This window comes from Podarcis muralis, chromosome 14 (assembly GCF_964188315.1).
Source record: "Podarcis muralis chromosome 14, rPodMur119.hap1.1, whole genome shotgun sequence".
Lineage (NCBI taxonomy): Eukaryota > Metazoa > Chordata > Lepidosauria > Squamata > Lacertidae > Podarcis > Podarcis muralis.
The window spans coordinates 37,213,831-37,338,179 of record NC_135668.1 but is presented as its reverse complement, the minus strand read 5'-3'; the positions used below and the strand labels follow the sequence as shown (position 1 = coordinate 37,338,179).

The 124,349-nt window shown below is 47.6% G+C and overlaps 2 protein-coding genes across 5 annotated transcripts in view; one reads left to right on the top strand and one right to left on the bottom strand.

Moving 5' to 3' along the window:
• Nucleotides 1–13,576: 13,576 nt before the first annotated feature.
• SBK1 (SH3 domain binding kinase 1) lies at nucleotides 13,577–90,981 on the bottom strand. 2 transcript variants are annotated; one of them, XM_028705495.2, is made up of 4 exons: nucleotides 89,776–90,981; nucleotides 21,869–22,071; nucleotides 20,915–21,117; nucleotides 13,577–20,518 (listed from the first exon to the last, which is right to left on the bottom strand). In XM_028705495.2, exons 1-4 carry the CDS (start codon nucleotides 89,835–89,837, stop codon nucleotides 19,730–19,732), a joined length of 1,257 nt encoding a protein of 418 aa, XP_028561328.2. In that variant the 5' UTR covers nucleotides 89,838–90,981; the 3' UTR covers nucleotides 13,577–19,729. The 2 variants fall into 2 exon arrangements, with proteins under 2 accessions (XP_028561328.2, XP_028561329.2); XM_028705496.2 differs by lacking the exon at nucleotides 89,776–90,981 and adding an exon at nucleotides 55,660–55,919.
• Nucleotides 90,982–107,023: 16,042 nt separating this feature from the next.
• The window catches only part of XPO6 (exportin 6), a 50,307-nt gene continuing 32,981 nt past the window's right edge, over nucleotides 107,024–124,349 (top strand). The window contains exons 1-2 of one of the 3 annotated variants that reach the window (XM_077918407.1): nucleotides 107,024–107,766; nucleotides 123,919–124,009. In XM_077918407.1, the coding sequence (XP_077774533.1) occupies nucleotides 107,764–107,766; nucleotides 123,919–124,009 (94 nt within the window). In that variant the 5' untranslated portion in view covers nucleotides 107,024–107,763. The remainder of the gene's footprint in view (nucleotides 107,767–123,918; nucleotides 124,010–124,349) is intronic. The other 2 variants (XM_028705690.2, XM_077918408.1) reach the window with 2 other exon arrangements.

The window sequence follows — 124,349 nt, the reverse complement described above, 5'->3', positions numbered from 1 at the left end:
GTCCATCATCTTCGCCTGCCACTCCTCCAACGTCGATAATACCTGTGATTTCCAATTTTGGGCTAATAAAGTTCTCGCCGCGGTTGTTGCATACATAAACAGTCTTTGGTCCATCTTTGCAATTTCCTCTCCCATCAAGCCTAGCAAAAAGGCTTCCAGCTTTTTGGGAAAGGTACATTTAAACATCTTTTTCAATTCGTTATAAATCAACTCCCAAAATGATTTTATTTTCTCGCATGTCCACCACATGTGATAAAACATTTTCAAATATCTAAAGGGCTGTCAAGAGGGAACAGGCTTGTTTTCTACTGCTCCGGAGGGTAGGTCCCAAATCAATGGATTCAAGCTACAAGAAAGGAGATTCTGACTAGACATCAATAAGAACTCTTTGGCAGTAAGAGCTGCTCAACAGTGGAATGGACTTCACTGGAAGGTGGTGGACTCTCCTTCCTGGGAGATTTATAAGCAGAAGTTGGATGGCCATCAGTCATGGATGATCCAGCTGAGGTTCCTGCATTTCAGGCGGTTGGGCTAGATGGCCCTTGGGGTCCCTTCCAGCTCTGTCACTCTATGATTCTTGCCTTCCTCTCCTTGCATGCCAAGCATGAGGGATTAGCCAGCCTGAGCTGATTAAAATTAATAAATTTTGAGAGAAAGAGCACAAAGAGGGAAGTCGCATTGATGGGGAGGAATTCTCAGCTTTCCGCAGCTGGCCTTTACTTGCAAACAATTCATTTAGATTATGAAAGCAAAAAAATTGAGGACAAAACAAGCGAGATTGTTTGCTTCTCAAAGAAAGAAAAGAAAAGAAATGGCATTTAGAAGGGAAATTATGTAGGATATCGTCTGCTCCCCTCCCTTCTTCGCCCAGAGTCCTTGGGAGGGGATTCCTGGGACTCAGCAGAAGGAAACATAATTGGATATTAAAATTAGACCAACTGACCAGGGGGGGGCGGGGGGGAGGGAATCTGCAAGGAATTTTGCTTTCTGAGTCCGCTATCAGGAACACAAGGGCAAACTCAAGCATTTCCCCACTCTGTCTTAGGTTAAGCGACCATTTATGACCTGGGTTCTGCTTCTGAACCTGCCCCAAAGTGCTGGTCTCTGCCAGTGCTGTTGCGCCTGCCCCCAAATCAATGGGATCCATGCTGTGTGGGAAGCATTTTTATATAGCATGGTCACTAGTGTGGGATGTGAAACACAAGAGCAGTCAAGTACAACATTCCTAGAGTGAACATGTTTACACATGTGGAAGAATGTTTGTCCAGCCAGCAGGTAAACTTCCTGTTTCCTTCTGGGCTGGGACAGACTTCCTCTGCATGTGGCTAGAGGTGGACATGGCCTCACCTGTGCAGGTAACAACAAAAGCACAGGGCAGGACAGCCGTCTCTCTCCTTTTTTGACTACATGTGTCGAAGAAGCAATATCTGCTTAGCCAAAGATGCTCTCTTGGCTTCCAGTCAAGAGAGGACAAAGGGATTGTCTCCTTATGAGATAGTTTCAGGTGTATGTTACTTTTCTAAGCTAAGTCTGCCTTCTGGGATCCGACTGTGAACAGAATGTGAGTGAGTAAACTCTTTTTATACTTTTATAGAAGTTTCTGCTAAATTGTGAACTTGTTAACACAAGTTGGAAAGGCTATAATCAAACAATATATCCCCTCCTGCATCCCTGAACATTCCCACAATTAGGTGACACTGGCTGCTTCTGGGTGGAGCTAAGAGTTTCCTGTTGCCATTTTGTTCTTTTTTAAAGAAGTTACACATGTTGCAAAAGTTATGTAATTTCACCACAGAGAACAGCAAGACAAATAACGTCATTTATGGCAGAAGATTAACTGCAGAGGAATGGAAACAGTGCTGCCTGTGAGGAATACAAAGTGGAACATTAAGCAATGCCTTCTTACAACCCCAGGGCTAATTCCTGTCTCCTTCTGTAAAACGTGATGGTGATGGGGTTATGGCCATCTCTGTAAAGTTGGATCCTTGCTTCATGATGTAATTGCTCTCAGAATGGCTCCCCATGTGGCCAGTCCCATCCCCTGGGCTGTATTATCTATGTGCATGCCCCCTGCAGTGCAGACACCCATGTGTATGACAGGAGCTGAAGCCAATAATTGATTATGGCAATTGAAAGTGACTAAGGGAACGTGAGTGGCGCTGTGGGTCACAGAACCTAGGACTTGCCGATCAGAAGGTCGGCGGTTCGAATCCCCGCGACGGGGTGAGCTCCCATTGCTCAGTCCCTGCTCCTGCCAACCTAGCAGTTCGAAAGCACATCAAAGTGCAAGTAGATAAATTGGTACCGCTCTGGCAGGGAGGTAAACGGCGTTTCCGTTCGCTGCTCTGCTTCGCCAGAAGCGGCTTAGTCATGCTGGCCACATGACCCAGAAGCTGTACGCCGGCTCTCTCGGCCACTAAAGCGAGATGAGTGCCGCAACCCCAGAGTCGGCCACGACTAGACCTAATGGTCAGGGGTCCCTTTACCTTTACCTTAAGGGAAGGTATGGGGAGGGCAGGAGGTTGCTATGCTGCCACCGTTAAGGCCACGGCACTTTGCTTCCACCAGACATCCTCAGTCACCTTGAACTCCCAGATGCTCTGGGCTTGAGTTCTGTGAATAGAGTCTGTTAAGGTTTCTTGTTATGGTAGTTCCCACCCTCAATTTGGGTCTGAGTGCTCTGTGTGCCCGTTCAAAGATTATGATGTCTGCAAGCATTGATTTAAGCCACGAGGCAACAAATTGTGCAGGATCACTCTCTTTCACTCCATCTTCAAAAGAACGCAAATGTCCTATTTTGATTTTCTGCATCTATATTTTCTTTTTCTAATCTCTGATCTTTTTGTCATGGATTGGGCTTATTTCTTTTGTTACTGTAGTTGTTTCTGTTGAAGAGTCAAGCCTCGTGTTACGTCCTGTCAGTTTCGTTTCCATTGGAAGCATTAGTTATTTCCAAGTGTCTGTTTTTTCACTAAATTCCTTTATTCTTACACTGCAAATTCTTCTTTTAAGATGTTGTTACCATTTTCTTGCTCCAGCGAGGAAGAGGCCTCTTCTGAGGCCGGCGCCATCTTGGCTGCAGCCTGCATTAGTGACCTTGTGGAAGTGAGCCTTCTCTCTTTTATGTTCAGCTGTTCTGAATCCCTTTCCATTCCCCTTTCCTTTCTTCGAGGTTTTGGGTTTTTTGAGACAGCAGGGATTTTTCCCTCCAAGCTGTTTTCCTAGGCCTTGGAGCAGAGCTTAGAGTTTAACTTTTGGCGTGAGTTGATGGTTCTGCGACAATCTGAATTGACAGCAGCGAGCAGAGAATGACAAATGTGTCAGTCTTCTTCCTCTGGGCTCCTTTTGGAAACCAGCTGGGTCAAGGCACAAATAGCTGCAGCAGAAGCGGGGAGCGGCAGGGCAGAGTTTTGACACCTTCTGGAGCTCCTCGCATTGCAGAATGCCAGGCTTAGCATGCCAGGCCAGCAGAGCAAGCCAAATCTGTGATTGGTGCTGACACCTGAATTTGAACGGTGAGGTGAGGCAAGGCTGGACACCAAAAATCATAATTATCATCTGTGAAAGGATCAGATATTTCAATAGATGAAGCTTTGATGACCCTGAAGAACGAATCCCTCAGCCTGACCTGAAGGAGCTGAAGTGAATATTTGCCATCCTTTGAAAATTGACTGGACTGTTTAGTTTTGTTGAATGTGACATTTCAAACTCAGCTTCCCATTTTGAATGTGAAACGTGTATCTCAAAATTTGAAAACCGAGTGTTTGGGACTCGTTGGCATCTTTGGCTTTCCTTGATTTTTGCAATTGACACAATATAATATCACCAAGGCAACTATCTGTAAACAACAATAAACGTCCATAAAAACGGCAAAAGTAGTTTCTTTCCCAAATAGGTTTTATCTTAAACAATTGCAAACGCAGTAAATAAAGAGTTCCATTGTAATATATCAGTGGTTCAGTGCTCAATTCTTCTCTTTCCAAAATAGATTTTATCTTGAACAATTGAAAACACAGTAATAAAGAGTCCATTTGTGATATACCAGTGGTTCAGTGCTCAGACGTCATTCCGGTAATCAGAGGTTTCGTTGCTAAAGAGCTTAGACATCGAGCTGTCAAAATCAATTGTAACAGAATTGCACTGAATTAACAATTAGAATAAGGAAAATTAAAATTAAAAATACGTTGAGAATGCATAATTAAGACATACCTTTGTAGTGAATAATATGCGAGAGAAGACAGCATGTAAATGACTTAAAGCAGGGGTATATCGACTGTACAAGAATAAAGGTGAGACAATAACTAGTCTACTAGAACATACATAGTTAATACCCCCAGTCCCACTAATACAAAAAAATCTGTATAGAAACTTACCTGTCCCCATCTGCATGTTTCCATAGAAAGAGGACGATGTCCTTCAGTTTGTTAACCCTCCTTAGGAAACATGTAGTGATGTATGGAAGTGAGAGCTGGACCATAAAGAAGGCTGATTGCTAAAGAATTGATGCTTTTGAATTATGGTGCTGGAGGAGACTCTTGAGAGTCCCATGGACTGCAAGAAGATAAAACGTATCCATTCTTAAGGAAATCAGCCCTGAGTGCTCACTGGAAGGACAGATCGTGAAGCTGATGCTCCAGTACTTTGGCCACCTCATGAGAAGAGAAGACTCCCTGGAGAAGACACTGATGTTGGGAAAGATGAAGGGCACAAGGAGAAGGGGACGACAGAGGATGAGATGGTTGGATGGTGTTCTTGAAGCTTCCAGCATGAGTTTGATCAAACTGCGGGAGGCAGTGGAAGACAGGAGTGCCTGGCGTGCTCTGGTCCATGGGGTCACGAAGAGTCGGACACGACTAAACGACTAAACAACAACAACAACAGGAAACATGGGTAGGGCTCACAAATTTAAAAACATAGTGGTGAAGAGTCCACAAATACAGCTGCATGTAATTGCATGAATCCTGCGAACTCTAATGTTGAATTTAATCCATATGGAACTACTGGATTGAGTTTATAAATATACTTGGGTTCCATCTGGGAAAGTAATCTGGACACATTAACACCAGTTAATGAGTAAGGTGAAGATATGTGCTTTACAACAAAGAAGTGAAAGTCATCAGAAGTGTGGTTTTGTTCAGTGAAGTGTTCAACCAGCGGAGCCTCTCTGATTTTGCTTCTAATGCGGGATCAGTGTTCTAAAATAAGAGTCTTAAGAGGGCAGGTGGTGGCACCAATGTATATCAACTGGCAAGTGCATTCGATTGAATAAATCACATTTCTGGTGCCACAGTAAGTGGACCCATTCGATTTCAGAATCGTGGAGCTGTTAGGGACACGATAAGAGGCAGTTTCAATAACTTGGTTGCAGGCTAAACAGCCTCCGCACTTTGTCCCAGTGGCAGATGAGAAATTTTCTGTGGTCTTTTAAAATCACTGTGAACCAGAAAATATTTTAAATTGTGGGGTCTGCAGAACCCTATCAAAGGAGAGAGATCACAACCCGCAATGTGAGATACAATGCCCCAGTATCTGTTTATGATTTGTCTTACCTCCATCATCCTAAAAAAGAACTATATGTTCCCACTGGTTTGGAAAGGAGAGATTGAAACAGGCTTGGCGCTGCTTTTAAAAGCAATGGGGCAAGACTGTGGCAGGATTCTCCCCATTGTGTTCTTGGTGGAATGAAAGCAGCTCCCACAATTCCGACTGTAAGGGCTGCCGGACAGTGGAACGGATTCCCTCGGAAAGTGACAGACTCTCCTTCATTGGAGACTTTTAAAAATAGGTTGGGTGGCCATCTGCCAGAGATTCTTTAGCTGCAACTCCTGCATTATATTCCAGCGTTGGACTGTGTGACCCTTGGAGTCCCTTGCAACTCTGCAATTCTGTGATTCTAAGACACAGCAAAGGGTGTTGAGCTAGCAGGCAGGCAAGTGTTAATAATAATGCGCACCCAAGGAATAAAATGCAAAAGTTGCAGAACAGCGCAATCCATTGCGCAGCAATGCTACCAGCAACCAACTTGTGTATTCTTTTGCGCAACAGCACCCCACTGTCACAAAATATTTCCTCAGCACAATAAGTAGACTGCTAAGTGACTTTAACTATCTGGGATACAACTCAAGATGCGCAGGAAGGATGGTGAGGGAAAGGTCCTCTGGCCATGGCATTGTTTTCTTGACTGACCTAAGCCGCGTCCCCGAGTCAGGTCATAGCAAAGCAAAGCAAAATCCTTGCTATTTCACCCTGCCACAAATTACGGGCTGCAGGTGATCTCAGCCTCCCTCCCCTTTCTGTTAGGAAAAAGGCTCTTCAGTGGTGAATCTTTCATAGCCTTAGCAAGCCCCAGCAGCTGCGGTTGCCATGGCAACTGGCAGAGGCCTGCAGGGTGCCAGCGAGCCTTGTTGCACAGAATCAGTGGCAGACAGCTTCAACTCTGGATATGGGAGGGGGGATGAGACGGGGAGGCAAGGAAGTACAGGAACTCCACTACTACGGCAAGATAATACATCTCAGTTCTCCTCTCACCTTGCGAGGCTGAAATGTGCCAGCCTCAGAACCCTTCTTTGACTCAAATGCTCCCAAACTTTTCATGTCCCAACCACAGACTGGTTTGTAAGGGCAAATGGGGCAATACCCCACCCGTCTCAGTTTGCCCTCAGCCAGCCAACACCTGCCTGCCTTCTGGCAGTACAACCAGCCCAGGGTGTAGCTATGGCTGTCATTTCCCACTGGCCACATGCACACCATAGTACAGTGGTACCTCGGGTTAAGAACTTAATTCGTTCTGGAGGCCCGTTCTTAACCTGAAACTGTTCTTAACCTGAGGTACCACTTTAGCTAATGGGTCCTCCCGCTGCCGCCACGCGATTTCTGTTCTCATCCTGAAGCAAAGTTCTTAACCTGAGGTACTATTTCTGGGTTAGCGGAGTCTGTAACCTGAAGCATCTGTAACCCGAAGCACCACTGTACCTTTCTTCCTACGGAGGCTCTGCCATAGGCGCCAGCTCTCAGAGGCCCAGCTCTTTCCTCCCCCCCAATATTTTTTTGGGGTGGGACCCCCCATGCTCAAAAGAATCAAGGGGCAGAGCACGCCAAGTGCACAGCCAAGCATGGCTTGGCTTCAGTGGCCGGCTCCTTCTCCTCCTCCTCCTCCTCCTGCCACGTAAAGGAAAGACGGAGAAGCAGGCCCAGCCAGTGGCAGAAGGAGGAGGCTGAGGAGATGGCTTAGTATCAGAAAGAAGCTGCCAACCATTGAAGGAGCTCTGTTGCCACATCTGACTCCTGATGTTCTGGTGTCGCCTGCATGATATTGCCCCTCCCCAATCTCTCTCGCAGGTTGGTGCCTTTGCTTTTTGCCCATCTAAACAAGGGATGAGGAACCAGTGACTCCAGCTTCCATCAGCCTCAGCCAACATAGCCAAAGGTCAGGGATGATGGGAGTTGTGGTCCCAGCCCTGATCTAAACCCAGACCCTCCAACATTTCTCCAGTGAAATAGGACAACCTATTCCATAGTAGTGTTGGTGTTGTTGTTGCTGCTGCTGCTGCCCCACCCATCTGACTGGGTTGCCCCAGCCACTTTGGGTGGCTTCCACCATATATAAAACCATAATAAAACATTAAACATTAGGAAAAACCTTTCCTATACAGGACTGCCTTCAGATGTCTTATCATTTCTTATCTCCTTGACTCGGGGGGGGGGGGCACATACCGGTAACTCCATACCCTCCAACATTTCTCTGATGAAAATAGGGACATCCTAAGGAAAAGTGAGCGGGGACGTGGGTGGCGCTGTGGGTAAAAGCCTCAGTGCCTAGGGCTTGCCGATCGAAAGGTCGGCGGTTCGAATCCCCGCAGCGGGGTGTGCTCCCGTCGTTCGGTCCCAGCGCCTGCCAACCTAGCAGTTCGAAAGCACCCCCGGGTGCAAGTAGATAAATAGGGACCGCTTACAAGCGGGAAGGTAAACGGCGTTTCCGTGTGCGGCTCTGGCTTGCCAGAGCAGCGATGTCACACTGGCCACGTGACCCGGAAGTGTCTCGGGACAGCGCTGGCCCCCGGCCTCTTGAGTGAGATGGGCGCACAACCCTAGAGTCTGGCAGGACTGACCCGTACGGGCAGGGGTACCTTTACCTTTTTAAGGAAAAGTGAAACATTCTGGAATCAAATCAGAAACTCGGACAGCTTCTGTTAATCAGGGACTGTTCTTGGAAAACAGGGACACAGAGGGTCTGTAAACCCAGTAATGTCTATGCTATCTGGCTGTGGCTTCCCAGGGTCTTTTATTCCGCTTGCTACCATTTAACTAGAGATGCCAATGGTTTGACTCCATATAAGACAGGTCCTTATATTCTCATGTTCCCATCCCATTGGTCTACTTCCGGAAATCTACTCCCAACAGCTGTTCTCAATCTGGATAGAATCTTTCTTCTGCCTTTCTTCCTCTTGGTGCTTGAAGCAGAATATCAAAACGCTTCCTTTGCTCTCCCCACCCACCCACTGCCCCACAGCCTAATTAACTTTCTCCATCTGTCTCCAGAGGGGCTGCCTCTTTGGTCAGGCTTCTAAATAATTGACTGTTCATCGGTCAGGCAAGGACGCAGTCAAGATCAGCAGCTGGCTTCATGTTAGCTGCCTCAGCCAAAAGTCACCATAAAGTCATTTTCGACATTTGTGCTCCAGACTACAGGTCAGGTGTGCGTTCATTTTCCGCTGCCATTGTATTAATGACTGTGCATTTATTTGGGCATTGCTCCTGCTGTTGTGTGTGTGTGTGTGTGTGTGTTATAATATATAACTTATATATTCTGCACACAGTTGTATTTTATAGCTCAGTTGGTTAGAGCACGGTGATGACAATGCCAAGGTTGCAGGTTCGATCCCCTGTAAGGGACAGTTGCATATTCCTGCATTGCAGGGGGTTGGACTAGATGATCCTCAATGTCCCTTCCAACGCTATGATTGTCATAGAATGGTTGGGAGTGTCCCAAAGGGCCATTTAATCTAAGCCCCTGCAATGCAGGAATCACAGCTAAAGAACCTCTGACCAAATGGGCTACATGACCATTAGGGTCCTTTCCAGCTGTACAACTCTATGATTCTGTGATCCAGTGAAATATGTTACACATAGAATTCTTACTAACTGTACAGCTTTAAGTGAGGTTATCATAAGACCTCGAAGACAATATCTTGATATTTTTAACTAAAACAAATATTTTTAGAAATGTTAAAAAGGTAAAGGTGCCCCTGCCCGTACGGGCCAGTCTTGCCAGACTCTAGGGTTGTGCGCCCATCTCCCTTAAGAGGCCGGGGGCCAGCGCTGTCCGGAGACACTTCCGGGTCACGTGGCCAGCGTGACGAAGCTGCTCTGGCGAGCCGGCACCAGCGCAGCACACGGAAACCGTGCTTTCGAACTGCTAGGTGGGCAGGAGCTGGGACCGAAAGACGGGAGCTCACCCCGCCGCGGGGATTCGAACCACCGACCATGCGATCAGCAAGCCCTAGGCGCTGAGGTTTTACCCACAGCGCCACCCGCGTCCCTAGAAATGTTACTACCCTCCAAAATGAAAACAACAATTTTTCTCCCAGGGAATCTGAATGAAACAACCCAAATTTGTACTTGTCTAATTTTAGTTGACATTTAGTTCCGTTGCTTTTCTTAGGTTGCTGTTCCTATGTGTTATCGAAGTGTATGTTCTTGCTTTCATAAATACTTTTTAATTTAAAAAATCAGGTGTGTGACGGGTGGGCAGCGCCAGCCTCAAGTAACAGGGGAGATAAGGATCCGTCCTGGACAGATTAGGTGCTCCCCCCGCCCCGCCCCCCGCCCCCCGCTGTTGTATATAGAAATCCAAAGCTGAGTTTCTGATTCCAACAAAAGTTGTCTCCCTTTGAGCCGAGCAAATCCCCGCAGTGGCTCCTGCAGGGTTTGGAGAAGCTGATGGATGTCGGAGATGATGAAATGACCAGCAGGCCGTGGCCAAAGGTTGCCTCTCTGCAGATGCGACCGTGACCGGAAGACAGAGGCCCATTGATTCTGCCGCATGAAAGCGGTGCTGTTATCGCTCCCAGCCAGAGCTGCGCAGGGCGAGAGGAAGGCAAGAGCAGCGAGATGGGATCAGAGACTCGGAGCCCCGAAATAGATGAGGTCAGAGGAATAAATGAAGAGCAGCGGGTGTGTGGCGGGCGGGCGAGAGAGAACAAAGGCCACCTGAAAGGGGCGAGAGGCGAAAGAGGCGCATCTAAGGCTTTCCTCGGAAGCCAGCCTCGCGCCTTGCCTGCTGCCTTGGCGAGGCTTCGGAAGAGATTTCCTCTACCTCTGCGGATTTTAAAGTGGAGCTCTAATTGGGCTCTGTGCACCTGCTGCCAGTCCTCCTCCCTGGGCTGAGCAGCGTCCCTCGCTCTTTCTTGCCTTCTCCTTTAGCTCTTCCAGCCTCCCAATAAGGCTTTAATGAAATCTGCCCTTAATTAAATCCATGCTCATTTGCATAATTACTAGGAAATTGAAATTAGCCTGGCGACGTGGCTGGAATGCATTCTGTGTCCATCTCTTGACCCTGGTGTGGGTGTGGGTGTGTGTGTGTGTGTGTGTGTGTGTGTGTGGGTGGGTGAGAGAGAGAGAGAGAGAGAGAGAGAGAGAGAGAGAGAGACTGTCAGATTCAGCCATATAAAAGGATGACACTGGGAAGAGATTTTCCCACAACACACCTAGGAATTCCTGCTCTTATGAGAGAAACCTTGGAGGGGAACTAATGTGGCATAGTGGCTAAAAGGCTGAATTGTGATCAAGGGATATCCTGGTAAGGGTTGGTCCCAGGGTTGGGAAATCCTTCTGCCAAGTTCTTAGTGAGCTGTCCACCTGGTGCCATCCTACTTGGATGGGCATATCCAGATGATGATGCTTGGGGAGTGCTCTTCAGACCCATGGCGCCTTCGGTGTGGGCTCCTCAGGCTCTGATTTTATCCCCTATGCTGCTTAACATGAAAACACTGAGTGAGGTTATGTAGAGTTTTGGAGTCCATTGTCAGCAATATGCTGATGACACACAGCTCTACTTCTCCATTACATCTGCAGGTGAGGCAGTGGAAGTGCTGGACCAGTGTCTTGCCTCGGTAACAGACTGGATGGAAGCCAGTAAACTGAAGCTCAATCAGATAAGACTGAGGCACCTTTAGTGGGTGGTTCCCTAGATCAGGTGGATGGGAGGTTGCCTGCTCTTGAGGGGGTTGCCCTCCCTCTGAAGGAGTGGGTACGCAGCTTGGGGGGACTTCGGCATCCTTTGTTGTCAATTGAGGCTCAGGTGGCCTCAGTGGCATAGAGTGCCTTCCATCAGGTTTGGCTGGTGACCCAGCTGCACCCTATTATGACAAGGATGACTTAACTTCTGTCATCTATGCTCTGGTAACCTCTAGGTCAGATTACTGCAACGCGTTATTTGTAGCGTTGAAGAGGTCCAGAAACGTCAGCTGGTGTAGAATTTGGTGGCTAGGTTGCTCACTGAGGCAAGACGATTTAAGCATATTACACTGATCCAAAGCTGCCAATCAGTTTCTGGGCCCAATTCAAAGTGCTGGTCTTGACCTGTAAGGATCCAATTTGCTCCCTAAATGGAGGGGAGCTGAGCTGCCCCTTCCACAGCTCTTTTCCAATTCAGATTGATCCTAAGCTGTTTCCTTCCTTCCTTCCTTCCTTCCTTCCTTCCTTCCTTCCTTCCTTCCTTCCTTCCTCTCTCTCTCTCTCTCGCCTCCAGCATAATTACCTGCCATTCATTAAGATCCTTTTGGCCTAATCCCTGAATCAAATGGGGATCACGGAGAGCTTGCTTCTTCCTTGCCCTTTTTGCAGGGCTTGCGTAACATTCAAACCAGGATGAGATCGCGTGTATGGAACGAGATTTGGAAATGTGAGAGGAGGCCAATGTTGCAAGTTTGTACTGCCCCTCCCATCATAGCTGTCAACTTTTCCCTTTTCTTGCAAGGAATCCTATTCGGAATAAGGGAATTTCCCTTTAAAAAAGGGAAACGTTGACAGCTATGCCTCCCATCATGCTTGGGCCCTGAATTCATGCAGTCTCTCCCCTTAACACTGATCCACAATTGCTCCAGTGAGCCCATCTCCCGGTCTCCCGTGTTGGTTCAGGCTGGCGGTCTTGCTGTGTCTCCGCTCTGTGTTCGCCTGCAGTGTCGCCTGAGGCCTCTGGCAGCTCCCGGAGCTCCCGGCAGAATTGGCTCAGCTGTCGCAGGGCCAGGCATGGATCAAGGAAAACGCGGCATGCATATTCATGAGGAGCCGTGTCGGAAGCCTGGCACACACCCTCCCCTGCTGGGTCTGTGTTGCTGAGTCTCCCGGGATCCAGCCTTTACAGAGTGCACATCAAAGCCCTCTCTCACTTCATGCTGGAATGAAGTCCCCCATCACCACACCCCCAGGCACGCTCAAAGCTCTTTGGAAGCCAACATCCTTTGACCTGGAAAACAGCCTTCTCCTTCCAGCTGTGTAAACGGTCAGGCTGAAACCGGTAGACAGGGAATTTGCTTCAGACCTGGGCCATATTCACACCATACATACCTGTGATGCCACTTTTACCAGTCACAGTATGTGTCCCCCAAAGGATTCTGGGAGCTGTAGTTTGTGAAGGTTGCTGAGAGTTTATAGGAGACCCTTATTCCCCTCCCAGAATCCCCTAGGAAGAGGGATTGATTGCTAAACCAGAGGCGGATTTAGGGCAGCGCAACTGGTTCTGCCGCACTGGGCGCCTAGGGGACACCGCAGGGAGTCACAACTACGACCTAGTGAATTGAGCAGAATGTGTCAAAAAGTGAAAATCCGGACACTTATGCCCAAAGTTGTTGAGCTTTCTTTGCAAAATCTCAAAAAATATTTGCTGCCTTTGAGAAAATTTGGCAAAATCTAGACTTCCAGTATGGCTGGACATATGGCAACCCCATTTAAAGTGCAGTCAAACCAACAATTCATGTTTTGCTAGATAGGCGCATGATAGGAGCTGAAGCTCACAGTGTTTTCCTGTAAAGTTGCTAAATATGTGAGAGACACTCCCACTGTGCCCTGACAGGCGGAGGGCATAGCTATGTATTCTCCTACCTGCCTGGGCACACCCTCTTCCTCTTTCCACTCTGCCAGCAATGTGAGAACATCTGGATATCCGAGCTCCAAGCTCAGACTACCTTTGAAGCTAGACCTAAGTATGTGTTTGCAACTGAATTACCGTGTTAAGCCTGCCTGAACAAAGCTGTTGCATCTGTTACTCTTCAACAGGTGTTCTGGGTGAGTAAAGAGGACATTCCCAGCATAGGGAGCCAGAACATAGATCCATCTAACTCAGTATTGTCTACACTGACTGGCAGCAGCAACCCTGGGTTTCAGAGGAGGCTCTTTCCCAGCCCTACCTGGAGATGCCTAGGATTGAATTTGGGACCCTGCATGCAGGGCAGATGCCCTGTCACTGAACTACGGCAATTCACATTGGCATTAGTGCTGGGGAACAGAAGAGCCCAATTCTTCTCCCCCATGCCACCGTATTTCCCCACTCTTGCATGCATGAAGATAGACAGGTCAATGTTTTTACCCCCTTTTTATTTTATAGCAATTGTCCGCAATATAGAATTAATTAAATAACATTTAAAAACCTCCTTTTCACAAGTCAAGAGAATTCCAGAATATTTACAAACGTTTGTTCTGCGCTGTTGCGTGTGTGTGTGATGGTGAATGTTTCTTTGCTCCATTTTTAAAATCTTTTCTCTTTCTCCTCTGGGAAGGAGTGGAAGAAGTTGCCTATCTGGGGTTTGTGTGTGTGTGAGAGAGAGAGAGAAAGAATATGTACGCCCCACATTGGCACATAACCTTGATGGTGGCTTGGCAACACCCCTTCCCTCTCCTTTGCAGGAGTACACTATAAGAACGGCGCTTACACATCCGACCAGTTCACAATGCTAAGTCACAAACACAACCACGTAAGGCAGTGAAGCTTCCCCAAAGGTGTGGTTTTTCCAAACAACAGAATAGTCCTTGAAAAGGGCTACCATCACCCCATCCCAGCGGAGGGCTGGCCATGAGGCAAGGTGAAGGGGTGGAGTCTAGACATGGTTTAGGGAAGCTTTTAATGTTTAATAGGTTATTGTATTTTAGTGTTTTGTTAGAAGCCGCCCAGAGTAGCTGGGGGGACCCACCCAGATGGGCGGGGTATAAATAATAAATTATTATTATTAAGAGTGGCATTGTGGGAAGCAGATGGGACACATTAAAGAGGCTGGGCCGGCCCTACCATTAGCTCCTGCCACCTCAGCTGGACCTAAGTCATGGTTTTTGCTTAGCGTTATGTCTGAACCTTGGTCTTTGTCCAAAAAAGCCATGAACTATAACCAAAGTTTGCTCTTGGCTTACCCCTCGTGGTCTGACTGAGCAAAACAAACAGTGATCCTGGGTTCGGATGTACGGTTAAGCCAAACCATGGCTTAGCTCTGTGTAGGGTGGCAGCAGATCGGGATGGGGAAATCAGTCAGTTTTGGTTTCTCTTTTGCTATCTCCTTTTCCCAGTCTTAAGTTCAGTTTTCTACATCCGTTTGTAATTTATTAATTTATTTTTCAAGCCTTCGTGAAAATTCATTGGCACATTAGTGTGGATTTCTTCTCACATACGTTTTGTGTGTGCTATTCTGCCTATATTTTATTTTATTGCAAATCAATTTTGCTTACTACGCAGTACAATCCCATCTTACCAGCATCTAACTCATGTGCAATTTCAACCCTATGTGGTCGATTCCTACATTACAGGAGGTTGGACTAAATGACCCTCGGGGTCTCTTCCAACTCTACAGTTCTATGAAGGCAGGCTGGTTGAAATTGCACGAGTTAAATCCAAGCAATGGGGATAACTGAAAAGCTCTTTTTGCATGGAGTCCGTTTGGGGTTGCTATGCATGGGAAGAGCTTTAAAGCTCTCCTCCTTGCTTGGGGGGCAGCTCAGTACATCAACTCTGGGATGCTCTCGTGAGGCCATCCCAGCTCCTGCGAGATCTCACACAAGTACACCTGTAGCCAATGTGCTGAGCGTCTCTTGCCTCTCTAACAAGAGAGAGAGCTTAAAACCTTTTTGGGAGGCCAGGTCTGCTTGGGGTTTCTTGGCACAAAAAGAGCTGCTAGACTCTCTGCCTCATACTTGGTTATCTCTCTCTCTCCCTCCAGCTATGGGTTGGTTGTACCCTTGGAACTGAACCCTGGCATAAATCGCCATCGTACCGTAATGCATTCTTGCATGTTCTGTACACTAGTGCATGCATTTATATGCACACATTGGTCTGCTATATGCATTTCCCACACACATTACTTGGCTGGAGAACAACAGTGCACAATTGGGAGAGGTGTGAATTTTGAAGAACGGCTATGTTTCAGTTTACATATTATTTCAGAAACCGAATTAAGCAAGTTTCACGTCTAAATGCAAACCGATCAAATTTCTTCCCTTCCCCAGCAGCAGCAAGAAGTGGCCTTTCAAGCATAGCAAAGCTTGACTATAGCTTAAAGCAGTGTAGGAACCAATCCAACAGCTCTCTGGAATATGGTCCCTTTTCTTATGAAGAGCAACAACCAAATGCTAAATGCCACTCCCCCATATGATTTTGGTATCTTCCTTTTTGGGGAAAAGCCTTTTCTGCAGAACTGAAGGAGCCTCATCAGAACCACACATTTGGGGAAGTTTCACTGCCTCAATGCTACAACAGGAAATCACCATTATCTTAAATGTGTTTTCTTCTTTTAAAAAATAAAAAACATAGTATTTTCCATAACACACCCATCTTCTACATGAGGTTTTTTTTTGTTTGCTTTCCAAAAAATTATTACCATTGTAATGTTTTTGTTTTAAATTAAAAGAAAGAAAGCTTTCCTTCTCAATTGTGACAGAAACTGAGGTAATGCATGTTTGATATGGGGAGGGGGAAACCTCTTATATGGTGAGGGGAGCAAGTCCAAAAGTGGACGGGCAACAGAAGGGAAAACAAAGACCAAGAACAAGGATAATGGAAAACATGTCACACTCGCGCGCGCCCAACGGACCCCATTCCCAACACCCCCAACCTTCCCCCTCAATTCCCCCCCCTCAAAACAATTCGAAAAATAAAAATAAACCAAAACAAGGTCTATATGGTGTTCTTAATCCTTATCTACATTATTGCACAAAAGATCAAGGACAATTGGAACCTAAGGCAAAAAGGAGACGTTGCGGCTAATATCTAAAAATTCTGTGCAATGCCTATTTCTAAAAAAAGTCTAGCCTCGGCTGCCACCCCACACAGAGACAAGATGGCGGCAGTGACGCCAAGGAGAAAGGGAGGGGAAACAGCTGCGCCCACTCGGGAAGTCAAGACATACGGATTAACAAGCGGGGACTACGAATTGGCGAAGAGAGGAGTGGCGGGGTGTGCCAGGTCATACCAAAGGAGGTCAGGAATCGCCTGGTGCACCCCCAACACGCAGAGCTTGCCTGAAAGGAGGCAGCGGTAAAGGCAGTTAAAGTGGTGTCTCTCACATACACTCTCTTCCACCCTCCCACAACCCTGGTCAGGGTCTGGGCTAAGAGGATGGAGCCACGGTAAGGTTGCGCTTGGTCACCTCAGGCTGCTGTGTTATCCGGAGCTTACAGACAACTGGGGTTGTGGGACGAACGGGAGTCGCCAGCTGGCACTGATGACACAGAAAGTGCACCCTTGCCTTTTTTCACACACAAATGCACGCACACGCACACTCACACACAATCTGGTTAAATACCAGCTGCTGGGCAGTGCCCCCTCGAGTTGGGAAGGGGTGGGGAAGTGGTGGCGGGCAGCCACTTTTGAGATTTTGTAAACTGCTTGTTGCTTCGGAAATAGCGTTTTAGCCCTTTGTGTGGAAAGGATGGAACCCTGGGGAGGTTGAGACACACACAAGACACACCCGGCAGGCCCGCAATCTGGCTCGGAGGAGAGATGAGTGTGTACGACCCCACAGGAAGCGAAGGGCTGAGCTGAGCCGCTCTGCCCAGGGCCATTCTCACCTAGGTTGGGAAATGGGAGGCGAGGCAAGCGAAGGGGGACGAAGGAAGGAGACGCAACAACAGACTTGGCTTTATCAGAGAGACACTGCAAAAGGCCTGCCTTCCTCTACAGAGTTGACCCTCCCCAAAGGAACAGCACCAAGGGGTGACTACCATGACTCCCGGGAGCAAGGCCTCCCCACACCTCAAGGGGTTCAAGTCGACAGCAAAGGGAGGTCAGTGTTGGTCTAAGCCCTTGGTGAAAGGAGGGCGTCTCGTCGCTAGGAGCCCCGTTGTGGAAAGGTCAAAAATCCTCGCCGTTTGCCTCCTAAGCCCTAGTTGAATTGAAAGCAGATCCATTCCCCTGTGGCTTGCCACAACGCACAGGTACGGCCTTTTGTCTTCATTCTCAACTGATTTCCCCATCCAACTGCGGCCAGTAGGTTATGGGGACATTTTGCCATGGGCAAGGTTGTTTTAGCAAAGTCTACACTTCGGTCATACTGTGATGACCCTCCCTACCTTTCTTCCCCACACCCTACCCTGTCCCAAAGAATATATCTGTACCAGAATCCTGATTATAAAGTCAGCCCAGAGAGATGGGCAATATGAACTGGCAGCCCTTAGTGTCATCTGAGGGTCTCCATTAGGCACAGGGCATTGCTCCCTCTCAGATGGGCTCTAGTCCTGGCTCCTGTGATGTTTAGATGTCCATGTTTTCCAGCATACTAGAACCCTAAGCCGTTGCTCCAACTCAGGTTTTATATAGGATTCTTCTCTTTATATAAAAGCTAGGCCAGTTAGAAAACCATAAAAGAGTTTAGCAGGCCTCGGTTCAAGAGCTTCTCTGATGCTCAATACATTCTTATGAAGCCACCCAGTCTTACCCAAGGGGTAAGTCATACCCTAGGTGTATGCCATACATACCCTGAAACTTTCTGCCCAATTGCTCCTTATTGGACTGGTGTTCAACAAGACCAGGGGTGGGCAAGTTGTGGCCCTAGGGCCACATGGGAATCTTGGCCTAATTTCACATGGGTGAAGGGTGGAGGTGTAAGGTGATGACGGAAAGAGAGAGGAAATGAGAGAGCAAAGGGGGAAGAAGAAAGAGAGGAAGAGGGTGGTAAAAAGAGAGAAAAGAGGGCAGCAGAAAGAAAGGGTGGCAGAGAGAGAGAGAAAAAAGGGGGTGACTGAAAAAAGAAAGATAGGGAGCAACAGAAAGAGAGAGAAAAGGGGGTGGTAGAAAGAGAGAAAGATGGGGTATCCATATTCACCTTTGGCCCTGGCCCTGCCTGATTTTGACTCCTGTTCCACCCACTTTCAAGGTGTGTGTGTCCCCCACCTCAATAGAAGGAATGCAGTTCTTGAGAAGGAAAAAGATTGCCCACCCCTGAACTAGAGAGCCCTGTCTGAGCTGTGAACTCCCAGTGCGCTGCAGGAAGAAGCTTGTGCTCCCACACAGAATGCCCTTCCCCCCACACGCGCACCTCTTGCAGTGCGCATGCCTGGTTGTGATCACAGGCGGGCGGTGGCCTCACACAAAATGGCTTCCCCTTTGTCCTCCCCATCATTCGGCCCAAGCACCCAAGCCTTTTCCTCAGGGGCGATGGCCACGTGGCCAACAGTGAACGACTGACCCAAACATCCAGACTGTAGAGACACATTTACATACAGCCACACGCACACGTTGACACAGGAAACACTTGCTACATCAGTGGCACCAATGGCATCACTGTGATATCTCTGTGGTCCCCGGATTGCCCTGACGCTGCACTTTGCTCACACCTGGGGGGGGTTAGCGCCAGTCAGAAATAAAAACGACTCTCCCCGCCACTTCCTCAGGAAGTGATATATTAGCTGTGCTACGTGTCGGTTTCAGCTGGGATCCCTGTTCCCCCCTTGCTATTGGAATTGGAAGCTGGATCCAGTACAAGTGCCAATTCAACAGACAGGCCTCCCCCAGCACACGGAGCTCCCCAGCCTCTTTTTCTGGGAATCTGTTCTGACTTCACCCCCTGGCAACCAGGCGTAGGGGCGCTGTAAGCCAGTTGATGCCCAGCAAAGAGGCTCCGGATGACTTAAATAACCAGCCCCAGCCTCTTTGCTTACCACCAACTCTATCCCAGCAGGCCCAGAAAGAAACTGCTTGCCAGATCAATGGGGCTCTTCTGGCCCTCCACCCCAACCCCCAACCCAATCCATTATTATTATTGTTTTCATCGCAAGGACCCCCGCTCGGAAACCATCTCAAAGCTACTCCTGATGGGCAAAAAGAGAAAGCCACCGGCCAACTGGGTTTCCCTCCCCTCCCTTCAGAGACAAAGTCCCGATTCCCTCAGATGTTCATCCTTGAGGCGCTATGGGCTCCGTCTTCTCCTGCCACCGACTCAGCAGTCCCTTAATCCAGGCCTCAGCTCCCAGTCTTCAAGTGAATGAGGAGAGAAGGCCTTTCTTCTCCTGTGGCCTCAGACAACCATGGACATCCTTAGGATTACTGAGGAAAACAGAAAGCCACATTTTCTATCCTCTTCCCCCACCACCCCTGTTTTTCGTTGTTGTTTTTTTTTTGCTTCGAAAGACATGGATCCTGGTCCCCAAAATGGATTCCGTTCGCACGCAGCCTGTCCCAGAGCAGGAGAGGGCATTGCAGTGCTGACATCTTAACTGCAGGCCGTGAGGCACCGAGGGGCCTGCCACGCCCTCGTCAGACGCAGATCTCGATGGCTGTGGCCAGGACCATCTGGCCTTTGCCTTTGTCCTGCCGCCCATCAGTCCTGCTTCCCGCCCCGGGGGAAGGGAGGCCAGACTCTGAGGCAGACAGCCGGGAGACGCTGCCTTCTGTCAGGATGGTCCTCTTGAGGGGGGTCGGGGTGCAAGTGCTGGGCGTCTCGTGGCGGTGAGGGCCGGCGGAGAGCTTGTCTCCGGTGTGCTTGCGGGAGCGGTAGGAGGGCCGGCGCCGCACCTCCGACATCAGGTCGTACTTGATGAAGAAGAAGACCTCCTTCACAGGGCAGCGCTTCTCCGGGTCCAGGGCCAGCAAGCGCTGGAACATCCGCAGCGCGTTGTCCGTGAAGCGGCGCCACTGGGAGGGCAGCCCCGCCAGGCGCCCCTTTTGCCACCTCACAAACTCCTCAAAGAAGGTGTCCGAGGCCGAGGCTGCCTCCCAGGGGAAGTTGCCCGTCAGCACGCAGAAGATGAGCACCCCGAAAGCCCACACGTCAATGCTGGTGTCCACGGTGAAGCCCTCGGCCCGGCCGGCCTGGCACACCTCGGGCGCCGTGTAGGGGATGGTCCCGCTGATGCGCTTCACCCGGCACCCCACTTTGCGCGTCATGCCGAAGTCGGCCAGCTTGACACGCCGGCAGTCGCGGTCGAAGAGGAGGACGTTTTCCGGCTTGATGTCCCGGTGGACTAAGTTTTTGCTGTGCATGTAATCTAAGGCCAGGCCAAGCTGCTGCACACAGCGCTTCACCATGTCCTCAGGAAGCCCCACCTGCAGGTAAGAGAGAGAGATACCATCAGCTAGGAAAGGGCAGCGGGAAACGCCAGGAATAAACATGGCCTCCCAAGAACACTCAACGACTCTAAAGGCTCCATTTCCTGTTGTTATCAAAGTGAGCCTTGTCAACTCGGGGAATGAGCAACGATTCTCCTGAAGCTGATCTCAGTGCTCAAGTCAGGATATAAGGGTTCAGGCAATTCCTGGGATCGAATGTGAAACCGCTCTGAGAATTGCAGCTCAACTCCTTTAACAAACTATAGCTCCCAGAATTCTTAGAGGGAAGTCAGGCCTGTTTAACAAGGTATCATAGCGCTTTAGATGTGTGGGTTGAATGTAGCCTGAGGGACTCAAACAGCCAAAAAGCCAGTGGAACTGAGGCCTAGTTACCTGTGGCGGAATGATGTCAAAGAGGTCTCCGCCAGGTGCATATTCCTGGGCGAACACGTAACAGTCCTCCGTCTCGAAGACTACATCAAAGACCTTGATGATAAAGGGGCTCGAGGAGAGTGTATTGGTAATGCTGAACTCCCTCAGGAAGTTCTTCAGCTTCGTCTTGTTCTTGTTGACAAACTTCAGCGCCATCTTGGTGCCTATAAATGGGGAGGGAGAAGTGGGAGGAAGGACGGAGAATGCTCAGAATGTCACTCACTTTGACTTACAAAAGCAGAACAAAATGATTTCAGAGTTTACCGCCTTGATGGAGCAATCGTGATAACTAGAAAGGAACTTTTGATGGGGCTGAAGGTTCCCCACAGGTTGTGGGATGTGTTATGGTCAATCCCTGAGAGAGGACAGGGTGAATTGGATTGAGGGTGCATAGAATCTAGACCAGGATTCCTCAAACTCGGCCCTCCAGATGTTTTTTGGCCTACAACTCCCATGATCCCTAGCTAGTAGGATCAGTGGTCAGGGATGATGGGAATTGTAGTCTCAAAACATCTGGAGGGCCGAATTTGAGGAAGTCTGATCTAGACAGCTGTACAAAGGTAATGTTTAGATTCACTGCTCTGCTCACATTTGACTATGGCCCCACCACTGGAATGTGGCCCCTGGAATATTGCCCAGAAGGAAATGTGGCCCTCAGGCTGCTTTAAATGAAACATACAGGTGGAAGAGGTAATTGCTTCAGGAGCCAGGTATCTCAGTAGTACATAAGGTAGGTATGGGGAATGTGTGGTCCTGCAGATGTTGCTACAAACCCCATCATCCCTGGTCAATGACCAACCTGATGGGAGCTGCAGATCAGCAACACCTGGAGGGACAATGGTCCCTCACACCTGACCTAATGCATGGGTGTTCTCTTGCTTGGACTCTAACAGCAGAGGGCACTGCTGAGCTCACCTGTGCTCTTGTGGGAAACAAGGTCCACCTTGCCGTAGGTCCCTTTTCCCAGCTCGCGGATGAGGTCATAGTGTTTGTTGATGTCCGTGCCGGACAGCGTGCGGATGGCCAGTGACTGCATGTCCTCCGTGATGAGGGGGACCCCACAGCAAGCCAGCTTGCGTGTCGGTTCCTGCTCAATAGAGCCCGCACTCATGGTCACGCTGGAAGACAGAAAAGGAAAGGCATTGGTCAACCATCACGCCTTCCTAATAGCCCAAGCCTTCTGGGATGCAGGAGTCGAGTCTGTTGCATCCATCCAAAACCCAGGCTGCTATTCTCCCCCCCCCCCTCCAACTTTCACTCAGAAACCATGAACTCTGAAATATCACAATTCTGCAAATGCCAATGTTAACATGCAAGTTAATGAAATAACATTTGGGAAAGCGGAGTTCAGAACCACGGCAGTTCAGATGCTCATGTAGGTTTTGTACATCCGCGCCTGGTTCAAGCTGAAAGGTGAGTGAGGACACAGAAAACTGATCCCAGTTGTTATAGAAACTACTGAATGGGGTTTTAGATATGTATACCAAAGGCACAGCTACTTAAATATACAAGTGTGGGTGTCAGGCTAGCATTGCTGTAATTATTATGAAGTACAAATACAGAATATTCACAGCAAATACTCTTAAAATAGTATATCACCTTCTCTCCCTCCTGATTTTTTTTTTTAATCTGCTGCACATATATCAGATGTGGTGGATTTTTGACCCTCCAGATGCTGCTGAAATCCAAATTGTGGCCATCGGTACATATTGCGGGAGCGAGTGTCATAGTTTTTAACTATGCGCTGCATGCAGAAGTACTTTCTTTTCTTTCAACATACAGATGCATTAGATGTCTCTGAGTTCTAGAATTATTAGAGAAGGAGGGAAACTTTTCTCTATCATTCCACCCCCCCAGTCTTGCATAACTGCATGCATTTTGTGTTGGATCCATGCACAAACGCTGCTTCAGAGCAGCATAAGGGGAGGGGATATGGATAGTCTGGAAGTAGCAGGGCACAATTTGCACTTTTCTGAGCGGAACTCCCCTCCCCCTCCCAAAAGGCATCACTAGCCATTCCCCTTTCAGGGTACAGTGCAGAAGTGCCATACATCTCCCTGCTCTAGATACATCAGCCCTCATGATGTCACCCGCTGCAAAGAGCACTGCCTCCTCCCCCTGCAGATTTTGCCTTGGCGGCTCCCCGCCCCCCAACCTGCAAGGCTCACCACCTAAAAATTCAAGAGGAACTAGCCTGATATGAGTGAAGGCGGGATCTGAGGTTAGTCCCATGGTGCCTCCCTCTGTGGAAGCATAGCTGCATTAGTCAGTGCAAGCAGGAGCCCTGCAACAAAATGTTGTAGTGTGGAGTCCACCCAGTCATGGTTCCACCAGCTCCATTCCATTCTCTACTCCCCATTTCTCCTTTTCCTTCCCTCCAACAGCTTCTCCATGCCCACAGAGCACACTCACTTCCCAATGGGCTGTTTGCAGCCCCTCCATATTGGTTCTCCTCCCCCCCCTTTCACAATTTGGGTTATGTTTTCTTTTGGGGTCAGCAAACAGATGCGCCGATGCTCAACCCCAGCCACATTCAATTCATTGGTTCCTCCCAGTCATATGAATGGGGAGCTCTTCTGTCCCAGGGACATTTAGAAAGATGCCTGCTTCTTGGGAGAAAAGCAATGACAAACCTAGACAGTATCCTAAAAAGCAGTGAGACATCACCTTGCCAACAAAGGTCCGTATAGTTAAAGCCATGGTTTTCCCAGTAGTGATGTATGGAAGTGAGAGCTGGACCATAAAGAAGGCTGGTCGCTAAAGAATTGATGCTTTTGAATTCTGGTGCTGGAGGAGACTCTTGAGAGTCCCATGGACTGCAAGAAGATCAAACCTATCCATTCTTAAGGAAATCAGCCCTGAGTGCTCACTGGAAGGACAGATCGTGAAGCTGAGGCTCCAATACTTTGGCAACCTCACGAGAAGAGAAGACTCCCTGGAGAAGACCCTGATGTTGGTAAAGATTGAGGGACCAAGGAGAAGGGGACGACAGGGGATGAGATGGTTGGACAGTGTTCTCGAAGCTACCAGCATGAGTTTGACCAAACTGAGGGAGGCAGTGGAAGACAGGAGGGCCTGACATGCTCTGGTCCAGGGGGTCACGAAGAGTCAGACACGACTAAACAACAACAACAACAACAAATGAGCAAGGAAACGGTCCATTCAGACATGGAGTTGGGTCTCTCTGGTCACTTTATATCTACGCCTCCCGTTGCCCACCAGCCCTTTCTGGCCATTGAGCTTTCACTGAGCTATTCTGGGAAGACTTGCTAATTAAGCAGATATAGATTTATATAGGCACTAGGCCTTTGTTGTACTGCTTTCAATGCCTATTTAAAAACTTGGGCAAGCCTACCCAGACGCATAATTTTATCATGTACATTTATTTTTAAAATCTGGCCTTGCTTGACGAGGATCCTTATCTGAGATGCAGCAACCAGGACTATACATTGCATTCCCAAGTCAGCTGCACCTAGATGTTTGGATCGGGACACAATGACAATCACATTCCGGCGTCCTCCCCAAGCCCACTTCATCCCATACCATGAATTGGGATAAATAGGGTGGCGAGACCAGGACTCTGCTGCATAATTCATTCCGTTGATTCATTATTATTACTTTCTTCCTCCAGCTCAGACTAAAATTGCTGTGTTTAACTGCTTCTCATTGACTAAACGATCATCCCCCCCCCCCGCCCCCCGCTTCCTCGCTCTGTTGTCTGTGGCAGGTATTTATAGGCAGTCGCTATGTCTCCCTCTGGTAACAGCCACTTCTCGCCTCAAAAGACCGCATACTTCTCAAACCTTGCATCCCTCTTAGGGGATGGGGCGGTGACCCAAGGCTAGAGAATGCGTGCTCTGCATGCCCAAAGTCCTGGGTTCGATCCCGGGTATTGCCACCTGAGAAAAAGGCATGGTTAGCAGATAAAGGAATGGCCAAAACCCTAGACAGCTGCCACCAGTCAGAGGAGATGATAATGGGATTGACGGACAGAGTATCAGAACACAGGGACCTGACTTTTTCTGAGCCAGAACAAATGGCCACCTACCTCAGTACACTGGTACCTCAGGTTAAGTACTTAATTCGTTCCAGAGGTCCGTTCTTAACCTGAAACTGTTCTTAACCTGAAGCACCACTTTAGCTAATGGGGCCTCCTGCTGCTGCCACGCCGCCGGAGCACAATTTCTGTTCTCATCCTGAGGTAAAGTTCTTAACCCGAGGTAATATTTCTGGGTTAGCGGAGTCTGTAACCTGAAGCCTATGCAACCCGAGGTGCCACTGTACTGCCCTACACCAGAGCAGAGGGGCATTTCTTTGGTTCCACAGGTAGGTTAGGTTGAGAGGCAGTGACTGGCCCAAGGTCACTCAGTGAGCTTCATGGCTGAGTGGAAATTTGAACCCGGGTCTCCTGAGTCCTGGATCCAACCTTCGAACCATGAAACCTGTCCCAATTCACCAGGGAAAGGTCTGCATTTCTGGTATCCACCCCTGCTGAAACACTGTCCCCTTGAGGACATATTTAAAAGTCGGACAGAAAATCCGCACATGCTCATTTATATGTATAGATGCAAATCACGGCCAACTTCCAGAAAAGCTGCCCTGTAACTACTTTGGGTGGAATTCTGATGGAAACAGGATGGGAAATTGCCAGTGTTTCATTATTCATCCTATGTCTGGAAACAAAGTCAATCCAGCGCATCTGGTCAGTATGAGCTGCTGTTATTGCTTTCTGTCCTCAAACGATAAGTGATTGATTACTGGTCTTCCTCCCCTCCCCCCTCCCCCATGGCGTTATTTGCTTTGCACTGAAATGAATGGGATGGTATTACATCACGACAATGCAATTTACATGATTTAGGTGGTTAATTATGTAAGGGATATAATTTTGCCACTGCAGACAGCAAGACGGATAACATATTTGGGGGCGGAAGATGAACTGCCGTGGAACAGAGACACTGCTGCATGAGATGAATACAGGGAAGCAGACAAAACAATGCTTTCTTACATCCCTACCTGTAAACAATGTTTAAAAAGGGGGGGCAGGAAGCTTGTGACCTGGGGCAGAAGACACCCCTTAGTAACACACATGCTTTTAGGGGATGCCTTTAAAAAAAAACCCTATTGGGTGTAAGTTTCTACAATTGTTATTTTTCAAGTTTCAAAGCCACATTAGCAATGGGAAGCTCACTCTTCTTTTTCCAGCAAACCTCTGGCGAACACCTGTCCATGTTATCTTAAAGTAACTAAGCCTAGGTACATGCAACTGCAGCAATCACATCTTATTCCCCTGTTTATCCCACCTCCACTTCCATCTCCTTCCTCTGCTGTCTCCTCTATGTCTATTTCTAGATTGTAAACCCCTTGAGGGAAGGGCGTGGCCTTCTCATTCTCTGCCAAGCATCATGCGCATGGACACTGCTGAACAAATTAATCGGCACTATCCTCTCGATTCTTGCATACACGAATGTCAGCGCAGAACTGTGAACGCCAAGGCTTTGTCCGTGCATAACCTCTAATACGCATGACCCTGCGAGTGAGGTTCATTTTGAATTCTTAAGAATGGATTGTGTCCAACTGAGTTCTACTCAGAGTAAGCCCATTAGAATCAATGGACCTCTATGCATTTGGCAGTATTCAGATAAATACTGGTGCTCAGGCAAAGATGGATGCCAGCACCACAGGACTGCCCCCCTCTTTTCTCCCTGAAAGGGTTCCACACCACCCAGAAATCTGCTCTGGAGGATTAGGAGAACTCCAGGGGGGCAGATTCATAGAATTAGAGAATTGTAGAGTGGAAGGGAGTTGGTGCTGGAGGAGACTCTTGAGTCCCATGGACTGCAAGAAGATCAAACGCATCCATTCTTCAGGAAATCAGCCCTGAGTGCTCACTGGAAGGACAGATCGTGAAGCTGAGGCTCCAATACTTTGGCCACCTCATGAGAAGAGAAGACTCCCTGGAAAAGACCCTGATGTTGGGAAAGATGGAGGGCACAAGGAGAAGGGGACGACAGAGGACGAGATGGTTGGACAGTGTTCTTGAAGCTACAAACATGAGTCTGACCAAACTGCAGGAGGCAGTGGAAGACAGGAGTGCCTGGCGTGCTCTGGTCCATGGGGTCACGAAGAGTCGGACATGACTAAACGACTAAACAACAACAGAGTGGAAGGGACCCCAAGGGTCATTTAGACCAGCCCCCTGCAATGCAGGAATCTTTCACCTAACATGAAGCTCAAAACCACGACCCTGAGATTAAGATTCTCATGCTCTACCGACTGAGCTATCCATTTATATTAGGAAGAACGTTCCATTGCACAAGGAGAAATTGTTGCACCGATGGAACATACCTCTTAGAGCTACGCTGAATACAACCCACTGGGCACAATCAGGCTTTTCTTGCATTTCTTTTCCAAAATCACAAACATGTCCTTTTGCTTCAGATCACTGCAGGATTTTTGCAAAAGAAATCAGGAACGCAACACTTCGCAGGAGGACTGGTGTTAACAGCTTGCATGTTGTTTAGTGCAGCTTTAAGGAAGAAATCAATGGTGCAGTAATCTGAATGTTACATGTACACACGATTGTCCTTATTTCTGTCGCTGGAATATTGGACAGTATGTCACTTTTGATAGCTGCCCCGTGTTTCCAATGGTGAGACGTCCTGCCCTCCGGCAATGTCTACCCCAGCCAATTTTCACTTGATTGCTTCGATACAGCGCTGTTCAATCTTGTTGGCAAGTCTGTGCTTCAAGGCGAGTTCAACTTATCGAGACGATGTACCACTCCGGCAAGAACTACAGGTCACAGGCAGACACATCCCACTGGGGAGTAATGTGCACAGTTGCACAATTAAGCCCCTACGCAGCCCCTGCCATTTTTTGCATAATACGTTTTTGAGGACAGATTTGATTCCGATGGTACTACCCTACCAGTTCTCTGGCTGCACACAGAGAACAGCAGCTTCTGTCGGTTATCAGAGAGCACCAAGATTCTGCCAAAAGTAACACAATCTTCCTTGGAAGCTGAAGTTCATACAGCAGTAACATGGGTGGGAGAGCATAAAAACATGAGACAAACCCTGCTGCTGGGTCAGACCAAGGGCCTATCTAGTCTAGCATCCTGTTCTCACAGTGGCCAGTCAGATGCCGGTGGGAAGTGGGCAAACAGGACCTGAGTGCAACAGCACTCTGCCTGCCTGTAATTCCCAGAAAGAGGTCTTCAGAGGCCTACAGCCTCCAACAGTGGAGGTGGAACACAGTCATTGTGGTTAGTAATATTAAGAATAAATAATAATAAAATTTTATTTATATCCCGCCCTCCCCAGCCGAAGCCGGGCTCAGAGTGGCTAACAATAAAAATAACACAGTTTACATAAAATCACAATCAATTAATTGAAATACATTCTAAAATCAATTCATTCTAAAATCAATTCAAAATCAAATTAATGGCAACCATTGGGCTGGAGTGCTATGAGGATTACAGAAGGAGTGGGTCAGACTGTGCCTTGGCCAAAGGCCTGGTGGAACAGCTCTGTCTTGCAGGCCCTGCGGAAAGATGTCAAGTCCCGCAGGGCCCTAGTCTCTTGTGGCAGAGCGTTCCACCAGATTGGGGCCATGGCCGAAAAAGCCCTGGCTCTGGTTGAGGCCAGCCATTGACAGCCATGAATTGGTCTGATCTTCTTTTGAAGCCACCCAAGTCGTAGGCGATCACTGCCTACTGTGGACTTAGTGCCACAGTTTCACTGTGCACTGTGTGAAGTAGGACTTCCTTTGCTCTGTGACAAATTGTCCAACATTCAACTTCATTTAACAACCATGAGTTCCAGTGTTATGGGAGACAAGAAGTGTTCTAAATTATCCAGGCACCAGGCGCATTTTGCACCTGGCTATCAGCCACTAGAAAGGGACGCAGGTGTCGCTGTGGGTTAAACCACAGAGCCTAGGACTTGCCAATCGGAAGGTCGGCGGTTCGAATCTCCGCAACGGGGTGAGCTCCCATTTCTCGGTCCCTGCTCCTGCCAACCTAGCAGTTCAAAAGCACGTCAAAGTGCAAGTAGATAAATAGGTACCACTCCACCGGGAAGGTAAACAGTGTTTCCGTGCACTGCTCTGGTTCGCCAGAAGCGGCTTAGTCATGCTGGCCACATGACCCGGAAGCTGTACGCCGGCTCCCTCGGCCACTAAAGCGAGATGAGCGCCGCAACCCCAGAGTCGGCCACGACTGGACCTAATGGTCAGGGGTCCCTTTACCTTTACCTTTATTAGCCACTAGGACCAAGTGAATGCCTGGGTGCCAGGATAGTGCCTGATGTCTCCACCATCTGGAGGTGCATGCCTGGGGATCACTGGATCTTGGCTGTTTTCAGACACTAATACCACATCCTGTAGAATTCTATCGGCTATCAAAATGAATTTCAGGACCCAAAGTGCTTTTTCTGTGGAGCCAGAACAGGAACATTATAGTTAATGGTTGTAGCTTGTCTTCACTTACCCCACCCCACTGCCCTGTTCACAATTGTGAAGAATATTCTTACATTATGAATGGTCTGTGTCACCATTAAGAAAACAGAAGTAGGAACAGGCCAATATATAAACAGACTGCCGCAGGATCAAGCCACTTTTCTTCTTTAAGTTCTCAACGTTCTTAACCCAGCTCAAGGTTGCCATCTGAACTAGCCAGATGTTTAACTGATAATCAATCTCAAGTCAGCCCATCATTTGAAAAATAAGATTTTAGATCCATCTGGTCCAAAAATGACAAGAAGACATTCTATTTTGGCAACTGTAACCTTGGTTTAAGGAGCCATTTGGCGCCTAGCTTATATACTGTGCAGTGGATGTTCGGGTTAAGAACGTGATCTGTGTGGGATGCACATTCGCAACCCGCAGCGTTCGCAACCTGCAGTGGTGCATCTGCACACGCGCGAGTTGTGATTCTGCACTTCTGTGCATGCACGACCCCCGAAACCCGGAAGTAACCCATTCCGGTACTTCCAGGTTTCAGCGGGTACATAATCCGAAAAAACACAACCTAAAGCATCTGTAACCCGAGGTATGACTGTATCTGTGTTTCTAACAGTGGAGACAAGCTCTTCTCTAGACAGTTTCCCCATACCACCCATTGTTTAATATGCCACTATCAACTAACAGCACCTTCCGCGTCCTTCTACAGCACCCTTGGCATGATAAAATGTGTGCAGGAAGCAGCTCTTACTCTCCACGCAAGCTGTAAAACCAGATGATTTATTTCCTTAGCATGGGGATGCTGCACACTTCAGCTCTGCAGTTGCCCCAAGCCCTGGGTGCATCCGCTCTGCCAATAAGTAATTGGCAGCTCATTAGCAGCTCATTGCAAATGCTGGAGGCCACGTGATCAGGCTTTGTGCCCTCAGGGCAGGGAGGGCCAGAGAGTTTGCACATCATTTGCTAAGTCCAGCCGGCCTCTTGAAAGAAACAGGGAGGAAATTACAGTGCAGGGAACAACCACCCCATTATTACGTGGCAGAACATAGAATAGAATCATAGCTGGTGTTAACACAGAAATCAATACCATTAGCCCACAAGAGGGTAGACAAGGGAAAAGGTTTGTTTATGGGAGCAGGGGCTCCAGAATTTGTTAGAAGGCACGCCTCTCTCCCCACATCAAACCTCTCAGGTGAAAATGTGCAGAAACATCACCTAGTAGGAGCCTTCTGGGTGCGCAGTGGGGTTGTGTGTTTGATAGGGGCTGCATAGGTGGCAATGGTGAAACGTGATCAATTGCCCAGTCAAATGATAGCCAAGTGTTTAAGCCATTATCTGATTAGAACAACAACAAAGAAAATGAAGAGGGGGGATACAGCTCAGTGGTAGAGATTCTGATATGCATGCACACAAAGACCCAGGTTCTGTCCCCAGCATCTCCAGGTAAGGGCTGGGAAACGAGTCTCTGCCCCAAAGCCTAGAGAGCCGCTGCCAGTCAGAGCAGGCAATAGAGACCCAGATGTACCAATCGTCTGATTCAGGATAAGGGAACTTCCTCCATTCCTAAAGGGAAGGACCACAGCTTGGTGGCAAAGCATCTGCTTTGCTGCAGAAGGTCCCAGGTTCAATCCCTGGCATCTCCAGGTTTGACTGGGAATGTCCCCCATCTGAACCTTGGAGTTACTTCCAGTTAGTGTGGGCAAAATTGAGTTGGATGGGCCACTGGTCTGACTCAGGATAAGGCAGCTTCCTATATTGCTAAAGGGAGGGGGTCGTAGCTCAGTGATAGAGCACCTGCTTTGCATTCAGAAGGTCCCAAGTCCAGTATCTTTAGGTAGAGCTAGGAGAGACCCCTGCTTGAGATCCTGGAGTGTCGCTGCCCATCAGTGTAGATGGACCTGATTCTGTATAGGCAGCTTGCCCTTCTGCCATGGTACCCAAGGCAGTGCACTTGAAGGTCTCAGGGAGTCAGTCGCCCATCCTGACATGGGCAAGACCCATACCTGCATGGCTTCAGCAAAGTGGGTGGCCTCTTGTGTCTTCATACCTAAAACCAGGTAATCCCAAAGTCCAATCTCAACAAAGCACAGAGCTGGGATGGATGAAAGCCCCTCCCCACCACAAGAAATCCAACGGATATGGGTTCAGCCCTGACTCATTGGCACTCATCCAGGCATAGCTCCTTCCTTTTTCCTTGACAGAGCTCCATCCCAGAATACACAAAAGAAGAGAGTGCCCCTTGGCATATGCAGAGTATCTTTCACCAGCGGGTGATCTCAGCCATCCCTCCCAAGTTTAGTTTGTGCAAGACACATGGCTTTCTTAGATCCCTCCCTGGAAAGCACAAGCTTTCAGTGACCCACTGGGCAAAGTTCCCATAGATCCTGCAGATATTCCACTCCAGGTGCACAAGCTGCTCTCTGCTGGCTCTCAGCGCTGGGAGAATTTCACCCAGCCAGCTCTGGGACTCAGCAGAACACCTGCCCAACTGTCCAAGGTGCTGCTTCATTAACAGGCTTCAGGCAAGAGCATCCTACATCACTCCCTTGACTGGACTTGCTTTGGTTCAAAGGCTGGAAGGGCACCAGGGAACGTGGATGTTGCTCTCTGAAGGCACCATCAAAGCGTGTCTACTACTGTTCTGCCTGAGCTGTGAAACAGAGGGTGCCAGGTTCAGAACTGACCTCTGCTACACTCTTAGGCAAGCCTCTCTCTCTCTTAGCCAGGGATGGGGAACCAATGGCCCTCTAGATGTTGTTGGCAAGGGGTGATGGGAGTTGTAGTCCAGCAATATCTGGGAGGCTGCCTTCTATGGCTTTCTTATATCCGTTGTTTGACGTGCTATTTTATAGGTATATTTTAAATCTTTGCTTTATTTCCTTTTGGTAGCAATTTTTGTACACTGCTGTCCAGACTCTGAGGCTGAAGTGGAGGCTGGAGAGGAGGAGGCCAGGAGACAGGAATTTGGCCTACTGCCGAAGCATCCAGGGAGACTCCCCCTTCTGCTGCAACCAGCTCCCTTCCCCACTGGTCTCCCAGAATATGCAGAGAAAGGAAAAGAGCAGAGGAGAGATTGGTTGCACACAGATGGGGGGGGACCCCTAGAGAGGAGGGGACTTAGGCAGCTGTGGGAAGGCAGGGACCTTCAGTCTTCACAACTGCCTCATTGGGGCAAGACCTACTGGGAAGAGTTGCAGGGATCGCAGTTTTGATTTCTTTGAATAAAGAGTTAACTTCACAAACACCAGTGTTTTTATTGCTGATCTACACCTGACACACACACAAACAAAGGCAAATGAACCCCTACAAAATATCAATCTTAATAACCACACCAAGTCCTACAAAATCAAGGCTCTGGCTTGCTGCAGCCGAAGAGAGGCATCCCTGCTGAAACCAGGCAAGAGGAGAGGGTGATGTGGCCAATTAACTGATTAGAAATGGAGGATAAAAACTCATCCACTCATAATTACAGGAGCATAGCAACCCGGTCACTCTGACAGAGTACAGGCAGCCGGCTCCCACCTTGATCAACGTACAACGCTGCCTTTGCTTGAATCCAGAGTTCCAGAATACCTCTCACCGCACTGGCCACAGGGAGGGTGTTACTGTTCCATGCAAAGAACTGGCTCTCTAGTGGAATGCTTCTTGGTCTGACTTGCACTCTGGGGTCTCAGGTAAAGGTAGTTTCCCATCACTGCTGCCTGCAGTTTATTGCCTGGAGATGATGGGGGTTAAATCAGAAGCATGGAAACCAACACTGACACACAAACAGAGCACTGTGCATTTGGGAAAGTTCTTTGTCTGTTTCCCATGCATTTGGGTACCTCTTAAGAGACCATCACCAAATTTTGCAGAACGGTTCTGGAGACCAAGCAGCAGGTTTTCATCTATGTTTAGCTGCAATCGGGCGCCATTTTGAATCAAGATGGCTGTCTAAACCTTTCAAAGTGGCACTTATCTGAACGGCTGCTTTCAAAAAGGAACTGGTTTGTTTTTGTTTTGTTTCTTCAACTGGAAGGGCACTTTTTGCTAGCAGAACATAGAAAAAATAGGATCCAACAGCAAATAGAATATTTTAGTCATATCCTGCTTCTACAGCAATCTCTAGAGCCGGCCCAAGACATTTCATGAGGCAAAGGCCAAGATGGCAACCCTGCCTCCTCTAAATCTATGTGCAGAAGCTGGCCAACTGTGCAGCTGAAATCTTACATCTACACTGGCAACAGGATTGCATCCTCCAAGCACCTGAGGCAAGAAAGCCTGCCCAGGATCTGCTCCCTGAGGCAGCTGCCTCACTCCGTCTAATGGTAGGGCCAGTCTGTATTCTGTAGGTCACTTTGAGCTTGTTTTGGTGTAAAATGACAATCAAAATGAAAATCCGTGTCCCTTTTTTGGGTGATGTGTAGGCAACCGCCATACTTGAGACACACCCAGGGTATATTGTTTTAGATAGGCAGCTACGTTCTACTCCAAGTTGACCCAATGAAATTAATTAACCTAGTCATATCCATTAATTTCAGTGGGTTTGCTTTGAGTAAGACTACAACCATGTGACCTCTTTTTCTGCACTGTGCTAGTGGCTACCCTATTCAACACACACTGAGGGAATATTGCTTCACATGTGACTGATTTTATGTTGCTTATTGCATTTTTATCTCGCCACCTCTCCGTGGAACTTCAGTGGTATGCATTCAAAGCAAAAGTGACAACCGGGAAAGGACAGGAGATAAGCCCCCTCCCTTGCAATTAATTTGAAGGGAAATGCTGTGGTTTATTACACCCGTCACATCTGGCGTGTTAACGCATTCAATTTGCACGCCAGCTATCTGTACCCAGGATACCAGGGATCTCACGGAGTGCAGCAGCCTTTGCTTATAGACGGCCAAGCATTCTGCATACCAATTTCCCAGGGTGCATTGCTGTCTCTGCTCATCCCAAACCATGGCAACCCTGCACCTCTTGCCCAGTGGTTACCAGGGTTACCAGTTATCCAGTCTCCTTTGAACGGACTTCATTGAAAGGCATCTCCTCAAAGGCAAAGAGGACAACGTGTCTTATCGTCCCTTTTTCCTCAGCCCTGCCCTCTTTCTCTGCAAATCTCTAAAAGCAAGCCCACCCTATTACACACATTCTCTGCTCCTTTTCCCTTGTCTGGGATTCCAGAATTCCCAGTGTTTGCACAGCAACTTCTTAAAAAAAAACCAACACCCAATGTGCTTCTGGCTGCCTTCCAGACTTCACTTTTCTCCAGCGCTGCTTAATGATAATTTATGTTGCTTTGTTGGTAGCTCACTCACTTCATTCTTGAGCCCCTTCAGGATTCTCCCTGCCAAACACCGGCTGGCGCGGCTGATTTATTACAGTTTATTTATATTAATCACTGCACCACATTTTTTTTAATTGCTGTTCTGTTTATGTATATTCATATATGGCTCCACCCCTTCTCTGACACAGTTCCTCTTTGGTGATCATCTACACTTTATTATTTATTTAATGATATTATTAATATTATTGCCATCATTATCATCACTGTTACCGGTATGTTGTTATATACCATCTACGTACAGCACTTCAACAGAGTCATTGCTCTCTTCTACGTGACTGTCCTCTGGGGATTTGAAGTGGGCTACCACTTCCGTCTTCTCCAGCCCAAATATTCCCACTTCTTCTGATCATTCCTTGTATCCCTGACCATATGTGCCGCTCTCCTTTGAACCTGTTCCAGAGAACATCATATGCCTGCAGATCATGCCCTGGGACCTATATATCCCTTTGAAGTAAAGAAAAAATACCCTAAACACAGGAAAACACAGTGGTAACTAGGGTTACATACGCTTCAGGTTACATACGCTTCAGGTTACAGACTCCGATAACCCAGAAGTATTACCTCGGGTTAAGAACATTGCTTCAGGATGAGAACAGAAATCGTGCTCCGGCGGCGCGACAGCAGCAGCAGCAGCAGCAGCAGGAGGCCCCATTAGCTAAAGTGGTGCTTCAGGTTAAGAACAGTTTCAGGTTAAGAACGGACCTCTGGAATGAATTATGTACTTAACACAGGGTACCACTGTATAAAATATCTGGAGCGAAGACTCTCCATTATCACTGTTGGTCTACCTCAGATAACAACCTTACTGTGCATTTTGAAAAAATGGGGCATTACCTGGGCTTAAGTCTCCCTGGATAAATCACTAAAAAATTGTCCAGTAGCACCTCAGAGACCAACTAATTTTGTTCTGGGTATAAGCTTTCATGTGCATGCATACTTCTTCAGATACACTGAAACATGGATAAATCACTGTCCATTCTGGGAATCCTGCCAGTGAATCAGGAGATGCACAGAGGGTCACTTGCAATTAGGTAAAGGTAAAGGGGACCCCTGACCATTAGGTCCAGTCGTGACCGACACTGGCGTTTGGGGCACTCATCTCGCTTTATTGGCCGAGGGAGCCGGCATACAGCTTCCGGGTCATATGGCCAGCATGACTAAGACGCTTCTGGTGAACCAGAGCAGTGCACAGAAACGCTGTTTACCTTCCCGCCGGAGCGGTACCTATTTGTCTACTTGCACTTTGACAAGCTTTCGAACTGCTAGGTTGGCAGGAGCAGGGATCGAGCAACGGGAGCTCACCCCGTCGTGGGGATTCGAACCACCGACCTTCTGATCGGCAAGTCCTAGGCTCTCTGGTTTAACCCACAGCGCCACCAATCATATAATTGGAGGGGACCCAAGGAGTAATCTAGTTCAACCCCCCCTGCAACTGTAGGCAGATGTGCTCTGCATGGGCAATGGTGGCTCGTCAACCAGGGCAAGTGGGGAGTGGCCCCACCAAGTGCAGCCTGCTCTCAGCCAGATCCCCTCCTGCCTGCCTCCTTGAACACAACTAGTCCAGGGGGAATCAATGGCTGTCAGCTTCCTCCTCCTCCTCCATGTTGCCTTTGCAGAACTCAGCGATTTAATTCATAATTTTGTGACCTGAGGTGCAGAATCCCAATGCTGCCTTGGTCCCAAAGCTAATTAACGACTCCCCCCCCCCCGCCAAGCAACATGGCACAGCTCCCTTCCATTCCAGCGGGGCTTGTTGCAACGCAGGAAAATTCCCCAAGGATCAGACACCTTAACCACCCTGCTGAGGCCCTACAGCCCGTTGCAGGAAGCGCCCGCCTCCCTCTGCTTCGCGGATGGGTCGCCTCTGGGACTCCAGCCTCAGCTCAAGGCATGGCCAGATGGAATTACATCTCCCCTCTGCTTGCTTTTCAAGAATGTACTGATGGCCGACAGAACAGAATATCCCACCTGAAAGTAAATCCCCTGTTTGGCTGTATTGATGGCTTCAGCTAACCTCAGCTCTGCCACACATTTGGGAACAATGGCCAATTAACTCTTCCGTCCCTCACAGCATCTCTTCCCTTCTGCCTTCTTGCCAGCTCTGCGGGTGGCTGATATCAGGTCCATCTAGCTCAGTGCTGTCCACACTGATCGGCAGTGGCTTTGCATGGTTTCAAATGAGGAACATTCCCAACCCAACTTGGAGATGCCAGGAACTGAGCCCAGGACTTTCCGCATGCAATGAGGATGCCCTACCACAGAGCTAAAGCCCAAAGACATAGGAACATAGGAAGCTGCCTTGCGCTGATCTAGTCCATTGAGCTCAGTACTGCCTACACGACCTGGCAGTAGCTTTCCTGGATTTCAACAGGGAGCCTTTCTCAGTCGTGCTGGAAGTTGGACCAGGGGCTTTTTGCCTGCAAAGTGGATGCTATAACACTGAGCTACCACCCTTCTTTCAAAACTTAGAATCAACATAGAAAGTTTCTGCATACTGAGTCAGGCCATTGGCCCATCTAGCTCAGTACTGCCAACACTGGCTGGCAGCAGCTCTCCAGTTTCACACAGGAGGACATTCTCAGCCTGACTTGGAGGCATCGCAGAGCAGACGCTCTATCACTGAGCTATGACTCTTCATTCCAAGCTATGCCACCAACTCATCTTCCTCCTCCCACCCTCCCTTTGCTGCCACAGACTGTGTTTGTTTTCCTTCTTGACCTTTCCTTTCCCCCATCCATCACCTTCCCTACAATCAATCTAAGCAATCAATCTAGGCAAGTCAAGAGTCACATCCATTTGGAGCCTCCAATCCTTCATGGCAGAGCAAATCATCGCCATAAGCTGCCCTCCCAGGTCCCCTGGCCCTGTGCAGAGACCAGAGATATCAGAGAATTCCAGAAAAAATGGAGACAGGAGTGGAAATCGCCAATGTTCACTTATTCGTCCCACATCCAGAATGGAAATCAATCCAATGGATATGGTCAGTATTTGCTGTTGTTGCTTTCAGTTGACAAGCAATATGCCATTGAGAGTGCCCAGCCCCCTGTCATTTGTATTGTGTTTGCTTTGCAATGAAATGAATTGGAGAGAATAACGTAATTACGTGATAAATTCAATAAATTATGTACCGTATTTTTCGTCCCATAGGACGCACCTAGTTTTTTGGGGGGGAAATAAAGGAATCCCCCCCTTTATTTCCCCCCCCCCAAAAAAAAACCAGGTCAGGGAAACCAAACCAGGTCGAGGAACAGCGGGATGGCGGCGCTGCGCCTCCCCGCTGTCCCCCGAGATTGTAGGGCTGGCTGATGTCTGCCCGAAGCGCGGGTCGCTCTGCATCAGTGCGCCCCGCACTCCGTGCAGCAGGCTGCTATCCGCAGCCTAGGGAGCCCTGCGGGAACGCCCGCGGGTCCCCAGGCTTGCTGATAGCTTCCTGAAGCCTGGAGAGTGAGAGGGGTCGGTGCGCACCGACCCCTCTCACTCTCCAAGCTTCAGCGAAAGCCTGTATTCGCCCCATAGGATGCACACAGATTTCCCCTTCATTTTTGGAGGGGAAAAAGTGCGTCCTATAGGGTGAAAAATACGGTAAGTTATGTAATTTCACCACAGCAAGCAGTGAGACAAATTGTGGTTTTCTGGCAGAAGACGAGCTGCGGTGGAACGGAAGCAGTGCTGCATGTGATGAATGCAGACCGTTGCTGAAAATGATGTGTTTTTACATCCCTAAAAGAGATTAAATTCAAAAAGAACATTGGCAGCAGGTGTAGTGGAGGTGAGGGCTGGGAGCCATGTCCTCGCAAAAGCCAACTCCCAAGCTTTACTCCCACCAATTTCTCCTCTCACCAGGGGTCCTGTCTGTGGAGCATTGTTCTGATCTGTTTGCAGCGAGATCAGACGAGGTGGGCTATTTAAAGTGCATTCATTCAGAGACATTTGCAGTGTCAAGGAGCTGTCGAGAGAGCCAGGTCATCCACAGGGCACACACGCAATTAGCTTTTTCTTAATAGAACATAGCAACACAGTAGTCCTCTGATTCGTCTTATTCCAGCCGAGACGCTGCTGAAACTGAACACTAGCCCCATCCTTCCCTCTCTAGACTCTCTTTCTGGTTCCTTCCCAAGCAGATGGGACTGTCCTGCTGCTGTGCAGCAGGGGCAACCTCTGTCTGAGTCTGCGCTCACACTGAGACTCTCAGCCTCTAACCTTGTCCTGGAAGGCCCTGACCCCCCCCTTGATCGCTCAAAGCCCTTGCTTCTAGCACCTCCCAGTTTCTCCCTTCGGCAGACTGCTCTTCAGTGTCCCACCATCAGGATCTGGGATCTAAGTCGTCGTCTTCTGTGCCCTTCCTGGGGGGCTCTTGGGCGGGTTGCCCCCACCACTCTTCCTCATCCAGCCAGTCTCTGACATGCAGGGATGTTCAATGACCAGGGTTGGCGCTAAGGGCTCCTCTGAATCTGGCACACTGGCCCTGGGTACCAAGGTACTACACAGTGTGCAAAAAAAAAATAAAAAATGAGCAATTGAAATGTGCTTGAAAACAGACCAGAAACCAGGGACCCAAATGCCCGGGATTTACACACAACTGGTCCAGCTCAAAAATTGCCAATTTCCAGGGTTTGATGGGTTGGTGTTTTTTCTTTTTCTAGATGCTTGTCAACCCTGGCTGGAAAGAGAACTTGACCTATAGAAATTAAAACCACTTCATTAAAACCATGGGTCATCCAGGCCCTAAACTGGAAATGCCTCCCCCCCCCCCGCCCCATGCTTTGTTTTGCTTCTGAAAGTGACCTTCATTCTGTGCCTCCCGCCCACTTCCCCCAAGATAGTGTTGTATCTCCCCCTGGATAGATATATGTGTAATTTGGATATGTTCTGCAATTGTTGTTGTTGTTTATTCGTGTCCGACTCTTCGTGACCACCTGGACCAGAGCACGCCAGGCACTTCTGTCTTCCACTGCCTCCCGCAGTTTAGTCAAACTCTTGCTGGTAGCTTCGAGAACACTGTCCAACCATCTCGTCCTCTGTCGTCCCCTTCTCCTTGTGCCCTCCATCTTTCCCAACATCAGTGCTTTAAAGCAGAACAGAACAGCTGGCGGATCTTTTTCACCTGCAGACAGTGATGTGATCCAGGGACCCAGATTCCCTAACCACTGGCACATACCTGATACCTAAGTTTCCAAGCGCCCCCCTCCCTCTGCTTGGGGAGAAGTATTGCTAAAATGACCAACTTTTTAAAAACAAAAATCGCTGGCCCACAATTCAAGCAGTGTTGCACAGCTGAGCCTAATCACTCTTAAAAATTTCCCCCCACAATCCTCTAGGGCAGCGTTTCTCAACCTTGGGTCCCCAGATGTTGTTGGACTACAACTCCCATCATCCCTGAACTCTGACCTTGCTAGCTAGGGATGATGGGAGTTGTAGGCCAAAAACATCTGGGGACCCAAGGTTGAGAAACGCTGCTCTAGGGCAACATAGGAAACTAAAATGGTGGCTGGGCTCAATTGTTCAGCGTTGCCTGACACCACTAGGTAGGCCCATGGATGAAGGAGGGAGCGGTTTTGCCAAGGGCACCCTCAAACCTGAAGCCACCTCTGCTGACTCCAATCAAGAAAAATTAACCAACAAACTCTGTAAGCTTCAGCAGTTCCCATCTCTCCTATCAAAACTGCAGGGCGGTGGGCTGCCAGGGGGCCGGAAGTTGATCCCACCTCCGTCAAATGTAGACTTTTCCCAGTTCTCATGCACACAAGCCCATTTGTACTTCCTGTTTTGCAGGTATATTGTTTAGCACTGAGAGACTGAGGGAAACCCAATTAAGTCAGTCATGAAACTGCGACAGGAAGAAAATAGGACTGGATTGCGCAGTGCTGGGGGGGGGGCATGTTATCCGAGCAATAAAGGTCTGGAAAGTGCATTATGTCTAGAGAAGCGCAGCATTTGGGCAATTCTGAAAATGAGCATGCAAATGAGCCTTTAAACTCTGCCTCCTCAGTCTCTCAGCAGCTTCAGTCCTAAAACACACACTGGGAGTAAACTTCTTTTGATGCAGCGGGGATTATTACTCTTGAATAAAGACAGAGAAGATTAGAATGTACATGGGCCCATCTGTGCCACACATTTACGGTGTGTGTGATCCTATGCATCTCTCTGTTGTTTTTCCAATGCAGGCTGCTAAAGACGGTCCTCTTTCAACAAGCCTAAATGGAGATCTTTATCCCAGCTGGGAACTGTATTGGATTTGAATTGATTTTCTGTATGTGCTGCTGTTGTTTTTATATATGCAATCGTTCTGTTTTCATATAGGTTTCTATTATATTGCAAGCTGAGCTTGAACCCCAGGAAGAACAAGTCTCTGTGGGAAGATGATCCCTGTGTCCAGAGGGTAGGTCAGTTGCCTGCGATGGGTGAAGCTGCAGCAGGTACATCACACTTTGAGATACTGTTGGGTCTTGTCTTTGGGATTAGAACTCTTAAATCCAAACTTTTTCCAAAGAGAGCCAGATTTGATGAAGTGAAGGGCTGTGGGGGCCGACCAAAGGGCCAACCGAAGTTGTTGACCTTTTTATAGGACTGAAGTTATTGAGGGTTTTTTATGATTTTACTCCAAAGTTGTTGAGCTTCTTTTAGGATTGAAGTTGTTAAGGTTTTTTTTTAGGATTTTACCCCAGTACATAAACTGCCACAGGGGCAGGATTAAACCGACCGGCGAGCCAGATTAGGCCCCCAAAGCAGACTTTGGACATGCTTGCTCTAATTATTTTATTTATTTATTTATTTATTTATTTATTTATTTATTTATTTATTTATACATACCCCGCCCATCTGGCTGGGCTTCCCCAGCCACTCTGGGCGGCTTCCAAAAAAAATATTAAAATACTGTAATACATCAAACATTAAAAGCTTCCCTAAACAGGGCTGCCTTCAGATGTCTTCTAAAAGTCTGGTAGTTGTTGTTCTCTTTGACATCTGGTGGGAGAGCGTTCCACAGGGCGGGTGCCACTACCGAGAAGGCCCTCTGCCTGGTTCCCTGTAAGTGTTCTCAATGGTTAGGAGGACCATTTAGCAGCTTTGTCTAATACGCCAGCATTCTCCCTTCCTGGGGCTTCCAGCAGCTGGTAATTGGATGCATTACTGCCTCCAATTATGGAGGCAGGAGAACATAGTCATCACGGCTAGTTACCATGGATAGCCTTATCCTCCATGAATTTGTCCATCCTCTTCTAAAGCCATCTCAAGTTGGTGGGCATCACTGCCTCCTCTGGGAATGAGTTGCATAGCTTTTCTTCATCCACTTCCTCAATGCCACGCATAATTTTATAAACTTCTATCATGTCACCTCTTATTTAAAGTTTCTCTATGCTAAAAAAAGTCCCAAACGCTGCAGCCTTTCTTCATTGGAGAGTTGCTCCATTCCTTTGTCCTTGTGGGGACCTGTGCTTTTTAACTTGTTCATAAACAATCTAGCAAGGGCTGAGCTGGCCAGTTTACTGATTATACTAAATGGTTCGTTACTAAGTTCTAATGAACATGGCCTTTAAGGGCCATTAACTTCAACGCGTTTACTTTGAGTAAAACTTAGTTGAATGCTGCTGAGTGGCATTTATCTTGGAGTAAACATGCATAAAAGGTAAAGGGACCCCTGACCATTAGGTCCAGTTGTGGCCGACTCTGGGGTTGCGGCACTCATCTCGCTTTATTGGCCGAGGGAGCTGGCGTACAGCTTCCGGGTCATGTGGCCAGCATGACTAAGCTGCTTCTGGCGAACCAGAGCAGCGCACGGAAATGCCGTTTACCTTCCCGTCGGAGCAGTACCTATTTATCTACTTGCACTTTGATGTGCTTTCAAACTGCTAGATTGGCAGGAGCAGGGACCAAGCAATGGGAGCTCACCTCGTCATGGGGATTCGAACCACCGACCTTCCAACTGGCAAGCCCTAGGCTCTGTGGTTTAACCCACAGTGCCACCTGCGTCCCTAAACATGCATAGGGCTGGGCTATAATTCAGTGCATCTGCAAACTACCAAACTTCAATAGAGATGTCCTTGTTGAGATAAGAGAAGGAAGCTTACAAAAGGTAATAATTTAATAAGCTTCCACTCACATCACTTTGGGAGGGGGGAGAAAAACAGCTTGGGTATTTTCTGCCTCATCCCCCTTTACAGGATAACACACCAGAGCAGAAGAGTTGTAGTTCAAAACATCTGGAATGCGCCAGGTTGGCAAAAGCTGATCCAAAGCTTTGGGGGACTGATTTACTAATTAATGGAATGGGTGCTTACTAACTGTAAAAAAAAAGTGGGTGAAAGCAGGCAGAGATCTGCATGAAATTTAGAAAGAATGACCATAATTTAAACAGAAATGCAATTGACCTTGCTATACTGTATTAAGTCCCGTCAGGAAGAAAGGCAGGGTATAAATAAATACATGATGATGATGATTAGGAAAGTCTGCAACCCGATGATCAATGTGCCTGCGCTTTCTCCTGTCCCACTCAGATGCTGCTAACTGCAAATGGGAATCTTATTTTTTCAATTAATTCTTATTCACATTTAACAAGGATACAAAAATACAAACGAAATGGAAGAAAACACAAAATACCAGTCTAATTAAAAATGAGTTTCTGGCAGTGTGATAAAACCAAAGATATTACTGAAGTATATGAGGTGAGGGGCATGATTCACTTCCATACCTCAACACAGCCTCTCTGGATATGATTTATAACATACCTAAGAACCTAAGATAGGGATGTGGGTGGTGCTGTGGGATAAACCACAGAGCCTAGGACTTGCCGATTAGAAGGTCAGCGGTTCAAATCCCCGCGACGGGGAGAGCTCCCATTGCTCGGTCCCTGCTCCTGCCAACCTAGCAGTTCGAAAGCACATCAAAGTGCAAGTAGATAAATAGGTAGAGCTGTGGTGGGAAGGTAGTGTTTCTGTGCGCTGCTCACCAGAAGCAGCTTAGTCATGCTGGCCACATGACCCGGAAGCTGTACGCCGGCTCCCTCGGCCAATAAAGCGAGATGAGCACCGCAACCCCAGAGTCGGTCACGACTGGACCTAATGGTCAGGGGTCCCTTTACCTTTAAGAACCTAAGAGGCGGCTGCTGGATCAGGCCAATGGTCCATCTAGTTTGGCACCCTCACAATTGTCACCCAGATGTCTGCAGGAAACCTTCAAGCAGGACCCAAGCACAGGAGCCCTCCAGCCTCCCTGTGGCTTCCAGCAACTGGAATCCAGAAGCATTGCTGCTTCCAGCCATGGAGGTAGAACATAGCCATTCCAGCTGTAGTAGCCAATCACAGTCTTATCCTCCAAGAATTTGTCCGATTCTCTTTTAAAGTTATCCAAGTTGGTGAATAACTGACCTACGTTTCGTCAGCCCAGAACATTGATAGACATCCTCAAAGCCCCTCCTGCTTTCCTTTCTGGTGGTTCTATATCTCCAAACCAAACCTGGGCTGGATCAGCCCATGTCCACCCAACTAATGCAACATTACCGACCTAATTGTTAAGTTGTTGGAAGTATCAGGGTACAACTCAGCTTGCACCATGGGCTGATGCATCTACATGAGAAAGGGTAGAGAGAGGAACCTCCAAGCTTCCTAGACTGTCCTTCTCATGTTGACCTGCTGATCTTCCTTCGGTGTTAGATTGATACAGTGGTACCTCAGGTTACAGATGCTTCAGGTTACAGACTCTGCTATCCCAGAAATAGTACCTCGGGTTAAGAATTTTGCTTCAGGATGAGAACAGAAATCGCGGCGCGGCGGTGCAGTGGCAGTGGGAGGCCCCATTAGCTAAAGTGGTGCTTCAGGTTAACAACAGTTTCAGGTTAAGAACGGACCTCCAGAACGAATTAGGTTCTTAACCCGAGGTACCACTGTATTGCTAGGGTTGCTGACCTCACTTCCTATTCACCTTCCTCCTCTTTCTCTATGCCTCCCTCACGAAATCACAGATGCACTCGTCTCTTGAGATGCAAGAGCAAGCATGGCTTATTGCATCCCCCCCTTAGCCATATAGATTTACAGATCTTTCCTATTAAATATGTATTTCCAATAATTAATATTAGCCTTCTTATTTTCCTAAACCCAGAGCCTCAGTGTGATTGTACCCAAGGTCAAGTCTGCTCCACCAACAGGGATTCTGTATACCGTTCAGGCTGCATTCACACAGCAGTTCATACCGCAACATTTCTCTAACTGTTGATTTCCACATTATACAGTGGTACCTCGGGTTAAGTACTTAATTCATTCTGGAGGTCCGTTCTTAACCTGAAACTGTTCTTAACCTGAAGCACCACTTTAGCTAATGGGGCCTCCTGCTGCCACTGTGCCGCCGCTGCATGATTTCTGTTCTCATCCTAAAGCAAAGTTCTTAACCTGAAGCACTATTTCTGGGTTAGCGGAATCTGTAACCTGAAGCGTATGTAACCTGAAGCATATGTAACCTGAGGTATTCGAGATTTTACAAAACAAAAGCCACTTCTGGAAAGCTAATGGTATATAGTTCATGTTAATGCTCACTTCCATATTATTTGATTCCACAATAAATCCACTTATAGCACCCCTGACCAGGAAAATCATGGGAGCAAAGTGACAAAATTTGGGGCAATATATCAGCGTACAGTTCTTTCCTGCTGTTTTCATGGGGGAGGGGATCATGGGGGAACAGAAGAAGGCATGTGCAGAAAGTGTGTGTTGGTATCAGCGCAGAAAGCATCAGTGTTGTCCAATGACATTCATTGTTGTGTCACACCATGCCCACTGGTGTGAATTAAGTTTGGCACAACATGCCACTCTATCGGTCAAAAGGCCGCTGCAGTGTGAAGGAAGCATTAGGAAATGGGGCAAAAGCGGAAGCATTATAACCAGCAAAACTAAGGCAATTTCCCCACATCCGAATGGAGGCTCAGCTTCTGCAGTGAATTTCGCTCTTTCCTTCTCAAACCACCCTGAGCTCTTGGTACGGGCTAGGTTCCAGATGGAAATAAATGTATATCCCCATCTTCACCATGACTCCATAGCTGAGTTCACTTTGGACAGAACTGAGGTGAAAGAAGCAATGACAGGTAATGGCAGAAATCAGAGCCCTGAAGTCCCAAGAGCCCTGGAGGGCAATTAACTTTTCTAATGGAGACTGCAAAGCCAAAGCACAGCTGCTGCTTTTGCCTAGGAAATTATACTATAATGCCCAACAACAAGTGTTGGAAGTGTAGTGAAACGGAGGGAACCTTCTATCACCTTTGGTGGACCTGCCCGAAGATTAAGGCTTTCTGGGAAATGATCTATAATGAAATAAAAAAAGTTCTGAAGAGAACGTTTGTTAAAAAACCAGAGGCCTTTCTCTTGGGTATGGTGGGCCAAATGGTGCCAAAGAAGGATAGGACATTTTTTATGTATGCCACTACAGCAGCAAGAATTCTCCTAGCAAAGTATTGGAAGACGCAAGATTTACCCACGTTGGAAGAATGGCAGACGAAGGTGATCGACTATATGGGACTGGCAGAGATGACTGGCAGAATTCGAGACCGGGGGAAAGAGGCGGTGGATGAAGATTGGAATAAATTCAAAGTTTATCTTAAAAACTGTTGTAATTTGGAAAATTAGGGGCTCAGAGTTACAAGAGATAAAGAACTACAGTTGTATTAATAATTAACTGAAGTTAAATACATGAAATATATTTAAGTTATGTTCAGAGGGTTGCTGAAAAATCTTGAAACAAGAATGCAGAAAAGGGGTGGTATGGGGAAGTCGTGTTTTTGTTTGTTTATGTTTATGTTTTTGTTTTGTCTTTTCTTTATTCATGGAAAACTAATAAAAATTTATTATAAAAAAAAAAATAAGGAAATTATACTATTATACGGTACCTTATAGGTGTGTGCATGATCACGCTTGCTCAGAACTCTTGCACAACAGCTGACATTGAGGGAGAGGAGACAAAGGACTCCTAGAATTTGCATCGGTTTCCCTTCGAGAAAATGCAACTTTGGGCTGTATTTGCCCGGTTCTGTGATCTGTGTTGTAACTTAGTGTGCTGATCTTTTGTGTTTCTGGATTTTATGCTGGGTTGGGTTTTGTTTTAAGATTTATTGTTTTAAGATTTATTGCATCCTTCTTAGAACCTGATTTTGCACAACACCTAGAGAACTTGTTTTATGACGCGTCAGACAAATAGAGAGAAAAAAACAGTCCTGAAAGGGTACCAGGACTCCCAGTTGTGTGCAGAGCTGCCCACAAAATGAGACACTTTGGGGTTGGGGCATCTCCAAGGAAATGGGTTTCCAAGGCACTGAAGTGACTCTGCTTCCCCAGGCTGGCTATCTCACCGACAAGAAGGGCTATATAAAGACTTCCTGTTCAGAATGGGACCTTTTTTTATTCTAACTCCTTTGCTTGGCTTCAGCCTACAGCTGAACTCCCATCATCCCTGAGGATAGGCCATACAGGCTGGTACTCCTGCAATTTGGAGTCCCATAACACCTACAAGGTCACAGGTTCCCCAGGCTTGGCCAAGACGGATCTTTATTCTGACCCAGAATGTAAGACCTCTTCTTACATTCAATCCACTTAGTGTGCTTTACAAACACAATTAAGGTTTTTGAAAAGCCAATACAATATTGTAAGTCGCTTTGAGTGGCTTTGTTAATAAAGCAACTATGTTTAATAAATACTAAACTAATAATAACAATACACACTTATCAGGGGATAAATCCCCTTGAACTCAATGGCGTCTAGTAGGCATGCATTAAATTGTGTGGCAAATTGCTTTTTGAATTCCTCGTTACTCTACAATAGCATCATCCCAACGCAGATCGCCCATGTATTAAATTCTCCAAGTTTTCACGCTCTTTGAGAACGGTACCTTTTATTTATTTATTTTAGTGCGGAAGATGCTGTTTCTCTGGCAGAAAGCGTGGATGCTCTAATTTCCTGTGACCACAAACACCCAAAAGTGATTGGCAACAGCTAATGCCTATATTTAAGAGACCAGCTGATAACCGGAAGCCAGGCTTCCAACCAGATCTTTCAAATTAAATAGTCACATTTTTAAGGAATAGAATTTGAGTTAAAAATAGCTGCTTCCTGGTTTACAAACCACATCAACAACATTCACACATTTTGCATTGTGTGTGGTTGTGTGTGTGTGTGTTTAATGAAACTGGGCTAGGTACAGAAGAGTGGTCACTACTGCTGCAGACATTCATACACAACGGTGCCAGGGTGGGGGAACCTCAGGTCTGCAAGTCAAATGCGGCCCCCAGTCTCTTTATCTGGCCTTGGGAATTCTCTCCAGGCTATACCCTTCACTGGCTCTGCTTCACACCCTCCTTAAGAGTTTTTTCCTGGCTAGAGGGTGTATTAACATGCCTCTAGTTTGCTTGGATGGAGGACAGGGGCGGGTTTAAACACCAGCCTACTGTACACAGCTAAAATTCACATTTGTTGCTCCACCCACTTTTGCCTCTGGCCCTGCCCTCCCCTGGCATGCGGCCCCTGGAAGTTTGCCCAGAAGGGAATGTGGCCCTCTGGCTGATAAAGGCCCCCACCCCTGACATGGCTGGTTTAGCAAAGTGGGTGAGAGCATTATCTAAGAACCTATAACCCGCTGGATCAAATTTCAACTCAGCTGTGAACACCCATCATCCCTTGACCATTAGCGATGCTGACTTGGGTTGATGGGATTTTGAGTCCAGCAATATCTGGACTATCTCTGGTCTATCAGCACAAGAGGTAATAATTCTGCTGAAGTTACCCAGGTCTGAGTCCATGGGAGACCACCATTGAACCAGAACCTTGAGTTCTGCCTTGAATGAAAGGCGGGCAATAAATTAACCAAATATAACGTGTCAATTGGAGATTGTGCTAGACTACCTTAAAAGAGCATAGTAAAGGTTACCAAGATACAATAAGTGAAGCCTCTTTATGGATGCTATATATCTGAAGTACCAATGGTTCCACCCATCATTAATCCTGGCTAAGCAAATTAATTTACCCAGGTGTCTTCTGGGCATGTAAAAATTAAATTGGGCCTTGTGGATTAATTATGCATGACACTTCTAGTTGGAAGACTTCTGGGCCCCAGCATGCGAAGTTGCCACTAGATATGTCTGATCCTGGCTCATCCCTCCATGGCAGATGCAGCCCCCCCCCCTTTGAAGGGCCGTAGATAGGTGAGGTGGTGAGGTGGGCCCCTGCCAGGGGCACAGATGGGGAGGGGACACAAAACCCACTAAAAAATATGTCTATAATTTAAAATACAGTGGTACCTTGGGTTACATACGCTTCAGGTTACAGACTCCGCTAACCCAGAAATAGTACCTCGGGTTAAGAACTTTGCTTCAGGATGAGAACAGAAATTGTGTAGCGGCAGCGGGAGGCTCCATTAGCTAAAGTGGTGCTTCAGGTTAAGAACAGTTTCAGGTTAGGAACAGACCTCCAGAACCAATTAAGTTCTTAACCCGAGGTACCACTGTATCGATTATTGCCTCATAAGAAAAGGTTTTCAATAGAGGGTGAATTGAATGGGTGGAGGGAGAGGGGTTGGAGGAGAGGCGAAAAGAAAAGCTAATTTGTCCATGGCTAGGGGGCACAATGGGACGCGGGTAGTGCTGTGGGTTAAACCCCAAAGTTGGCCACGACTAAATCTAATGGTCAGGGGTCCCTTTACCTTTTTTTAGGGGGCACAATCTGGATGGTTCTGCCAGGGGCACAAGATCACCTAGCTACGGCTCTGCGCCCGTGCCATGAAGGAGCCGGGTCAGGCAGAGCAGCAAAGTAGACTCTGAGGCACCTAGACCTGGGCACCTGTTCAGTGAAATCTTTGGGGCCTGAGGCTTCTGTGTTGCCCTATATCCTCTTTCACTTCAGATGCGGCTGGTGCCAGCCTTTGGGGGTTCTGGTACCATGCTGAAATCACCCCCCGGTGGGGGTAGAGATCCCCCTTGACTACAGAACTATGAAAACAATAAAACTCCAATTCAAAAGAAGCAGAACTGCTAAAAAGAATCAGGAGGGTGGGTGGGCAGTGGGGTGGCAAACGACAGGGTGACCCTAATGCCCACCCTGGGTAACTGCTGGTGTTGGGCCTGAATTCAGAGCCATGTTGGCTATCTGGCAATTGCAATTAATACCCCAAACTCCCTTTTTTAAAAAAGCATATACACACAGCCACGCAAGCAGGTCATTGTTGTGAAATGGGTGCTCTTGGAAAGACTGCAGGACATCCCAGAGTGCGCCTTGAGTTCGAATAGTGCAGTGGCCTATAACCCTTGGCTCTTGTGTTCTTTGCGGTCACCTAACCTCAGTCTACAAACGGGTGTGGCACAATGTCTCCATGGCTTGCAGAGGAGCCAAAGAAAACTGGCACAAGCCAGGACTATGCCAACCTAAGGTAAAGGTAAAGGGACCCCTGACCATTAGGTCCAGTCGTGGCTGACTCTGGGGTTGTGGCGCTCATCTCGCTTTATTGGCCGAGGGAGCCAGTGTACAGCTTCCAGGTCATGTGGCCAGCATGACTAAGCCACTTCTAGAGAACCAGAGCAGTGCACGGAAACGCCGTTTACCTTCCCGCCGGCGCGGTACCTATTTATCTACTTGCACTTTGACGTGCTTTCGAACTGCTAGGTTGGTAGGAGCAGGGACCAAGCAATGGGAGCTCACCCCGTCGCGGGGATTCAAACCGCCAACCTTCTGATCGGCAAGTCCTAGGCTCTGTGGTTTAACCCACAGCGCCACCCGCGTCCCTGCCAACCTTGAGGTGTATAAAATGGGTGTGGACAGAGGGAAGGTTTCCTTCCTCTCTCATACTACTGGAACCCACCTGGGTTATCCAAAGAAGCTGAAAATTTAGCACAGACAAACAGATGGACTTCACCACGCAATGCAGAATTAAAAGCATGCCTTTGCTCCCACTAGATGCAGACTAGTGATGACTACCAACTGGGATGGCTTTAAAAGATCAGATAAAATTTATTCAGGATAATGGCTACTAGCCATGAAAACGATGTTCTCTTTCCACGATTAGAGGCAGCATCCCTCTGTATGCCAGTTGCTGCAAATCACAAGAGAGGAGAGTGCTGTTGCAACCAGGTTCTGTTGGTTGGCTTCCCATTGAGGCTTCTGGTTGACCACTGTTGAGAAGATGATGATGGACAAGGTGGGCCTTGGGCCAGATCCAGCAGCCAGGGTCTTCTTAGGTTCATAACTTTGCCAGCATCAAAGTAGGAAGGGGTGAAGCAGAAGGCGCCAGGCTCAATCCCCACTATCTCCAGTTGCAAAGATAGACAACTGGTGATGGGATAGTGCTCAGCCTGAGAATTTGGAGAGGCTGCCTGCCTGCATAGACAACACATGGCTGGACGGACAAAGTCTAAGAAAGAGAGCTTCTTTTAGTAAACAGTGAGGCTATAAAAACTCACTTCTCTTAACCAACATCAATATAATCAATGATGGAACTTGCAATAGGACAAGATGTTATGCTATTTATATATTTATTTTACTGATTGCATTTGTATTCCACCAAGGAGCTCAAGGTAGTGTACATGGTTGTTCCCTCACCCTTTTCGTTTAATCCCCACAACAGTCCTGTGAGGTAAATTAAGCTGAGAGGCAGTGACAGACCCATTGTCACCCGGTGAGTTTCATGGCTCGGTGGGGATTTGAACCCGGGTCTCCCTGTTGCTAGCCCAACCCTCTAACGACGACAACAACAACACCGATCACAGAGGGAAAACAGATAAATGCTGCTTCTGAGCATTGTTATTTTGGGTTGAGATGCAATCACATTCCGGGAAATGTGGAGTTCAAGCCGATTTGGTGCTCTTGCACAACAAACTGCCCTTCCCCATCCCCTGTGCACGCAACTGGTCTTTTTCCAAAAGGAAAGTGGTAGGGACATATACTGGAAATTGTGGGATAACACTTGCTTGATGCAACACTGTGTAACCTCCCTGCAAACAAATCAAAATAAAGACTCGGTAAATAGCTGACATCACCCTGGGAACTTTATGCAAACCAATCAGAAGGAATCCTCAACCAAAAAGGTTGTCTGGAAGTGACCAAATGATACAACATACAGTGGTGCCTCGCAAGACAAAATTAATTCGTTCTGCGAGTTTTTTCATCTTGCGAATTTTTCGTCTTGCGAAGCACCACTGTATCAAGTCTGCAGTAATTTTAAGAAGTGGCCCCAACATTCTCCAGCAGGCTACCACACCGCGTGCTATGAGTTGCTCCTCGAAGTCAAGTCACAACTGTACCTCTAATGCACCCTGGGTATTAACGGTTTTAAGAAAAAGGAAACAAACTTGCAAGACGTTTTCGTCTTGCGAAGCAAGCCCATAGGGAAATTCGTCTTGCGAAGCAACTCAAAAAAACAAAAACCCTTTCGTCTTGCGAGTTTTTCGTCTTGCGAGGCATTCGTCTTGCGAGGTACCACTGTACAGCTAATGTATACGGATCCCATCATTTCTGGGAATTCACCTCTCTCTTTGGAACCAGAAAGCAGTCGACAGCCATTTATCACACAAAGAAAACAGTGGAAGAGAAGTCAAAGCCAAGATGCTGGCAGCTCCAAGAAATGGGGAGGAGAGCCCTGGAGCTTTGCTACTGTGTTAAAACAACACACAAAATCTTGCAGCACCTTGCAACCCTTGTCACATGATGGAGGCAGGAGAGCAAAGAACTCTGGGAGGTAGGCACAGTCCCCTTCACTTTTTTCGGATTCGCCAAACATCATCAGACATTGAACGTATGTGGAAAGAAAAACTCTACACAACTGCCTACCTACCTCCCGGCTGAGTTCAAATAACCAAAGGAAGAATTAACAATAATAATGCATCATGGAACGGAAGTAGAGAAGGAACTGCAGACCTCAGTACAGTGGTACCTCGGGTTACATACGCTCCAGGTTACAGACGCTCCAGGTTACAGACTCTGCTAACCCAGAAATATTACCTCAGGTTAAGAACTTAAGTACTTAACCTGAGGTACCACTGTACTAGGGACAGGCCCCAATTGTGTCCTCAGAACTTATCAAATCTACGCTTCGGGTAAAACCAATTTGATACGGTTACTGAGGACCTGAGTGGGTTGGGTTATGACCCTCATCCCGTGATGGAGGCAGATTTTATCACAGCAGAAGATTTTGGGGAGTGAGGTCCACATTGTGAGAGGCAACTGGATGGTGGATTCTAGTCTGCGGAAGCTTGTGCCATATTGTCCTTAAGGTACCACAAGGTACTCTCTTGGTTTTGCTCCCTCAAAGGAACAGAGCTACCCTTCTCAAGTGTATTATTATTATCATTTATTTGCAAAAATTTCTATACCGCCAAGGTTTTTAAAAATGGATCACGGTGGTGAACAACAGAAGATCAACAATAAAATGACACTAATAAAAGAAATGCAAAATGCACCACAAGTTCATACAAAGCTGGATCACTCCTCAGGGAAAGCCTGGGTGAACAGATGAGTTTTAAGCAGGCACCTAAATGCCAATACTTTAGTGCCCGCCTGCTGTCAATCAGGAGCACATTCCAAAAGGCAGGGGCCACCACATTAAGGGCCCTGGTCTTAGTGGACATAAGAGGAACAAGCAGCACTGCTAAGAGTGTCTCTCCGCTGCCAGGAACTGAGAAAGAGATGGCTCTGTCTGACACTATGCTGTGTCCCAAGCCGTCAGGAATGGGTTGAAAATATGGGTAGTGGGTCTGGGGGGTCCCCAGATCTTACCCCTCCACCAGATCCAAGCTAAACCTGTCCATGCAGACAAGAACCAGAAGAAAAACTGCAGGACAGGATTGCATCTTATCAGCCTGGTCATCACCAGCAGCACCACTGGAGCTGCAGCTGCCCTTTCGGTCACCGGCAAATGAATCTTTCCAATAAAGCAACATGTTGGGCTTTGCCCCCAAAACTTTCTACCTTGAGAGATTCAGTCTTTTCCCCCAGACCCGTCTGCGAAGGAATGTTGTTGTGTTGCAGAGGATTCTGGGGCATGTTTGAGGATGCACACCAAGTTCATGGAGGGCAACCTTCAGCAAGCAGGGACCCTCCAGAGGTTTTGGATTACAACTCCCATCAAGCCCCAGCCAGTGCATGTTGGGAGTTGTAGTCCAAAATATCTGGAGGGTGCCCGGTTGCTGGAGGTCAATGTAGGGTTCTGGGCAGGTCTCCCTGCCCTCATCAATTCCCCACTGAAAACCCAGGACACATCCAATGGTCCTCTGTGCATTGCAGAAGGCTGAGCATGATGGACAGACTACCTTCCAAAGCTATTTCCCAGGAAAGGGTTAGAAAGCCATTGCAATAAAGCACTGGTTTGGGGCGGGGAGTGGAGCGGAGCCCAGAAGAATAGAGCATCTTCTTCCCCTGCAATGGTCCCAGGTTCAGTCCTCAGCACCTCCAGGTAGGTAGGGAGGTGAGCCCCTTGCCTGAAATTCTGGACATACTGAGCCAAGCCGACCAGTGGTCTGACTCTGTGTATGGCACCTTCCTATGAACAAACAAACACTCCACAGTAAAGACAGGGAGTAACCAAGGGGAATATTTTAAGCCTTAAATTAGTACCACCTGTCCTTACAGGCCCTTCTGCATATTCAGAGAGGGAGAGAGATCTGGTGAAAAGGATGCTACAGAACCATAATCTCTCTTTCTTTCTCTCTCTCTCACACACAGTACATCCATCCTACAACACACGGGCCACTCCCTGTCTGCTTCAGCAACGACCCCAAGCAGGTGGGATTGGAATGGGCAGAACACAGCAGGGAGTCTTCTCAAGAGCCCATTGAGAAAAAGGAAGCCTCTGTTCCCTCCCCACCACCCACATTGCCTTGCCGTCTCTGTCTTCCCTCCCCCCTTACGGGGGGGGGAGAGGAAGAAGGTGCACGCCAGACAAAGCCATGTGCATGAATGCATGCGTGTGTGCTGGTGCGCGCGCGCGCGGGGAAATGCTGGTTACGGGGCTTACCTTCTGCAGATCCCCGAGCTGGGGTGTGTGTGTGAGAGAGAGAGAGCGCAAACGAGAAGGGGGTTGTCGTTGTTGTCCTGCATTACAGACGCTCAATATAGTGTGTAGAGGCGAGAGGGAAGGGGGTGTTTTCCAAGCAACGCAGACTATATAAGCTGAGCCCCTCCTTCACAGAGCCCCAGCCCCATATTAAGATAGGGGTGTGTGTGTGTGCTTTCCCCGGAGAGATCCAAGCTCTACTCCATACATGCACACGCACACACTTTTGCACTTGCGGTGGTGATGGCGGGGTGTTCACAAAGTACATGCTGACCTTGCGCTAGAAGAATCGCCACCTCCCCACACCCGCACCTTGCCCGCCTGCTCTCGCCATCCCCGCCTGGGTTGCAGCGGGGAATGATCCTGGCATCGCCTTTCCTGCCGCTGCAGGTGGAAAGTAGCAATTGGGAGGAGGGGCGGCGCTCGGGGTGTCGGTGGTGGTGGGGGGGCTTCATTGTTCTCAGCGGCGCTTTGTGTTAAAGGCGCCCAAGCGAAACCTCGCCTGGCTGGCGCTCTCCCCTCCCCTCCCCTCCCCACCGCGCCCCCTCCCCCCCTCTAGCACCCGAGTCACCTCTCCCAACCCGAAGGGGGAGGGGGAGGTAGACTGAGAGACGTCTTCCTCGCGCACGCTCCTAACCCCCCAACCCAATCGCACGCGCCCCCTCCCCAAACTGCTCCCCTTGCATCTGTGCAAGAGGGAGACCCACCCCACTCCAGTTCTCCCCCAACAACAAACCCCCTTTCCATCTCACCTGTCTTGCACACACATGCAACCCCCCCAAAACCAAGACCCCTCCACGGTCGCTTCCAAGCGTGGGGGGAGGGGTCCAGAGCTCCAACCCCCCCCCCAATACACCACATTCCCGCGATGCCCCGATCCTGCTTCTTTCCCCCAAGAATCCAGAGCCGGACCCACCTGCCTGGGCGCGGGCTCTTGCCCTCATGTCCTCGCAGACGCGGCGGCTGTGTCGCGGGCTGCCGCTCGCTCGCTCGCTCCTCCCTCCGGATCGCGCCGGGCCCTGGGAGAGCGGCGTGCTCAAGGCAGGCGCCCGAGGGGGCTCGCCGCCCGCCGCGGCCGCCTTACTGCTGCGCCGCAGCCCCTTGCTGCTGCTGCTGCTGCTGGCCACCGGCGGCGGCGGCGGCTGCTGCTCGGGCGAGACGGGAGCGGCTCTGCAGCACGGGCGGCGAGCGACGGCGGCTGCAGCAGCGACAGCCCGCTGCCTTCAGCTGCAGCCCCATAGTCGCCAGCGCCGCTTGCAGCCCGCGGAGCAGGCAGGCATCGTGGCGAGGAAGAAGCAGCGCTTTCCAACCAGCCCAGCCGCGCGCTCCTTCCTCGCCTGGGTGGATGGATGGACGCGAGCCCGCCCTGTGGCTGCTCCCTTTTGTTCTGCGCCTCTCTGTAATGAATGTCTGTGTGTGGATCTTCTCCTCGCCTGCCTGGAGAGCGGGCAGGGTCTCCCCGGCGCTTCCGCGCTTCGCTCTGTGTGTGCAGCCTGCCTGCCTGCTTGCTCTGCCTGCTTTGGCGAAGCCGCCGCGGCTCCGCCGGGTCCTAAAGCGCCTCGGGTTCCGCCGCTCTTCCTTTCACCCATTTCTGTCTTGTTTTCTAGGTCAAGCCCGAGCTGCAGCGACCGCTTTGAGCGGCTGCCAAAAGGTTCAAAGGAAGAAGCGTCGGGGTTTAAGGATCAGGGTTAATCTGGTTGCTTTGAGATATATATATGACTGGATGCTGCTGTTGGTTAAGTCTTTCTTTCTCTCCGCTTCTAGGGGGCGGGTGTTTCTGAAGCCACGCAAGGGATTTCTTCTACACGTTTGCGTCTCACTTGTGAATGCGGCGGACGCGGGGGGGGGGGGGATGAAGAAAAAAGCCTCTTAAAAATACCGGACATGCTGCTTTGACATTTGGGAAACTGAAGTGGATTGTGGGTGCAGGAAATTGGGGTGTGGGTGAAATGGGTCGTGACACTTCTCGTAGAGGATCTTCTGGAATTTGTGGAGTGGGGAGAGGTTTCAGACATATCAGCACAGACGCAATCTGCCCTCTGCTGGATTTGGGAAAATGTGCCTCGGAAAGGGTCGTCCAAAGTTGCTAGTCCTCACATACTTTTGCACCTAGGGACCAACCGAGCTGGACTTTCTTTATATCTGAATTCCAGCAGCTGTTAAAGGCCAGTCAATGCCAGCAGCATCCCCCTTCATTTTGACAATCCTACTTCGTCATTGACTTGTGTGTGTTTGTGTTGAATTGATGTTTCTTTTTCTTGGCTGCAATTGGGAAGGGGGGGGGGCAGACCTTGGTTCTGTTGATATGGAAAATATTATCCTTAAGCGTTGCCGCATCAACTCTCTTGCCTCTTCCATATACAGTGGTACCTTGGGTTAAGTACTTAAATCGTTCTGGAGGTCCGTACTTAACCTGAAACTATTCTTAACCTGAAGTGTCACTTTAGCTAATGGGGCCTCCTGCTGCTGCAGCGCCGCCGGAGCACAATTTCTGTTCTCATCCTGAAGCAAAGTTCTTAACCTGAAGCACTATTTCTGGGTTAGCGGAGTCTGTAACCTGAAGCGTATGTAACCTGAAGTGTATGTAACCCGAGGTACCACTGTACTCTCTTCCCCCCCCCTTCTTTTGTACACTTGTTAAATGATGCATCCAGTCATTCCCGCCTTCTGATTCTTCTCTTTTTGGACCACAGACGCCCCTGTGCTTGAAAACAGGACCTGAGCCCAAAAGCAGCCTCCCCAGTTGTGATTCCCAGCAACTTGGCATTCAGAGGCACTGTTGCTCCCACGGTGGAGGTAGAAGTAGCCATGGACAACCTTTCCCCGCATGAATTTGGATAATCCTCTTTTAAAGCCAGCCAACAGTAGTGCTATATCTCCAGGGCTTAGCTGTCATGGCCAATAGCCTCTGATGCTAACATCACCTGAAAGGTGAGCTCCCGGAAAACTCGTTCAAGGATACTGCCGATCTGGAGAAGGTGAAGAAAAGGACAACCCAGATGACCAGGGGGCTGAAGCGACTCCCCTACAAACACAGGTTACAATATTTAAATCCAAATGTTGGAAGAGTCAGGACAGACAAAATGAAGGACTTCTTCATATAGTAAAACGAAGGAATTTGCTACCCTAAGGCCACACATGAACCAGCCTGCACCCAGCATTCATCATCTGTATATAATTTTATTAAGTTTTCCCTTTAAAATACTCATTTTACATCCTTAAGATATCAATGACTTCCCTCCTTCTCTTTCTATGGTTCATTTTTACATATCATAAATCCCTGCATATTTTACAAAAATTATACCATTCAGTATTCCATTATTGCACCCGTCAAAACTTGTTTGCACTGTTGAATTTATCTTAACGCTGCCAGCGTTTTCAGCTGTACACAATTATTTCCCATATATTCAATAAACGTTTCCCAATCTTCTTTAAACATATGTTCTTCTTGTTCTTATTCTATATGTTAAGTCTGCGAGTTGTGCATAGGCACAACCAGCATTCATCATCTGAGGTCCTTCTCCTTGCGCCATCTCCAAGAGAGGTGTGAAAGTTGGCAACATGAGAATGGGCCTTCTCAGTGGTGGCTCCCCATTTATGGAATGGTCTCTCCAGGGAGGCACTCCTGGCACCATCATCACTGCCTACTTTTAGGTGACAGGCAGGCTCTCGGCCCTTAAGCTTGGAGATATTTACCATATTTTTCACTGTATAGCACGCACTTTCCCCCCTCCAAAAATGAAGGGAAAATGTGTGTGCATCCTATGGAGCAAATGCAGGCTTTCACTGAAGCCTGGAGAGCGAGAGGGGTAGGTGCTCACCGAACCCTCTCGCTCTCCAGGCTTCAGGCAGCTATCCGCAAGCCTTCTGAGAGCAGCAGGAGTTCCCGCCGGACTCCAAAGGCTTGTGGATAGCAGCCTGAAGCCCGGGGACCGCAGCGCCAACTCCCGCTGTGCTTCCCGGGCTTCAGGCAGCTATTTGCAAGCCTTCGGGCTCCGAAGGCTTGCAGAAAGCAGCCTCTTCTGGGGCTGGGGTCAGGGGAAGCTCGGGCTTCCCCTGCCCCAGCCCCGCAGCTGGGGGGGGGAAATAATTTTCCCCCTTTATTCCCCCCCCTAAAGACTAGGTGCGCCCTATGGTCCAGTGCGCCCTATGGAGTGAAAAATACGGTAGATATTGCGCCCTCCTTCAGTGGGTGGGATTTGTTACGCTGCTTTTTAAGTATGGCAGTTTTTTAAGCTTCTATTTTAGTTGTATACTGGTTTAATTTTTATTTTATATTTTGAGTCACTTTGAGTTCACTTTTTGTAAAATATAAAAAAGTCTCTAATAAGTGCAATAAATAAAAAAAGATGTGATTATGGTGTTTGGAGGAAGGACCGTGGCTTAGTGGGTAGAGCACTCAACTTTGCATGCAGAGGCTCCCCAGTTCAATCCCCGGTCAGAGAGATCCCTGCCTGAAATCCCAGACAGCTGCTGCCGGTCAGTGTAGGCAATACTGAGTTAGATGGACCAATGGTCAGACTCAATATAAGGCAGCTTCCTAAATTCCACCAAACTGAATGATTTTTAAAAGGCATTATGCAGATTCCTGGAGGATCAGGAAGCTTGGCTACAAAGCTCTACCCTGACTTTTGGCACCTGAATTTTTTAAGGACCCATGCTATTCTTTGCATTGTGAATCATTTTAATTTATTTTAATCTTGTGTTATATATATATCGATGCAACCAGCCCTGGGACCTTATGGTAAAGGGCGGGTAATACATCTAGATGATGGCGATTAACCACAAGCTGCCTCTAGGATGAGAAACACGATAGCTCTGAACATCAGTCTGGGGCTCATGAGCAGGAGAGGGCTATTCCAGACTGGAACATTGCAATGTGCTGTACATGGGGCCGTGCTTGAAGACAACTCAGAAACTTCAGCTGGTCCAAAATACAGTAGCCAGATTACTGGCTGGGGTTTCGTTTAGATCTCACATAAGCCTGCGCTGGTAGCTGATGCATTTCTGGGCCCAGTTCAAGGTGCTCACATTAGTGTTCCAAAGCCCTAACCAAAGCTCAGTCGGTAGACTTAATCTCAGAGTCGTGGGAATCGGAGACTTAATCAGGAGACTTAATCTGAGTCATGGGAATCGAAAGTTCTTGCATTGCAGGGAGTTGGGCTAGAGGACGGCAGTGGTCACTTCCAATTCTAGAATTCTATGAGTCTATGGGCAACCTAGGGACCCCAATACCTGAAAAATTGCCCTCCTTCCCTCCTTGCATGCTAAGATTGGCAGAGGGGGTGGCTCTGGGTAGTTCTTCCACCATCAGAAGTTCAAGTTCAAGGGTGTTTGGCCTGGGAGAAGGCATCCTCTGTGGCAGACCCTAAGCTGTGGAACTCCACAATCTGGCATCTTCATTATACAAATTTCAGGAAATGCTGAATACACACCTGTTTCCCCTGGGTTTTGACATCTGTTGGTGTATATTTTTAGGACCCACCTTATTGTAAATTGTTTTCAACTGTGTTTAACATTGTGTTTTAATTGTTGTAAAAACCGGCCCTGCGACCTTAAGGGTGAAGGGCCAGTAAACAACAAGATTAGATGGATAGATAGATGATAGATAGATGATAGATAGATAGATAGATGATAGATAGATAGATAGATAGATAGATAGATAGATAGATAGATAGATAGATAGATAGATGATAGATAGATAGATATAGATAGATGATAGATAGATAGATAGATAGATAGATAGATAGATAGATAGATAGATAGATAGATAGATGATAGAATGAACTCCTGTTTTGCTTGTGGGCTTCTGCCTAGAGGCATCTAATTGGTCAGAATGCTGGAAAAGAGAGTCCTTTGGACTCAGCAGGGATCTTCTTCTGTTCAACTGAGGGGGAGGGAACAAATTTTCTCAAGAGATTACAAGTAAATAAATGCAGAATGCAATCCAGCTCCATTTAAAATCAATTGGAGTATTAACTCCTGACTTCATGGTAAAGTGGCTTAAATCTAGATTAAAAACCTATTAAAAGACCATTTAAAAACTATCTGCTCATCATCCACCCCCACAAAATTCTTTCCGGAATAGAAAAACCTTGCATCGCTTGACAAAGGCATACACTGTCCTACACACACAAACACACACACACACACACACACACACACACACACTCTCCGCCACCCCCTCCTCTTTTGTGGGTTTCTTTAGCTCTCTTTCAAGCAGCTGGAATGCAGCCAAAAGGCTCTTAAAGAGACAGGAGCTCTCAAACACTGGGCTGGGCTTTTGGGGCTGCACAGCGAACGTATGTATGTTTGTAGCACTCCAAAAGTCAAAAATCTGTTCTCTTTTAGCAGTGATACAGGGAAGCTTCAGGCTTGTGGGATGATCTGCTTTGTTTTTTGCGAGAATCCTGAGCTCCACCAATTAAACAGAGGCTGGGTTAGGGAACACAGTCAAGAGCAAATGATGGCTCAGAGACAGAGCAAGTTACCTACCAAAACTGTCTTCTGCCCTCCACCCCATCATTTGAATGCAGCCCCCAGAAGGTTCACCAAGTCAGAATCTGGCCCTGGGGTTAAATAGGTTCCCCCCATGTCTGCACCAAGCCATGGTTTATTTAAGTTTTATTCAAACCATGGTTTAAAGTGACATGTGAACTCAAGCTGCAGGCTGTCCTTTGATTCCTTTCTCTATAGTGAGATGACAACCTCCTTAGTCAAGGAGTGTCTGCCTGCATACATGCTATCGTACAGCGGTTCTCAACCTGTGGGTCCCCAGATGTTGTTGGACTACAACTCCCATCATCCTGAGCTCTGGCCTTGCTAGCTAGGGGTGATCGGAGTTGTAGTTCAACAACATCTGGGGACCCACAGGTTGAGAAAGGCTGGAACTTTAAAACATGTTACTTCCCCCACAAAAAAAAACATGGGAACTGTAATTTACCCTTCGCAGAGCTACGGTTTCTGACACCCTTAACAAACTACAGTCCCCAGGATTCCTTGGGGGAAGAAATCACATGCTAGAAATGTATTGTGTTTTTGCAGCCGGTGGAGGTGGAAGAAGAATCTCCCTTTCAGGTAGTTCCTGGTAATTGTGGACGGCTTATAATTTCCCAAACAACAGAGATGCTTGGCAACCGCCCAGTGCTGTCTCCTGCTTTACTTAAGAATCCATTTAACCATCTCCTTTCTAAACATCTATTCTCACAATTGTACACCCCAGCTTCCCGTATTTATTAATTTGAAAGGAGAGGAGAGAATGACATAAGTGTGGCACTTTACAAAGATCAGGTACGAAAGCTCCCTGTCCTAAAGGGGGGACCGTCTAAAATGGACCTTAACAAAGAATTGCAAACCGTATCTGTGGTGCTTTTAAAAATTAAGTGTGTGTGTGTGTGTGTGTGTGTGTGTGTGTGTAGAGGAGGATTTCCATCTGGACCACAGGGCATGGGGAACTTTAACTCCTTTTTCCCCCCACCACAGATCCACCACAAATCACCTGCTTTAAGCTGCCTTTAGCAAGTGGAAGATGGTGGTGAATTTGGAACTTTTCAAGGGGCTGGTAGCTTCTTTGGGGGAAGTTACCCTTACAAACCACAATGACTGTGTTTATTCTTTATTTTTTATTAAAAAAAATCATAGCAGGCAGGAGGGCGACAAAAATTGACCTCCCCATCAAAACCTTCTGGTTTCTTTAAAAATAAAATAAAAATAAAAACAACAACAACCACAGTTGTGTTTGTAATGATGTCATTAGCACCAGTGTAGTGCAGTGGTTGAGTGTCAGACGAGGACCTGGGAGACCAGGGCTCAAATCCCACACTCAGTCACAAAGCTCATTTGGGTGACCATGGGCCAGTCTCTCAGCCTAATCTACCTACTTGCCTACCTACCCCAGAGGGTTGTTGTGAAGATAAAAATGGGTAGGGGAGGAAAGAACCAAACACACCATCTTGAGATCCTTGTAATAAGGAAATGAAAAAAATAAATGTCTAGTTTGACCCTTAGAATTCTTTATTTTATGTAACAAAATTTATCTACCACTTGATTGTAAGGAAACAGATCTAAGTGGTTTACTAAAAAATATAAACTAAATCATTAAAGCCCTAAACCGCCTCGGCCCAGTATACCTGAAGGAGCGCCTCCACCCCCATCGTTCTGCCCAGACACTGAGGTCCAGCTCCGAGGGCCTTCTGGCAGTTCCCTCACTGCGAGAAGTGAAGCTACAGGGAACCAGGCAGAGGGCCTTCTCGGTAGTGGTGCCCGCCCTGCAGAACACCCTCCCATCAGATGTCCAGGAAATAAACAACTATCTGACTTTTAGAAGACATCTGAAGGCATTATTGATAGAAACCAATTAAAAATAGTATTTTAAAACATTCAAAAGGCGATTAGAACCAACAGTAGCTAAAAAGAATTTAAAACTCATGTCCACATCCTATGTAGCAGGATAGGCTTGCCTGAACCAAAATGTTTTAAGCAGGAAAAAGAATACAGTGAAGAAGGTCTGATGTCAACAGAGCTGCCTGATGTCAACGGAGGTGCCACACTAACATATTGCTTCTTTCTGTGTTCATATGATTTTAATAAACTCATTTCAGCAATATTGAACATGGTACCCTGTCATATTACCCACCAAGAAACATGTACCTTGCCTAAAGGTAAGCAGCATTCATCATGCCCTGACTAATTTGAGCCACCCTCCCACCCTAGCTCAGTGTTGTCTGCACTGACTGCCAGTGTCTCTCTGGGGGTTTCCCCAAGCCTGCCTGGAAATACCAAGGATTCAACATGGGGCCTTCTGCATGCAAGGCACGTGCTCTACTACCAACCTGACCTTCACTTAGGACTGGAAAAATTGGAAACTGAAATTGACAGATTCGCTCATCTCTAATCACAGGGAAGTCTCATGGAAACCATGGATGCCACTGATTTCAAGGAGACTTTGTAGCTAGATCAAATTCAGTCTCTGGCATTGAATTTGAAATTGTTCCCAGAATTCTCCTCGGCAAATATTGATGTTGAATTTTCTCCAGGTAGTCTCTGAATACAACTTTTGCCAAAAGTCTGGAATCTCCTTTTCGCATCCAGGGATATCTGATCTCACTCTTTCTAAAACTTGACATTTCAGTGTTTTCCATCGGCAGCATTTAATCCCTGGCTCATTTTGTTTTTGCCAGCTGATACCTTATGATATTTATGATGCTTTCCCAAATCAAAGAACGGAGAGATTCTGGGAAGATTGAATCGGCTTGGGATTCTGAAGCTAAAATTCCACAAAGTACAGATTCAACTATTGAATTCAGAATATGAAGGGCAAAGTCATTTGGCAAATTGCAAATGCTTGTGAATACCCACTCCAGCTCTCAGGCCTCCTCCAGATGTCCTTTTCATTGTGCACTCGTGATGATTTGCGTTCGTGTTGGTATCAGCGTGATCACATGTGCTTTCAGTTTCGTTTGTGTCTGCAAAGGTTTTGCAGTAGTAATACTGCTTTATTCCTAGTCAGTGCAGATCCTGTAACTTCCTGCTGAAATCCCAGAGCATTTTATACCACAGAGATTCTGGTATCTTTTTGCCCTGCTTTTGCTGAGCTATAACACGCCATCCTCAGGACAGCACTAACGTGGTAGGCGAGGAGAAAGCATCTCAAAACAAGCTCAAGCAGAAGACGTCCACTACTAATGCATTTTTCCCAGTAGTGATGTATGGAAGTGAGAGCTGGACCATAAAGAAGTCTGATCACCGAAGAATTGATGCTTTTGAATTATGGTGCTGGAGAAGACTCTTGAGAGTCCCATGGACTGCAAGAAGATCAAACGCATCCATTCTTAAGGAAATCAGCCCTGAGTGCTCACTGGAAGGACAGATCGTGAAGCTGAGGCTCCAGTACTTTGGCCACCTCATGAGAAGAGAAGACTCCCTGGAGAAGACACTGATGCTGGGAAAGATGGAGGGCACAAGGAGAAGGGGGCGACAGAGGACGAGATGGTTGGATAGTGTTTTCAAGGTTACCAGCTTGAGTTTGACCAAACTGCGGGAAGCAGTGGAGGACAGAGGTGCCTGGCGTGCTCTGGTCCATGGGGTCACAAAGAGTCGGACACGACTAAACAACTAAACAACAACAACAACTAATGCATTATTATTCTGTCAAGGGCCCTTAGACAAGCAATCCTTGGGCAGTTCAGATGTTCCTGCCTCACTCCCAGGGAGGGGTGGCAGGGAGAGAGGGACAGAAGGAGTCAGTTAACAGCCATCCCCATTCAAAGAGTATTGTGGTTGGCTTGGTCATGAGGTTTGCACATGTTATGGGAATGCAAGATAGGGAATGCTCAGGACTTACTCAAATAACAGGACTGGTGCAGAGAGCCAGATGGAGGAGAAGAAGCAAACTGCCTTACACCCAGACAATCTATGTGTCCATCACTCTTATTGCCTGCTCTGCCTCCAACATTTCTCTGATGAAAATAAGGACAGCCTATTCCATAATGATAACAACAACAATTTGATTATTTATACCCTGCCCATCTGACTGAGTTGCCCCAGCCACTCTGGGCGGCTTCTAACACATGTAAAAACATAATAAAACATTAAACATTTTTTTAAAAAAACTTCCCTATACAGGGCTGCCTTCAGATGTCTCCTAAAGGTTGTATAGTTACTATATCTCCTTGGCTCAGGGGGGTCACATAACTCCATACCCTCCAACATTTCTCCAATGAAAATAGGAACATCCTAAGGAAAAGTGGGACATTCCGGGATCAAATCAGAAATGGGCATGGCTTCTGAAAATCTGAGATTGTCCCTGGAAAACAGGGGCACTTGGAGGGTCTGTTGTCAGAGGCTTTTCCTGGTTTTTATTTTTTTAAACTGGAGATGCCGGGAATTGAACCAGAGACCTTTAGTTTGCAAAGCAGCTGCTCTGCCACTGAACTACGTCCCTTCCCAGAGCACTTCAAAGCACAAGGTACAAGATAAGCCTTCTTATTATATAATCATTCTCTTCTCCAAGCTGCCTATGATTCAAACCATTCCAACTCCCTGTCTCCCCTTCCCTTCCCATCTCTCTATTTAAAGCTCTCCTCTTGTCTCTTTTTAGGTCAGGTAGGATGAGTAACGGTAAGGAAGGCTGCTGGAGGTAAAGGTGGTTTCATGATTCAAGTACATGCACCTGGCACACTCATTTCATCGAAGGATATGCCTGGTACCCAAGTCAGAACAGCTGCTCCTTGGGCTCACAGTGGTCTTTCACAGGAACAGAAGAGGCTGTCTTTCAGAGTCAAGCCATCTAGCTCAGACGTGGCGAACCTTTGGCCTGCCAGATGTGGCTGAACTACAACTCCCATCAGCCCGGCAAATAGCCAGGGATAATGGGAACTGTAGCTCAGCAACACCTGGAGGACCAAAGGTTCCCCACACCTGGCCAACAGCAATATTGTCTGCCTTGGGCAGCTGCTTTCCACACTTTCCGGCAGGGGTAACTTCCAGCGTGACCTGGAGATATCAGGGATTGAACCTGGGACTATTTGCCTGCCAGAAAAGAGGTTCTGTGTCTGTCAAAAAATAACCTTCCACTCCTTGTGGTTGTGAATTAAGGGCAGAAGCAAATGGAGACATAGGAAGCTGTCTTATACAGAGTCAGACTATTGGTCCATCTAGCTCAGTGTCATCTATACTGACCAGCAGTAGCTCTCCGGGGGTTTTGAGTTTCCCCAGCTCTTTCCCCTCCTAGAGCTACAATTTACAGAGTGGTTTAATAGTCAACCTCTCATTCCCAGGGAACTCTGGGAATTGTAACTCGGTGAGGGGAATAGAGGGGTCTTCTGACAACTCTCTTAACAAACTACAGCTCCCAGGATTTTTGGGGGGAAGCCATTACCGTTAAAAGTGGCAAAGGAGTGAGGATGAATTGTAAATTCACATATTTTGCAGTTTCCAAAACTATACAAGAACCAAAAGACAGCCATCCTTTGAAATCCGCACCCCTCCAAATTTGGCAATGCACTTCTCCAGCGATGTAATGTGTAACAAAATGAATATGCTAGGGTAAATTGCGTGTGCAAACACATATATTCCTGAAAAGGATGTACAAAGATGTGATACTGACGTTCAGGACGGTATTACATTACAGTGCAGAGGCTAGCATGGTGCATAGCTGTCAATGTTTCCCTTTTTTAAAGGGAAATTCCCTTATTCCAAATAGGATTCCTCGCAAGAAAAGGGAAAAGTTGACAGCTATGGATGGTGTAGTGGTTAGTGTCAGACCAGGACCGGGGAGAGTAGGGTTCAAATTCCCACTCAGCCATGAAGCTCACTGGGTGGCGTTGGATCAGTCACTGCCACTCAGGCTAACCTACCTCACAGGATTGTTGTGGGGATTAAATGGGGAGGGGGAGAACCACGAGTTCCTTGGAGGGAAAGGTGGGATATATATGCAATGGGTGGGTGGATGGGCAGGCATTTGGAAACTAGCCAATTGTAGAAAATCATAGAACTGTAGAGATGGAAGAGCCCACGAGAGGGTCATGTAGTCCAGGTATAGGCAAACTCGGCCCTCCAGATGTTTTGGGACTACAATTCCCATCACCCCTGACCACTGGCCCTGTTAGCTAGGGATGATGGGAGTTGTAGTCCCAAAACATCTGGAGGGCTGAGTTTGCCTATGCTTGATCTAGTCCAACCCCCTGCAATGCAGGAGCCTTTTTGCCCAATCTGGGGCTCAAACCCACAACATTAATTGCTCTGCCTGCTTTTGCCTCCGGCCCCCAGGAGGTTGCCCAGAAGGGAATGTGGTTAGGCTGAAAAAGATTCCCCGTTCCTATTAAATATGAATTGAAGCAAATTTGGGTCCTGGTTGGCTAGCCAAAGTAGCAGGGTGGAACGAGTGGAATTCCCTCTTCCCCACAGCAGCTTCCCAAAGCCAATTTGCTTCTTCTCCAGTGGGCTCCTTTTACACTCGTTCTTTTTCTTTTCTTTACAACATTGAGAGGTCTGATCATGAATCTCCCACAGCCTGTGAAGCTTGGGTCTCTGTGTAGATTCTGAAGGGGTGAATGCCAATAAGAGCCTTCTGTCACCAAAAACAGTCTCCTTCAACCATCGCTCTGCTAGGAAACTTAGATCTCTCTCTCTCTCTCTCTCTCTCTCTCTCTCTCTCTCTCTCTCTCCCTCCCTCCCTCCTTTCCTAAATCAGCCTCACAATAATGCATATCTGACAGCATGTACCTTTCACGTGCAACAACACGTCTCACTGCTTGTTTCATGGCTTCGGATTATTTTTAGCACTAATAATAGCCACATTCAGAAATTTATGTTACTCAGAACTGCTAAGGGGGTTCACAGCTTTGGAACATGGAAAATATTTATAGAGCATGTTTTCCTGGCACATGGAAGGTGGGTTTGGTGTGTGTGTTTTAAGAAAAGGGAAAAACTTGTGGAATCGAGTAACTCGGTCCAGAGAGCACATGTGATACATTTGAAGTGTTCATAACAGAGGTGCAGAACCGTTTTTCAGCCTGAAGACTGCATTCCCTTCTGGGCAGCCTTCTCAGGGCCACATTCCAGTTTGGGGTGGGGCCCAAGGCAAAAGTGGGAAGAGCAAAGCATGTAAACATTGCCTTAGTGCCCCAGCCCTGGTCTAAAATGCCATGTTTAACAGCAGAATCCTAGACATGCCTACCCAGAAGCCCAGTGGAAATGGAGCTTCTACACCATACACTTAAAGCTTCCTTCGGTCACATCCACACCATACATTTAAAGCATGCTCCTGCCACTTTAACAGTCAGGGCTTCCTCCAAAGCATTGTGGGGACTGTAACACATTAAGGGTGCTGACCTCACAGACCTACGTTTCCCAGAAATCTTATCAAGCCACAGTTTCCAGGAATTCCCCTTGGCTGTTAAAGTGGTATAAGAGTTCTTGAAATGTATGGTATGGCCACTGTCTTGTGCTGGATGGTGTTAAGATTCCAGAATCCTTAAACCAAGGAAGAATGTGTCAACAAGCTCTTCCTCACTGGGGAGCTGTCCATGGTACCAAACTTGTTTAAAAAAATATATCAGGGACCCATTTTCTTTTGCCGACATAGAAGACCAAACCTATCCATTCTGAAGGAAATCAGCCCTGAGTGCTCACTGGAAGGACAGATCCTGAAGCTGAGGCTCCAAAACTTTGGCCACCTCATGAGAAGAGAAGACTCCCTGGAAAAGACCCTGATGTTGGGAAAGATGGAGGGCACAAGGAGAAGGGGACGACAGAGGACAAGATGGTTGGACAGTGTTCTCGAAGCTACCAGCATGAGTTTGACCAAACTGTGGGAGGCAGTGGAAGACAGGATTGCCTGGCGTGCTCTGGTCCATGGGGTCATGAAGAGTCGGACACAACTAAATGACTAAACAGCAACAACAAAAGGAAACGTGGATCTTTATCTTTCTCTTTCTCTCTAGTGGGAAGCCTTCCAATATTGTTGGACTCACTCTTGGTTGGCTCATCATTCTACAGAAAGACACACACAGAGGTTTGGTTTTGTGTTGGTGCTTCCTGGTGTGGACTACTGGTGACTCCTTGTTACTGCTTAGAACAATGCAAGCCTGGGACATGCATAATTCACTCATACAACCCATTACCTGATATTATAATCAGCACCAGCATCCATGATGAGAAATGCACACCCCTTCCCTCCCCACCACCACCTCAGAAAATCAGAGCCACCAGTCATTCTTATACCCTGCCAGGTTTACTTTCAGGGTATGTAAGAATATATCGCTCTTAATGGGCACCTTTCTCCAATCTAAAATTGTTGCCACTTATTTGTATGGCCTTAACGCTGGCCTGGGGCGCAGTTGGCGCTGTGGGTTGGACCACAGAGCCTAGCACTTGCCGATCAGAAGGCCGGCGGTTCGAATCCCTGTGATGGGGTGAGCTCCCGTTGCTCAGTCCCTGCTCCTGCCAACCTAGCAGTTAGAAAGCACGTCAAAGTGCAAGCAGATAAATAGGTACCGCTCCGGCGGGAAGGTAAACGGTGTTTCTGTGCACGGATCTGGTTCGCCAGAAGCGGCTTAGTCATGCTGGCCACATGACCCGGAAGCTGTACGCCGGCTCCCTCGGCCAGTAAAGTGAGATGAGCGCCGCAACCCCAGAGTCGGTCATGACTGGACCTAATGGTCAGGGGTCCCTTTACCTTTAACACAGGCCTAGATCTCATGGAGGAATGCCTGACTTATACTGCTTCAAACAGCAGAAAGGGTGCTCAGATAGCTGAACACTCGTCTGCACAAAGAATTCTTGTCCCTAGAAAGCTAGCATGCCAGGGAGATTTTTATGCACGCTTTGCATTCGTATGTATATTTTTATATGCATTACAAGGCTGGGGACTCGCTTGGTGTCTTCATTGTGTATTTTTTGGTGCCAGGCAAAAACATTCCTCTCCTCCTGGGCCATATCTAAGTCAGCAATCTATGGCCTTTAAAACTGTGTCTTGGGGTGTGTGTGTTATTAGTTAGTTTGTTATTATGGTTTTGTGTGTGTTTTTATACTGTAAATCTCCCCGTGGTCCTTGGACAAAGGGTAGTATATAAATTTTATAAATACAAAATAAAATAAAAATAAAATGCCTTATATCCCTGCCTGATCACTGAGATCTTGGGGAGAGTCTCTCTTAGTGTTACCCCATAGTTCAGATGCATGACTCACATCCCCCAGAAGCTGCGCATTCACTGTTTTTCTGGGAGTCCCTCCCAGCTGAGATGAGACAGGGCCCCTCCCTGCTAAACTTGAGATTTATGGCAAAGACCTTTCCATTTCAGCAGGCATTTTTAGGAAGTTTTCTGTTTCTGTGATTAATTTTAATTGCTCTTATCCACTGTATGCTTTCTCATTTTTATGCAAACCTGCTTAGAAACTTCGGTAATTGAGCAGTATATAAATAGCTTAAATAAAACAGTCTCACATCTCCCAAGGAATCTTCTTTGGGAGAAACACCTTCACAAAGGATGGTCCGTGTTGCAGAATCTGAGGCTGAAGTGCCCTCTAGTGACTATTTTGCCTCATTGTAGGAAAGCAATAAATAATAAAGGAAAGCTTAGAGCCTTCTGTCCAAACATCACAGAGGACATGGACCACATCCACCACAACATTTAAAGTGTTTGTGTACTGCCATAGTTTCCCCCAAATCCTGGGAATTGCAGTGCTAAGAGCTGTTAGGAGACCCTTTTTCGGTTCACAGAGCTACAATTTCAAAAGATCCTTGAGAAGAAGAGGGATTGATGGTTAAACCACTCTGGGAAATGCACACTATAATCTCAGGCCAAATCTGCATCACAGCTGAAAATACGCATTTTCCAAATCCATTTGATCTGCTGAAGCACTCTGTGGTTCCACACCTCTCCAATTTTTTTCACCGTTTCCACATATTGTTGTACAAGAACCGCATGCTCTACCTGTTTGTATTTCAGATCCGAAGTCATGCTGTTGCTCATTTTTTAAAAACACAACCCACCCAATGACCCTTCATAAGCAGCCCAAAAGCATGGGCTGTGCTTGCTTCCCTTAGCCCGTTCCCATGTATCTCAGGGTCATTATCAGATTGCTACTACACTCCAACTTAATTTATTATTTATTTTATTTATTTATTTATTAGATTTCTATACCGTCCTTCATTGTAAAATCTCAGGGCGGTTTGCAGAATAAAATATAAAATTCATTTCCTCATCTAGCTAACAATCAGCATCACAAGCAAACATTAAAGTAATTGCCCTTAGAACAACCAGTAATGTTACAAACGAATAAAGGAAAATGCAGTCTGTGTTTCTCGGTCTCAGGCACTGCTACTCAGAAGTAAGCTCCACTACATGCAAAGGGACATCTCTGCCTTGCCTGTGGCAGGCAGATGCTTGGGCAAAGGCCTGAATCCCTCGGGAGCTGCTGCCAGCCAGTGTAGACAATACTGAGCTAGATGGACCACTCAGAATAGTGAAGGGTTGTAAGTCGGTGGCAGGGCATCTGCACTGCATGCAGCGGTTCCCAAGTTTAATCTCCTGGTAGGGCTAAGAGCGGACACGGGTGGCGTTGTGGGTTAAACAACAGGGCTTAGGACTTGACGATCAGAAGGTTGGCGGTTCGAATCCCTGCGACGGAGTGAGCTCCTGTTGTTTGGTCCCTGCTCCTTCCAACCTAGCAGTTCGAAAGCACGTCAAAGTGCAAGTAGATAAATAGGTACCTCTCTGGCGGGAAGGTAAACGGCGTTTCCGTGCACTGCTCTGGTTCGCCAGAAGCAGCTTAGTCATGCTGGCCACATGACCCGGAAGCTGTACGCCGGCTCCCTCGGCCAATAAAGCGAGATGAGCGCCACAACCCTAGAGTCGGCCACAACTGGACCTAATGGTCAGGGGTCCCTTTACCTTTTTAGGGCTAAGAGAGGGTTCACTTGAAACCCCGGGGTGCTGCTGCCAGTCAGCGTGGACAATAATGAGCGAGATGGGCCCATGGTCTGACTCTGCAGGTTCCTAGGGTTCCTACATAAGGTAACCAAGTCAACCTCTGGAGTCTCTAGTTGAAAAGACCCTAGGGATGCCAAGTGGGCATGGAAGCTGCATTATACCAGGAAAGACTCTTTGTCCATCCGGCTCCATAATGCCTATGCCAATTGGCAGCAGTTCTCTGGCAGAGGTCCTTGCTTCCATCACCTACGTGTGTGTGATTTCAGCCATGGCTTGATAAGGAGGCAAACGGAGACAAGCGGATTTGGGGACAGCTTTTGAGAGCAGCAGCCTGGCCGAGGTCCCATCAGCGTGTCCCAAAATGGAAACGGTTCAATGTGCCAATGTGTGGTGTCTCTCCACCCCCCTCCAACCTGACTTCTGCAGGAAGGGAGGTATTAGCACTCCCTAACTATTTCTGGACTCTGAAGTGATACTTGCCGTCCCCGGCTTCCTCCCGCACCCTGCTTGCTAATGTGTTTCAGAGCTAATAAGCAAAGCGGGAGCCAAGGAAACAGCTGCCGCCGCTGCCATGTGCCTTGCGAGGGTGGCAGGAGAAGAGCACATTCCCCGCTGGGGTCAGATCGCAGCCAGCACCCCCCCCCCTTTGCCCAGCCCGCTGTGTCCGGTCTGGCTAGTCCTTCTAGACCAGCTGGCATTTTCTAAGTGGGATGGCTAGCCGAACATCGGAAGCCACCTTATACTGAGTCAGATGATTGGTCTGCTAGTTCAGTATTGGCTGCACTAATGGCAGCGGCTGTCAAGGCTTTCAGGCAGGGAGCAGGGAATATCATAAGAATGAAAGAAAAGCCTGCTGGATCAGGCCAATGGCCCATCTGGTCCAGCATCCTGTTCTCACAGTAGCAAACCAGATTCCTGTGGGAAACTCTCAGTGGCGCAGCATGGGGGGGGGCCACAAGGGGTGGTTGCCCTGGGCAGAAGATGGTTAGGGACGCAAAATTTCAACACCCGGTGCTGCCTCAATACAGCCACATGCTTCTGTCGCTGGGCTCCATTGAAAACGGCTTCCCCATGTGAACCAGGAAGCAGCTTCTCCAGACAATGGAAGAGCTCTTCTTTTCTTATCTCTGCGATTGTGATCTCCTGGGTGATGCGGACGCCATTAGGCAGTAGAATGTACATGTGTACAGTGGTACCTCAGGTTACAGATGCTTCAGGTTACAGACTCTGCTAACCCAGAAATAATACCTCGGGTTAAGAACTTTGCTTCAGGATCAGAACAGAAATCGCACAGCGGCCACATGGCAGCAGTGGGAGGCCCCATTAGCTAAAGTGGTACCTCAGGTTAAGAACAGTTTCAGGTTAAGAACAGACTTCCAGGACGAATTAAGTTCTTAACCTGAGGTACCACTGTACACTGTCCGTTTCCCTCTCTCTCACGACTCTCCCCATGGCCCCGGGCACTGGCAACCCAAGCTATGCCACTGGAAACCCTCAAAGAGGAGTCAAGCACAAGAGCCCTCTTGTGGTTTCCAGCAACTGGTTTTAAGAAGTATTATAGTAATATATAAGAAGTAATAGTGCCACTGTATTCTGCTCTGGTCAGACCTCACCTGGAGTACTGTGTCCAGTTCTGGGCACCACAGTTCAAGAAGGACACTGACAAACTGGAATGTGTCCAGAGGAGGGCAACCAAAATGGTCAAAGGCCTGGAAACGATGCCTTATGAGGAACGGCTAAGGGAGCTGGGCATGTTTAGCCTGGAGAAGAGGAGGTTAAGGGGTGATATGATAGCCATGTTCAAATATATAAAAGGATGTCATATAGAGGAGGGAGAAAGGTTGTTTTCTGCTGCTCCAGAGAAGCGGACACGGAGCAATGGATCCAAACTACAAGAAAGAAGATTCCACCTAAACATTAGGAAGAACTTCCTGACATTAAGAGCTGTTCGACAGTGGAATTTGCTGCCAAGGAGTGTGGTGGAGTCTCCGTCTTTGGAGGTCTTTAAGCAGAGGCTTGACAACCATATGTCAGGAGTGCTCTGATGGTGTTTCCTGCTTGGCAGGGGGTTGGACTCGATGGCCCTTGTGGTCTCTTCCAACTCTGTGATTCTATGATTCTATGATTCTACTGTCTCCGACCGTGGAGGCAGAGCATAGCCATCATGCCTAGTAGCCGCTGATAGCCTTATCCTCCATGAATTAGTCCAACCCTCTTTTAGAAACCATCCAAATTGGTGGCCATCAAGGTCTCTCTGGTTGCAAAGCTCCACAGTTTAACCTTGCATGACGAAGTCATTTATTTTGTCTGTACTGAATCTTTCAACATTCAGCTCACTGGGTGGCCACAAGTTCTAGTTTGTAAGGGGAAAAAATCTCTTTCGACTTTCTCTACGCTGTGCATAATCTCATAAATGTCTTGTCATATCCACTCTTATTTAGTTTTTTTCTAAAGTGGAAAGGCCCGAATGCTGCAACTTTTCCTCATAGGGGAGGCTCTTTGCGGTTGATGGACAGGGAAGGGTTCAAATGATAGAGTTCCAAAATAGCATTGCTTTCTATATTTGCAGATGAAGCACAAAAGCTTAGAGACAAAGACTTAATTGTGCATCTTATAACTGCAGCACATCTTGCTGCTGCTAGAGACTGGAGGACATTAAACATGAACCTATATGAAGTTTGGTATGCTTATGTCTGAGAATTAATTTTGATGGAAAAGTTAACAGAAAGGGTACGTGAAAGAAAACAACGTGAGAAACTACATAACTTTTACATAACGTGGCCCTCCTTTATTATATATGCATCAAAGAAAGAACATGCATTTAAACCACCTAAGACACATGAGAGCATGTGGAATGATATTTTTTAAACCAACAACTGTAGAAATAATTTTTAATTTGATTATATTACGAATGTAATTACCTGGACATAGTTGGGGTTGTTTGGGGGGGGGGGTTAGGGGAAAACTGTATTTTATTGCTTGTATTTGATTACCGTATTTTTTGCTCTATAAGACTCACTTTTTCCCTCCTAAAAAGTAAAGGGAAATGTGTGTGCGTCTTATGGAGCGAATGCAGGCTGCGCAGCTATCCCAGAAGCCAGAACAGCAAGAGGGATTGCTGCTTTCACTGCGCAGCGATCCCTCTTGCTGTTCTGGTTCTGAGATTCAGAATATTTTTTTTCTTGTTTTCCTCCTCCAAAAACTAGGTGCGTCTTGTGGTCTGGTGCGTCTTATAGAGCGAAAGATACGGTATATGTTGTTCTCATATTCAACTAATAAAATATTTTTAAAAAAGAAAGATAGAGTTGGTTCTGTTCCACAAATGAGGCCAGGTAATTAATTTGGAGTTTGTTAGGGAGGGGCATGACAGCTGCTTATTCATCTTGAGAGTTTGGGGTGGGTGGGTTGGATGGAAGGAAGGAAGGAAGACATGAAAAGCAGGCACAACTGGGCAGGATAGAGTTGCCACATCCGTCCCATCCCTCAGATTTCCACTTGGAGTACTTAATAGAAGGAATTTTGTCTGGTGGGTTGGCATGCTAGGAGGAGTTCTGAAAGGTCAGTTGGCTACCAAGTCTGAGTTTTCTGGCTGCGATTGTTTTGTCCTGCGAGTATAGGGTTTCTCCACCACTGCTCCTTGTAAGAGCGAACTCCATGGGTGAGTGCCAATGGAAGTGAAGGGGCACGAAAAAACAAGAGAGAGGTCTCAGCAGGCTCAGGGGAACCTAGAAGTTTGCAGAAGAACCAAAAACCCACTTCTTTTAAGAAGCCTAAGAGGGAATGGTACTCCCCTCCAAAAAAATCCCCAAATCGACTTCCGGAGGCGGCGCGAAACGGTGATGGCGGTCCTCTTCGATCTCCACATCAGTTTACAGAAAACCATCTAAATTCATGGAAATAGTGCAAATTTTTCCTCATAAATGCAATTTTGTATGCTATTTGGCCAGGCGTGCATGTTTTTGCAAAACAGTTTCTCCTAAAATAATGCATTTTTTGTACGTTCTTTTCACCAATTTGCACTATTTTCATGAATTTTCACATCAGAAAACCATCAAAATTCATGGAAATAGCGCAAATTTTTCCTCATAAATGCATTTTTGTATGCTATGTGGACTGGCGTGCATGTTCTTGCAAAACAGTTTCTCCTAAAATAATGCATTTTTGGTACGTTCTTTTCACCAATGCATGCATTTTTTAATGTATGCCTTAGTTTGGTACATGCATTTCTTGGTACACACTTTTTTTCACTACCTTGCATTTCCACAGCATGTGCAAACCTCATGATAAAACCAACCACAATATTCTCCAAGCCACAGCAAACACATCTGGGCTCCTTAAGAAAGGGTTAGCCCTGCTCCTCCATTATGAAGGGGGGGGGGGATAGATTCAGTTCACATTTAAAGGAGAACAGACCTAATTTGCACTTTCAAAACTGATAAGCAAACCAAAAGTCATCTACCCTTTGACATCCTCACTTCTCCAAAGTTTGCAATGCAGTTCTCTAGCCAAAGTAACTGTGTACAGAAATGCATAGAATGGGGTAAAGTGCCCATAAAATGCAGATATTTGTGAAAATAACGCACAAGTTATTTCCAAAAGTGCACATATGAGGCAAAATTGTACATATGAATGAGAATACAGTGGTACCTTGGTTCTCAAACACCTTGGTACTCAAACAACTTGGCACCCAAACATTGCAAACCCGGAAGTAAGTGTTCCGGTTTGCAAACTTTTTTCAGAAGCCAAACGTGCTCCGTTTTGAGAGTTACGCTTCCGAATTGAGTGCAACACTTCCGTTTTGAGTGTTACGCTGAGGTCTGTCTGTTTTTGCTATTTATTTTGCGTTTTTGCTTTTCCGGCTTTTTTGTTTTTGTTTTTGTGACTGTGTGGAACCCATTTCAGCTACTGACTGATTGATTGTGTGACTGCAGTACATTGTTAATTGCTTTCATTTTATGGATCAATGGTCTCGTTAGATAGTAAAATTCATGTTAAATTGCTGTTTTCGGGGTTGTTTTTAAAAGTCTGGAGCACCTTAATCCATTTTGCATTACTTTCTATGGGAAAGCGCGCCTTGATTTTAGAACGCTTTGGTTTTGGAACGGACTTCCAGAACGGATTAAGTCTGAGAACCAAGGTACCACTGTATATCTGGAGAAAAGCACATTAAAACGTTGGTGAGTGGCCTGTTTCTAATGAAAAAAAGTTTGCAAACCGATGTGGAAATGTGAAGAGCTGAGTTTAAGATTGAGAAAATGAGAAAGTAGAATGGGCAGTATTTCACCCTTGAAAATTGCACCCATGTCCTTTTGATACATTCAGTGGAGTCCTGGGGTTGTGTAAGCTCCACTCACAGAAGACCCACTGAAATCAGCATGCCTAAGTTAAAGGTAAAGGGACCCCTGACCATTAGGTCCAGTCGCGACTCTGGGGTTGTGGTGCTCATCTTGCTTTATTGGCCGAGGGAGCTGGCGTTTGTCTGCAGACAGCTTCCGGGTATGTGGCCAGCATGACTAAACTGCTTCTGGCGAACCAGAGCAGCGCACAGAGACGCCATTTACCTTCCCGCCGGAGCAGTACCTATTTATCTACTTGCACTTTGACGTGCTTTCGAACTGCTAGTTTGGCAGAAGCTGGGACCAAACAGCAGGAGCTCACCCCATCACGGGGATTCGAACTGCCAACCATCTGATCGGCAAGTCCTAGGCTCTGTGGTTTAACCCACAGTGCCACCCATGCCCATTAACCTGAAGGAGTTTACTCTGAGCACTGGAAACAGCCCCTGGCTCCTAAAAATGAACCTGCCCCCCATTGTTGAGTCTGGCTCTTGCCCAGATCATTCCCCTTGACCTCCACCACCCCCTTGACATCCATCTGCAGCCTTTATGTCAGTGAATAATGTATGGCTAAGAGATGCTTTAATTACCCTGTGGAGCCGCAGGATGGGACAGAGGAATAAGAAGGGAGACCGCAGAGCCAGGATGCTCTGGGATGGCTATCTATAGCCCATGCAGTTCACCTTCATTATATGTGTTGGGAGCACAGCAAGGAAGGCAATAAATAACACAAATGGATAACTGCCCCTTTGCCTGCTGCAGGTTGGACTCTGGCCCACAGGGAGGAAGGAGAGGAGCCAGAACAGCCAAGCTCTGCCAGTGCTTGTCCCCTGGTGAGAAGGACAAACTGCAAAGCTGCATCCTTTGCGGAAGGGCCCCGACTCAGAGGGAGAGATCTGCATTGCACCCAGAAAGTCCCTGGTTCGATCCCCAGTAGGGAAGGGAGGAAAATCCAATGCAGTTCACATTTAAAGACGAACTGTGCACTTTTTGCACTTTCCTGAAGAATGCACAAACGGAAGCAAAATTCAGACGTCTCTGGATTTTGCAAGGGAGCCAAGCCATGTGTGTACAGTAATGCATATACTAGGGTAAAGCGTGCGTGGAAAGTGTATTTATTGGTAGCAATGACCTACAAAATGCCTGATATTAGGAGGAAATGCTTTACAGAACTGTCTATATTAGGCCAAGTTGCATACAGATGTGTGTCTATTTAAGGGAAATTTGCACTAAGCTGCTGATGAATTTTCAGGCGTTCTTTTTATTTACTTATTGCAAACTGATCTGGAAATGTGGAGAACTGAAGACCGGGAAAACAGGTAACTGGGAGAAACTGGAACTGCCATATTCACCCATCCCTAACCCCTGGAATCTTCTGGTACAGTTGGGAAACATACTCTCTTGGAAACCTAGAGAGCTGCTGCCAGCCAGTGTGGTCAATACTGAGCTAGATGGATCAATGGTCTGGCTTAGCATGAGACAGCTTCCTATATTCCTTTGGCCACTGGTGGGGAAATCTCCAGAGCTTGTCCCCCGGGGGAAGAGAAGGACCAGTCTTCTCAACCCTGCATCGCATCAGTAATAGATTTTAAATACCGGTATATATATCAATATGCTAAGATGCAAACTAGCCTGACAAAGGCAGCTATGACCTCCAAAGGTTCAGAGCTGTCAGCTATTACAGTGGTACCTTGGGTTAAGTACTTAATTTGTTCTATAGGTCCGTTCTTAACCTGAAACTGTTCTTAACCTGAAGCACCACTTTAGCTAATGGGGCCTCCCGCTGCTGCCACACCGCCGATGAGTCATTTTTGTTCTCATCCTGAAGCAAAGTTCTTAACCTGAGGTACTATTTCTGGGTTAGCAGAGTCTGTAACCTGAAGTGTATGTAACCTGAAGCGTATGTAACCTGAAGCATATGTAACCCACGGTACCACTGTATTATTATTATTATTACTATTATTTCATTAAAGGTGTATACAATTTCACTGTAAAAACAACAACCCTAAAAGTGGTTTACAAAAAGAATAAAACAATGAAATGATCAATAAAATAGAGTTTGAAACAGTCATCTAACACATTTTTAAAATAATTAAATCAACAATAAACTAAAACCCAGATTTAACACATGCCAGTGTTCTACATGTCTGGATAGGCTTGCCTTTTTAAAAAAATGTTTTCAGCGGAAAAGAGTGCAGGGAAGGAACCTGCCTGATGTCAATCGGCAGGGAGTTCCAAAGGGTGCAGCCATATTGGAAGATCAGTTTCTTACAAATGCAGAATGAGTGTTATGTGGTATCTGTAACAGGGCCGCTTCCACAGACTGAAGAGGTCAAGGAGGTCATGCCTAGTGGTAGCTATGCCTTCTATGTTTCTTTACCTCCCTTAAATCTCTACCATTGTCTCTCTCTTTTCAACTAGAAAGCTAACTGCAAAGATTAAGCAAGGATTTTAAAAACAACAAGGGGATAGATAGCTCAGAGACACCTGCTGGCAGATTTTCAAACAGCTGGTTTACTTCTCCTTAGAAGGTTCATTTGAATCAAGCACCTCTTCTCATCCACACACCCGCCTCAATCAGGCTCATTTAAAAAGCAAGACATCTCCATGATCTCAGGGCATAACTCAGGGTGAACAGCAGACACGAGAAAGCAGAAAGCTAGCAGCTAGGGGGGGGCAGGCAGCAGGGCACCAAGATAATTTTAGACACTGGATTTAATAGCCGTACAGCTAGGGAGGGAAGTATCTGTCGTATTCAGTGTGTCTCGGCTTCTCATTTCCCCAATCTGCAATTCAGTTTATCACGATTCCATATCAGTATGAAATGTGTTGGGGGGGGGGTTAAGTCCACATGAAAATTTATCAGCATTTTAGCACAATTTCTCCTAGTATACACACTTTTGTATGGAACTTTGCCTAATACAAAGCACTATTCCCCAATACATTTTGTGTGCTGTTTTAAGCAACGCAATATTTTTAATACACACTTCCCCCTAAATTTTGCATTTTTGTACACGTTATTTAGCTAGAGAACTGTACCGTAAATTCTGAAAAGCATGAATTTCAAAGGATGGCTGAGTTTCAGTTTTGGTATTGCCTCAGAAAAATGTGAAGCACGTTGAATGTCTTCCCCAGCCCTGCTACAGCAGGCTCACAACCCAAAAGACACAGCACAAAAGGAAAAGGGACAGGGTAGGAAGTGGGGGGAAACAATACTAAAAGTTAAATAGCTCTTATGATGATCATGATCTTACGAAGTATTGTCCTGGAATTTGTGGTATGGGGTTAAATGTTTGACGAAGGACTGTAGTTCTGTGGTACAGAGCATAGGCTTCGCATGAGGGAAGTTCCAGGTCCAATTGCTGGCAGCTCCAGGTACTAAGGGTGGGGGGAAATCATATCTGCAACCCAGGAGTGATGCTGCCTGCCAGTGTGAACCTAGCCCAGTGAGGAGATTTCACCCCTCCCATATCCAAGAATCTGCTGAGGAGTCTGCTGATTCTCCAGAGAGGAGGAGGCGTGTTCTGCTCTCTACTTATTCTGCTCCAGCACCACATCAAAGAGTCAGTCAGTCAGTGTGTCAGAGAGAGAGAGTGTTAGAGAGAGATTGTGTGTTTAGATAAGGTTGCTGCTAAGAGCAGCTGCAGACAGTCAGTGTGGCTCAGCATTCATTTATGCTTAGACCTACTTAGCTCTGTATATAGTTGTATTATAGTTGTAGTTATAGAATAAAGAATAAAGAAGATATTCTACAGAGCGGCTCTCCGAGTCGTTTATATACTCTGCTAGACTCTGCTGTACTCTGCTGTGCAGTGACTGTCTTCTTGTGGAAGTGAATCCGGTGCTCACAACTCTAAGCTGTGAGTCCATAGCACTTTGACCTGTTCCTGTGCAGAAGGTGGTCTCTGGAAGTGCTACCCAGCTCGCCTGGCCCAGTCGGGGCTGAAGTGGATGAGTCCAGTTCGTGGCACTGGCTCAAGGGCGATGCTGACACCCAGAGGTGGCCAACCTGGTGCCCTCTAGGTTCTGGTAGACTACAACATCCCTGGGGCTGATGGGAGCTAGAGTCTAGCAACACCTGGAGGAGTAGCACATTGGTTACCCCGATCTGGCCTATTCCCTGAGGTGCTAGTTTTCTATGTGCAGGGAGTTTCCCTCCTTTAGATGAGTGACATGGATGAACATTCCATCACATAAGCTTTCACTTGCTGTCTGATGTGATGCTGCTTGACCACCTTGGAGCACCCCACAGATGCTGACAACTACACCATAATAACAACAGTCACTCTGCAAGTAAAGATATCCACTTGTGACCAGGCGGTTCCTTGATTTCCCCTCCCCATAAAAGGATGGTGTTGGTGGGGAACCAACATCATTAGGCCTCGAGACATAATGATGTTTTGATCAATAACTGGCGTACGCCAAGAAAGGGACAATTAATAATTAATTTATATGGCACTTTCAATTTCAGAAGTACTTTGCAATCTTCAGCTCGCCCAATATACGAGACAGGTGGCTGGCTGCTATTCTGAGGCAAGTTGCTCAGGCTGTGGCTCATTCCAGGACAAATGCTCTTAGCTCTGGACCTGAAATAATCCAGTAAGTTGGGATTGCTTGTTAGGGCGATATCAGATGCTTGCTCATTCTGATTTTTTATACAGCACATAAACTGCCTTCTTGACCCATTCTTGGTCTCATCCACTCAATCTGCCAGAGTCTGTCTTTGCATGCAGGGGAAGTCCCTAACTCACTAAGAGTTTAAGACCCATCGGCTACCCTCACCTGGTTTAGCTGGCCAGTTGAAGCCATTCCCGGGATGCGGCTACTGTTGCAAGCTGACAGCTTCTGGGAGCCGCTGGTGAGAGCTGAGTGCAATGTGAGAACCAAAGGTGGACAAACTGTGGGAGGTAATCCACTGGGAGCAGTCAAGTACAACATTCCTTGTAATGCTAGAGAAGACATGTGAGGGAATGTTTGGTTCAGCCAGACAAAACTTCCTGTTCCTCCTGGCTAGAGCATCCTTCCTTGGCATGTGACGAAAGATGGGCATGACCTTACCTGTCCAGGTAACAAAAGGACGAGTCACGCAGCACACCTCTCTCTTTTTCACTTCCTTCTACGTTTGACCAGCTTTTAGCTAGGACTGCTCTGCTAGGTCTCAGCCCCCCCCCCCCATATGGGGTAGGTCCACATGTACATATTTGTAACTAAGTCTGCCTTCATGAATCCAACTGTGGACTGATGTAAGTAAACTTCTTTTATTGACTTTGAATAAGATTGTGGGGTCTTTATTCTTTTAAGAGGGACTCAAGGGAACTTACCAGGAACGTGCAATTCAATCTCAGACAGATTGAATTGTATCATAGTGAGAGGCTTACACAAGCCTGCAACCAGCTATCTGCTGTGCATGTAAAAAGGGGAATGTAAACTCTGCTAAGTTAAGGAACTTGCTAGCGCAAGTTAGGAAGGATATTAATAAACAATATATATCCTCTCCTGCCACCCTGAACATTCCCACACAAACTGCCCCAGAAGGAGCACAATGTGTCCCCCAACCATAGCTGTCAACTCCCCCCCCTTTTTTTTAAGGGAAATTCCCTTATTCTGAACAGGATTTCTTGGAAGAAAAGGGAAAAGTGGACAGCTATGCCCCCAACAGAAGTCCTAACGCTCCCCTAACACCTCATACACATCAATGTGACTTTTTGCCTCAATATGCAGCAACACCCTGGGCTGATTTGGGTTTTTTCCCCCAGGAATTAAAGTTGCAGGATTCCAACCCAGAGAGAGCCATCTCCAAATATGGATGGTACTCGGGGTCTTTCTCTGAAGACGGATTGCACTATTGTTGCGGGGGGGGGGGCTCCACATAATGCGAGGGAGAGGGGAGTGAGCCTCAAATGTAGGGATCTCGATAAAGTGCCAGCAAGAGAAGCAGTTAATGGGCAATAAAAAGGGGTAGCCCTGCCACGGGGAATGGTGGAGAGCTTCCTTGCCCCCCCCCCCCACTTTCCTGCGGCAATCTCCGGCAGCCTGGGAAGAGCAGACCCGACCAGCGACAGCCTGCTCAGACATATGCTTCTGATCACACTTTTCCGTCATTGCCGGCTGGCGTGCTGGGTCAGGCACAAGTCCCAGGTCCCAGCAGGGAAGGCCTGCGATGAGAGAGGCAGGCACGATGGCTGGCTCTCCGAACTGCGGAGGAAAGGTAGAGCCCACCTTCCAAATGCAGGGGCGCCCCCCAGAATGAAGCACTTGCCCGAGGATCTGACTGGCATGGGAAGGTCAGGTCAGCAGGCAGTTTTCTGTTTCAAGGATGGTCCGGTCCAAGTCCAGCTTAAAAGATGAGGTTTTTAGAGAGGCCTTGAAGTCGCCTGCCCACACCTGGGCAACAGACTGAGCAGGCTGCCCGCAGCTTACCTAATCACAACAGGGATAAAATTATAGCAATTCTTTCTACATGTGCAAGGCATATGCAAGTTTTATGGAAATCTATGTCTTCCTTTTGCCCATTGTTGGTGAGACATTTCCTCTTTGGGGGGAAAGGGGCGGGTTCCACAGCATTTTAATGAGAATTTCCCCTAATACAGTGGTACCTCGGGTTAAGTACTCAATCCGTTCCGGAGGTCCGTTCTTAACCTGAAACTGTTCTTAACCTGAAGCACCACTTTAGCTAATGGGGCCTCCTGCTGCTGCCACGCCGCCACTGTGCAATTTCTGTTCTCATCCTGAAGCAAAGTTCTTAACCCGAGGTACTATTTCTGGGTTAGCGGAGTCTGTAACCTGAAGCGTATGTAACCTGAAGCATATGTAACCCGAGGTACCACTGTATACACATCCATGTGTGCTATTTTGCCCAATATACATATTTCTGCAAAGCGATTTCCTTCAATGTGTCTCTGTGTTATTTTCCCTAGGATATGCATTTTTATTGCACGTCTTCACCTTGTATGCTAATTTTCCTATATATTCCTTGGCTCGCATGACTGGCGAACTGCATTGCAAAATTTGGGGTAGGGCACGTTTTGAAGGAAGATCGTGTTTCAGTTTAGTATTGTTTTGGAAAGTGGAAATGTCGAATCACGACTGGATGCTTCGATGGGATGTGTATATTTAGATTTGGGATTTAACTGTAAAATGTGGAAATGAAAAATACAATATTTTAAAATAAGTGTGAGCTGAGTCTGATTTCTCCCCTGCCCCTAGTCTGCGGGCCACATTCCCTTCTGGGCATCTTCCGGGGGGAGCGTTTTATGCTAGAATTGCACAGGAATAGGAGGGAAAGTAGGCACAGCAATCAATGTGTTTTCTTTGTACAGAAGGCTAGTATCTAAATGTGCACACAAACAGCCCCCCATGCATCTTTTTCTGCAAGTAAAGTTCTGATTAAATTGTGGGCCTCAACCATGTTTTATTTCTAAAAGGAGTCCCGTTTTTTGCACCCAGTCACTTCAAGCTGCACAATATTATTATCTGTAATAGATTTCTCTATCTTTCATCCAGGCAAGCAAGAAGCGTTATCAGAGTCCAGAGGCACATTCCAGCCAGGCAAAGCGACGCCAGTGAGGAGTGTAACTGCAGAGAGTCTGGAGGCTCAATAGAAGGGTCTGGAGTATTTGGCCCTCAGCCAGAAGTTCCCATCCCTGTGTTACATTAGACCAGGGATAGGCAACCTAAGGCCTGGGGACCGGATGCGGCCCAATCACCTTCTCAATCCGGCCCGCAGGCGTTCCGGGAATCATCGTGTTTTTACATGAGTAGTATGTGTGCTTTTATTTAAAATGCATCTCTGAGTTATTTGTGGGGCCAGTGGCGTAGCGTGGGTTGTCAGCACCCGGGGCAAGGCAAGGAATTTGCACCCCCTAACCCCTCCGCACCACATGCCTGGCACCGCCCCCCCCCTCCACAGTGGTCGGCGACCCGGTGGCTCAGATCGGATTCGCACAGCCAGCACTGCAGTGAGAGAGAGTGAGTGAGCCAGGTAGGGGCAGAGAGCTGCGAGTGCGAGCGCGCCCCCCCCCCAGATGTTGCGCCCGGTGCGGCCGGCCCCCCTGCACCCCCCACGCTATGCCACTGTGTGGGGCATATTTGTTTTTTTCCCTTCCAAAATATAGTCCAGCCCACTACATAGTCTGAGGGACGGTGGACCGGCCCACGGCTGAAAAAGGTTGCTGACCCCTGCAAAAGACACACAGACAACCAATTCCTAGGATAGCTTAGATAGTAGAGCATGAGACTCTTAATCTCAGGGCTGTAGGTTCGAGCCCCACATTGGGCAAAAGATTCCTGCATTGCAGGGGGGTGACCCTCATAGTCCCTCCCAACTCTACAATGCTATTGTTCTGAATTGTTTGCAGGGAGGCTAGACAACGCTGCATCAAAGCAAGTGTCACCCCACACTTTCCATTGCATTTCCTGTCTTTTGGGGAAGTGGGTTTGTTGCGCAAGAGCGCCGGACAAACTGTAAATTCCACAACCTGAGTTTGCCGGTGTGTGACGGACTCCCATCCTTAAAATAGTGGCCTTCTGGAACCACCCACAGTGCCACTCTCCTCCAGCTCTTTGCACTTTGCGGATTCAGTCAGCCGGAGCCTCTGTTGTAGTACACAGAGCGGGACACACACACACACACACACACACACATTAATCGCTGGAATGGATCAGGGGAGCTTTGCCTAGTTGCTGGCCATGAACTGCTGCCCTGGGATTAGGAATTAGTTCAATACGTGCCAGGAACCAGGTTCTACAGTGAGAAAAGAGGTCTTTAGCCTATCAAAGGCGGTCCCGTCAGGTCAGAGGCCACGGTCTGGTTGTTTCAGTTCAAGATCCCTGGCAGGTCCTTCTCTCATTGCCTCTAGAATAATTTTGCATGGGAGTTGTGTGGAGGCTGCCTGATGATGGTTCCTTGCTAGCAGCCCCACCCCACCCAGTGGCTGCCAGCAGAACTCAGGCTAGGTTGTCAACTGACCAGAAACTGGTCTGCTCCTGTGCCTTTAATAGCAGCTTCATGGGCAGAAATCCGTAAAGGAAGCTTTCCCCCAGCCTGGAGCAGAACGTTATCAACTACTAATGCCTATCAGCTGCTATTATTAAAGGAACAGGAAGACCAGAACCCAGAAGGTATGCAGGGAGAAGAAGTCTGGCTGGCCATTGGCAACCCAGAGATTTTACCTTTTTATCTCTGCTGCTGAATTGGTCCTTCTCAGTCTTGTGATTCCCCCTTCTTTGCAGTGCTTCCATTACTTTGGGGGGGGGAATAGAGGGCCCTTAATCCATACCCGGGACGTGGGTGGCGCTGTGGGTTAAACAACAGAGCCTAGGACTTGCTGATCAGAAGGTCGGCGGTTCGAATCCCCGCGATGGGGTGAGCTCCCGTTGCCCGGTCCCTGCTCCTGCCAACCTAGCAGTTTGAAAGCACGTCAAAGTGCAAGTAGATAAATAGGTACCGCTCCGGCAGGAAGGAAGGTAAACAGCGTTTCTGTGCGCTGCTCTGGTTCACCAGAAATGGCTTGGTCATGCTGGCCACATGACCCGGAAGCTGTACGCCGGCTCCCTCGGCCAATAAAGTGAGATGAGTGCCACAACCCCAGAGTTGTCCATGACTGGACCTAACGGTCAAGGGTCCTTTACCTTTAATCCATACCCACCTCACAATGCTATCACCACCACCCTGCAATTTTAATAAAATAGTGTCTCTCCGATGTAGCCTTCCAAAAATGGTTGCTAGAGTCTGGCACAAAAAGGTAATTCCCAGGAAACTCAAGCACTCCTCCGTAGATTTGAAGGTAAAAGAGGCATCTTGGACTCCTGAAACAAGGACTGCTAAAAACAAACAAACAAACAGCTGGGAAGGGCTTGTGGGGAAGGGATGAGATCCTGGCTCCGTTGCAGAGCATCTGCACTGTGGGTGGTTCCAGAAGGCCACTATTTTAAGGGTGGGAGTGAGCCGGGAGGAGACCCTGGCTCTGTTGCAGATCATCTGCTTTGCACGCAGAAAGTCCTAAAATCAATTCATGGCATCTCCAGGCAGAGCTGGGAGAGACCTCTGTCTGGAGGCCTGGAGAGCCACTTCCTGTCAGTGTAGAGAGTGCAGAGTTGGATGGACCCAGGACCCCAATATGGGAGTGTTGCTCAAGCTCAGTACAAGGCAGCTTTCTGCAGGAAGGAGCTGTAGCTCAGAAGGAAAGAACCTGCGTCGCATGCAGAAGGTCCCAGGTTCAATCCCCTTTCGCATCTCCAGATGGACTGGGAGCTGAAACCCTGGAAAGCTGCTGCCAGTCAGTGTAGACAACACTGAGGTAGAGGGACCAATGGTCTGACTCAGCCTAAGCCCAGCTTCCTACGTTTCAGATTCCGCCATGTTTCTAAAGCAAGGGTGTTTTACAAATTGACACCTCTCTGAAATGAATTTCAAGGCTGGTTTGCACAACTATTTTTAGACGGAGAGGCGTCTGCGACACAGATATTGTTTGCCTGTTTTTCTCCTGTTGGGGGCACAGGTAGGGGTTGCCACCATTTCTTTCCTCTTCAGGGGCCTTGCTCCTGTGTTTCTTCAGTATGGCTGACACGCAGAAATGTCGCAAGAGATGCTCCCAGGGGCCCCAACCACCCTGTGTTTTCCTCCATGTCGGGAAAAGCCTTTCCTTATTCAACACACAGGAGCAGAGAGCAAGTAAAGAGCAAAAGTAAAGACGGCACCCCTACTCTTGTGTCAATACAAACTGAGCATTGTTTAACCACCTCCATTAAAGGTGAGTTGCTCCATGATGAAGGGGCATCTGGACGAGCAGTGAGCTTCCTGGGGTAGAAAAATGCCACAAAGTCCACAAAGATTATTTTTTTCATGCTTTACAGCTCAGCTGAGTTCAAGAGCCACACGGGCTTGTATGATTCCATGCTTTTCCTACTCAGAGTAGACCTCTTGGAATCAATTGGCAAGCCTAACCTGAGGTTTTTTTTTTCATTTCCGTGGGTCTACTCTGAATTGGATCCAACCTGATATTACCTTTGGCACTGAGTGAACCTACTTGGAGGCAAAATGGGGAGGAAGAGAACCAGGGATGTCACCATCTTGAACTCCTTGGGGTGGAATATAACTGCAGTATGTAAGGAAATAACCAGTGCTATTTTACTAGAAAAAGAGGTGCAAATGCCTTCCTTGTTCTTTTATAATGGCAGTGGTGCCCACCTGAGAGGAACTGCGTTCTGGTGAGTTGCTGCTGAAGCAAAGCCCTGGAAATAACCTTTGAGGGTTCATTTGCTGGGTTCGCAACCTTGGGAGAGATGTATAAGCACAGCATGCAAAGTGGAGAGTTCCACACAGCGCCTCTCTGGGAAGGGCTGTGGTGCAGGTGGTCTTGCATGCAGAAGGTTCTGGGTTCAATCCCCGGTATTGGCAGTTTAAGGGCCAGGCAGGTGGTGCTGGGAAAGAACTCTACCCAAGACCGTGGAGGGCCACCGCTGGCCAAAAGCAGGCAATTCTGAGCATCGTGGACCCTTAGGGCTGCATCCAATGTTAGTCCTACTCACAGCAGCCCCATTGAAATTAATGGGCATGACATTGCCTGGATCTGTTGATTTCCATGGGTGTGCCTCTTGAGTAAAAGTTGGCTGGAGGTGACTCATAGACTAACCTACTATAAAAACAACTTCCTCTGTGTAATCTTCCTAGTGTGGACTAGGAGCTGAGAGATTCCTGCATTGCAGGGGGTTGGACTAGAATGACCCCTGGGTCCCTTCCAACTCTATGATTCTAGGATCCCCACCTGGCCATGAAGTTCACTGCGTGACCCTGGGCCAGTCACTGCCTCTCAGCCTAGCCTACCTCACAGGGTTGCTGCCGGGATTAACTGAGGAAGGGGAGAACCATGTACTTCACCTTGAACCTATTGGAGAGAAAGGTGTGATATAAATGCAATAGATACCTAACTAATGAAATGCTATGCATGCTGACGTTTTTGCTCACGCCAGAAACAAGTCTGGTTTCAGCATCAGAACTCAGTCCTAAGAAAGCAGAGTAACAACTGTGTGCCCAGGCATGTACAAAGGGCCTCTTCTTGACTGGTGGGATCATCAGAACTATCCTGCAAACATCAGGGTCCCATGTTGGAACACATGCTTTCTAATTAGGGTTGAGCCCCTGGGACCTATATAAATAAGCAGCCTTGACTACTATGGGACACAGGACATCCCTAGACCGCTTTGCCTCCCGCACACATCCCGACACCTGCCCATCGTGCAGGGAAGTCTCCTCTGACCCACCTGTTCACTTGCAAGGGCTGCAGCTCCTCCTTCTGAAAGCAGGCGAAACAGAAGGAATCCATCTCCCCGAGGATGCAAGGAAGGGGGCGAACCAACTCCAGTCCAGTGCTAGCATCTCTCTTTGCACGGGGTGGGGCTGCCCTCTGCTGTCCCAGCCCAGTCGCTGAGAGGAAGCATCTCAGCCCTTGGTCTCTCTCATGACCTGCCTCTCCTTCCAGCTTGCAAAGCTGTCACAGCTCCCCTTGCAGAGGCCCTGCCAGGCTGGGAGCTGGACCAGGAGCCTCCAGGGCCAAAGAGGTGGGCGGTGGTGTTTTGCGGCCTAAGCAAGGGGTCTCATCAATCTCAGGCCTTAACAGGCTCTCTGACAGGCAGTGAGACCAAAGCAGGCTTTCACGCCTTCTTTCTCAAAGGGTTGACCATCTCCTGCCATGCTTGGTTTGCCCCGTCTCACCATGGGGAGTCCTTTCAGCCCACCTTGTAGCTTTTATAGAACCCACGTCTGCTCAACAGGAGTGTAGGCCTCAGTAGATTCCTCTCCACTCAGGACCCTCTTTGTCAAACCTTGCCGGTACCTCTCTCTTTGGCTGTGGACCACCAGACCTCAGAGCAGGTCCACTCTGGCATGGGCGCAGAAGGCAGAGAAGTTCTCAGGCTTCGAGTGAGGAGCTTTGCAAGACAGGAGATGTTCCCTTCAGGCCAGGACCATCACCAGGCGTCTTTTCCCAGGAGCAGGTGCAAGGTAGTCTTGACTGCACGTCCCAGTTGTTGGTGGTGGCGATGCTCCTCTGAAAGTGCCGTCGCTCTTCTGGAAGGGACAGGAGGTCAGTCCTGGGCTGGCCAGATTGCTGTGACGGACCGCGGAACCTGGCATTCAAAGCATCCCAGCGCAACGAGAGAAGCTCTCTCTTCCAGGGACCATCTGCGTGGACGTCGCCAGCTGCAGCAGTCCGGATCTGTGGGACAGGAGAAGGAGTTGGTGGCAGCAAGTTGTATGGAAAGATATGCGTGTGCATGAGAGAGAGAGAGAGAGAGAGAGAGAGAGAGAGAGAGAGAGAGAGCAGTGTTCCTCCTTGACAGTTCATTCAGGCTGTGCAGCCAAGGAGACCGGGAGAGGAGCCCAGGCTGGCCAAGCGCACACAGCCTCTCTCGCCCCGGGAATAAAAACTTATGGGTCCGCCAAAGAGACCCAGTTCCGCAGGGCTTGTCTGGTTGACAGAGCAGCCGGCTCCCTCTGACAGATAAAGCAGCGTGGGTATTAATAGCTCAAGATTCACGCGGAGAGGCTGGCGGGTTAACTCTTGTGTTGCCAGCAACCCAGCCTCCTCCGTCTACAGGTTCTCTAGGACCGAGTGGCTACTGGAGCTCATGTGCTCAAGAACGGGCTCTCTCCGTCTCCAGGAGGCGTGGGGTGGAAGCTTGCCACTGTCTCATTTGGATTGGGGTTTCTTTTTTGCTTTTCAACTGCCCATGCTCCTGCACCTTCAACAACAGCCCACTCTAGGTGGTGGAAGCTCTCCTTTCAAAAGCAAAAGAAGCCATGGCAAAAAAAAAAACCTAATTCCTGTGCTCTGGGCTATGCTTCAAACTGCAGAAGAGCAGGAGCAGTTTTGGAAGTTGGCAGCCCAACGGGGAGGTAGAAGGCCCCTGAAGAGGGCCAGCAGCTCCCTGCCAAAGCTTGCACTGATTTTCAAAGATGGGGATCAGTGGGGAAGCCGTTCCTCTCTCCCTACCTTTCCCCTTAACTATTGTGCATTAAAGTAGGTTAAATCAATACCCCATCTCGTTTGTTCTCTGTTTTGTATTATTTTGCTGCTAGGTCGGCTGGCAGTAGAATCCCCAGTGTGGATCAGATCTCCTGAGCCCCAGTGCAGTCCTTTTATTTAGGGGCAAGATGGGTGTACCCCACTAAGTCTTTGAGGACACACACAGCCAGCCGATCCCTTAATAGTAGGGAATGTCAGAATATGGACATGCAGCACAGACCCATATGTCTGTTTAATCTTGGAGCCCAGGGAGAGGGACAGGCAGAAACCTGCAGATGCATAAGTTGAGTCGTGCTAGGAAAGAAGGAGAAATTGGATTCGGGTCTCACTTGAAACTGAATATATCAAATCTGCACCTTCCGAAATAATATGCGAACTGAAACACGGTTAGCCATAAAAAAAATTGCACTTACCCAAATTTCACTATGCAAGTTCGCCAACCAGCCAATGTTTACAAAAACAGGAAAACATGAATAAAAATGAATGTACCAGTGAAAATCATGCACAACAATGCATTATATTAGGGGGAATGGCTTGCAAAGTGCACATTAGGCAAAACTGCATATAGAAATGCACACATTTTGTGTTCAGAAATTTGCACAAAAGTGCTGATGAATATTTGTGAGGTTCTTTATAATAAATAAATAAAGTGAAAATGTCTGCAAAAGGTGGGGAACAGGATTTAGGATTGGAAAAAGTTAGAAATTGAGAGAACTGAAATGGACAGATCCTTCTGTCCCTAAGTATACCTGTGTCCTGTTCTTGACAGCCTTGGGCTTTGGCCTCTTCTCATTCTCCAGTGTTGCAGTACAGCCCTCTTGTGTCTGTAATATATTCTGCAACATCACGCAAATCTCTGCCTGTGCCTTCGTCATGTGAAGAAGCTGCTCTGTGTATTACTGGATACACTTTTTAATTCAGCAGAGCACAGGAGGAGCTTACTTCCCCTGGCCACCCTATTGCTCACTAGTTGTTGGACTAAGAAGTGTGTGGAAAGTGGTTTATAAAGGATTTCGTGTGTCCTTCATAGCACGTTTGCACTCCTGCAGTGCAGGAATCTCAACTGAAACATCCCTGACAGATGGCCATCCAACCTCTGCTTAAAATACCTTCAGTGAAGGAGACCCCACCACCTTCAGAGGAAATCTGCTCCACCGTTGAACAGCTCTTACTGTCAAAAAGTTCCCCCTGACAGTTAGTTGGAATCGCCTTTCTTGTAATTTGAATCCATTGCTTCTGATGTTTCTCATGCAGACCCTGCTCATCACAGCAGACCATTGGTCCACTGGCCTCATTCTGGTCTCCTCTGATTAGAAGTAGCATACCAGGGTCTTGGAGAAGGGGGCTTTCTTTCCCCAAGGTTGCTACTTGAGATGCTTCAGGTGGAGAAGGCTAGAACTGAACATGGGAACCTTCTGCATGAGAAAAACGCACCCCACTGCCAAGTTATAGCCCATCCCCAAGTGCTACTCAGTGGAGTCAGTCCATACATTCAGCTGCTGTTCTCCAAGTGTGCACAGTCAACGGAGCACTGTTTATTCTGCATATGTGCTAACTAGTCATTACAATAATTAAATTCAGTGCCTAAGCTGCGTTGTCACACAAGTCATATTTCATACACCTGAAATTCACACCTGCTTGCAATGGAAGGATGCCAAAAATATTTATGTAGTCTGGCTCAAGCAATGCTAAAAAACATTTGATTTTGCATTCCTCCATCCAATGAACTCAGGCCATCTTTTTTTTACCTTCGCGACAACCCTGTGAGGTGGGCTAGGCAGGGAAAGAGGAAGCAGATCGAGGCCACCATAGTGGAGCAAGAATTTGAATCAAGGTCTCACCGATTAAAATCCACCACACACTAACCAATACATGAGATATTCCCTTCCTACCATTTAAGAGAAAAGACTACCATTTTGTGGGACTGAAGGAGGATTCCGATTGGGGTTGGTTGGGTGGTCTGGACTCACGCTGCTGTTCTATGATGAAGCCTGGAGCAAATGAAGTTGGCTCGGACATCTTTTTCATTTATTTGCTCGGTCTCTGTGTGTCTACGATGTCCTCAGAAAGCCTTTCCTAACCTCTAGATGGAGAGCTATTGCCTTGTGCCTAGGGGAGGGCTCAGAATTTAGGAGCCAGCCTGAAAGAATTGGAGACTGTGTCAGCAACAGAGAAGAGATCCTGCTGCGATGCTGTGGTCTGCTAAAAACAAACTGGGAGAAACTTCCAAATGTTATTTTTTTGACCATTTGTTGAATGGGTGATAGAGGGAAAACCAACCAACCTTCTTCATTAGGCAAATTGCAGCAGTGGGGGGATTTAGATCAGAAAATAATGGCACATGGGATGGGTTAACCAGATGGCCCCAAAAGTGCATATGGCTCTTTTAAAAAAACCTCTCAGCCAGTGGTGACTTGTGCCCACTGGGACTGGTAAGTCAGAAGGCAGGGAGCCCAACAGCAGTAGGGGGAGCCACAACTAATGGCAGGCAGAGCCAACTAGTTCCCCATAGTCTTCCCTGCTGAGTTCTACCAGGGCAAAACAGAGACTGGGGGGGGGGGGCTGACAGCCAAAGCCATCTCCTGGGCTGGTTGTAAGCAAGAAGACAGGAGAGTAGGGGTTGACTGAGGACAGACTGAGGTGGGGCAGTGCCCCATTGCCCCAATAGACCAGCCTCTGTGTGATGGCCTGGGAATCTGATTCAGAGGCTGAACCTGAGGAATCCCAGCCTGCACAGGAGTCCCCGCCTCCAGGGCCGGCTGAGCTGGGGCAGGGGCTTGAATCTGAAGGGCCCGCACCTGTGCCGGATCCCCAGGAGCAGACACCAGATGAATCCACTCTGGCTCCGGAGGTGATTGAGGACCCATTGCCTGCAGGTGCTCATCTCCCAGCCCTGTCAGGGGAAGGTGTGGTTGCCTCTGGGTCCAGTAACCCTCCAGCCTCTCCTGAGCTGCAGAGGCTCAGGGCAGAGAGGCGGAGGGAACTAAGGTCTCTCAGGAGGAGTGCTTGCCTTAAGGCCAGGAGAGGTGAATCACCTGTGGGCCGGGACCGCCCTAGGCCTCAGAGGAGATAAAGGCCAGTCAGCCCAGTCCCAGGTTGCAGGAGCAACATCTCTGGTAACCTGTTGGCACCCTGACCTGCTCTCCTGAGTTCCTGACCATGCCCGACTCCTCGCTTTGGACCTCGCTTCACCCCTGACGGACAGCCTCCTTACCCTCAACCTAGGTAAGGTTAGACCACGCCACACAGTAACACCCCTCCCCCCGGGACCAGCACACTCTGCTGCTCTCAGCAGATCAATCCCAGATTTCCATCTGCTCTGTCTTCTGTGTTCCTTAGTAAGCAGTGGGCCCTCGATGGCTCCCAAAGGATGGAAGCTGCACATCTGATTATTCTTCTTTTTTTAATGGACTCATTTAGATTGGCATAGGAACGTGCACACTGGCATAGGAATGTGTACACAGAACTACTAATGCAGACTTTAGGGGAGTTGCACGGAATTCTTCTGTGTGGAAAAAGCTGGTGCGGCCTCATGGTGAGCGGCCTGCATTGCCCGCAGAGGAAGCCTCAACTTGACAGTTTTGACGTCCTTACCTGTAGGTAGGCTGAGAGTGTCGTGGCCATGACCTTGCGTTCTGGGGCACAGGGAGCAGTGGGTGGTGGGCACAGGTTCCTGGCTTTCCCCCCAGCACGGGGCTTTGTCATTTCTCCTTCTGAATTATTTAGTGTTCCTCCGTTTGAAATGCATCTCCCCAGCCTACCCTGGCCCCGCTAATGGGAAAAATCAATCGCTTATTAATTTATGGGGGCCAGGAGGTTTTCGAATGCAGCTCGTAAAGAGCAGTTGGCCGGACGGCACGATCCGCTGGGACAGTGAGGGGATGTCGCTGCTGTTCTGGAGGGAACCTGAGCAGGCCAGAAGGGAAGTAACCCAAGGTGATGCACACTGGGTATCTTCCTCCTTCCCCCAGCCAACATTGTGTCCTGCAAAAGGTCCAGAGGTAAACATGTACAATCTGCACATCATTCCGGGTCCTGTCTCTGGTAGGAGTTCTACCTCTGCTACCTAAGACATAAGAAGTGCCCTGCTGGACACTTTCCTATTCTCACAGTGGTCAACCACATGCTGATGGGAAGCTTAGGACCTAGACGCAACAGCACCCCCTCCCAATTTTGATTCCCAGTCACAGGTATTCAGAGGCATCCTGCCTCCATCAGTGGTGGTAGAACATAGAACCAGCCGTGGTGGTCAGATCCAAAGCTGACACCGGCACCTGACATCATGGACAAGCAGCTAGGGTCCAGCACCATAAGATGCTTACAGGGTCCAAACTCTGAGTCTGGCCCAAATGGCAGTTTCTCTTCAGAGGAGGATGTTTAGATCACATCATCCTTAGTTGAGGGGGAGGGGGAGATAGCCCTCCTTCTCAGGTATTTCTTAGCCATTCAGAGGACTCATTCTTGTCACCATTCAGCCAGTGTCCCTGAAAAAAGGGAGGTCGTACAGTCACTCTGCTAGAACTATCAAGGCCATCTCTGTCTCCATCATCCCGTATAATAAAAATGTAAGGCTGTTGACATGCTGCAGTTCATATTGCCACCAATAGGCGGCCACACCAAGTCCAGCATGACACAGGGGGCCCAGCAGGGGGCCCAGACGAGTTGTTTAAAGGAAGGGGGGAAGCACTTCACTCTGTGATCCATGCACCTACCTCACCCATCCCTGGTTGAACATGGCTGCGTGGGGGGAGGCATTTAATTTTTTTTTAATGCTTTCTCAAATGCATACCCCCTCCTTTAAAATGGATTGAGGTGAGCTGTCAGGGGAAGGGCTCAGGGCAAGCTATAAAGGAATGGGTGAGGTGTAAAGGAAGAGGAGTTTGAGCAGGTGTAGAGGTGTGGGGAAGGAGGGTTGGCAAAGGGGTTGACAGGTTGGTTTGTGGAGGAGCAGGGGCAGTAGCCCCTAACCTTGCAATATATACATGTTGGCCTTAGGCAAGTCACTTTCAGTCTCCCTGTCTGCAAAATGGGGATAATCAGACCTACTTTACAGGAGTATTGTAAAAATGACTAAGTTAATGGGATGTGCAGCTCTCTAAAGATGGAAGCATGTGATATACAGTGGTACCTCGGGTTAAGAACTTAATTCGTTCTGGAGGTCTGTTCTTAACCTGAAACTGTTCTGAACCTGAAGCACCACTTTAGCTAATGGGGCCTCCTGCTGCCGCCACGCTGCTGGAGCACGATTTCTGTTCTCATCCTGAAGCAAAGTTCTTAACCCGAGGTCTGGGTTAGCGGAGTCTGTAACCTGAAGCATACGTAACCTGAAACGTATGTAACCAGAGGCACCACTGTAAATCCATAAAAAGAGGACCGGTTTCCATTCAGTGGAACCCAACTTTTAAAAGTTTTCTTTAGGGGTTGGGTAAGACATTTAAGTACGCTCAGAATAGCATTATTTTTGGCCCCAGTGTTTGCATTCAACCACTTAGATCGGTTTTCTCTGCAGACGCCTCCCAGGGCCCTCCTAGACGGTAAGATCATCCCCATTAGTGGAAGGCCTTTCAAGGCCTTGATGTTCTCAGATGATATTGAAATTCTCCGGAGCGTATAGAACAAAACAACAAACTCTCAGAATGGAACAATTGTTTTTTCCCCCTGCAGCTTGGAACAGGTTCCAAAAGAACAAACCTCTGGGCAGCCTTGGGGCTGTGTGATAGGCAGAGATAATGGCATTATCTGGACAAATGGGGTCAGGACGGGCTCTCTTTGGCCTCTGATGCTGGTGAAATTTAAGGCCAGTATCTCAGTTGTTCTGCTTCTTCGTAAGCATCAGGCTCAGAGGGGAATCAAAGCATCCCCTGCGAATTCAGAACCATGAATTTGCATCCAGATGTGTGCAGTGAGTACAATTGCTGTTAGGATTGCCAGCTGACTAGATACTAACTTGTCTTGATCTGCTCCTGTGCTTTTTGCAGCAGATTGACCTGCGGGGGTCAGCCAAGGAAGTTTTTCATAGCATTTCATTCTGTACAAAGCCACTTCGAGTCTCCTTGGAGGAAAAGGTAGAATGAAAATTTAAAAAAATATAATAAATTATACTCTCTCCTGATCAAGATCAAGCTGCTGATTAGGCTTTTAAAAAATGGCAGACTTTGTGTGACATCAGTGTGGTGTGTTGAACAGAAAGCTATGAACTGTCCCAGCAAGGCCTGGTTTCACATCCTCATTGTCAGGTGCGAGCTATCATGAAATCACAACATGCAAGTTGGAGTTGGACTAGGCAGCCTTTCAGAATGGAGGATAACCTCTAAAAGAGGACTGTCCTCTATAAAATACAACACTTAGGGTTGTACTTCATTCCAAAACAACATACCAACTGAACCACAGCCATCCTTTGAAGTTTGCCCTTCTCTGGATTTTGTGATGCAGCTCTCAAGCCAGATAATGAGTACAAAAATGCATACTCAAATGTGTGCATTAAAATGCATATGTTTGTGAAAGTAACATGCAAAAAATGCACTTTATTAGGGAAGGCTGCTTTGCAAAAAAAAAAAAAAACCAAACAAAAAGAAAACCCTGTACATTATGCAAAATTCACACAGAAATGTGCATATCAGGAGAAATCTGCAGTAAAACACTGATTAAATTTCACAAAAACTTGCCTAACAAACAAAGAACACATTGAAAACTGATGTGCAAATGTGAGGAACTGAATTTAAGACTGGAAAAATGAGAAACCAAGACTTGACAGACCAGCTCATCCCTATCAGGCCCCCCTAACCCAATCCTGAAACGTCCCCTACTTGATGCAGCCTTAGCACCAATGTAAGGGGCTTATTCTCCAGGACCGGCCCAGGCTGCTTCAGGCAGTACAAACACACATCCACAAAAAGAAATGTTAAAAATTTAATGTGTCAGCTAATGGGGTGCAGAGAGAGAGAGAGAGAGAGAATCTACTGACAAACATCAGGGATTCTCCTGGGATTCTCCTAATGAGTTCCAGGAAGCGATAGATGGCTAACCCAAAAGGCACCGTATAGTTGCTGGTAGCAAGGAACTTGGAAGCAGCGTCCTTGTTCTCTGGGGACATCAGGCCCGCCATGCATCAATGATATTTCATAAACATAGCCTGAGTCACTCCTAAAACCACAGCAGTTCTGGGAAAACCGAGAGTCCTGGAAGAATCACATTGCCGGGTGTCCAGATCCGAGACCTTTCTTTGGCTTTGCCCATGCTTAATTTCTCCCCCTCCCCGTCCCTTTCCTTGAGTGTAAATACAATATAGAACTCAATAAAAACCCATTAGCTTGATCACAGCCTCAGAGAAATTGCAAGGTTTTAATAGTCGGGTGGCTGATTTTGCCTGGTTTGTTGGCTTTGAGCCAGCTTATTTCATGCACTGTCCCTTAAATAATTTGGGATATTTCCCTCCCCGCCCCCAAGTGCTAAGTTTCCAGGCCATCTCGCAGACACAGAGCACTGCTGGGGGGGGGGGCACCACTTGTGGCAGGAATTTCAGCAGGGATGGTGGGATTGGTTGAATGTGGCTGGGGCTAAGTGTAATTTAAGAAGAGGGTGGCAGGGGGGTGGATAAGAACAGGAGACCTCTTCTGGATCAGACCAAGGCTTTATCTAGTCTAGAAGAGAAGAAACTGTGGTCTTCTGGGTGTTAGACTCATAGAATCATGGAGTTGGAAGTGATCCCTAGGGATTCCATACAGGAATCCTTTGCCCAATGTGAGGCTCAAACTTGTGACCCTAAGTCTAAGAGTCTCATGCTCTACCAGCTGAGCTATGGACTCCAACTCCCATCAGACCCAGGAAGTATGGACCGTGGTCAGGGATGACGGGAATTATAATCCAGCAATATTTGGAGTGAGGGCATAGGTTCCCCATCCCTGATTTAGTCCTGGATTTTCTAACAGCGTCTTACAAACAGAGTGTAAAGGGCAACAATCTAGGGTAGTCCTGGGTCCTACTGTACAGAACTGAAAGCAGCAACAACAGTGAATACTGCCTGTGAGTTTGCTGGATTCTGTTGCATTCTGGAAACAGGAAGAAGAAGCAAACATGGGCAATTTCTGATCCCACTTCTGTCCAGAGGAGGGCAACCAAAATGGTCAAAGGTCTGGAAACGATGCCTTATGAGGAACGGCTAAGGGAGCTGGGCATGTTTAGCCTGGAGAAGAGGAGGTTAAGGGGTGATATGATAGCCATGTTCAAATATATAAAAGGATGTCATATAGAGGAGGGAGAAAGGTTGTTTTCTGCTGCTCCAGAGAAGCGGACATGGAGCAATGGATCCAAACTACAAGAAAGAAGATTCCACCTAAACATTAGGAAGAACTTCCTGACAGTAAGAGCTGTTCGACAGTGGAATTTGCTGCCAAGGAGTGTGGTGGAGTCTCCTTCTTTGGAGGTCTTTAAGCAGAGGCTTGACAACCATATGTCAGGAGTGCTCTGATGGTGTTTCCTGCTTGGCAGGGGGTTGGACTCGATGGCCCTTGTGGTCTATTCCAACTCTATGATTCTATGATTCTGTTATCGTCAGAATTATTTGACATCCCTAACTTGAAAGTTGCATACTTAGATGATAAATTTAATTTATAACAAATTAGCGAGCAAGCTTTTGAGTTCCACAGAACTCTTTTATCAGGCAGTAAGTTAAACCAAGCAGGTGGAGGGCAAGCTAGGACTGATGTGGTTGTTCCTCAGTTCCTCAACTTCTAATAATCTGGAGCTGGGATGCAGGATGAGTATGCAGACATATTTGGACCATACTTTCAAGGTAAGAGGCAGAGAGAACAAAGGAACATAAGATGAGACTACTTGATCAGGCCATTGTCCTGTTTTCACTGTGGCCAAGCAGCTGCCTCAATGGGAAGCAAACAGGAAGAATGTGAAGGCAACAGTGCCCACTTGAGATTCCCAGCAAGTGGTATGACTATGTCCAGCCACGGAGGCAAAGCATAGCCATCATGTCTGGTAGCCATTGATAGCTTTGTCCTCCATGAATTTGTCCAGTCCTCTTTTAAAGCCAGCCAAGCTGGTTGTCACCACTGCCTCTGGTGAGAGTGGGAAAGAGTTCCATAGTTTACAAAATTGATGGCTCCCCATTTGTTTTAGAATATTAAATCTCATAACTGTTCACTTTGTTCTGAAGCCCTCATTGAAACACACAAGTCCCAGTACAGAGATCCCATCAGATCAGAATAAAATGTTCATGTATGCTACAACAGCTCCTCAGATGTTGTTAGCCCAGAGGTGGAAGGAAGAGACAAACCCAACAAAGAAGAATGGCAAATCAAGCTGATGGACTATGCCGAAATGGCAAAACTATCTGGGAAGCTCAGGAATCAAGAAAGCAAGAATTTATTTATTTATTTTTTAAAAAGGAGGGGGAAATGTTTATTATGTATATAAAAAAATCATTTTAAACGGGTCAAAACATTAAGAGGATTTTAATTACCCTTGTAGGGTAACAGAAAATACAGATAATCTAGAAATATGAAAAATTGGAGAAGTATTGATATGCGGTTGAAAATAGAATTAATAGGACCCATGAACAGGATGGGGGGTGGAGTCAAGAGATTCACAGCAATCTTGATATATGGAATGTTTATGATATTATGATGTAACTTTATTTTCTCCTTTGTTCTTTTTCTTTAATTCTTTTTCTTTTCTTTTTGAAAATCAATAAAAACCATATTAAAACAAAAAGAAACACACACGTCGCTAGGGAGATGAAAATAAAGAGTAACTTGTAGTCTTTATGTTACCAAGACTAGGGGATAATGTTTACATGGTGCATGATGTTAGAAGTCAAGAGGTGCAAGGAGTGCACTGCTCACCTTGTGCAGTAGGCTAGAGTCTACACATGCACACTCATGGGCCACCTTCTATGTTCCATTCATCCTGATACGCAAGGGTGGGAGGTGAAGGCAAGAATACTCAAGAAGGATGCAAGGTAGGGTTGAGGAGAGTCGGGGGGGGGGCAGACAGAGAGGCTAGAGGTTACACATCTCTGGGTGACACAGTTGATTCTGCAATCTCTGCATCTTGCCTTGCTGGTGCAGGAAAGACCTGGCGCCTTGCACCAGATGAGAGGGAGGTCAGGGATCAAGGAGAAGCAGTTCACCACCCCTAATGGTGAAGCTCAGAGCTTGGATCTGAAACCACTTTGATTAAAAATAGCAAGGAAGTGATGTTCCCAGGCTCCATTTGAATCGCTTGCCAATCAAAGGTCGCTCTACATCTGACAGCCACATTTAACCAGTTTCCAAAACAAGACAGAGCTCTTTGATTTAATGGCGTGTTCCTTCAAGCAAGACCATAAGTGCCTTTGATGACAGGACTTCTTATAATTCAATGTGTGTGTGTATGTGTATAATCCCTCTTCAATTCAATAAGATCTTTAATTGGCAAGTCAGAAATTATCTACTTTGATCGCCCTGGCTGCTCTTTGTTAACCCTATTCTTAGCTTCTTGATGCACTCAAGATTGAATCAAATGGCACCGCTTGAGTTTTCTTTATGAGATTTGGATGGGGGGGGGGTTAAGCGTCATGACCGATTTGTTGATAAATTGTGTGTATTCATCATGTAAAGAGATACAAGAAAACCTAAATCTAGTACACACGTATCATTAGGAATATTGCGAAGCAACTAACTGCATACGTATGTTAGGGGTGTAAGAGGGCATCATTTTCCATTCCCACGGGAAACCTGCAAGCAGCCAGGAGCACAACAGCACTGTCCCCACTTATTGTCTCTGACTGCGGAGGTGGAACCGAGTCAATGTGGCTAATATCTTACATTGGCCCAGAGTGCCTGCTCTTAGTGGGCTCTCAGGGGCCATTGTGGGAACGCTAACATGATGGGTGGCTTCCCAGGACAGGTCTCTACCACCAGATAAGTCTGCGGCCAGAGAAATTGGAGCGGGGGGGGCAAACAGATGTCAGTATCAACACTATTCTGCCCAGAGACACAGAGAAGATCCTGCCCCTTTCCCAAAAGCTGATCAGATCAAAGCTAAAGACAGCTTCGCACTCCTGCAAGTTTTATACCCCATTTGCATATTCATCCATTTAACTAAATTTGAGCTGCTGGAGAGCTCAGAAACAGATTTGGAAAGACTTTATAGATTTATAATTCTAGCTTCTTAGGGGATTAGAAAATTTAACTCTTCATGGGACCTGCAGAAGACACATTGGATGTTTTTCCATCCTAGATGCGGGCATCATTGGCATAGGAAGCCCCTATGTGCGAACTATGCAGCAGTGCATACAGTGAAGGGCTATGGGTTAAGGTGGATGAATTTAAATTAAGGCAATGCAAATCATTTATTTAAATCATCAGGGGGGGGGAGAGGGATTTCATCAATGGCCTGCATCAAACCAAGTTCAACTCATATTTTGAGTTTGCCCATTGGAATGGAATGGATGGACATGGCTATCTTAGGTTCACTAATCTCAATGGTGAGATTAGTGAACCTAAGATAGCCATGTCCATCCATTCCAATGGGCAAACCCAAAATATGATTAACCCAGAATACAGCCTGCAGAGTTCAATCAAGTTTCCTTTTCTAAAATTATTGTATTTCCGAAGCAAGCATGCACACTAACTGGTTGCTCTAACCATTTTAATGCATTGCTTTTCAACTTAAATAAAGCCTTTATGTAGTTTAGAATGGGGGTAGCCAACCTTTGGGGGCTAGTGGGCACATTTGGAATGTTGAGAAAATGCTGTGTGTGCATCAGCCATACAATGGCAGTTGTGGGGCATGCGACCAAACAAAATGGCTGTCATGGGGATATGGCACAACACGAAACGACTGCCACATCTAGAAGAAAAGAAAAAGTGTCCGGAACAGAAATGGGTGTCTTCCCACTGGAGTGGCTGATTCTCTCATAATCCCTGGAGGTGTTGGGTTGTATTCAGTCCTGCTCAAAGTAGACCTATTAAAATCAATGTACCTATGTTAGTCATCTCCATTAACTTCAGGGGTCTACCCCCCGATCAATACCCCAGCCCTGGTACAAGCAGTACCAGCCATACCCCAAAAACATACCCCTAGCAAGAAAAGTCTTAGGCATCCCCTCTGTTTTTACAACTTGTTTTGTTGTTGTTTTTCCAGTTGCATTTGTTAGCTATGACTTGGTGTACAATTTGCATGCATGATTTATTCCATTCAAATAACATGAAAAATAAGCCCACTTTATTCTGATCAGTCACTCACATGCAGGCTGTTCGTTGAATGGGCATTGATGATGTCATTTTTGTGTGAAGATTAACATAAGACTGATTGCACAGCTCAGCACTGTCAGGTTTTAGAAGATGAGCCTAAAGCGGTTTTCCTGCAGACTCTGCTATAGTATTTTCAGTGCCTGCTCAAAAAATTTTTTTACCCAGGCTTGTTATAATTTCAGTTCAGAATTTTTATGTCATTTTATTATTGTATTTGCTCACTGCCCTGAAATCTTCCTCCTAATGGAGAATTCAGGTGTTGAGTGGCCACAGGACTGTCATCAGAATTAAGCAACTAAGAAACAAGAAGAGGATATCAGTGTGAATGTTCCCCATAGCTTTTAGTAATGTATTATTTGAAATATTTTGAAGTTTTTGTGGTGTTTTATGGTTATAATTTGTATTTTATTGTACATTTGGTTTGTGCCTTACAAACCACATTTTCTTGAAAAGTGGTACATACATTTATTAAATAATGAATGTACAGTGGTGCCTCACAAGACGAAATTAATTCGTTCCGCGAGTTTTGTCGTCTTGCGATTTTTTTCGTCTTGCGAAGCACGGTGTCGGGAAAGTTTTGGAAAAGCTTCAAAAATCACCAAAGTCTTTAAAAACCTCAAAAAAGGCTACCACACTGCGTTCTATGAGTTGCTCCTCGAAGTCAAGTCGCAACTGTATTAACGGTGTTAAGAAAAAGGAAACAAACATGCAAGACGTTTCTGTCTTGCAAAGCAAGCCCATAGGGAAAATCGTCTTGCGAAGCAGCTCAAAAAACAAAAAACCCTTTCGTCTAGCGAGTTTTTTGTCTTGCGAGGCATTCGTCTTGCGAGGTACCACTGTATAGCATAACAAGGGATGAATTCAATGTTGCACTGTTACAAACATTCCACCAGAGCAAGGATTTTTGCTTGCCTAACAGAACAACCTCCCTGTTCCTCCTCCATGTGCTGTTTTGGGGTTTATCCTGACCCCTCCCAAGTCATTTTGGGGGCACAAGAGGAGGGGAGGAGTCCTGTTGCACTAGCACAGATCCTTGCACAGGCTTCTACTAGTGGCACTAGTTAGTTGAATTACGCTGTAAATTTATTAAATAAGCATGCTCAGGGGAACCTCAATATTTGCAGCATAGTAAAGGTAAAGGTACCCCTGTCCGTACGGGCCAGTCTTGACGGACTCTGGGGTTGTGCACCCATCTCAAGAGGCCGGGGGCCAGCGCTGTCCGGAGACACTTCCGGGTCACGTGACCAGCGTGACAAAGCTGCATCTGGCGAGCCAGCGCAGCACACGGAAACGCTGTTTACCTTCCCGCCAGTAAGCGGTCCCTATTTATCTACTTGCACCCGGAGCTGCTTTCGAACTGCTAGGTTGGCAGGCGCTGGGACCGAGCAACGGGAGCGCACCCCACCGCGGGGATTCGAACCGCCGACCTTTCGATCGGCAAGCCCTAGGCGCTGAGGCTTTTACCCACAGCGCCACCCGCGTCCCATTTGCAGCATACAACAGCCTTAAAAGAAATTTCGGAGCGGGGGAGGAATCCAACAGCCCAGTGAGAACTGAACATGCCCACTAGCCATGGAATGTAGAATGGGAAAGAAAACTGGAATAATGGGAATAGGCTGGAATGCCCTGGTGGAGAGAATGGCTGGCTGCACAAATGTCTGCTGTGTATGTGAAATTCCGCCATACATGCTTAAGAACAATGATGGGGCAATGATGCATTCAAGACTGCGGGGAAATGTCCATTTTTAGGCCATTTCTCTTAATATTCTGCAAAGGTAAGGCCTGAAACCTAGTAGTAGTTCCCCACACATCCAATAAAGACCAAACTCTAAGGTACGGGTGGCAGCAGTACAGAGGCACCGATGACCGTGATATGGCATTTTTCTTCCAGCAGAGGGTACTGTTTGCATACGACATAAGAATATAAGAGGAGCTCTACAGTGCATGAGGCTAAAGACCCAGGAAGCTCAGCATCCTGTCCTCGCAGTGGCCGACCAGATTACCAGAGGAAGCCCCCAAACAGGACCAGGGTGCAACAGCACTCTGCCCATCTGTGATTCCCAGCAATTGGTATTCAGAGGCATACAGTCTCTGCCAGTGGGGGCGAAGCATAGGCATTGTGGTTTGTAGCTACAGATAACCTCATCCTCTGTGAATTTAGAGAATAGTCTTTTAAAGGCACCCACGTTGGTGGCCATCACTACACTGTGTGGGAGCAAATTCCATAGTTTAACTATGCACTGTGAGCAATAATACATTGTTTCCTCTGCCCTGGTTCTTCCAGGGTTCAGCTTCTTGGATTTTCAGCTTCTTGGATTTCTCTGAGTTTTAGTACTACAAGGGAAAGTGGGGATTTATCTCTCTCTATCTCTACAGACACAGTAAAGGTGAAGTCAGTAGTAAAGAAGTAAAACTCTAACGTGTATTTTTTATTTTGGGGTTGTGGTTGTTTTGGTAAGGACGGACATTTAATCATGTCAGCTCCCAGGGCAGTATAGGTCACATACTATCTCAGGGTCAAAATAAATATGATTATAAAGACCTTTGGTTGCATACACACCATGCCTTTTAAAGTATATGGCTTCTCCCAAAGAATATTGGGATCTGTAGTTTTTTAAGAGTACTGGGAATTGTAGCTCAGTGAAGGGTAAATTAGAGTTCCCACCAGGATTCTTTGGGGGAAGTTCATTAGCAGGGAGTTCAGCGGTCTACTCTGAGTAGGACTAGCATTGGCTACCGCCACAGACCTGTGACGCAAACACTTAAGAAAATTAAATCTATCAGAGCAGAGGCATCTCATTTGGGTTGGGGGGTGGGCAGTAAGAAGCGAGGCAGGAAGACTGGTGGTTGGTGGGAAGAAGCTCTTTCTCCACCTTTATTGTTTCTGAGGAAGACCCTCTTGCTGTGCCCTCAAGGCAGCAGGTTAAAAGGGTTAATTTTTTTGGTAGGAGGAGGCGACAAACCACTTTCGCCTCTCGCTCACGCGCACGCGCGTATGCGGCGCCTCGGCTGCTTGGGGTTTTGCCGAGCGCGCGCGCCGTTGCGTCACCACCCTGCCCATCCGGGATTGGTCGGTGGAGCGGGCCTGCTCCGCCGCTCGCGCGCCTGTCGGGATCCGCCCTCGCGGGTCGCTTCCTGTTACGTCACAGAAGGAAGGCCGAGGTCGGCGCGGGCTGGGTGGGAAGAGAGAGAGTTTGTGGTCGCGGGGCCGTGCGCGAGGTGGGCGGGGCCGTGGGCGGGGTGTCAGCAGCAGCAGCGTTGGTTGGTGGTGGTGGTGGTTCCCCTCCCCCAACCCCGGAGACTGAGAGGAAGGAGGAGGAGGAGGGAGGAGGAGGAAAACCCACCCGGAGATAAAGGAGGGCGAGCGCTCTGAGGAAGGCTCGGCAGTGACTTGCACAGGGGCTGTGTGAGCTGAAGGGAGGAGGGGGCTAGGAAAGGGGGCGACGGTGGGTTCCTAGGGACAGGCAGGCCCCACCAGGCAGGAAAGCCCCACTTCCTTCCCAAGAGGCACCCAACGCCCCCCCCAAGAGATAGGCAGCACCAAGCACAGGCCCTCAGACCTTCCCCCCTCTGAAAGGATCCTCCTTTTCATTCCCACCCAGAAAATACACGGCGTGTAGGCCTCTGCTTGCACTGGAGTGTCTGTCTGGGAGATCTCTCGTTTTTAAACCCATTGCATAAATACCCTGCTCTGAAGACCTCCTTTTTAGAAAACGGGGAAGTTAGGGGTGGTTTTTAAAAAAATATTTCTGCTAGCTACTGCTCTCCGATGGGTTCCTGAAGCCAAAGGCAGGGAGCGAAAAGATAGGGTAGGGTGGGTGATTTCTTCCCACTCTCCCATTTTTAATTTTTTTTACCCTAATGGAGGAAGATGGTCCTCCTAGGAAGCTACCTCTTGGACCATGACATGAGCTAGGGGAGGGGAAGAAGCCAAGCTCTCAAGAGCCCAAATCATCCCAGACGCCTCCCCAGCCACAATGGTAAGTTTTAAATTTAGTAGATTGGGTTGTTTCTGATAGTGTGATATCTTGTTATGTGTGATACACTGCTATATGTGTCACATGTGCTATACTGCCATATGTGTATCTTGGAAGTATAATAATGCTTAGCATATATTGTGCATTTCAATTGTTCAGAACATTTTGTCTCAATTCTTTTTTTTAAAGAAAGTGGTGTTATCCTCATTGTAAAGATTTGGAGGGTGTGGTGCTTAGGCCTAGAGATAGATTTGCCTAAGGCTGCATGTTATCTCATCTTAGCCATCAGTATTAGTAACAATTCTGAGTGGATGCTTTGCTGATGGATGTCTTTCAAAGTATGTTAAAGGAATTTAAAAGCATTCCAATAAGATGCTGTTGTTGGAAGGTACCTGGGTACCTGCAGTTAAGTCGTGTTTCAAAGGACTGGCTTCAGAGCTTAATAGTGTGCTAACAAAGCATATTGGACACTGGTGAACCTTGCAACTTAGGGTTCTAATATTGTCAGGGAATGTCAGCTGTCATAGGTAGCTGGTTGTCATCAAGGAAAAGTGCTTCATGCAGAGCCAGGGCCTTAAGGAGGAATATAAGTTCATGCATCTTCAGAGCTGCAGAAACCCTTCTGGAAATGAAATAAAATGAAATAAAGGGTTGACATGTGGAAATGGACTCACTATCTAAACTGCAGTCTTAAGACCTCTAATCTTGCAGTTGTACTGGCTTGTTTGGAGACAAGTCTGTTGAGGGTTTGGGAAGTTTTCTATGTTGCAGACTGAAAATCCATGTTTCGATTTTCATGGTTTTCAATTTAGCACCTGACTGGAATCTGTCCTGGGTAAATGTACATTGCCTCATATACTCAAGAATACAGCTTTCAAGCATCTTGCCACTGAAGCTGGCATGTAGGTGGTTTGACTAACTAAGCCAGGCATAGGCAAACTCGGCCCTCCAGATGTTTTGGGACTACAACTCCTATCATCCCTAGCTAACAGGATCAGTGGTCAAGGATGATGGGAGTTGTAGTCCTGAAACATCTGGAGGGCCGAGTTTGCCTATGCCTGAAGTAAGCTTTCCATGCTGCCTTTGTGTGTCTCTAGAGATACTTGCACAAAGAATAGTAAATGTTGAGTTTGTTAGGTCTATAAATTTGCATTGCTGTGGTGTGTTCTACCTTGGCCACCACATGGTTGTACAGTCAGTTGGGTATGGGTAAATTGAAATGCTCATTTGTTCATTAAAAGTGTCTTCTGCCCATTCAAAGGAGCCCAGGGCAGCAAACATGTCAATACTAAAGCAATACAGTTAAAACCTCAAAAAATGTGGAACCACCTCCAAGAATGCCATTACATGGGTCACCACCAATGTGGCCTCCTCTGGTGGCCATAAGGCCCAAGGTGGTTGATACTGGAAAATACACTCTATTTGGTACTTGGGTCCTGAGCCATTTAGGGCTTTGTTTGCTAGTACTAATATGTTGAATTGCGCCCAGTCGTTCACTGATGGACAGTGCAGTGCTCTATGGATCAGTCGTCCCACTGGTCTACCCTACTTAACAGTATAGCAGCCACATTCTTCACTAGCTGTAGTCTCTGGACTGCGAAGATAGTAAAGCAAATTGTAGTGGTCCTGCAGGTGGGAGGTCACCAGAACATGAACAGTCGAGGCCAGGCCATCCCAATCTGTTAAGCGGATGAGAGGAATTTGCGTCAAAAGAATTTTAAAAATGCAAGTAACCAACCCTTCATATAAGCTAGTAGAGGCATGGATGTAGTAATAAGAGTTGGAGAGGCTCTGCAGCAAATGATGCTATTGTGTGTCATTTGAAAAATGGATGACACATTTTTCAATGACTTCTTCAGACCTGGCCTCCAATGTTTAGGTGCCTTTGGACTACTGGGTGCCTTGAATGTTTACAGTCATATAATTCTCCCTTTTATTTAAGCATTCTATCCAAGAGAAAAGTCCATGTATACACGAACATTCCTCCACCAAACACTCCCCACTCTTATATAAATTGGATGGCTTAATCATTGCACTTCTATGCATGAGACTCAAAGCTCGAATTGTTCATTGCCGCTTTATTTCCTGTTCTCTTTGAGTCATACTGGCTTGATCTATTGAATTCTTTTCCCCAAGTTGTAAGTGAGAGGAGGAGCATGCTGTGTCTTTAGTATAATTCAGCAGCAGAGTGCTGTTTTGACCATTGACCAAAGAGCTTTTTGCTGCTATAAAGACCACTGGGTTAGAACCATCTTCCATAGGAAAGAAGCATGTATGGTTAAAGCACTTGCTGGTACAGGTAGTGTTTTGATGATGGTGGTGACAATTGGGGGTCCACAAACTTTGACTGGTCTTGGTAGCCAACCAACTTTTTGGTCTTCAGGACTCTCACATTAGGGGTATGGTCTTGTCGCTGACCTCACACAGTGCATCTGAATGCATCATGAAGAGGGTGGTATGCCTTTGAAGGTGCAGTACCAAAACCCAAGTGCCAGGTATACTATCAACTTTGGGGAGGGAGATGGAGGGAGAATTATCACTAGAAGGTGAGCACAACTGTGGGAATGTTTCCAGTCCCTCTCTCCATTTCCAAGGTTGGGAGGAAGCTTGGGGGCTCTTCAGAGGGCAGCAGAGCGCTTGCCATGGCAAGCGGAATTGTGAAATCCTGATATTGTTGATGGCAACAATAGCATTTGCAGAGCACTGAGCAGGGTATTTAGAGTGCTTACATTATTGCAGAAGCCTAGGGTGGTGTACAAAAGGATTATCCCAGTTTACAACAGCCCTCTCAGGTTAGGATGTGAGATAAAGACTCTCCGAGTCCCCCACTGAATTTCATGACAGAGAGGAATTTTTAACCTGTGCCCCATTACACCACGTTATCGCAATAATCCTTATATATAGGTCAATATTCTTATTCTCACATTGCAGTGGTGGAGAGGAAGCAGGGATAAAAGGTTAATAGGTTGCCTAAAGACACCCATAAGGTTCATAGCAGAGATGAGACTAGAATTGATGACTTCTTTGTGTATAGTTCATTGTATGGTTAGCACCTGTGGTACCCTAGCTCTAAAAGTTTTAATTAAAGTTATTTATTTATAATGAAATTTTATGTCTCACCTTTATAAGCATGTGCCACTCAAAAGTTTCTGTTGAATGCAGGGGACGAAAAGGTCTTGGGTGTGGGATAAGTTATTGAACAGGCTCATGTACAGGAGAGCAATCACTTCTTCCCATAATTTATGTCATACCCAAGTTATTTCCTGCTTCTCATGCCACTTTCCCCTGTAACGATGGTTAACATTGAAGGTCCACAAATGCATTCACCTATTAGACTAGCAGGGTTCGAAATTAGCAGGACGCCAGGCGCATTTAATGGCTAAAGATTCTCTCTTTGCGAGCACCTCAAAAGGTCTGGGTGCCATTTTTTGCAGCTGGCTGACTGAAATGTATATGTTAAGGATAGACAGTATGTTAAACAATAAAGAGTAGAGTGTTTTGAAAACTGAAGTACGATACCAATCTTTTTATTGTAAACACCAAATTAAACATGTATTAACAATTTCTGTTAAAAATGTGATATTAACAATGTGCCACTTATGTGAATTGTGTAGTTGTTCATGCTTATCAAAATAAATAAAAATAAAGTGTTACTGACCACCCCACCCCCATGGCAACTAAACATTCTGTTTTGGCACCCACAACCCAAGTCCCATGAGCCATTTGGCTCCTAGCTTTTCTATCCCAGTTTCTAACACTGTAGTCAAGGTAACCTGGTGAGGGCAATATCAAGGAGAATTCCTATACTACTACTGAACCGAGAAGGATGGAGAATCTCCCTGGCGGTTTCCTAAGCCTTGCAAATACTTTGAGAGCCGCGAGACTTTTCTCTGATTGCTGGAATGTCTATACTCAGCACAACGGGCATGAACTGTCACCTTTTCGCAGTTCAGCATTGTGGAAGAAGGAAGAACCCCCTCCTTCCTTCCCCACAACTTGCAATGGACCTTGAGCAGCTGCCATGCAAGCCACTTCAGGGGGAGCAGGATCAGGGCAAGCAGAAATGTGGCCAACTACCAAGGCCAGTCAAAATTGATGGGCCCCTAATGAAAATGTGTGTGCAAAACCAGATTTGAAGTTTTCATCTCAGACAGGTGCTCAGCGTTTTTCTTCAGGCTTTTTTTCACTGAACATGTCTGACTATTGAAGTGACGGATGTGTATCTTCCACCCACTTCCTCAAATGTAGCTTAAGAATCTACATAGGGAGAAATAGTGGAACAAGCAGACTGAACTGAGGAAATATATTGGCTGTATTTTGTGTACTGTGTGTAATGAGAGGGCACTGCTCTTCTCCATTACAGCTTCACTATGACACACATCTAAAACCACTGGTTTATTTCAGTATTTCTCCTCTCTGCTATCAAAGACAGCTTTCCTGCTTGTCCAAGTAATTTAATACGAACCCCATGCAATTCTTTGTTTTCGGTCCCCACTTTGTCATTGATCTTTCTGGTAAGAAGTGTATTATGTCTTTCTTTTTCAAGTTCTATGTTGCTTGCCACTGATTTAGAAAGGTAGTTGGGCTCTGGCATGTGTCAACTGGGGAAATATGCCTAAGTGGAGGTGGAGAAGGATGTCTTTAATGCCTGTTAATATTTGTTTTCTATTAGCTGGCTGGATAACCTTTTGAGTGTGCTGTATTTGCCAGGAGCAGTGTGAAGAATGCTGTTCTAACTATCCTGAGAAACCCCAGAAGAGAGCTGGGTTCAGTTTACGTCCCCTGGTGTGATTGTCAATTAAGAACTTGACCCAGAACATTTGAGTACTTGTCAAAGCACTGCCCTAACAACTAATTACCTGTGCTGTGATATGCTCGTATGCCTGCATAAGAAACCTGATTCCCTCAATCTTCTCAAATCTGGCCAGACTGACTTTAGCACCTTTCTTTAGTGGAGGGCACTCCATTAAAGCTGGACGCACTTGTCAGAGTTGCTTCAAGATCCTAGCTCACAGAGGATCACGCTAGCCAACGGTCATTAAGTAAAAGTCTTTATTGAGTTACAGTTTCCATTCTCAAGCTGCTGCGTGCAACTCTACGTCTAGTAGCTAGATCGGCGAAGCTCCGTCTGAATCTCCGCCCCTTGTACACCAACTTAATATCCTAGCCCTGCTCCACCTTTTCCGCCTGACTGTTCTTCTCTGGGTCCCTCTGCCCCCCTGGGTCTCTTCCTTCCGGGATTCTTCTGACGCTGACCCCCCGGACCCTCCTGTCTCCTTGCGCCGGGCTTTAGGACCCGGCTCCCTTTCCGGGCTGCCTACTGCGCCGCCTTCCTGTGCATTTGAACTTGGCGCGCGCGCCCAACCTTCCACCTTCCGTCTAACCGTCTCTTCGCTCCCAGATGGAGGTGTGGCCACCCCTGACTCGTGCCCTCCCTCCTGTTGTGAGCTGCCAGCGCTTGCCCCCTGGCTCCCTTCCTCTTCCCTGTTCTCTGGCGGTGACGCTGGTCCCGATCTCCAACTGCTCTCCTCTGAGTCCCCTCTGGCTCTATCTTCCTGGGGTGCCCCCCTAAACTCCCCCCTTGCCTTGGCCACTGGTGCTCCTTTCTGTGAATCCTCCGATTCACTGGAAAGACTCGGAGATCTCGGGTCGCCGTCATCACTCATCTTTTCTTCTGCCTCCTCCCCTTCGCTCTCTGTTTCCTCCCTTGCCCTTGCCTCTGCTCCTGAACCCCTGACATCCATCCCCCCCCTCGAAGCCCCCCACTCCCCCTTCCCCTCCTTCCGGTGCTGGAGCTGGGTGCTGCTGTGTCAAGGGGACGAATGTCGGGTATCGTTCGCTTCCCGTAGCGGGCCTCCATCCGAAGTCTTCCGGTTCTTCCTCCCTGCTCTCGTCGACGACGGTCACCTCTGCTTCCATCTCTGTGCCGCCGTGCTCGAAACCTGGGTCGTCCCCGAAAACGTCCATGTCCGTCTCTCCCTCACTTCCTCCTGGCGGTGTTGCTCGTCCTGGACCTTCTTGCCACTTCCTGCGCCACTGCTCCTCTGGTCTGTCGTCCCACCAATACGAGGGTTCTGAGGCAGATCCCGAGGGTGACCCCTCCGGGGAACGGACGTCTCGTGTCGGGTCCTCGTCCGAGTCGAACCCCCGGAACGTGCTGGCCGAAAGCGTGGGCGTGAAAAGCCAGTCGTCGAAAAAGTCTGCTGGCATCGGTCTATGTGGGAAGAGGGCATGAAACTCGTCTTTGAGCAGAGGTTCGTCCAAGGCGTAGCCCGGCACCCAGCTGTTCGCGCTGGCCGGGGTGCCCTCCTTGGCGAGAAAGTATTCTACCCCTTCTTCCCCCCATCTGGAGTCCAAAATTTCTGTGACTTCGTTGATGCGCTCCTTCTGTGCCACTCCTGCGTGCCCTGTTCTGTCTCTGACCGGACTCGGCGCCGTTCCGGGTTCCTGAAACCTGTGCGGTGCCCTGTAGGGAGTGAGCACCGATCTGTGGAACACCGGATGCATTCTGGAACCCTCTGGAAGCGCCAGCCTGAAGGCCACCGGGTTGACCTGCTCTTCGACTTGATAGGGCCCCAGTTGCTTATGCCCTAGTTTCTTCTTGGCCAACGACCTGGCCGGCACTGCGTGGGCTGCTAACCAGACCCAGTCTCCCACGTGGAGCTCTTCGCCAACCCTTCTGCGTTTGTCCGCTTGTACCTTGTATGCGTGCTTGGCCAGCTCCAGGTGGCGCCTCAGCTGATCGTGGACTTCCTGCAGTTCCGACGCGAACGCATCTGCCGTCTGCGGCTCCCCCTCCCCCAGCCTTTCCAGTCCCGGGAAGGTTCTGGGGTGCCTCCCGTTGTTGGCGAAGAACGGCGTGACCCCCGTGGACACGTGCTTCGTGTTGTTGTAGGCGAACTCGGCGAGCGGCAGGTAATCCACCCACGTCGCAGGCTGTTGATTTGCATAACACCTCAAGTACTGCTGCATGATGGCATTGACCCGCTCCGCTTGCCCGTTGGTCTGCGGGTGTCTCGCCGACGCCAGGTTGATCTTGACGTTCAGGAAGCCCATCAGCCTCTGCCAGAAATTCGAGATGAACTGCCGCCCCCGGTCGGACAGAATAGACCGTGGCAGACCGTGAACCTTGAACACGTGGTCTATGAACAGTTTGGCGGTTTGTTCCGCCGTGGCCACCTTCGCACACGGAATGAAATGTGCCATCTTGGAGAACAAGTCCACCACCACCAGCACTGCCGTCTTGCCCCTCGAGCTGGGCAGATCCGTGACAAAGTCCAGGGCCACTCTTTCCCAAGGTTCGACCGGAGTTTGCAGCGGTTCCAACAGTCCGGCCGGCGGTCTAAGCACTGGCTTCGCCCTCTGGCAGGTGTCGCACCTCGCCACGTAGTCCGCGACCTCCCCTCTCATTCCAGGCCACCAGAAATCCCTGGCGACTAATTCCACCGTCTTCTCCTTGCCGAAGTGCCCTGCAGTGGGCGCGTCGTGCAGCTGCTGCAGCACCTTGGCGCGAAGTTCGTCTCCCGGCACGTAGATGGCCCCTTTACGGATGAGCAATCCATCTCTTAGCTGGAAACCGTCGGCCGCTGCTTTGCCCCTTTGCACCTCTGCCATCTTTGCTTGCGCGAAGGAGTCCCCCTGCAACGCTCGTCGCACCGCCTCCAGATCCACGGTTGCCGCGGCGCACGCCCACACTGTTGGTGCGAAGATGTGCATGGCGGCCGCTGGCGTTGCGTCCTCCAGATACTGTGGCTTGCGAGAGAGAGCGTCCGCCATGATGTTGGTGTCCCCCGGGACATACTCTATTCGGAAGTCGAAGTTCGCAAAGAACTCAGCCCAACGTATCTGCCTTTGGTTCAGGAACTGTGCCGTGCGCCAGTGCTCTAGGTTCTTGTGGTCCGTGCAAACCTGCACCGTGTGCTTGGCGCCGATCAGAAAGTGCCTCCACGCCTTGAACGCTGCATGAATGGCCAGCAACTCCCTGTCCCATATGGTGTAGTTCTGCTCGGACTTGCTGAGCTTCCTGGAGTAAAACGCTCCCGGTCGCCACACCCCCTGCGGGTCTTTCTGCAGCAGGACCGCCCCCACGGCTCTGTCCGAGGCGTCTGTCTCCACCCTCATCGGCTTGCTGGGGTTGACATGAAGCAGCTGCTCTTCCGACGCGAAGAGACGCTTGAGTGCCTGAAAGGACTGTTCCGCCTGCTGTGTCCAAATGAACTTCTTTTTCTTGGAGCTAAGCGTGTCAGTGATGGCCGCCGTCTGCATAGCGAAGCCCTTGATAAACTTGCAATAGAAGTTCGCAAAGCCGACAAACCGTTGGACCTCCTTCCGGTTGCGCGGGCTCTTCCAATCCAACACCGCTCGAACCTTGGCGCTGTCCATGGCGAGCCCCTTGTCAGACAGCTTGTAGCCCAGAAAATCCACCTCCGTCACGTCAAATTGGCACTTCTCCAGCTTGGCGTAGAGCCTATGTTGCTTTAGCCTGTTCAGCACTTCCTTGACGTGTTTGTCATGCTCCTGTTGCGACTCCGAAAAGATCAGGATGTCATCTAAGAAACAGACGCACGTCTTGTAGAGAAGTCCCGCCAACACGTGATGCATGAATGCTTGAAAAACGTGGGAGCCATTTTGCAATCCAAAAGGCATAACTCTATATTCGTAGGTCCCCAGTGGCGTGAACATGGCTGTTTTCCACTCATCTCCCTCCCGCATGCGAATGAGGTTGTACGCCCCTCGCAGGTCCAACTTGGTGAACACTCTGCCCTTCCGCACCTTTGCGAGGAGGTCGTCAATTCGGGGCATGGGGAAGTCCGACGGCTTAGTCACACTGTTCAAGATCCTGTAATCCACTACAAGTCTCTTTTGGGGCGTATCCCGCTTCTTAACGAAGAACACCGGGCTGCCTCCCGCCGCCTCGGACTCTCGGATGAAACCGCGCTCCAAATTATGATCTATGAACTCTTTGAGTTCTTGCAGTTCGTCCTCTGACATGGAATACAGTCTCCCCTTAGGCAGCGCCGCCCCTGGCAGCAGGTCAATCTTGCAGTCATATGGCCTGTGAGGGGGTAGCCTGTCTGCCTCCTTCTCGCAGAAAACTTCCAAAAATTCTGCGTACTTGTGGGGAATCGCTTGCAGCGTGCCTAGCAACAGCTGTGACTCTTCTTCCTCTCCTTCCTGCCTGGGCACGATGCAGTGTTCAGCACAAAAGGAAGAGCCGAAGGTCAGCTGCCTCTGGTACCAAGCCAGCGTTGGGCTGTGCTTGTCCAGCCAACTCATGCCCAACACAATGGGCGTGTCCGACAATTGAGTGACGTTGAAGCTGATGACTTCTTTGTGATTCCCAAGTCGCATCACCATTGGTGGCGTCTGCTGCACCACTTGCCCCCCTAGCAGCTCCCTGCCATCCACCGTGACAACCTGCAGGGGCAGTGTGGCCGGCAGCAACTGTATAGCATGCTTGTTGACAAAGTCCTGCCCTATAAAGTCCGCATTGCTGCCTGAGTCAATGGTGATTGGCACGTCCATGGTGATGCCATTGGGCAGCTGGAGCGATGCGGTGAGCCTCACCACTGGTTTGGGCGGGAGGGGGTTCACGGGCTGTAAAATCTCTGGGGACTGCATCATTAATACGTCTGGCTGGGCCCCAGTGCCTCTTCCTCCAGCCAGACTGCGTCGTTTCCCTGCTGTGGTTCTCCTTGCTGCGTTGCTGCAGTCGCCATTGCTGAGGCTGCAGTGAGCTTGCGGAGCCTCTGGGGACACTCTTTCGCCATATGCCCTGGCTCCTCACAGACGTAACACTTCCTGTTCCCTCTAGGAGGCTTCGCTTTCACTGCTGCTGGTGCTAGGGCTCTGGTTGCTGACTGAGCCCTGGCACCTCCAACCTCCATCGGTTCAGCTCCTCCTCCTGGCGGAGGCGTGGATTGCGTACGTGCTGCTTCTCTGGGAAAGAAGGAGGAGCCCCTGGCTGGTTCGCGCCCTCCACGCCCTTCGTCCCTGCTCCACGGACGTCCTTCCAGCCGTACCCCCACTGCCAGCGCCCTCTGCACGACCTCCTGGGTGGTCCGGGGTCTCTCCCCCCTCGCAATTTCATCTTTCACAGAGCTGTTTAATCCCTCCCAGAACAGGTCTCTTACAGGAGTCGCATCTCTGTCCCATTCTAGGGCACTGGCCAAGGCGAAAAAGCGGGCATGGTACTGCCGTACGCTGGCCCTTCCCTGCTTCAGTCCATGAATCTGTTGCCGAGCAAGATCCACGTCAATGCTTGATAAAAAACACCCATCCATCGCTTTAATAAAGGCATTCGCATTTTGGAGCGCCGGATCGTTATCCCTCCACAAATTGCGCAGCCATGCCCTGGCATCCCCATGCAAATAGGACATGATGAATCCCACTTTCTCCTGCTCATCTCTAAAATCTTTATTCAGCAGTTGCAGTGCACACAGCACGTCTGCTCTAAAATTGGGATACTGTTGCAGGTTCCCATCGAAGTGAGAGACCAGACCGCCTGTGCGTCTCCCCAAACCAATCCCCTCTGGTTTGGGTGTCTGTTGCCCTTGCTTCGTAAGCACTTCCAACCTGACCTGGAGATCCCTGTAGGCGGCAGCTGCGTCCTCCTCTCTCTTCCTGGATGCGAGAGCCTCGGCATTCAGCTGTGACACTGCTTCTCTGAGTTCCGCTATTTGCTGTTCAGCCGTCATGTCGGCTGCCGTTCGTGAGCTCGCTAGTGGGCACCTGCTTCTCTCCTCTCCTCGAGGCTGTATATGCCCACAATTCTTTGAGACGGAGCTTACTGTCAGAGTTGCTTCAAGATCCTAGCTCACAGAGGATCACGCTAGCCAACGGTCATTAAGTAAAAGTCTTTATTGAGTTACAGTTTCCATTCTCAAGCTGCTGCGTGCAACTCTACGTCTAGTAGCTAGATCGGCGAAGCTCCGTCTGAATCTCCGCCCCTTGTACACCAACTTAATATCCTAGCCCTGCTCCACCTTTTCCGCCTGACTGTTCTTCTCTGGGTCCCTCTGCCCCCCTGGGTCTCTTCCTTCCGGGATTCTTCTGACGCTGACCCCCCGGACCCTCCTGTCTCCTTGCGCCGGGCTTTAGGACCCGGCTCCCTTTCCGGGCTGCCTACTGCGCCGCCTTCCTGTGCATTTGAACTTGGCGCGCGCGCCCAACCTTCCACCTTCCGTCTAACCGTCTCTTCGCTCCCAGATGGAGGTGTGGCCACCCCTGACTCGTGCCCTCCCTCCTGTTGTGAGCTCCTGAACCCCTGACAGCACTCTTGAATTATTTTGACCTGATCTGACTACTTGAATATCCCAGGGGGGTGGCCAGAAGGCACATTCTGTGGCTACCTTGCTAAAGCTAAGCATATGTGAGTCTGGTTTGTCCCTGAAACCCTTGAGTTCATCGCGGGGGTGTGGAGGGAGCAAAAGAAGAATGTAATAAGACAGGTATCTTCAATGTTCTCAGACCCACTTTTAACCCCAACATTCATTTGGGGACCCTTTAAAAAAAGATTTAATCATATATTTGCATGATGGTAGTGCTCCTGTTGTGACCTACCTTTGATCAGACCGTGATTCTCCAGTTGAAGATTGGTGTACGTTCCCCCTCCCCTTCCATGTCACTTCTAAGTAAACTTGGGTCTCTCTTTTAAAAAAAGCAACCTTTGCTCCTTTGCTTAAAAGGAAGATATTGTGTGTTTGTGAAAACACAGTGCATCAGGCCTACCCTTTTTCTCTTGCCCACAATCCTTGTTTGCTTTACATTTTGAATACCATTACTTTTATCAGAATAAATCATGCCAATTTATGCAGACTTGTTCAGAGAAGGCTGGCTGATTCAAGAGCACCTAAATCTGTATTTCAAGCTATGTTAAGAAACCTCACACAGGCAGTCTAAACTTGTGGAATTGTTTGCTACCTATCTGACTCAAGGTGACTCAAGTACAGGGGCTAGAATGTCAGATTTCAATAAATTCTCATCTAGCTGCAAAGCATGCTGAGCTGGCCCTACTAAAACAGTGTGTGACTTCCTTATAGTTTAGGCTTCATCTGAAAATAAGCCAGAGTTGTGAACTACTCTGCTGAAAAGTGCTGTAAAATTTATTTCAGGATCTGAGAGAGATTGTAGCATGAGGCGGAAAATGTGGTTAGATTAGGCTGTAAATGATTACCGTGCACACATCAAATATGTTAGATCAGTGGTTCTTAAAGGGTGTGACAGCGCAACCACACTGGTGTGGCAGGCAGGAGAGGATGGCAGGAAGATTCAAGGGCAATCAAAGAAACATTTAAACATTTCATTGTAATATAGTATAGTACAGTGTCAAAATAATTTATATATATATATTCAACCAGAAGCAGTACCCACGCCTCACTTCAAGGGGCTATTCTTCTGCAGTTCTCCACAATATATTGTTGTGAACAAGGATTTTCAAGTTCGACAACTATGGAAGACCAGAAAAGAGAAAGGCTTATTTGTGTTGATGAGGAGGTGAAAGCTTGTTTGTCTTAAATTAGACCTAATATAAATGAGATTACCCAACATAAAGCAAGCTCACACCTTTGTATTTTGGATAAAAATTTAAAGGACCCTGGACGGTTAAGTCCAGTCAAAGGTGACTATGGGGGGCAGCGCTCATCTAGCTTCAGGCTGAGGGAGCCAGCATTTGTCCGCAGAGAGCTTTCTGGGTCATGTGGCCAGCATGACTAAACCGCTTCTGGTGCAATGGAACACCGTGACGGAAACCAGAGCGCACAGAAACACCATTTACCTTCCTGCCACAGCAGTACCTATTTATCTACTTGCACTGGCGTGTTTTCAAACCGCTAGGTTGGCAGGAGCTGGTACAGAGCAACGGGTGCTCATCCCATCACGGGGATTCGAACCATCAACCTTCTGATTGGCAAGCCCAAGAGGCTCAGTGGTTTAGACTGCTACCCATAGTTGCCTTTGACTGGACTTAACCTAGGCTTGCCATATTTCAAAAAGTAAAGCAGCCCCCAAATTGTTGAGCTTTGTGGTGTATATGATGCCGCGCGAAAATAGGTTTATTGAGGTTGAAGGTGGTGTGAGGAGAAAACGGCAGTTGGGCTGAAGGGAGAGGAAGGGGATGGGGAGGGCAACTAACAGGTGTGCGCGCACACAGAGAGACTGGCCCCCACGTGCTGCCCACCATCCACCTTCAACAACACACACTCTTCTCTTGGCTGCCCCCCTTTTGCCATTGGTGCCCTTCTAGGCAGCCTCAGAGACAGAGAGAGACTAGTAGTTCGGGGCTGTGCGGTGCATTAGAGCTTCAACGAAAATGCTTGTTTCCCTTGGCCTTAAGTGTTTCACGTGGTTTAGCTTTTGGTCAGGATTTGCCATATTTACCTCTCATATATTGTTGCAATCAATATTCTGTTTTGAGCTGCTGATTGAAGACAAATGAGGTTAACAGCTTGTGCTCATAATGTTACAGCTTTTAAAAATATCCCATTTCCAAGCACATGCTCCAACAGAACCAAGGTTGAATTCATTAGTCCCAGTGTTTGGGGGTGCAGGGAATACTTCACTACAGTGTTCACAACTCCCATTGCTCTAGGCACATTTTGTGACAGGGAATTTGATTAGCGCGAGCGGTTTCTGAGCTCTGGGCACAGTACTGCACCTAAGATTTCAGATTAAAACTGCAGAGTGGAAGGAAAGGAGGACCTTTTTCTGCCTCCCCACTTCCAGCTACTCTCTGAAGAAGAGACCCTTTTAAGAATATTAGGGGGTGGGGGTGGGCAGGGGAAGGACTAGGCCATGTGAAAAATGAACATAGTATTTTAGCTGCAGTTCATTTTCAGTTTAGTATTCTTGTTATAAAAAAGCTTGCCCGGACATTCGGTTGTTGCACCCATAATCTAGGTTGAAGGTGCCATTTAGCTCCTAGCTTTCATATCTCAGTTTTTAACGCTGCTTCGCTACTATTTAGACATAGCAGCTGAAATCTAAAAAATGAGTTTCTTTTGTCTTCTAAAGAGCTCACTGGGAACCCAGCCCACTGGAGTATAGGAATTATAAAAATTTCCCCAAATCTTCTTGCTTCCTCTTCCAGAGAGCCTTTTATTTTGAATTATGCACTGATGGAATTAAAACACATCCTTTTTGTAAATGTCTGGCAGTGCACATGGGATTCAGAGTTGAGTGCATCTGGAATTGCAGGTAGAATTGCAGCATGGCTGTGATTCCCATTTTACAGATAAGAAAAGTGGATAAGAAGGAACAGTTTGAGCCATGGCAAGCTAGGAAAGACCCCAGTTTCCCAGAATTGCTCAGCCTTGTGTCTACGAAGGCCAGAATAGGGTTCGGAAGGTAACCTTGGAAGGTGTACCTGGTCCTTGTCTGCTGCTACAGGGGGACACAGTACTTGGCAATAGGTTATCTTTTGTTGTTGTTGACCTCTTTTCTTATCCTGAGTTAGACAGTTGGTCAATTAATTCAGTATTGTCTACAGTGAATGGCAGTAGCTTTATAGGGTTTCAGACAGGGGTCCCTCCCAACCCTACTTAGAGATTCTGGAGGTGGAACCTGGGACCCTTTGGATTTTGAATCCCAGTACAAGGCAAAGGAGTATAGGAGCATTCTGGCCAAGCATGGAGCCGGGAAAGATTTTTAAACAAAAACCTTTTCGAAAATATTTGTATGTAATAGCATACAAAATAGCTTAGGAAACTGAAGAAAAAATATGGCAGAAAATCTTGTGTACAGTTCTGCTTTTGCATCTGCTGTCAAAAATGTGATTAAAGAATAACTTAGAGTCCTTAGAGCATATAAACACAGGATTGGTTTTGACAACTGTCCATTCTTTATCGTTATTAGAATAACCTTCTCTCAACAAACATTCTTAAGGGATAGGCTTCTATTTTAAGCTTATGAAGAGAATATGAAAATGCAGTATTCTGTTGCTAAGATACAAACTGCAGTGTGTAAGCCTGTCTAAATGTAGCTTTTGTAAAGGTGTTTCTGAGTTCAGAACTGGTTAAGTATATTTTTCCTTACCACTACTTTCCATTGGAAATTGAGGAAATCCAGTTGTAATGGGGTGGGCACTCTAGAAATGCAGTTTTGTATGTTGAAAGCTAAAAATATTTTTCAGGCATAGTCTTGGAAAGCTCCCTAGAACAGTTGCGATGCTGGATTCCTTGAGCTCTGGCTGCCTGCTTTTGCCATTTAATACTGAATATGCAACAATAGTTAGGCTTCATTCTCTGTGTAACATTTTAAAAGCAAATTCTTACCTGTTCTAACAATACTTCGGCTATCTTATTCATCCATAACTATTAGTAAGATGACTAGGCTGTGTACACACTGTAACTTAGAGCACATTCAAAGCACATTTCTCCCCTCAAAGAATTCTGGGCAATGTGGTTTGTTAAGAGTTGCTGAGAATTGTAGCTCTTTGAGGGGTAAACTACAGTGCCCACAATTCTTTTTAGGGGGGACATGTGATTTGAATGTACATTACCTCGGTTCCTGAACATAATCTTCTTGCACTCAGCGGAAGCCGCATCACATGTTCGGGTTCCGAAAAACATTCAAAAATGGAAACATTTACTTCCAGGTTTTCGGCGTTTGGCTTCCGAAACGTTCAACAGTGGGGGCATTTGGGAACTGAGTACCACTGTACTTTAAAGGTGTATGTTGTGCATGCAACCTTAGGCCCTGTTAGACGAGCTTCTTTGAGCTCACCGTACTCATCCCTTCCTCTCTTGTGTGCAAATTCCCCTGCGCTCTTCTTCCTAGGTATGCTCAATCTTGATCTGTAAACCCTGGCTTTGGTACTTAAACAGAGCCTTTGTTCCATTAAGAGCTCTGTGTACGATGCCTCCAGACTTCCAAATTCTGTAAAAAGGATGCCCAAATGTGCTTGTAAACACAAAACTTAAATGGATCTACGCTGCATAATTTTGCTCACAAGATGGAGGAGGGTTTTTAGTTTTTTTAAAAAAAATTGTGAGGAGAATGTTTGGGATAGGAGAACATGAGAAGAAAGGTAGAAGGAGTGTTTAGGTCCAACATAGGTAGCCTGATAGATAGATTAATTAAAGAAAAAAACCCTAGAGCAATATTAGGTTGAACTAGGGGAACCTAATGTTTACACTGTTCTTGAAATGTCATTGTCAGGCATCAGAAGAGGCCTCGCTGCGAGCTTTGGAGAGTCTAATGACAGAGTTTTTCCACAATTGCACTACTAATGAAAGGAAGCGTGAGATCGGTAAGCTCAGTATCATTTCCACATTCTCCAACCTCAGTACCAAATGGCTTTGGCTAGGCATGACACCTGAAAGGATGGCAACAGGTTTCATAGTTAAAATCTGTGGGTTTTATCCAGCTAAGATATTCTCTGAGTAGTTTTACCATTGGATGCAACCCAGTGTATATTTTTAATATGTCCACTTCATTTCATATTTCACTGCATGCTTAAAGCTCATTGAATGCAACCAAAGCTTTCAGAAACACATAGGCCTCCCTTGACTGGAGGGCAGATGTCATTTGGATAATCAAAGTACTAATATCTGTGCTTAAGTGCTTGATCAAGTCTTGCTTAGAAGCCC

Bases quoted from the DNA above. Each gene is read 5' to 3' on its own strand.
- SBK1 (XM_028705495.2), bottom strand. From the start codon at position 89,837: ATGGATTCCTTCTGTTTCGCCTGCTTTCAGAAGGAGGAGCTGCAGCCC. The intron at 21,118-21,868 runs GTGAGCTCAGCA...CCCCATTTATAG, and splicing joins TGTTTCCCACAAGAGCACAG to GCACCAAGATGGCGCTGAAG. The intron at 20,519-20,914 runs GTAACTAGGCCT...TCTTACCTGCAG, and splicing joins TTGACATCATTCCGCCACAG to GTGGGGCTTCCTGAGGACAT.